The sequence below is a fragment of the Scyliorhinus torazame genome, chromosome 8, assembly GCF_047496885.1.
Source record: "Scyliorhinus torazame isolate Kashiwa2021f chromosome 8, sScyTor2.1, whole genome shotgun sequence".
NCBI lineage: Eukaryota > Metazoa > Chordata > Chondrichthyes > Carcharhiniformes > Scyliorhinidae > Scyliorhinus > Scyliorhinus torazame.
This window is the reverse complement of record NC_092714.1, coordinates 123890384-124034562: the sequence shown is the minus strand read 5'-3', so window position 1 is coordinate 124034562 and position 144179 is coordinate 123890384.

Here is a 144179-nt window from a genome sequence, read left to right as displayed (position 1 = left end):
TCTTTATTTTTATTCTGTTAGGGCTATTCTTTCTTTGTTTCTTTCTTCTCTCTCTTTTTCTTTTTCTCCAATCTGTATCTCCCTTTCTCTTTTTCTCTCATTGCATATTCAAGCTGCTTTAATTCATTTTCATGTTCAAGTTGCTTAATCTGCAACTGTATCTTTGCCATTTCTGATGAGTCAGACTGTATCTCAGGCAATTTTAAATGCTTAGCCACCGCCATAATTACCTCATCTTTTCACATTTTGTCAGGTAATGTTAACTGCAATGTTTTTGCCAAATCTAACAGGCTGCTTTTAGCCTCTGTCCGTAAGGTACTGCGTATGACCGTCTCCACCCCCAAGAACTTCAGAGCCTCTGAAAGAGCCACTGTCCACAACAGACTCCCCACTTAAACTAAAATACCACACCTGAAAAGCAAACACAATATGCTCACCCCTCACTGTCTTCAAGTGCACTAAGCCAATCGAATAGATAGACTTTTATCCCCCTCGAGCCCCCAATTTGTTATGGGCCAGGGTTTAGAGAACCCCAAAGTGTATCATGGAGTTCGCCTGACCCACATCTTTTAATAGATTGTGGTATGGGGAGCACATGGCCCACTCTACAGGTGTGGTCCAGCAAAAATCGAAAAGTACTTTTTAAAGCAAAACAATGTTTATTCTATGAACTCAAGTTAACCTTTTTAAAACATACAGTGAACATCTTAGCACCATCAATTCAAATACAACCCCCAAAGACTAAACACTAACTAATCCTTTAAGCTTTCCTTTTAGCATTCATATGACTTAAAAACACCTTTTAACAGAAGCACATCAGGTTAAAGTCACTGCTGAAAACATTTATAATTCTGAATTCACCAAATGATCAAGAGATAGTCTTTTCATGGCAGAGAGAACAGCAGTACACCTGCTCTGTCTGACTTCAGCTCCAGCACTGAAAACAAAACTAAAACACACCCTGCAGCAAACAACCTAAAGCGAAAGTAAAAAGCTGACAGACAGCCCAGCTCCACCCACACTCTGACATCACTGCTGTAATATGAGCAGCCAAACATTTCTTCAAGTGACATTCTCATGACAACGGCCAATCCACCTAACCTGCACATCTTTGGACTGTGGGAGGAAACTGGAGCACCCGGAGGAAACCCACGCAGACATGGGAGAATGTGCAGACTCCGCACAGACAGTGACCCAAGCCGGGAATCGAACCTGGGACCTTGGAGTTGTGGAGTAACTGTGCTAACCACTGTGCTACCGTGCTGCCGTTGAGCAAAGAACGAGTTAAGCGGCCGCGAGTCTAACTGATAATCACCTCATTTGTGAAATACTCATTAGGCTCAAATTTAAACTCCAGAGTGAAACTCCACGGCTTCCCGCACTCTGTCCATTTACCCTTCACATCTTGCAGCAGCTTTAACACGGTACATCATGCTCCCGTATCATGCCACTGAGCCTTTGCACGTTCTTCAAGACTGTTGACCAGAATTGCGGAATGCTCGCTGGTTGTTCCTCGCCTTATTTGTCGTCCTTCGCCTGGATTTCTTCTGAATCCTCATAGACCGTGCAGACTGTGATATCTTGTCGGGATCTGAAGTGTTCAGCTGACCAATCATCTTCTGTGACACATAATCACTCGACTAAATTCAGGGTCAAATGGTTTGCCAGGTTTTTGGGTACGCATACGGAACATGTATTGCTCAAATGTGTCATTCCTTTGGGGAACAATGCTTATCCCCTGGGTTCTCCAGCTTCCTCCCACAGTCCAAAGCTGTTGAGGTTAGGTGGATTGGCCATGCTAAATTGCCCCTTTGTTTCCAAATATGTGCAGGTTAGGTAGGGTTATGGGGTTACGGGCATAGGGTGGGGGAGTGGGCGAGTTAGAGTGCTCTATCAGAGGGCCGGTGCAGACTAGATGAGCAGAATGGCCTCTTTCTGCACTGTCAGAAGTCTATGGTTCTAAAATGCCCTCCCCTCTGGATCGTCCTGTCCGCACAACGCTATCAACTTCCATTATCGGCCCCAACAGCTAAGGTCCCCCAAACAATTCAGTCATTCTTTCTGCACAGATGTTCACCTGAGGAAGGAGCAGTGCTCCGAAAGCTAGTGATTTGAAACAAACCTGTTGGACTTTATCCTGGTGTTGTAAGAATTCTTCCTGTACACAGATGTTGCCAAACATGCTGAGTATTTCTACCATTTTCTGTTTTCATTTGAGCTCTCCAGCTTCCGCAGTATTTTTCTCTTACTTTTCAGTAAATATTTTATTCCCAATCCAATTTCTGGAAGCACATAGTTAGTCTGAAATTTACATTCTGGTCAGATGAATGTAATTTATTATTTGGAAAGTAAATAATAGTCATTCAATACAGTGACACATAGAACATAGAACGATACAGCGCAGTACAGGCCCTTCGGCCCACGATGTTGCACCGAAACAAAAGCCATCTAACCTACACTATGCCATTATCATTCATATGCTTATCCAATAAACTTTTAAATGCCCTCAATGTTGGCGAGTTCACTACTGTTGCAGGTAGGGCATTCCACGGCCTCACCACTCTTTGCGTAAAGAACCTACCTCTGACCTCTGTCCTATATCTATTACCCCTCAGTTTAAAGCTATGTCCCCTCGTGCCAGCCATTTCCATCCGCGGGAGAAGGCTCTCACTGTCCACCCTATCTAACCCCCTGATCATTTTGTATGCCTCTATTAAGTCTCCTCTTAACCTTCTTCTCTCCAATGAAAACAACCTCAAGTCCATCAGCCTTTCCTCATAAGATTTTCCCTCCATACCAGGCAACATCCTGGTAAATCTCCTCTGCACCCGCTCCAAAGCCTCCACGTCCTTCCTATAATGCGGTGACCAGAACTGTACGCAATACTCCAAATGCGGCCGTACCAGAGTTTTGTACAGCTGCAACATGACCTCCTGACTCCGGAACTCAATCCCTCTACCAATAAAGGCCAACACTCCATAGGCCTTCTTCACAACCCTATCAACCTGGGTGGCAACTTTCAGGGATCTATGTACATGGACACCTAGATCCCTCTGCTCATCCACACTTCCAAGAACTTTACCATTAGCCAAATATTCCGCATTCTTGTTATTCCTTCCAAAGTGAATCACCTCACACTTCTTTACATTAAACTCCATTTGCCACCTCTCAGCCCAGCTCTGCAGCTTATCTATGTCCCTCTGTAACCTGCTACATCCTTCCGCACTGTCGACAACACCACCGACTTTAGTGTCGTCTGCAAATTTACTCACCCACCCTTCTGCGCCTCTAGGTCATTGATAAAAATGACAAACAGCAACGGCCCCAGAACAGATCCTTGTGGTACGCCACTTGTAACTGAACTCCATTCTGAACATTTCCCATCAACCACCACCCTCTGTCTTCTTTCAGCTAGCCAATTTCTGATCCACATCTCTAAATCACCCTCAATCCCCAGCCTCCGTATTTTCTGCAATAGCCTACCGTGGGGAATCTTATCAAACGCTTTACTGAAATCCATATACACCACATCAACTGCTCTACCCTCGTCTACCTGTTCAGTCACCTTCTCAAAGAACTCGATAAGGTTTGTGAGGCATGACCTACCCTTTACAAAGCCATGCTGACTATCCCTGATCATATTATTCCTATCTAGATGATTATAAATCTTGTCTCTTATAATCCCCTCCAAGACTTTACCCACTACAGATGTGAGGCTCACCGGTCTATAGTTGCCGGGGTTGTCTCTGCTCCCCTTTTTGAACAAAGGGACCACATTTGCTATCCTCCAGTCCTGTAGCACTATTCCTGTAGTCAATGGTGACATAAAAATCAAAGCCAAAGGTCCAGCAATCTCTTCCCTGGCCTCCCAGAGAATCCTAGGATAAATCCCATCAGGCCCCGGGGACTTATCTATTTTCAGCCTGTCCAGAATTGCCAACACCTCTTCCCTACGTACCTCAATGCCATCTATTCTAATAGCCTGGGTCTCAGCATTCTCCTCCACAACATTATCTTTTTCCTGAGTGAATACTGACAAAAAATATTCATTTAGTATCTCGCCTATCTCTTCAGACTCCACACACAACTTCCCATCCCTGTCCTTGACTGGTCCTACTCTTACCCTAGTCATTCGCTTATTCCTGACATACCTATAGAAAGCTTTTGGGTTTTCCTTGATCCTACCTGCCAAATACTTCTCATGTCCCCTCCTTGCTCGTCTTAGCTCTCTCTTTAGATCCTTCCTCGCTACCTTGTAACTATCCATCGCCCCAACTGAAACTTCACACCTCATCTTCACATAGGCCTCCTTCTTCCTCTTAACAAGAGATTCCACTTCTTTGGTAAACCACGGTTCCCTCGCTCAAAGCCTTCCTCCCTGCCTGACTGGTACGTACTTATCAAGAACACGCAGTAGCTGATCCTTGAATATGACAGGATATTTTAGCATCAGGTACATTTAACCTGTCTTCTATGAATAATATACACAAACCCACACATGTGTAGTCATGGCTCAATATACCCAACACCCAAACAAATTATTTGTAGTTTTTCTCTGAGTAATTGGCAGGTCTAACACTGCCACATCCCTGCATGACAATTGTACTCCCTCCTATTAAAGGTATTTTTGTGTGACAGTAATTGTTATACTAACATTGCCAGTCAGAAATTAGCAGGCCTGGTTTGAATGTACATTTTTATGTTCTGACAATTTCCAACAGGGGTCGAAGTCAATATTGACTAGTTTCTGCCTATTCAAGAAAATGCCAGTAGAACCAGTTATAAGGGGAGAATCCAATTAACATAAGTGACTGCTTGGTGGTCAACTCCAGCCGTGCTACATGTCATGCTTTGACAAGATTTCCATCGGATGCCCACAGACCAGCTTGAAGGTTAGTCGGCATTCCTGACACCCTGCATGATACCTCATTCAATCACCCCAGTGTGGTGAATCGACAGGAAAAGGATTGTAGCTTTGAAGCCGAGCTCTCAAGAGCCCAGGATCTAATTCAACGAGGACTTCTCTGCAGAAGACACCATCACCATAGGGATCTAGGCACTCAAAAGACGCAACTAAATGACAGAGACATGTTCATTTTTGCTTCTCACTATAATGACAGTTTTGAAGGATGTGCAGAAGCCCTTTAAGAGCTGCTCTCGCCAGATAAGCATCCTAAAGACTACACTGTGTTGCCAGCATACCACACCCTGTGTGCTGGGAAAATAAACAGATTATGGAAATAGGATTACCTCATGTTATTGTGCAAGGTTAGCTCCGGGTACACTAGGCCATACAGTAGTGGAAACGTTTGTCCATGTCTTGTTAAATCGTATGTGTTTTGGTAAAGTTGCTCAAACTAGTATAATTCTATAGAACTATCGAATAGAATTCCTGCAGTGCAGAAGGAGATCATTTGGCCCATCAAGTCTGCACCAAATCTTTGAAAGAGCACCCTACCGAGGCCCTATCCCCGTAACCTGCATATCTTTGGACACTAAGGGGCTATTGAGCATGACCAATCCACCTGACCTGCACATCTTTGGACTTTGGGAGGAAACCGGAGCACCCAGAGGATACCCACGCAGACACAGGGAGAAAGTTCAAACTCCACACAGACCGTCACCCAAGGCTGGAATTGAACCTGGGTCCCTGGTGCTGTGGGGCAGCAGTGCTAACCACTGTGCCACCGTGTTACACAAGTGCATTGGCGAAAGAATATCAAAATTGGTCACGAGAAACAGAAAACTCCATTCGAAAAACAATGACAAGGAAAGATGGTTAGTTTTAGGAGTTTGAGATGTTTCTGTTCAGTGAATGCTCTCCGGTCAAGCAAATTTAGTGGAGTGTTATCAGCAAATTAAAATGTTTCTTTATTCTTTCATGGGCCATGGGTGTCACTGGGAAGCATTTGTTGCCTTACCCTAATTGCCCTTGAACTGAACGGCTTGTTGGGCCATTTCAGAAGGTGGTGAAGAGTCAATCATATTCTAGTGGATCTGGAGCTATATGTGGCTCAGACCAGGTAGGGATGGCAGATTTTCTTTCCTACAGGACATTAGTGAGCCTGAAATTTTGGTGACAATCAATGATAGCTTCATGGAGACCAATACTGCTGTCCTGTCTTATATTCCAGTTTCTTATTGTTAGGGTTAGGACAAAGATAAAAGACTTGACTAGGTGAGTAGACCGGCATAGTAAACTATGCTGGTCCATTCAATCTTCTTCCTGGAACAAATACCAAATTACAGTCTAACTCCTCCACAGAGTTGTACACGATTTAACATTCAAAACACTCCTGGAAAATGAATCAAACAATCCATCAGATTTGTTGAACAAATTCTTCCTCTCAGTCTGACATACCAGAACAAATCAGACTGGGTCATTAAAGCAATTTGATCTTGCTCATTGTCTAGATTTTACACCATACAAATACTTCCCGAGTTATTTGTCTATTTTCACGTATTACCCAATCTCAAATTGATCAGAAAAAGACTGAAGCATTATTTTGATGATGTCAGCACACCAGCGGGCCAATTCTACAGATCGATTTTTATTTGTCTTCTGTCTCTCAATTTTAGGACGCCGTCAACTCAGGGATATGAGGTCCTGGGTCTTCATGTGATTGAACAGGCTCATTCTCGATCCATATATCTTTGGGAACATGGGATAGGATGTAATGGGATCCAGAGTGCAGGATTAGCTTCATTTCTTTTCCTTCTCCGCTATCGTCTCCCTTAATGTTAAGACGCTGTGACTCAAAGCATGATGCAGCTTGGTGGACATTCACCGTCATTTTGAACGATTCCTGGCAATGTCCTCATCATCATTAATAGCAATGCTGTTGTGGTTCAAGGAGAGTTTCCGAGTGCTTTTGAAGCCTCTTCTTTGTCCTCCCCTAGTGTCCACTTGAGAGCTGAGAAAGCAGATCCCAGCAAGGAAGATGGTTTTCAGCAATCAGGACAGCACTCGTTTTCATAGTCAGGGTCACGACCAGTGGGTGGATTGCGGGCAGGTGTCAGAAGGGTCGAGGGGCCATGTGTCGTGGCATTTTCGATTGCGGGAAGTAGTGCCCAATGGCTACGGCCGGCTTTTAAAAATGCTTTCAGAACGCCGGCCGTCCAGCCCATCCATGCCACTCAGCAGTGCACAGGCCCTGAGCCCAGTAAGGCAGAACACCACCTCCAGACCCAGGAGGCCCGGGGCCCTCCACGGCGATTCTCGGTCCGGGATGGACCGAACGGCCGTGTCCAAAAACCCGAGTCCCTCTGGCGCCGTTCACACTTGCTCTCAGCCAGCAGGAACTCGGCGTGGAAGATCAGGGGGCAGCCTGATGTCGGGGGGGTGGGGTCCGACTTCGGGGGAGGACCTCCGATGTGGCCTGACCCACGATCGGGGCCCATCGATCGGCAGGCTGGCCTCTCTGGCTGGGGATCTCCTTTCTTCCGTGCCGGCCCCTGTAGCCCTGCGCTATGTTGCATTAGGGCATGTGCGCTTTGGCACCGGTGCCACTGCGCATGCGTGAGTGGCGCCGGTGCCACTGCGCATGCGCGGGTTGGCGCCGGCCCCACTGTGCATGCGTGGACCCCGCGGCACCCAGTTCACGCCAGGATCAGCAGCTGGAGCGGCGTGGGCCGCTCCAGTGCAGTGCAGGCCCCCTGTAGGGGCCAGAATTGCTGATCCTGAAGCTGTGTTGACGGCGTCGAGAAACGCGATGGTGTCAACACTTAGCCTCAGGATTAGAGAATCCCGCCCAATGAGTTTGAGCACAAACCTCTTGATTTTGTTTTTTCATTGAATGCAGTGAGATCTTAAATCATCAGATGAAGTCATTATCAGAAATGTAACATTGAATAACAAAGCAAGTGAGACATGAGGTGCAAGCAGGCATACCCACCACATGATAGTAAGCGATGTTCTGCCGGCATGGGTCGTGAAACTCACCACTGCGAGTCATGAAGGTCAGCCGGTGTGGATCGCGAGGTCAGAGTGTGGGTCGCAAAGGTCGGCCGGTGTGGGTCGCAAAGGTCGGCCGGTGTGCGTCGCGAAGGTCGACCGGTGTTGATCTTGAAGGTTGGTCGGTGTTGGTAAAAATGGATCCCAGGCAATAAAGTTTGAAAATCCCTGCCTCACTGCACCTAACATGCTTACAATTTACCCAGGTTGGTTTAGCTTCTGCTGCCAGTGTATGGGGGTAGGGCTTGGGAGTGGCCCTGGGTCGGGTGTTCTTTCACAGGGTTAGTGCAGACTCATTGGGCTGAATGGCCTCCTTCAGCTGTCGGGATTCGATGAAACAATCTCGAGTGAGTGATGTTTAAATTGTCAATAATGAACTTAAATGCTTTCATTTATCAAGGGCTTTAATAAAGTGCTGCTTATTTATCACAATATGAAGCTGAGCACTAAAACAATCACTGTGGAGAACATGACATATGTGTGCCCTTGAGTTCATTATTGCTGTTGTTCCTGAAAAATACAAGATTGGTTGCTTATTTAACATATTTAAGTCAATAAAGTGCATGCTAATTAGAGTGTTGTAGGCAACGCTTAAGGGAGGAAATTATGTTTGCATCAGATGAGATATTCATTCTCATTGTTGGGTTAGATGAAAGTGTTTTCAGCTGAACTTCCGCATATAGTTAGAAAGAGTACATTTTTCAAAGGGAAATGGGGCCACAACTGTTTTCGCTAGTTTCCCTCTTTCAAATCAATCTGACTGAATTTCCTTATGCTTTTTATCCTTCCCATGATTTTCCCTCAATCTCATCTAAGTGTACGAAAATTAGGAGCAATGACATTGCTCATCCTTAAGCCCCAGTTTCATGACAGCCCACCCATTGGGAATGGGACAGATTCAGTTCAGATGCCAGTTTTGCACTGTGTCTGATTTGATGTTCAATTGGTGTCAGTAACAATAAATCAGCTCCTTTTGTTCCCTGTCCAATATGTACCATTGGAGTGACTGGAGGCCATTCTAACCAAGCTGTCTGTCAGCCGTGGCTCAGTTGATAGCACACCTGTCTCAGCACCACAAGGTTCTTAGGTTTAAGTCCTGCTCCAGCGTAGTAATGAGGAGATTTCACTGCAATGATGCCTTTGGCCTCCTTGGGTGGATGTAAAAGATCTAATGACGCCATTTTGAAGAAGCTGATGGAAGTTAACCCTCATGTCCTGGCTAATATTCATCCCTCAATTAACATCGTAAAATACAGATTATCCCATTATTATCACAGTGGTTTCCGAGCAGATACTAGTTGCAGCTTTTCCTGCATTGCAAGTGACAGAACTTCAAAAAGTACTGACGTAGAATCATTCGGACTTGAAACTGAGTTCTCTTTCTCTCTCCACAGAAGCTGCCAGACTTGCTGAGTCTTTGCAGCATTTTCTGCTTTTATTTCAAAATGTTTTTCATTGGCTGTAAAGCACTTTGAAATAACCAGTGGTCATGGACAGCACTATGTAAATGCAAACTGATGGAATCGGAGACAATGCTGGATTCACACTGTGTCTAATTTTACTCTAAATCTACTATTTTTGGGTGAGTAATTGTTGACCAGTCAATGTGATTAGACGCAAAGATCGATTCAGGTATTTTAACTGTGCGCAGACATGGTGGAATAATTGGGGCTGATTTGGGAATGAAGGTTGCTCCAGGTGAACGTGAACTATTTGGTCAGAACGGTCCTCAATAACCTATTGTCAAAAAGCTCTTGAAGCTAGCATAATAGGTAGGACCCACTATTCCTCATCATCCTCTAATTGATCATGCTCTTCATTCTCCGCTGTTGCCAAATTGTTCTTCATACGTCACTTATTGGTTTAAACTTTTCAAATGGCAAAGATGTGGAACATGGGCAGATGGCAATCTTAAAGATTCTTTGAAGACTATACAAAGACAGCCTGTAGACCTATCCAGGCAGCAAAAACATTGCTGGAGGGTGGTGATGGTTTCCTCTATCAGGCTAGAGTTATGGCTTAGATTGTACTTCACTTGGGCATGTTTGCATGGGTTACTGACAGGTGTCATAAGCCACGTCTGCAGAAGATAACTACCATTGCCAAGTAGTCAGGCTCTAACTTGGTCTGGGTGAAATAGAAGGAATATTGAAAATTGGTACAGGTTGAAGATACCATGGCAGCTCCCATGATTCTATGAGCTTGGTGAAGCTTCAACACAGGAATACTTGCCTGCTGAACAGCATAAGCAGCAAGTGATAGACAGAGCTAAATGATCCAACGGATCAGGGGCTAGATTCTCCGTTTTTGGGACTATGTCCCCATGCCGTCGTGAAAACTCTGGTATTTTACGCCAGGAAACCTGGCGTCAAAAGGCCACAGATTCACAGCTTTGCAGGGGGCTAGCAGGCAGCTGTCGTGGAGCTCGTAGCTCTAGCTGCCAATGCGGCCCCCCGCACTTCCAGGTCAGAGGCTGTGCATGCGCCCGGCGGCGGCATGGAGCGTGCTCCATGGTGGACTCAGCCCACGGACATGGACCCCCAAAATAGTGCCTCCGATCGGCCACTCGCCTGACCGTGACTGAGTCTGCACCCGCCACATTGTGGAGAATCCAGTCCCAGAATCTACGCTCTGCAGTCGTGCCACATCCAGCTATGGTGGTGGACTATTAAAACAACTCACTGGAGAAGGAGGCTCCACAAATTTCCCCATACTCAATAATGGGGAAGTCCATCTATGCAAAAGCATTTGCAACAATTTTGAGCCAGAAGTACAGAGTGGATGATCCACCTTAGCCACCTCCAGAGGTCCCCTCCTTCACAGAGAACAATCTTCAGCCAATTCGATTCATTCAACGCGATATCAAAAAATGGCGGAAGGCACTGGATACCGCAAAGGCATTGGGCCCGACAATATTCTGCCAATACTACCGAAGACTTGGGTTCCATAAGTTGCTACGCCTCAAGCAAAACTGTTCCACTACAGCTACAACATTTGCATCATATTGCCCAGGTATGTCCTGCACATTAAAACCAGGACAAATTGCATCCAGCTATATGCCGCCCCATCAGCCTACTCTTGGTCATCAGCAGTGCAACCAAGTGGCATTTGCTCAGCACTAACCTGTTCACTGACACTCAGTTTGGGATCTGCCAGGGTCACTCAGAACCTGACCTGATTATAGCCTTGACAAAAAAGAGCTGAACTCCAGAGATGAGATAATAATGACTGCCCTTGATATCAAACCCTGGTTGCCTGAGTTTGGCATCAAGGAACCCTAGTAAAACTAGAGTTAATGGGAATCCGGGAGAAAACTCTCCACTGGTTGGAGTCATACTTCGCACAAAGGAAGATACTTGTGATTGTTGGAGGTCAGTCATCTCAGCTCCAGCACATCGTTGCCAATGTTCTTCAGGGGAGTATCGGTGAGGGCCGGGTTTGATTCCAGCCCCGGGTCACTGTCTGTGTGGAGTTTGCACATTCTCTCTGTGCCTGCGTGGGTCTCACCCCCACAATCCAAAGATGTGCAGGCTAGGCGGATTGGCCATGCTAAATTGCTCCTTTATTGGAAAAAATTAAAAAAGGGGGGAGTGTCCTAGGCCCAATCATCATCAGCTGCTTCATCAGTGACTTTCTTTCCATCATAAGGTCAGAAGTGGGATGTTTGCTGATGACTGCAGAATTTTCAGCACCTCCTCAGATACTGAAGCAGTTCATGTCCAAATCCTACAAGACGTGGACAATATCTAGGCTTGACTGACAAGTGGCAAATTACATTTGCATCACACAGGTGCCAGGCAATGACCATCTCCAACAAGAGAGAAGCTAACTATCGCCCCTTGACTTTCAATGGCATTACCATCACCTAATCCCCCATTATCAACATCGGGGGGAAACTGAACTGGACTAGCCATATAAATACTGTGGCTACACGAACAGGTCAGAGGCTAGGAATTCTGTGGTGAGTAACTCACCTTCTGACTCCCCAAAGCATCTACAAGCACAAGTCAGTCGCGTTACGGAATTATCTCCATTTGCCTGGACGAGTTCAACTCCAAAACACTGAAGAAGCTGGACACCACCCAGTACAAAGCAGCCCACTTGATTGGCACCCCTTCCACAAAGTTCCACTGCCTCCAACACTGAATAATGGTAGCAGCAGTGTGTATCATCTACAAAATGTATTGCAGGAACTCACCTCGGCTCCTTAGTACCTTCCAAACCTATGACCACTATCATCTAGAAGGTCAAGGGCAGCAGATACTTAGGAACACAACCACCTGGAGGTTCCCCTCTAAGTCACTCACCATCCTGACTTGGAAATATATCGCTGTTCTTTCACTATCGCTGGGTCAGAATCCTGGAACTCCCTCCCTCACAGAACTGTGGGTGTTCTTACAATGCATAAATTGCAGTGGTTCAAGAAAGCAACTCACCACCATGTTGTAAGGGACAACTGGAATGCAGATCTAGTCATCAAAGCCCACATCCTTTGAATTAATTAAAATAATTGTTTAGATTGCCTCTTATGAGCAATTGGTGCCTATATTGTAATAAAAGCAAAGCACAGGTCCCTGGACTCTTGCCCCCCACCCCCACCTCATCGCTTCCCCCCCCCCCCCCCACCCCCCACCCCCCACCCCCAGCTCACCCGCACCAGGCTCCACTTTTTACTCATCTTCCAGCCTCAATGACATCCCAATGACCAAACCTAGCATAGAAAACCTGAACTTTGGCAGGAAACTTTAGATAAAATGACTGACTCAGTACTGATTCAGCTAGATCAATTCTTAGGAAGGTCAATTTCTGCGCAGTCCAAGAAACAAAGCCAACACTAAGCAGTCAAAATGAACGAATCAGTGATTTTCCTGGGAGCACCGGATGATCCCTGACTAACGCAAACTCTCAACTGTTCTCTCCCATCATTTTTCGGTCGACCGCAGAACTAAAACAGAGATAATTAAACTTTATTAAATTGCATTTAAGCCCCAAATAAGCACATATTAAATAAGTGCACACCAATTTCAGACACGTGGGCCCACAAAGATGCCAAATATACTTCCCATGTGTAAGTACAGGTACGATGTAATTTTCGATGTTGTAGTGCTCATAATATCATTGTTAAATGGACATTAAAAATTGTCCCCACACGGTCAAGCTGCCAGGACTGTTATTCATGCCGATTATTTTCTGGAAGCTTGATCTGTCTTAAATGTGGCACAGTGGTTAGCATTGTAGCTTCACAGCACCAGGGTCCCAGATTCGAATCCCGGCTTGGATCACTGTCTGTGCGGAATCTGCACATTCTCCCTGTGTCAGCATGGGTTTCCTTCGGGTGCTCTGGTTTCCTCCCACAAGTCCCGAAAGATGTGCTTGTTAGGTGAATTGGGCATTCTGAATTCTCCCTCTGTACACCTTAACAGGCACCGGAATGTGGCGACTAGGGGCTTTTCACAGTAACTTCATAGCAGTGTTAATGTAAGCCATCTTGTGACAATAAAGATTATTATATTAGATTTTTAAGCCATATTCTTCATTTATGCTTGAAAGCTTTGATTCAAAAATAAAACTAGCAATCTGGAAAGTATCAATTATTTTTGTTATTTTACTCTTTTTAGAGAGCCGACCAAACATCAGTAAAGTAGAAAATAAGCCTACAGCAATACCAAAGTGAATAGAGTTCATTCAAAACCTCGAAGGCCATTAAGCTCAGCAGGTACGTATCAGTAAAGGATAACAGGTAAGGAACAATATTTATTCACCGGATCCAGAGGAAATACTTATTGAACATAGGTACAATCTTGGCTTGCCAAGGCAAAGGCTAAACTTTACGTACAATAAAAGCATCACCAACATGCCATATAATTTTCAAATATTGATCTAGATTCCTTTTTTTACGCTTCAAAAATATTAGAAATTCTGAAAGTTAATAGATTCCAATGATTCGGAGAGCTGGATATTGCAAGCGTGGCTGCTTACAGAACATTTGTTGCTGTAAGCATCCAGCCTGCCATTGGAATATCAGCCCTCTCTTTTATTGTTTTTCCCCCAGGGTACAGATCATTAAAAGAAGGAATGCAAATGTCAGCACCAATAAGCGTGGGCTCTATTTTTCCCTGGTATTTGATTAGTGTGCATGGTAATTCAATTAATGGGACACGGACTGACCCTGCCTAGCATGCTTTTCTAAAAGGTCAAATGGGAGGATTGGTGTAAATCTAATAATGAGATATTAAGATATTGACAGGGAAATTATGGAAACATTCTTTTTTTTCTTTGACAATGAAAAGTAGCATTATAACATGTTGTTATTCATTAAACTACCGAAGATCATGGTTGGTGTGTTATAGCAATCAGTCATTTGAAGGTGCTTAAATGACTAAATGGATATATTATCATCAATAGCAACATTTCTATGAGTATAACTTATGGACTGTGAATCTGATCCAAAAAATAACTTCCGAATACTTTAATAAGTCACATATCACATACATTAATGATTTTCACCTTCATTACTGTCATGTGAGAGTACCTTTAAGACATGGATGTTTAAGCAATGTACCTTTAAGAAAACAGTGATGTCAGAGAGTGGGATGGGCTGAGCTCAGGTCAGCCATTTTGGAAGTTTAGTTTTGCAGTTTGGAGGAAAAGAGCTGGGTGTGGGTCTGTGTTTTGTAGTGAGCTGGATCTCTGCCATGGAAGACTATCTCTGGATCATTTGGGTGACTTAAACTAATAATAGTGAAGCCTTTAACCTGATGCGATTTTGTTTAAAGGTGTTAAGTCTCTTGGAAGTTTGAAGGAACATTTTAAGGAATTATTTACTGATGCAATATTTTCTGAGTTATCTTTGAAGTAAGGGGTGTTAAGAGATCCAATGTTTATTTAAGATGTTAAGTTGAGTTCATGGAATAAACAGCGTTTTGTGTTTAAAAACCCACGTGTCCATAATTGTAATCCCACACCTAGGGAACAAGCCGTGTGCTAGGAAAAGCAACAAATCCATTAAAGGGAGAGGTTGGTTGAACTCCATGATACATTTTGGGGTTCTGAAAACGCCTTGCCCATAATATTACTATTTCTTTTATATTCTGACATCTCCTACCTTATCGAAATGCATGAAAAGCAACTGCATAAAGTATTGAATATAAGGAAAACCAAGATGAAAATGAATTCACGGTGTTTGGAGAAATAAAATAAATTTATGAGAAGGGGATTGTTTTGTTACCTGTGTGGTACTCAATCCTTGACTATTGAAGAGGTCTTCTGAATCTCGATGAAGAAGACTCGAACTCATCCAGAAGTAACAAAAGGTTTATTGGGTAACTATAGCAATAATTGCATGAGTTCTTTACTTTAACTTTGATACTAGTGATAAGGTTAACAAGATCTAACTACAGTAACTATATGTAACTCCACTAGCCATCTGAACTACTCTGCTATTGCCCTGGTCATAGTGCGCCCCAGAGACCCAATGTGGTTGCCTTTATACCCCTGTTGGTCCGGCCCTCTAGTGATTATGTGGTGCTGCCGATTACACATTAACCCCTTGTGTACATGCACATATAGAGATCACGGGCGGGATTCTCCGACCCCCCGCCGGGTCGGAGAATCGCCGGGGAGGGGCGGCGTGAATCAAGTGCCCGCCGTCTCCCGAAGTCACCGAACGCTGAAAGGTCAGCGAGGCGTCAATCGCACTGCCCGCCTCGGAGAATGGCGGGGGCCGGCGCAACGCTGTGGATCCACGGGTCATGTGCCGGGGAGGGGGGGGGGAAGAGTGCCGTGGAGGGGGGAAAGTGCGATTGCCCGGGAGGGTGGAGAGAGTGCCGGGGAGGGGGGGGGGAGAGAGAGTGCCGGGGAGAGGGGGGGAGAGAGAGTGCCGGGGGGGGGGGGGGGGGAGAGAGAGTGCCGGGGAGGGGGTGGGAGAGAGAGTGCCGGGGCGGGGAGGGGGAGAGAGAGTGCCGGGGAGGGGGAGAGAGAATGCCGGGGAGGGGGGGGAGCGAGAGGGCCGGGGAGCGGGGGGGGGAGAGAGAGTGCCGGGGAGGGGGGGGGGGGGAGAGAGAGTGCTGGGGAGGGGGGGGGGAGAGAGTGCGAGTGCCGGGGAGGGGGGGGGGGGAGAGAGTGCGAGTGCCGGGGAGGGGGGGGGGGAGAGAGTGCGAGTGCCGGGCAGTGGGGGAGAGAGAGTGCGAGTGCCGGGCAGGGGGGGAGAGAGAGTGCGAGTGCCGGGCAGGGGGGGAGAGAGAGTGCGAGTGCTGGGCAGGGGGGGACAGAGAGTGCGAGTGCCGGGCAGGGGGGAGAGAGAGTGTGAATGCCGGGCAGGGGGGGAGAGAGAGTGCGAGTGCCGGGCAGGGGGGGACAGAGAGTGCGAGTGCCGGGCAGGGGGGAGAGAGAGTGCGAATGCCGGGCAGGGGGGGAGAGAGAGCACGAGTGCCGGGCAGGGGGGAGAGAGAGTACGAGTGCCGGGCAGGGGGGGGAAGAGTGCCGGGGAGGGGGGGAGAGTGCTGGGGAGGGGGGGACAGTGCGAGTGCCAGGAGGGGGGGGGAAGAGAGCCGGGGAGGGGGGAGAGTGTGCCGGGGAGGGAGGGAGAGAGAGTGCCGGGGAGGGAGGGAGAGAGAGTGCCGGGGAGGTGGGGAGAGAGAGTGCCGGGGAGGGGGGGGAGAGAGTGCCGGGGAGGGGGGAGAGAGTGCCGGGGAGGGGGGAGAGAGTGCGCCGGGGAGGGGGGGAGGGTGCGCCGGGGGGGGGGGGGAGTGCTAGTGCCGGGGAGGGGGGGTGTGAGTGCGAGTGCCGGGGAGGGAGGGGCGAGTGCCGGGGAGGGGGGGGGGAGAGAGTGTGAGGGGTGGGGGGGGGGAGTGCGAGTGCTGGGGAGGGGGGGGGGAGTGCGAGTGCCGGGGAGGGGGGGGGGGGGTGGAGTGCGAGTACCGGGGAGGGGGGGGGGGGTGGAGTGCGAGTACCGGGGAGGGGGGGGTGGAGTGCGAGTGCCGGGGAGGGGGGGGGAGTGCTAGTGCCGGGGACGGGGGGCGGGATTGCGAGTGCCGGGGAGGGGGGGGAAAGTGCCGGGGAGGGGGTAAAAGTACGTGTGCCGGGGAGGGGGGGGGGGGGGAGAGAAGCCATGGGCTTCTCTGCCGTGGCCGGTATTCCCTTGATCCACGGCACGATCGATGGATGCACGTTGCTGTGCGGCCACCTGCGGATAACAGGGCCATGTTCACCAATAGGAAGGGGACCTATTCCATGAACATCCAGGTGGTCTGCGATCTCCGCATGATTATCCTGCACGTCTGTGCCCGGTACCCTAGAAGTGTTCATGACGCATACGTGTTGTCGCGGTCTCACATCCCCGGCATGTTCGAGGGACGCCACCCCCGGCTGAGGGGCTGGTTGCTGGGCGACAGGGGTTACCCATTGCGGTCGTGGCTGATGACGCCTCTACGGAGGCCACAGACCGACGTGGAGAACCGCTACAACAATGCCCATGCAGCGACAAGGGGAGTGATAGAGAGGTGCTTTGGCGTGCTCAAAATGCGTTTCAGGTGCCTGGACCTCTCTGGGGGGGCCCATCCAGTACCCGCCAGATCGGGTCGGCCGCATCATTGTGGTGTGCTGCGTCCTGTACAACATAGCCCAGCAGAGGGGCGATGTGCTGCAGGCAGAGGAGGACGAAGGGGAGGAGCAGCAAGACGAGGCGCAGTCCTCCCCAGATGAGGGGGATGGGGGCAATGGTCAGGGCAGACGGGCTGGACATGGACAGGTGGCTGCCCACCTTTACCGGCTGGGCCAGCGGGCACGGGACAGGCTGATAGCCGCCCGGTTCACGGACTAAGGGGCGTGGGAATCGGCGAGTATGGCCACATACCGCACACCATGGCAACATCCGACCACCCTCGCCCCCCCTCACCCACCCAGCACCAACACCCTCACCCCCCTCACCCACCCAGCACAAACACCCTCAACCACCCAGCACAAACACCCTCACCACCCAGCACCAACACCCTCACCCACCCAGCACCAACATCCTCACCCCCCCCACCCACCCACCCACCAACCACACCCACCCCACCTGCATGCACACTACCCCTCCATTGCAGATCCACCTGTGGCACGACGGGCCGGGCTCCACAGTTGCCGGTGGATGCGTGTCTATTGCAGGCCATGGAGGATGATGACAACCCGCTCTGCGATGAGCTCCTGGCTCCACATCGTTGGACAATGTCTGACCCATGGCCACAGTACCACCCTCCACCCGGACCAACCCTGCATGCGGCTGTGACACTGCAGCGCACGGTCCCGTCCTCTGCCCGGGGGGATGTTGATGGCGGCCCAGGGGGAAGGGGGCAGACTCACCTGGGGCTGAGGTAAGACCACCCCTCACACACACATTGGCGCTCCACGTACATGACACCCCTGCACGCTTCGGACAGAGCACAAAGGCAGCTTCTGTAGGTGTGAAAGTGATTTTAATAACAAACAGTTCATACACGTGTTCTAGCCCCTAAAACTCGTCTGTGCCCTGCACCCGTGCCAACTTACTCAGTGTCTAATTGTTTGGCTTTACGGGCCCTTAGACTACTCCTAGGTGGTTCCCCAGACGGTACAGCAGAACTGGAGGTGGACTCCTGCGATTCCTACCCTCTGATTCGGGACCCCTTTGACGGCCGTGTCCTGGGGTGGCCCAGCCTAGATGGGCCAGGCTGCAGCTCGGACGACTGGGATGGCGAGCTGCCAGCCTGTCCTGCCCGTTGCCCACCAGATGCACCTGGGACAGAAAGGGCAGGGGGGAGTCCGGGCTGCTGCAGTGTACCGGGACCACCCTCGGGGTGCCCGATGGCCCCCGGGCCTCTACATGGGTCGGGGGTGCGAACGGACCGGCCATCCGGCGCCCCCCCGACATCTGGCGATGCCAGTCCTGGAGTCCCGTGCTGGTATTGACAAGGGTCTGCGGGTTTGCAGCCATGGAGCTCAGGGAACTGCCCGTCCCTGTCTGTGACCGTGCGACGCCGTCTAGCACATGTGCAATGGTGCCGATGCCCTCAGCGATGGCCTGCTGAGACTGGGCCATGGCCTGCAGAGATTGGGCCATTGCCTGCTGGCACGGCGCCATGGCCTGCTGGGACTGCGCCATGGCATGCTGAGACTTGGCCGCGGCGTTGAGAGCCTCTGCGATCTGCTGCTGGCTCTGACTCATGGCCTCCCGTGAGAGGGCAGCCATGTCCTGGGCCACGGACGCAGCCCGCACGGAGCGCCCCCAGCCTCGCATCCTGCTCCCCATGTCTGACACCGTCGCACCCATTGCCTCCACCGTGGACGCCACCCATGCGGTTTTGGCCTGGGTGGCACGCATGACCGGCACCACTCCCAGCTCTTGGACGCGGGCGCACTCCTCCACCTGCGTCTGCAGCTGCTGCAAGCCAGACGTCATCTTCTACCTTTGTCCCAGGTTCGGTGGTTGCATCGGGTCTATGGGTGGGTGTGGTAACTCCAGGAACCCAGGGCCCGTCTGGGCGGCAGATGTTCGTTTGCACCAGGATGCCCTCCGACCTCCTGGCCCCTCTGCTGCTCCTACCTCCACCTGCTGTACCGGGACGGCTGTGTTGTGCGCACCAGTGAGTGAACCAGACGCCTCATTACTAAAGTGCCCAACCGAGGTGAGTGTCACTGCGATGGTGGAGGGTGTTGGACACAGCAGTGGCATTGTGTCGTGAGCATCGTCTAACTCAGAGTCCATGATACTCTGGGGTGGCGGTTCGTCTCCACCCGTCCACTGTGTGTCAGTGTCCTGTATTTCAGTGTCATGTGTGTCGGTGTCCTAGGTAGGGCTGTCCTGGGTAGTGGTGTCCCGGGTCGGGCTGTCCCGGGTAGGGGTGTCCCGGGTCGGGCTGTCCCGGGTAGGGCTGTCCCGGGTAGGGCTGTCCCGGGTAGGGCTGTCCCGGGTAGGGGTGTCCCAGGTAGGGCTGTCCCGGGTAGGGCTGTCCCAGGTCGGGCTGTCCCGGGTCGGGCTGCCCCGGGTGGGGCTGCCACAGGTGGGGCTGGCCCGGGTGGGGGTGTCACGGGTGGGGGTGCCCCGGGTAGGGCTGCCCCGGGTGGGGCTGCCCCGGGTGGGGGTGCCCCGTGTGGGGGTGCCCCGGGTAGGGGTGCCCCGGGGGCCGGGTCTCTCCCTCTCTCGTGGCCGCCCTGGGGCGTCCTGCGGGCGTCGTATGCCAGAGGGGCCGGGTCTCTCCCCCTCTCGTGGCCGCCCTGCAGTGTCCTGCAGGCGTCGTATGCCAGAGGGGCCGGGTCTCTCCCCCTCTCGTGGCCGCCCTGCAGTGTCCTGCAGGCGTCGTATGCCAGAGGGGCTGGGTCTCTCCCTCTCTCGTGGCCGCCCTGTGGCGTCCTGAGGGCGGTCGGCATCCGTGGGGACGGGTGCCTCGACTTTTGGTCCTGCAATACACAATCCAGCATGCATGGTTAGACACGCGGGCGGTGATCGGGGGATATGGGAGATATGGGGGAGGGGATATGGGGAGAGGGGAAATGGGGGAGGGTGGGATATGGGGATCTTCAAACAATCACATCCCTGTGGCCTGGGTCCATTGGTGACCCTGGGTCTCCGGTGGGTGAATTACAAGCAGAAGCCACTGCCTCCCCAGTAGCCAAGCAATGAAGAGCTGCAAGCCTCTGATTAGCCAGCTACTCTTGGCGGGTCTGACTTCCACCCCCCCAGGTCCCTGCTGCCAGGGGAGGCTTGCTTACTGCCCAGTCAAGTGCCTGATTTATGCTTGATGTGACAGCCCTTTCTGACAAGAGGTGACTCAGTGCTCGCATTGGCTCTCCAGCCGAATTGCCCCTTGGTGTCCAAATGTTAGTTGGGGTATGGTGATAGGGTGGAGGAATGGGCCTCGGTTAGGTGCTCTTTCAGAGTCGGTGGGCCAAATGGCCTCATTCTACACTGTTGGGATTCTATGATGGCTGAGAACCCCATCTCCCACTTTAATTTCTGCCCAGTATATTCATTTCAAAAAATATATTGGCATCGGAATCTGTCACCTGCTGCAGCCATAGCGGCAATCTAAGAGCTGGGCGAGGAGAGCAATGCCAGGGCTATGAAGGTAAATGTGGTGATGAACTCTTATACACTTGGCACCTTCAAAGTTGGATCTGGAGAACATCCCACAGTTTACTGTTGTATAAGTGAGGCATCTGATCGGGGAGTACGGTGGCACAGTGGTTAGCACAGCTGCTTCACGGCGCTGAGGTCCCAGGTTCGACCCCGGCTCTGGGTCACTGTCCGTGTGGAGTTTGCACATTCTCCCCGTGTTTGCGTGGGTTTAGCTCCCACAACCCAAAGATGTGCAGAGTAGGTGGATTGGCCACGCTAAATTCCCCTTAATTCGAAAAAATGAACCGGGTACTCTAAATTTTCTTTAAAAGTGAGGCCTCTGAGTTTCTCCACTGAATGAGAGCTGTTAGGAAAACAAAGATATATTTAAGGGATTTATATTAGCATTGATAAACATTAGAAATAAGGTTGAATTTTATGTGGGTTTAATTTAATGTTTCTATGCCTGGAAGGGGAAAGTCTATAATTAGATTCATGCTGGGAAAGGTGTGGGATTGGTTAAGTTCCAACTATACTTCAGTTGTGCTTAGAGAGGGCTACTGTGCGAAGAATAAATAAAAGATATAAGCATTTGGGCGTTGCTTAGCAACTGGGGCCTAGTAAGGTCAAAAAACTTTTAAGTTTTAATTTAGCTAATTTGATTACAGTTGAAGTTATGTAGTAAGACAGAAGGCAGCTCTCACAGCTCCGCTAGAAGCAGTTGGTTTGAAGGCTAGAGAGTGAACATCTCTCTCAGCTGAGCCAGAAGAAAAGCCATACCATGGAGTAATGGTTAAGAAAACAAGTGCAGAGACCTGAAGAGCAGCTAGTTAATGAAACCAGAGAAATTAAGAGAAGTGTCCATGAAGTCTGGAGTTAAGTGAACAGAAGCAAGGTATTGTCCAATTATGACACCAGCTGAGATCGTAACAGAGCGAACTGTACCAGCTGCATTTGAGACAATCATTGAGTCGACATTTCGTGATTAGGGTCATCCACTGATGACATGACTGATGCTTCCAGTATGGAACCCATGTGCAAGCCCACAACATACCTCAATGCAAGCCATGTTGCCCAAAATATAATTAAAATGCCAAAACAAATCACTGTCTGCGTCATAGGGGAGGCCCTACAGTGCTTAGCATAGTGGGCATTAAGATTCATGGTCTGTTGCATGCAGTACAATCATGCCATAATGAGGAGACAACCTTTGCCACTAGCTATACTGTGAGCAGCTCAGGAGCAGGAGTGTCAAGAATAGGAGGAGGGTCATGAAGAGCAAGAAGATGGATAGGAAGATAATAGGCAACCTGGGCAGCCCTTTTCTGATGAGGTAATCATTGAAGAGCCTATGTGACTACAATACCAGCAACCAGAGCCTCAATACTCCATTCACCTTCAGTGCCATATCTTAAAGTGGGCTAAATAGCTGGTTTGTAATGCAGAATAATGCCAACAGCGCGGGTTCAATTCCCGTACCAGCCTCCCCGAACAGGCGCCGGAATGTGGCGACTAGGGGCTTTTCACAGTAAAGCCTACTCCTAACAATAAGCAATTATTATGATTATGTTCTTGACCAACACAAGTGTCCATAAGGCCACAGTCCAAAAATAAATATTCAAGATCAAATTAATCAATGAAATCATGGCACTTGCACAAAAGAGTTAATAATCCTTCAGTGCCTCTCTCATGAGTGCCTTTGCCTGTCCAGTGCTCTTGCATAGAGGACCCCCAGTGGCTAAAGCATGGCTGGTGGAAGGCTGCCAAATTTCAGTAAAGGAGATTGCAATGGCTTTGAGGAGATCTGGGCCGAGAACATTTGGGTACAGACTGCTCCACCTTACAACAGGTGGCAACAGTTTGGGCTGGTTGGCTGAAAAGTCACAAGAAAGGCAGCATGGCTGTAATGGTAGGATGTATACTACTTTCCTGAGCGAGGACAGCAGGTTTTTACCCCCTAAAGCTATTGCCACAATCCTTGGGGCAGCACATCAGCATTCTCAAGGATCTGTTGGATAATAGATTGCTGAACTGCTTTGGCACCCTGAAAGCCCTTTTAAACATTGAAATATACAGGGTAAGAGTGCTTTCTGTTTATTTCCTTTGCTTCCATTTCATTTATTTTAATTTTATTATTTTTGGTCCATAGACCCATAATTGGATTGTGCCTTTAAGTAGAAGAGTGTTTGCCAGGACAGAGTGTTCCTAGGGTTTGTATTTTGGAAAGGAGAAACCAACTCATTGAACCAAGTAAATCTTAGGAACCAGTTTTGGAGGAAGATGATTCGATTGGTTAACTGGCACCCGATGGGTTGGTCAGGGCCAGTGTTCTGCCTGACAACAGTCAGCGATTGGTTCCTGCCAAGTGGCCTTTTTGGGGAGAACTTGCCAGAAGCTTCTAGACCCTCGAAGGAAAATGAACGGTATTTTCTCCCTCTATCTGCTGCTGGTTGCCTGCTGTCTACGTAAGTCTGTGGTGAAGATTATTACAAGCTGACGGAAATTAAAGTACCCAACTGAAGGCCTAACCTTGAGAAAGAAACTAATTGAAAGACAGCCAACTGAATCAAAATCCTCATCCTTTTATTTTATTATATTTACTTTACCTCACAGCCCCCCCTATTCCCTCTGTTGTTATTCTGTGTGTAGAGAGTGTGGGGAGTTAGAAAGGGCGGGGGGGGGGGTGGAATCAGATACTGGATAGCCATTTGTATTTTCTGCCTATTTAATTATAATTACTGTCAATAATAAAAGTTACTTGTGTTTAGATTTACAAATCTGTTGACTGTAGCAAATTTAACTCAACCAAAACCACGGATATTAACATAAAATCTAATTTCATCTGTGTTGCGAATCTGGGGAAAGTGGGGTTGGAATTGACTACGCACTAGCCCGGGTATCATGATATAGTTTGGGGACATCTTTGGAACAGTAAACGGTGACAATTCGGGGTCCAATATATATTAAAGAGGCACCAAGTTTACCCATGCAAAGTAAATTGACGGGGTGGGCACTGGATATTTATGCTTCCTTGTCAGAGGGGTTGTCTAAGGATTATGAAAAGCTGAAAAAGACGATTCAATGTGCATATGAATTAGTTCCAGAGACATACAGGAAAACGTTTTGGAATTTAAGGAAACGGTCGGGACAGACTTATGTTGAATTTGAAAGGGTTAAGCAGAACAACTTTAATAGGCGGGTACGGTCATTGTGACGTGTATCTTGCCGCTAGTTAGCATACCCGAAGAATCCCCTCCCTCTCCCATATGTTTTCCCCATTTCCTCCAAGGGGAATGTTCATTCCTAGAGTGGACTCAAATTTTCTTTTTTCCATGGTGTCAGCTATGTGCTCACTGGACATATTCTTTTGCAAATATTGGCACATGCTTCACAGTTTCAGCTAGACATTTGTTTGTTCTTTTATCTTCGAATCATTTTTCAAGCTTACAAATCTTTTCATTCATTTCAATGGTTCTCAGGAAGTCTGAGACATCCTGTGCATTTTCTCTTACTAGTGCCATGTGCTTCACCTCCGATCTTATTCTCCGATCTTATTCCTATCTTTCTTTCTCTGCCTGCAGCTTTTCTTTCCAATGTCTCGCTTTGCCATTGAACTGCTTCTTCAGCTCTTCAGTCTGTTTCTTGTAGCTTCTGGCTTCTTCTGGGAATATGGAAAGTTGCTGAGGCCTCTCTGCCAGCTGGTTTATCGGTTTGTTCAGAGTGACGTTCATTCAGTTTGCTTCTCTTTGTAATTTTCCAGTGGAACAGACTTTGTCCTGAAGGATACTTGTAGTGTGTGAAGGCCTCCCAACAGGTTTTTCATCAGTTCGCGAAGCTTGCTTGCTTCATCTTGAGCTTTCATCTCATCCAGCTCAGTCCCTGGGTTTCTCCTACTGCTTTTGTTCACTCTGCTGTTTTATTTCCTCATGCTGCTGAATGGTCTCACATTCCTTTTGCATTCGATCTTGAAGGACAATCAACTGCTCCTTCAACTATTTATTTTCTTGTTGACCTTACACCAACTCACTCTGGGTTCCAGTGCATCATCTCATTGACTCAGTTTGAGTCTTGCGCTTCAAATCTTCCAGTTCAACTCTGATGCAAACATTTTCCTATTGAACACTTTCATTTACTTTCTTGCAGGTTTGGTACTTTTGAGTTACCTCAGGGAGCTTGCTCCCAGAACTATTTGAGTGTGCACTCCACAGTGCCATCTGCTGTTGCAGTCTGCGTACCGTGTCAGCATGTTCAAAAAGCTCTATTTTTAAACCTTCTGGTTGCTTCTCGGTCATTTCTTTTTTCTGTGCTAAACTCTTTCAGCTCGTGCATTTCCTTCCACTGGCATTATCTGCACTCAACTCATGATTTATCTGAATATTGTCTGCTTCGCTCTGGGGGTCTTCTGGCTCCCTTGCTCTGGGTGGTTTGTTCCCCTCACTAGGGGATCCCATGTTGCCTCCAGCATTTTATTGAGAGTCGCCTCTCCCTGGGGTCACATTTTTGACGGGGGGTGCCAGACCGCTCTTCTCTCTGGTGTGGCCATTTTCTTATCCAAAGTGCATCAGGCTCTTTTCTGTCCATGGCCATTTGTTTTTTTCTCATAGTTACAGCTTAAAATTGCATTGCAATGTGAGTGTCACAGAATGTGAGTGCAGTCACTATTTTGTTCTACACGTAGACTGTCTGCAGCTGTCAGCTTTCTTTTTTATGTGCATCCCGTCCGTTTTGGGGTTTTTGCAGGCATGGCAGACCTTTTTTCAAACTTCAAAATAACAGCAGGCCTTTTCTGGACAAATCTTTTTTTCCTCTTTCTGCTCGGAAGGAACTTTTCTCTTCTTTTTTTGTATGCCCTGAACTGTGGGAGTTTTGGTCGGCTTGTGGTCTGATTGGGGTCTATCTTAAAACAAACTTAAAGCTACAGCACAGTTAATTTAAACTCTGTAGGTTCTTCTTTTTAACTCTGCAGGTTTTTCCTCTGCTTTTGATAATTTTTTAAAAGAATTTGCAGTGAGTGGCCTTCCAGCTTCTCTTTGGGTATGCTGAGCTATGGGACTGTCACCTATTCTATAATGTAACTACTTCTGTTATTATTATTTTTGCTCATGAACGTTCCAGTATTCTTCACATTGCGTCACTCAGGGTCTTGCAATTTTGTAGTTTTTCTCACAGTCTTGTGATCGAACTGTGTGTCTTAACTCAGCGTCACTCACAATCTTGCAATTTTGTAGTTGCGCTAACTCATCTTTGTGATCTAATCAGGGTTTTTTTTTAACTCTGCATCGCTCAGGGATCTCACAATGGTCTTCCACTCACTCTGGTGAATTCCTCAACTTCTAAGTCTGTAGCAAAGCTTCTTCAACTTGGTCTTTAATTTTTCTTCTTAGGTAAATGTCTTTCTAATTCACCTTCAGCTGCTTTTAGTTTTTCATTCCTTGGAATAATGTTCTAGGTTCATGGTTTAAAATAACACATTTCATATCACTGCTGATCACCATGTTGTATGATGATCCCACCGCTGTCAACCATGTTGGGTTCTTTAGATGTCTCAATGATGAGATCTTGAAACTTGAAATATTTAAACATGAATCATTTATGGTTAGCCTTTAATTATATACAGATCCCAAGTTACTGCCATGTATTGAGCTGCTTCTCCAGGGAGGTAGACTTCCATAGTGTTCTGTCTGGATCTATTACCATGTGACTCTGCATCATACCGTAGGACGTTCTAATCTCCAGTCCCACATTAACCATTGTTGTGGCATGTACACATCACAACAGACCTCTTCATGCTCCTCGATGTTGGCTTCCCAATGCACTGAGCTTCTCTGGGTGCACATCAATAAGCATTCTTCTGTAGACAGTCCCACCTATCTGAAAACTCTGCAGCAAATATCATGCTGATATTCTGATTACATTTCTGATGGAAAGGTTATCAATTTGAAATATTAACTTTCCATAGATGCTGCCTGACCTGCTGAGTATTACCAGCATTTTTCGTTTTTATTTCAGATTTCCAGCACTTGCGATATTTTGCTTTTGGACAAGTCAGCTCATGTGGCCATCACAAACCAGAATGTAACATATTACCCTGCTAAGCCTTGGAGGTGTAAAAAGCCCGAGAATGTTTTGATCTCGGCACATAACAACAACTATCGGAATTTTGTCTCGGCTAAGTTAACTGAGGTTTCGGCTTAATTAAAATTGCAAAATGAGGATTTAAATTATAATGTTACTTACTATAACATTTTTTATTAGCATTTTGTCTATGTTTAAATCTATGACGACTACACAGGGCTGCATCTTGTTACTGCTGTTGGTAAGCTGACTAAAACCATCACTTGATGTTATCCTATTTTATTCTGCAAAAGGCAAGATTAGATTAATATCCCGAGATATTGTGCTTGTGGCTTTCTGGTTCTAAGACTAGTAAACAGTGCCTCACTTCTGTTTGGATTTTTGGAATGCTGTTGGTCTTTTATAAGTTGGTATAAGTCACTTGGACAATTTCTGTATGACCTTTACCTGGTGTCAGAGCAATCCAGATATGTTCATTTTTATTTTGTCCACTGTCGTTGCACATTAAGGTGAGGGATGTTTAAGCCAGGAAGAGAATGTCTTTGATCTTTCTGTTTGCTAACCTATTTCAGCATTAAGTAGTCTAATGTCAAACAGAGCAAGTGATAGATGCAGGGTAAATTTCCATTCAACAAAATACCTCACTGTTCCCTGAGAATAGTACACTTTTGCACCTTTTTGCTTTCCCAACCAATTTGATGCCTATTGATGTTAAAGCAAAGAACACTTGATATTGTAGATCCATACCCACCAACAAATGGATGGAGAGAATTTAGTTGGGATTCTTACTACCTTTTTGAGATAGAGGGCAGGATTCTCCGTTGCCCGACGCTGATATTGTAATCGGCAATCGGGCGGAGAATTCCTTCCGATGCCCAAATCGGGGGTGGCGGTCTGACGGCGGTTTTCGAGTCTCTGCCCTTTTTGAAATTGCATTATCGCGTTGCATGGCACACGCCGTTGGGACGGCGTTGGCGCGTCATCGGTAGGCCCTCTTCTTATGCTCTGCCCCCGATGGACCGAGTTCCCAACCGCGCGGTTGACATGTGGGGTTGGATTCTCCGGTCGCCGACGGCGAAATCGCTTTTGACGACCAGCCGGAGAATCCAAATTCCCGCCGAAATCAGGGGCGGCGCTGCTGTCACGATGCGCCACCCCCTCCAAAGCGGCGTACTCTAGGAGTATGCCGCACCACGTATCCATGGCCTCCGGACATTGCCTGAGGCCCTGCCCCCCGATGCTCCGCCCCCGACCGGCCGAGTTCCCGACGGCGTGGGTCTCTCATAGTCTCACCCGTCGGGAACTCGGCGTGACGGCTGCGGACTCAGTCCAGCGCAGCCACAGCCGGAGGAGAGCCGATCCGCGGGCAGGGGGGACATTATTAGGTGCTGTGGTCATTGTGGAAGGGTGGTCCGGGGCATGCGAGCCGGCCGAAGGCGGGCACTATTTTGCGTGCCAGGTCCACGAGCAGTCCCCGTCATGTACATGCGCGGCCATGGACGTAGCTATTCTCTGGCCGTTTCTGGCGCGGGAGCCGGGTGCTTTACCCGGCGCCGCTGCTAGCCCCTCACCGGTTCCATGATCAGTGAGGGTTTGGCGCCGATTTTGGTATCATAAAACGCCCCAGTTCCCATGCCGGTGTCGGCACTTTGCCGCAAAATCGGAGAATCCCGCCCAGAATACTTCATCATATAAGCTTGGAACTGATTTCAACCCATGGATGAAAGGCAGATTTTTTTATCCAAGCTTGCTTAATTAACAAGAACCGAATGAACAATAAACGACTGAGATTCTAAGCAAACTGGCAAATATTGCATAGTCATAGAGTGACACAGCACAGAAAAGACCCTTTGGCCATCGAGTCTGCACCAGTCAAAAACAGCCAACCAACTATTTTCCAGCTCTTGGCCCATTAGGATCGCAAGTCAACATCTAAATACTTCTTAAATATAATGAGGGTCTCTGCCTCCACCATCTTTCAGGCAGCAAGTTCAAAATCCCCACTACCTTCCAGGTTAAAATGTTTTCCTCACATCCCCTCTAAATCTCCTACCCCTTAACTTAAATCAATGCCCCCTGATCATTGATCCCTCTACCAAGGGGAAAAGTTTATTCCTGTCTACTCTATCTATGCCCCTCATAATTTTATAAATCTCAATTATGTCCACCCTGAGTCTCCTCTGCTCCAAGGAAAACAATCAAAGTCTATCCAATCTCTCTTCATAACTAAAGCTCTCCAGTCCAGGCAACACCCTGGTAAATCTCCTCTGTACCCTTTCCAGTGCTATCATACCCCTCCTATAATGTGGATTCCAGAACTGCACGCACTCTCGCTGTGACCTAACCAACATTTTATACAATTCCAGCATAACCTCGCTGCTCTTAAACTTTGTGCCTTGACTAATAAAGGCAAGTATACCAGATGCCTTCTTAACCACTGCATCCACTTGCTCTGCCAGCTTAAGGGACTAGTTTACATGCACACCAAGGTCCCTCTGATCCTCAGTGCTTCCCAGGCTCCTCCCATTAATCATGTATTCCCTTGCTCTGTTTGTCCTGCCCAAGTGCATCACCTCATGAGTTAGTCAAATATTGCAGTGCTTTCTTTGGGTCATCACTAATTTCTACACATTTTCCCTAGATTCTCTGTTCTATAATGAAAGTGAATAATTCATTGCATTTTGTCTATCGGAATGGTGGATTTTTTTTTTTTTAAAGCAAAACATATTTGTTTCTACTTTTCCATTTTGCAGATAGCGTTCATAAATGAGAATTTGTGTCTCTCTTGCTTGTAAAATGGTGGTTAACCTGATCATGAAAATTTATCGCAGTTAATACACGTGACGCTGCCATTCTTCACACACTTGGTTTGGCCTCATTGACGATCTGGTATAGTTGATTATGACTAACCTGATTTCACATTGAAGTCCCACACACCAAATACTACAAGGATCCAGTCAAGTTATTTCACCAAGCTGTTTTCAAATCATATACCAGTAGACTTGTATGATCAATAGCTGTCAAAGGTGAGAAGCCTATAGCACTCTTATTTCTGAATTTCAGAAATTTCATGCATTATTCAAAACTTTAAAGTTACATTTTGATAGCCTCAGTCCAGTGGCAATGGGTTCCAGGGTGACTGGAGACCAGGGGGCGAAATTCTCCGGAAACGGCGCGATGTCCGCCGACTGGCGCCCAAAACGGCGCAAATCAGACGGGCATTGCGCCGCCCCAAAGGTGCGGAATGCTCCGCATCTTTGGGGGCCGAGTCCCAACCTTGAGGGGCTAGGTCGGCGCCGGACGAATTTCCGCCCCGCCAGTTGGCGGAAAAGGCCTTTGTTGCCCCGCCAGCTGGCGCGCAAATGACATATCCGGGCGGCGCATGCGCGGGAGCGTCAGCGGCCGCTGACAGCTTTCCCGCGCATGCGCAGTGGAGGGAGTCTCTTCTACCTCCGCCATGGTGGAGACCGTGGCGGAGGCGGAAGGGAAAGAGTGCCCACACGGCACAGGCCCGCCCGCGGATCGGTGGGCTCCAATCGCGGGCCAGGCCACCGTGGGGGCACCCCCTGGGGTCAGATTGCCCCGCGCCCCCCCAGGACCCCGGAGCCCGCCCGCGCCGCCTTGTCCCGCCGGTAAGGTAGGTGGTTTAATTTACGCCAGAGGGACAGGCATTTTAGCGGCGGGACTTCAGCCCATCCGGGCCGGAGAATCGCGTGGGGGGGGGGGGGGCGCCAACCGGCGTGGTGCGATTCCCGCCCCTGCCGAATATCCGGTGCCGGAGACTTCGGCAACCGGCGGGGGGCGGGATTCACGCCAGGCCCCGGCGATTCTCCGACCCGGCGGGGGGGTCGGAGAATCTCGCCCCAGGCTCTGATGTATGGCTCTAGGACATACAAGTACACATATTCCTACTGTCCTCCTTTGTCCTACCCGTAGGACCTCTCTCCCTGGGATTCATAAAGTACAGTCGCAATCCCATGAGCTCATGAGGAAGCCACTGGCCTCTAAAGCTGGCCTTACCCTGCCCGTGGGTTTCAATATGGTGGCAGTGTCAATGTTGAAATACCCAAGCTCCCGGGCAATGACAGCAGTATGCCATTCTGATCTGTTGCTGTTGGGGTTGTTCATGAGGATCCTGGTGTTCCAGGTCCTGAACTTCATTTTAAGGAGTGGAAGATGCCTCTGCATGAGTTCAACCTCAGAGGCTCCTTGTGGGATAAGTGAACGCCTCATGACACTTCGGCTCACACTAAACCAGAACCAGTGCGCAACAGTCCTCAGCATTTATGCCTCAGCACTGGAAGCTACAGATGAGTCCAAAGAGGAATTTTACTCAAACGATCCTTGGCTCCAGTTCCAACAGGGAACAAGCTGATCCTCCTTGGTGACTTCACCAAGTTTTAAAGGGTTGGAAAGGACCAGAGCTCTGGGCAGGTGTAATCGACAATAAGGGTGTAGAAAAATCCGAAACCATCGGCATCCTGCTCCTCACAAAATGCCTGGAACACGGCCTTGTCGTAAGCAACAGAGAGACAAATACAAAACCTCGTGGCAATAACCTCGCTCCAATTAATGGTGCTTGTTTGACTACATCATTGTCCAAGAAAAGGTTTGCATGGACTTGTGCATCATGTCGAACACTTACATACCTTGGGAGCCTACGGTCAACAAGCGCCAACATCAAAAATGAGATTCAACAGCACTTTCAATTTGCCGGCGCACCTTCGGTTGACTAAGGAAGAGATTGTTTGAAGACCATGACTTCAAACCCAGCTCCAAGGTCATACATGGTCTCTGATTCATACATGGTCTATACACTACAAGCGCTTCAAATTCCTGGAGAATTACCAAATGCGCTACCTCCTCAAGGTCCTGCAAATTCATTGACAGGATAGGTACACCAATGTTGGTGTTCCCGCTCAGGCCAACATTCCCAGCATTGAAGCATTGAGCACATTTGATCAGCTCAGATGGGCGGCCCACATCATCCAAATGCCTGACACGAGACCCCTGAAACAAATGCTCTACTTGGAGCTTTGACATGGCGAGTGGGCCCCAGGAGGGCAGAGGAAACTCTTGAAGGACACTCTCAATGCCTCCTTGAAAAGGTGAAATATCCCCGTGGACCCCCAGCAATCCCTGGTAAGACTGCCAAAGTGGAGAAAAAACATTCAGGAAAGAGATCAACATGTTTCATCATTGGCAGTTTGCTGAAGCCAAGAGTCGACAGCGAAATGCATGGCAGCCAGGGCACCCAACCCACCCAGTCCCCCAACCAACTTCCACCCCATCTGTGACAGAGACTGTAGGTCACGTATTAGACTCCTCAGTCACCTGAGAACTCATTTTTAGTGTGGTAGCAAGTCCTCCTAAGAAGCTCTGCCTAAGAAGATATTTTGATATTCAAATTTAGAATTTAACTGTTCATTTCATATCAAGGTATGAAATTTTACAGTTTTGTATAATATTGTAAGGGTGGCACGGTAGCACAGTGGTTAGCTTCACAGCTCCAGGGTCCCAGGTTCAATTCCCGGCTTGGGTCACTGTATATGTGGAGTCTGCACGTTCTCCCCCTGTCTGCGTGAGTTTCCTCCGGGTGCTCCGGTCCCCTGGCACTGTCCAAAGATGTGCAGGTTAGGTGGATTGGCCACGCTAAATTGCCCTTGGTGTCCAAAAAAAAAAGGTTAGGTGGTTTTGCTGTGTTACAGAGATAGAGTGGAGGTGTGGGCTTGGGTAGGGTGCTCTTTCCAAGGGCTGGTGCAGATTCTATTGGCCGAATGGCCTCCTTCTGCACTGTAAATTCTATGATTCAATTAACTTACGATTTGGATTAGTATTTCACTTACTTCCTCATTGGCTCTGCAGAAAGCACTTAACTGCTTTTGATATGGACCAAGAGCTGTCAATCATAGCTAGATATTTATAAACATTGAAGCTAGTTATGCAGCGGGTTACTTGAGATTCATTCAAGCATGAAGGGAAATTAAATTAAACAATCACAGCCCAGTAAAACCAATTTTACAAATTATGTGAATGAAAGCCTTACAGGTCAAAGATCTGAAGGGGTTTAAACCCAGCTGCTGAGTTTTTCGCTTTCTAGGAATTTACAAGTGTTGCTTTCTCTGCCTGAGCCATCAGGTGTAGGGCGCAGGTAGGTTATAAAGCAATGATTTGTTTTCTCTGTCTCTGTCTGGACTGTTCTCCAGCCTCCAGATAGGGTCTCTGTTTGGGGTTTCTCCAATGGGGGTCTCTGGTGGGGGTCTCTCTTATGTGGGGTCTCTGGTGGGTGTCTCTGTAATGGGGGGGGTCACTGATATGGGTCTCTAATGGGGGGGGTCTCTCTAATGGTGGTCTCTGGTGGCGGTCTCGCTTATGCAGGGTCTCTGGTGGGGGTCCCTTATGGGGGTTTCTGGCGGGAGTCTCTCCACTGGGGGGTCTCTAGTGGGGGTCCCACTTATGCAGGGTCTCATGTGAGGGTCTCTATAATGGGGGTCTCAGGTGAGGGTCTCTGTAATAGAGGGTCTCTAGTGGGTGGTCTCTGTAGTGGAGGGCTTCTGGTCATGTCTCCCTTATGGGGGGGGTCTGGTGGGGGCATCTGGTGGGGATGGGATAGGCAGGATTTGCATTGTGTGGGGCAGGGGGGCCCTCCGATGTACTTTGGGGGCAATTCCCTTAAAGCGTTACCACCTTGGCCCACCACGAGGTCCACCACGCCAGGGCCATGCCAGGAAGGGGGCGATGGGATCAGAAACTCTGCAATGTTGCCCTTTATGTTCAGTATCACACAATGGGACTCCATTGTTGAAGACCAAGACGTAGGGGCAGACGTAGGCCATTCGGCCCATCAAGTCTGCTCCGCTATTCAATTAAATCATGACTGAACTTGTCAAAATATTAAACGTTTAGCATCAACAAACGGAAAGTGCATTTACCAAGGAAGTGGGTGTTGCCAAAGCATTTTCAGCATTTTCTGCTTCCATTATTCTATTTTACTACTTTTGGCTGAGGTGATTGTGGCAAAGCCTCTTAAAAAGCAACACAATTGATTGAAATAAAAATCATTTGGCTGAAAGTTGCAGTTTACTTGGGTTAATGTCTTGAAACACATTCCAACACCGAATCCAATACATCCAATATAGCATCTTATATACGCTATCACAGTTCAGTGGTTGGATTGTACATTCAATTAACAGACTGAAAGCTTAATTTTAAAAGCTGCAGGAAGTTGCATGCAGATCGTTATTGTACTGCAGCTAATTATATGGCCTTCTGATTGTGCTATTAAGGTAAATTGAAGCCATTCAGAGCTGAATCTTATTGTGAGACGCAGAATACTGCAGATGCTGGAAATCTGAAAAAAAAGGATAGGAAATACTTACTCAACAGTTCTGGCAGCATCTGCGTAGAGAAAGGCGTTTCATCAGAATTGGGAAAAGTTAGGGATGCAATAGGTTTTAAGCAAGGGATGGGTGGGACATGGACAAAGGAAGATCTGTGGTGGGGTGGAAGCCAGGGGAGATTGAATGACAGAAAGGTTAGGCTTAAAGGGCCAAGGGCCAATTTTCCACCCAATTGCGTTTCCCAATTCTGGGGCGTCATTCTCCGACACACCGCCGCCCCGCCAGCTGGCGGAAATGGCGTTTGTTGCCCCTCCAGCTGGCGCGGAAATGCGGCGCATGCGCGGGAGCGGCAGCGGCAGCCGACAGTTTCCCACGCATGCGCAGTGGGGAGAGTCTCTTCCGCCTTCGCCATGGTGGAGACCGTTGCGGAGGCGGAAGGGAAAGAGTGCCCCCACGGCACAGGCCTGCCCGCGGATCGGTGGGCCCCGATCGCGGGCCAGGCCACCGTGGGGGCACCCCCGGGGTCAGATCGCCCCGCGCCCCCCCCCAGGACCCCGGAGCCCGCCCACGCCGCCTGGTCCCGCCGGTAAATACCAGCTTTGATTTACGCCGGCGGGACAGGCAATTTCTGGGCGGGACTTCGGCCCATCCGGGCCAGAGAATTGAGCGGGGGGTCCTGCCAACCGACGCGGCCCAATTCCCGCCCCCGCCCAATCTCCGGTACCGGAGACTTCGGCGGGGGCGGGATTCACGTCAGCCAACGGCCATTTTCCGACCCGGCGGTGTGTCGGAGAATGACGCCCCAGAATTGGGAAACGCAATTGGGTGGAAAATTGGTTCTGCCGCCGAAATTGCCGGTTTCACACCAAATCGGGCTGGCTTAGCACACTGGGCTAAATCGCTGCCTTGTAATGCAGAATAAGGCAGCTGCGCGGGTTCAATTCCCGTACCAGCCTCCCTGAACAGGCGCCGGAATGTGGCGACTAGGGGCTTTTCACAGTAACTTCATTGAAGCCTACTTGTGACAATAAGCGATTATTATTATTATTATTGTTATTATTAATAAATCGCAATTCCCTGTCGCCAGGATAGTTGCGTCAATGCCTTCCAGAACTCACGCACAATAAATCTTTTGGTATATCATTAGTGGGCCCGTCCCAGTATTCTCCGAGATTTCTGTGATTCTCCGCCTCCAATGTGCTTTTAAAAATCGTGAAACCGCCGTCGTGGCTGATGAGGGAGAGAGAGGAGGTAGGTCACGGAGAGGCACGACCGTAGGCTGCCGGACCGGACTCTGGCTGGGCTGGCTGGGGTGGGGAAGGGATACTGCCAGGGCCGGGGAGGAAGGGAGTGTCGGGGGAATGGGTCAAGTGGCCGGGCTGACCCCCCATGGGACTAGGCATGGACCGCCATTGCTACGGCCTGCAAGGCAGCCATTTTGTTGCCACCCCACTGACCACATAACTTGGCACCTGGTTCTGCAGAGTGACACCGGGTGTATGGGTGCCCCCACTCCACCACCCCAGCCCCCACCCTCTACCCCACCCTCCACCGTGCCATCCCCCCTCCTTGCCATCAGCCGCTGGTGGGGAATCACGGAGCCCATTCAAGGACAATAACCACAGTAACCCATATGGGGTTGCCGGATGGGGGCTGCCGAACACCGGCAGGGATGAGGGGCGCACATGCGGGGGCAGAGTCCGCAGTGCCAGCCAAGTGCACTGTGTAGCCTGGTGGACTGGTTGGGCACGGCGGTAAGCATCATGCTAAAATGCCGGCCTTTCACCCCCTGCAGACAATGGATATTGGAATTCAACCAGCAATGCGGGGGGACAAGGGAGGGCACCCACTCCCAGTGGCCATCAAGGTAATGGTTGTCCTGAACCTTTACACCATGAGGTCCTTCAAGGCACCGAGTGGGGACCTGTCCGGGATCTCACAGACCTCAGTGCACATGTGCATCCACACCGTCACGGAGTCCCTATAGGCCCGGTCAGCACAATACTGTCATGATATTCAAACACACACATCATGATGGACACACCAACAGGCAAATCAGAGCACACAACACCACAACCAATCACAGACAAGAACACCAACCACATAAAAAGCACGAGCACGACACCTGGTGGTCAGTAGGTCTGGGGATAAAGAAACAGGGAAGAGCTGTTACAACATCACAAGCAGGGAACCCCCACGTGCAGAGTGCAAAGACAAAACTGTACATAGTAAGTTTGAATAAAATAGCGTTGTACCATATACAACCGTGTTGGCTCATCTGTGTGTCAGAACACCCAACACCACATGGTACAGGAGTGGATCGATACCTGCCTACTAACCTGCCATTCTGGACATGGACCACACCGACGGACCGCAGCCGTTGCAGGTCGCGGGGAACCTAGGTACCAATTGGAAGCTCTTCAGGCAGCGATTTGACCTGTACATCCGTGCCACCGAAAAACAGAGTGCCTCGGATGAAACGAAGATTGCAATGCTCCTCTTCTACGCAGGTCAGCACGCCACCGACGTCTTCAACTCACTGGTGTTCGAACAGGGCGAAAACCAGTCCAAATATGACACGGTCATCCTCAAGCTGGACCAGCACTTTCAAGTTGAAGTAAATGAAAGTTTTGAAAGATACCTCTTTCAGCAACGCCTGCAAGGTAAGGAGGAGCTTTTTCAACCCTTCTTGACGCACCTCCGGATTCTAGCGCAGTCCTGCGGTTACGGCACCACCACAGAGTCCATGATCAGGGACCAGATTGTTTTTGGCGTTGCCTCTAGTGGCCTACGCCAGCAACTTCTTAAAATGAAAAGCCTCACCTTAGCGTCTGCTGTGGAAGCCTGTGTCCTCCACGAAAATGCTACCTGCCGTTTTGCCCGATTTCAGGCGTCCGAGTTGGCACGGAGGGGGTCCCCAGCCGTCGAATCGGCAAGCCAGGCCGCCCACGACGTCGAACGCATCCAGGCCGTCGATTACTTCCCGACCCACGGCCCGGACGACAGCGGCCGCTTCCCGCGCTTTTCGCGGTCTCCCGCGCAGGTGCGCGCCAAAAATAACGGCCACAACGAGGGACGCACTGCGCAGGCGCGCCCACCGCAAGATCACACTGCGCATGCGCAGTGGCGCAACGAACGCCGTGACGTCATGACGTGCGGCAATTGTGGAGCTCTACATTTAAAAGGGCAATGTCCTGCAAAAAACCGACAGTGCCTCAGATGTGGCAAGATGGGCCACTACGCAGCCCACTGTCGTTCGGCTCAACCCATGGATCCGGCGCATCCTCGACAATCTCGCAGACAAGTCAGGACCGTCCAGCCCACGCATCAAGACTTCCAGTTAAGTGATGCAGATGACCAGGATGCCTTCCGCGTTTCCGTCATCGATGTCAACAAGGTCAATGCCATCAATCCAGCCGATGAGTGGTGTGCCACCCTGACGGTCAACCCGAACTCGTCGCAAGCCCATTAGACTGGACTTATAATACCGTTCATATGTTTAACAAGTTGCACAATTTTACATGATAACCTGTTGTTGTTTATCGTTCCAGATGTCGTCTGACTGGACAACTGTTCAAGTTTTTTTTCTTCTTCTCTCGTTCGCATTTATGTTATGTTATGGTACAACTTGGTTCATGTGACGCACCCGACATCGCCCCATGTACATAGTTCCGTCATATGCACATGCTGCACACGGCACACACACACTCTTAGATGCACTCACGACACGATCATATTTATTACCACGTAGGCACATATCTTTGTAAAAAGGGGGATGTCATGATATTCAAACACACACATCATGATGGACACACCAACAGGCAAATCAGAGCACACAACACCACAACCAATCACAGACAAGAACACCAACCACATAAAAAGCACGAGCACGACACCTGGTGGTCAGTAGGTCTGGGGATAAAGAAACAGGGAAGAGCTGTTACAACATCACAAGCAGGGAACCCCCACGTGCAGAGTGCAAAGACAAAACTGTACATAGTAAGTTTGAATAAAATAGCGTTGTACCATATACAACCGTGTTGGCTCATCTGTGTGTCAGAACACCCAACACCACAAATACATCCACTTCAATGTGAACAGAGCCCACCAGGATGCCCAGGCAGATTCGTCGCCATCGCCGCTGTATCCCGGGTCCAGGGAGTGATCGAGAGGATGCATGTTGCCCTACAAGCACCTGTGAATGACAGGCCACTTTACACAAACTGAAAGGGGCTCCAGTCTTGAACGTGCAGCAGATATGTGACCATCAGATGTGCATCATGCACATCTGCACCCGATACCCGGGCAGTGTGCACAATGCATTCATCCTGGCACACTCAACGATTCCTGACCCAGGTTGGCTCCTGGGTGACACGGGTTATCCACTGCGGTTGAGGCTGATGACGCCCATCCAGAGGGCACAGAACGATGACGATATCTGCTACAACGATGCTCACACAACGATCAGGGGCGTGATCGAGCGGTGCTACGGCATCCTGAAGATGCGGTTCAGGCGCCTGGACTGCTCAGGAGGGGTCCTCCTTATGACGCTGAGAGGATCGCCCGCATCTTGCCGGCCTGATGTCCTCCACAACATCACGCAGCAGAGAGATGTGCTGAAGGATGAGGGTGAATGCCAGCCGTGTCTGACAAGGAGGATGCAGGGGAGGGGGAGGATGGGCAGAACATAGAGCCCAAGCAGGCACAGGAGGGCACATTACATGTGCGCCAGAAACGTTCTGATTGCCTCCAACTGGTTCACCGACTGGGGAGAAATTGGCCAGGGTCACGGACACCGTATCCCACCCCTCCCCCTCCCTCCCCCCAGCCACCCCCCCAACCTACAAACCCCTCTGTGATACATACTTGCCGCACTACAGGGTGCAGGCCCTGGGTTAGCAGTAACAGCTGGTCTGGTCCATGGAATGGAGGATGATGCCAACCCACTCTGCGATGAGCTCTGCTGCTCCGCATCGTATGACAAGGTCTGACTCCTGCCCACGGTAGCACTTTCCACTGTCCACCTGAGTGATCCCTGCATGCGAGCTGGCAATTCCATCACACGGCCCCGTCGGATCCCTGGGGCAGCGGTGGTGAAGACGGGAGGGGGAGAGGGGGTGGGGTGGGGAATCCAGCCCACCCACAATGTCCGCCCATTCCCCACCCCCAACCGCTCTCTCTTTGACCCATACCAGCCCACCCCTCACACCCATCTGACAGCCCACCATCCCAGAGACACTCACCTCGGTTGGGCAATTTAGTGAAGTGGCTCCTGGGATACCATCTGGTGTGCACCAGACAGCTGCAGCGGTATATCAGGTGGAGGTAGGGGCACCCGAGGGAGCTGACTGTCGGAGGCAGGTTGTACAGTGTGAACAGGTATTAATGTGCACAAATATATACAGATATGTGCCCTGGTCTCTATAACGGAACTGTGCCCTGCCCCAGTACCAACTTAACTGGAGTCTAACTTTCTGGCCTGTTGGGCCCTAACACTACATCCAGGTGGATTCCCAGAAGGTATAGCAGGAGTGGAGGCAGCCTGCTGTGACTCCCGCCCTGAGACCTGGGTCCCCGTTGGTGGGCATCTTCTGGGGCGACTGGGCCTGGATAGACCCGGCTAGGTGTCCCAGGTGGCATGGTGCTGCCCTGTTCTGCCCGTTGCCCACCAGATGTGCCAGGGACAGGAGGGGGGGAGTCCGAGGTGCTGCGGTGTTCTGGCACCTCCCCTGTAGGATTCACTAGCACAGGCTCCATCACGTCCTCCTCCTCCCTCGGGGTGCCCGATGTCCACCGGGCTACTCCATGGGAAGGGGGTGCGAGCGGAGCTATCCTCTGAGGCACCCCGCCACCTGGTATTGCCAGTCCTGGAGGCCCTCTCTGGGCTCGACCAGGGTCTGCATGTTTGTGCCCATGGAGTACAGGGAGTGGATCGTCTCCATCTGAGACTGTGCCACATCACACTGTGACGGCGCCATCACCTTCTGAGACTGTGCCACATCAACACTGTGACTGCGCCATCACCTTCTGGAACTGGGCCACATCGGCCAGCACCTGGGCAATGCCGCCAAAGTACCCAGCCATGGCCTGTTGTGACTGTGCCACACTCAGAAGTGCCACTGCAATGTCCATGTGGCTCTGGCACATGGCTGCCTGTGAGAAGGCAGCCCTGTTCTGGCCTTCAGCTGGTGCCTGCACAGAATGCCCCAGGCCTTGGACATACTGATCCAGAGCCAAAACCGACGCCCCCAATGCCTCCACCCGTGCGGTATTGGCCTGGGTGGAACATATCGTTGGCAACACCTCCTGCTTCTGCACGCGGTTGGGCTCCTCCAGCTGCACCTGCAGGTACTGGATGCTTGCCGACAACCCCCCTGGTAGTCTCTGGCTCTGCGATGGCATCTGCACAATCGATGGGACTGTCCAGTCCAGAAGCCCGAAACCTGTCTGGATGGCAGCTAGTCCCTGGGTCGGCCTGCCCTCCGACTTTCCGCTCCCTCAGGTATTCCAACCTCCACCTGATATATCGGATCAGCTGTGTGGTGTACACCGGATTGTATCCCAGGAGCCTCTTCACTAAAGGGCCCAACCGAGGTGAGTGCCTCTGGGATGTTGGAGGGTGTTGGAGACAGCTGTGACGGGAAATCAGTGTCATCCCTGGAGTCGCGTTCCAGGGTGTCTTGGGCCTCTTGTCGAGGGCTGCTGTCTGTGCTGTTGCCCTTGATGCTGCTCGGCACATGGGGGGGGCTCAGGCTGCGGTTGGGAACACCAGATGGACCCGCTCCATCACCAGCAGGTCCTGCAAGACACAAGACAAGACACCTGATTAGACTGCGGGCCGCCGGGGGGGGAGGGGGAGTGGTGAGGTGAGGGTGATGTGGGAATGATGGTGAAGCTGATGTGGGGTGAGGGTGAGGGTGATGTGGGGGTGGTGTTGGGAGCATTGAGACATGTGGCATGGGCATCTGCAACTAAGCGGGGTCTCACTTCTTCCCCCGCGATCAAACTCCACCCTGGTGACTTCCCTTTCCTCTGGGCAGGCAATCACTTCCAGGGTCCTCTGCTCAGCCATGGTGAGGGGCCGCAGGTCCAGTGGTCCTCCTCCAGTTTTCTCCCACTCCTGGCGGTTATGGGCAGCCTTGTGGGGGGGGGGGGAACAGAAAACTTCAGTGCTAGACAGTCCGATGCATGCAGCCCAGGAGGCCGGTAGCTGGCGGATTGAATGGCCAGGGCACCCGGCCATGGCAGTCAGTCTGGGTGCCGGCATGTGGCGCAGGGTGGAGTTTGGATGTCCTCCGGGATGGTGGGGGGGGGGGGGTATAGGTGTGTGGGACAGAGGTTAGTGTTAGGGGCGCATTGCTGCCGACTCACCCTGGCTGCTCTAAGGAGGTGCTGCAGTTTCTTCCGGCACTGCGGGCCGGTCCGGCTGGTTGCTGGGTGGCGCTCACCACCTCTGCCACCTGCTCCCATTCACGGCAAACGGCAGTGACTGGCAGCCTCCTTCTCCGGCCAAGGAAAAGGGTGACCTACCTCTCCTCCACCTCATCCAAGAGGGTCTCCAGCTCGGCATCCGTGAAGCACGGGGCCATGCGTTTTGCTGTCATCTTGTTGGCTGGATGGTGTGTGTGGGGAATGAAGTGTGTATCTGGGGCTGCAGCTTGTCAGCCTCCTGAGTGCCGATCGCGAAACTGGCGTATCTGACACAGTTTTTCATTGGAATCGATTGTGTTCCATGTGATGTCAGTGCCAGCCCCTCAACAGTAGCTGAATCGGGCCCGGTGCGGCACCAGTTTTGCTGTCATGGAACTCCACAAATCCTGCCCCGACATCAAGTCTCAGGAAGGGAGAATCCCGCCGAAGGTGGGCAGTAAAGCTGCAACGTGCAAAGCAGGGAAACAGAACGATGGGCCAGCCATCTCAACATTGAGCGTAACAATTTCAGGCGGCAAACTCCATCCTCCCACTTTGTTTCCTTTTCTTTGCTGATAAGAAATGCCTCTTTGAATGAGTGGATTTAACACAATTTTCTGGCGAATATATGATAACCATGATTTACAAGTGTCTGCAGGCACCCAGACTGACAGCTGCAGGCTTTGCATTCAAGGGATGATTATATGCAACTTTTCCTGGAGCTGCTAAGGTAGCCTGCAATGACCCACTTCCATTGAAGGCTTGGTGTGGACAGGCTGAATGGGTTTCCTCCGGGTGCTCTGGTTTCCTCCCAAGTCCAAAGATGTGCAGGTTCGGTGGATTGGCTACGCTAAATTTCCACTTCATGTCCAGGGATGTGCAGCTTAGGTTACGCGGTTAGGGCGAAGTGGGATGGGAAGTTGGCCTCGGTAGAGTGTTCTTTTGGAGGGTCTGTATAGACTCGATGGGCCGAATGGCCTCCTTCAGCACAGTAATGATTCAATGTTCCAATAAAGTTAGCATTTTCCTGACCTCAGCAGACTATGTAAATATTCTGTGTTAACACAAGACTGAGGCACGATCAATTGAGCAAAGACGAGAGTTGGATACAACTGAGGCTTTATTGCTCCAATATGTGTGGCCTCCCACAGCAGCTGGCAAAATGGCTGCTGGATGGAGCTCACACATATTTATATTCCACCTACTGGGCGGAGCCAGCAGGCAGGGACTGCCGGCGAACCTGTAGTACAGGTCCTACCTTACATCACCTAATACAGGTGCAACAGTGGTTTACCACATTCACCCCCTGTTAAAATTGAGTCCGGCAGGAATGGTGGAGAACTATATACAGCAACGAACTTATATTTAAAGTATTTGATCAGAAAAAAGAAATGTCTTTTGAAGTCTGGTGCCAGTTAGGGATTTACTGGTCTGGTGCCTTGATGTGGCGCTGGGAGCGACGTAGTGGTGGCGGCGATGTCGATGCTGGCCCGATGTTCGGTGACTCCGGGAGCGTGCCAAAATCCTCTTCATCCTCGGGCGTGGGCAGGGGTAGGACGTATGGTCCTGGTGGGGTTAATTCTGGGAGCGCCGGGGGAGGGGAGGGTGGTGCGGGCCAGAGAGGTGTGTGTGTGTGGAACCTGCTGGTGCCAGGCCCCTGAGGGAGACAGTATCTTGGCGGCCATCGGGATACGCCACGTAGGCATACTGGGGGTTGGCATAGAGCAATTGCACCCTTTCCACCAACGGGTCCGCCTTGTGGAGGCGGATGTGCCTACGGAGTAGGCCTGGTCCTGGAGCTGCAAGCCAAGTCGGGAGCGACACCCCGGATGTGGACTTCCTGGGGAAGGCAAAGAGACGTTCATGGGGTGTGTTGGTAGCGGTGCACAGCTGTGACCGAATGGAGTGGAGTGAATCAGGGAGGACCGCCTGCCAGCGAGAGGCTGGGAGGTTCCTGGACCGTAGGGCCAGTTGGACGGCCCTCCATACCGTCCCGTTCTCCCTCTCTACCTGCCCGTTTCCCTGGTGGTTATAGCTGGTCGTCCTGCTGGAAGCGATACCCCTGCTGAGCAGGAACTGACGCAGCTCATCACTCATGAATGAGGATCCCCTGTCACTGTGGATGTAGGCGGGGAAGCCGAACAGAGCGAAGATAGTGTTTAGGGCTTTGATGACGGTGGCAGACGTCATGTCGGGGCATGGGATGGCGAACGGGAATCTGGAGCACTCATCGACCACACTGAGAATATACGTGTTTCGGTCGGTGGAGGGGAGGGGCCCTTTGAAATCCACGCTGAGGCGTTCAAAGGGGCGGGAGGCCTTCACCAGGCGTGCACGGTCCGGCCGGTAGAAGTGCAGCTTGCACTCCGCACAGACCTGGCAGTCCCTGGTGATTGTCCGTACTTCCTCAACGGTGTAGGGCAGGTTGCGGGCCTTTATGAAATGGTACAACCGCGTGACTACCGGGTGACAAAGGCTGTCGTGCAGGGTCCGGAGTCGGTCTACTTGTGCGCTGGCACATGTACCTCGGGATAGGGCGTCTGGAGGCTCATTGAGTTTGCCGGGACGATACAAAATCTCGTAATTATAGGTGGAGAGCTCGATTCTCCACCGCAAGGTTTTAACCTTTTCGATCTTGCCCCGCTGTGTGTTATTGAACATGAAGGCTACCGACTGTTGGTCAGTGAGGAGAGTGAATCTCCTGCCGGCCAGGTAATGCCTCCAATGCCGCACAGCTTCAACGATAGCTTGGAGGGCGCGGGAAAAGAATGCCATGGGTCTGCCTGCCTGATTGAGGGTGGCGGCTAGGCTGACGCCTGATGCGTTGCTCTCTACTTGAAAGGGCAGTGTCTCGTCTACTGCGTGCATCCCGGCCGTGGCGATATCAGCTCTGATACGGGCGAAAGCCTGTTGTGCCTCAGCCGTCAGGGGAAAATGGGTGTACTGAATGAGTGGGCGGGCCTTGTCCGCATAGTTTGGGACCCACTGGGCGTAGTACGAGAAGAACCACAGGCAGCGTTTGAGGGCCTTGGGGCAGTGGGGGAGGGGAAGCTCCATGAGGGGGCGCATGCCGTCGGGATAGGGCCCCAGAACTTCGTTCTGGACCACATAGCCGAGGATGGCTAAACGGGTCGTGCTAAACACGCACTTCTCCTTGTTGTAGGTGAGGTTTAGGAGAGTGGCGGTGTGGAGAAATTTGGCAAGGTTGGCATCGTGGTCCTGCTGGTGATGGCCGCAGATGGTGACGTTGTCTCGGTACGTGAAGGTGGCCCGGAAACCGTACCAGTCGACCATTCGATCCACCTCCCTTTGGAAGACCGAGACCCTGTTAGTGACGCCGAAGGGAACCCTGATGAAGTGATAGAGACGACCGTCCACCTCAAAAGCGGTGTATGGACGGTCCGATTTACGAATGGGGAGCTGGTGGTAGGCGGATTTGAGGTCTACCGTTGAGAAGACGCGGTACTGTGCAATCTGATTGACCATATCAGATATGCGTGGGAGGGGGTACGCGTCGAGCTGCATGTACCTATTGATGGTCTGGCTGTAGTCCACGACCATTCTGTGTTTCTCCCAGTTTTAACTACTACCACTTGGGCTCTCCAGGGGCTGTTGCTGGCCTCGATGATGCCCTCCCGAAGCAGCTGCTGGACCTCAGACCCGATGAAGGTCCTGTCCTGGGTGCTGCACCGTCTGCTCCTGGTGGCGACGGTTTTGCAATCCGGGGTAAGATTGGCGAAGAGGGAAGGCGGATCGACCTTTAAGGTCACGAGGCCGCACACAGTGAGGGGTAGTAGGGGCCCGCTGAATTTGAGGGTTAGGCTCTGGAGGTTACACTGGAAGTCCAGGCCGAGTAGTAGGGCAGCGCAGAGGTTAGGGAGGACGTAGAGATGGAAGCCGCTGAATTCTACGCCCTGGACCGTGAGTGTGACCGTGCAGAACCCCCGGATGGTGACGGAATGGGATCCGGAGGACACGGAAATTCTTTGGTTGGCGGGGTGTACCGCGAGGGAGCAGCACCTTACCGTGTCCGGGTGTATGAAGCTTTCGGTGTTCCCGGAGTCCAGCAGGCAAGAGGTCACGTGGCCATTGATTTTCACACTGGTTGATGCGGTGGCCAGGTTGTGCGGACGAGACTGGTCGATCGTCACTGAGGCGAGTCGTGGTCGGTTGACGCTGACGTCGGATGATGGGGAGCCTGGGGGGCCCAGGTCCAAGAATGCTGTCGGTGTCCATGCCCCGTGGGGGAGACAAGATGGCGGCGCCTGAAGATCCTGCGGGGGACAAAATGGCGGCGCCCATGGGCCGCACGTTGCGGGGGTTGGACAAGATGGCGGAGCCCATGGGCCGCATTTGAACTTGGGGGGAGAAGATAGCGGCGGCCACTGGTCGTGGGTGGCCCCAGGAGGTGAAGATGGCGGCACCCACTGGCCGCGCGTGGTCCGGGGAGATGAAGGTGGCGGCACCCATTGTGTGTAGGCTAGGGGGGTGGGGGCGATAGCGCCGACTGCACGGGCCTGGCACACCGCGGCGAAGTGCCCCTTTTTGCCACAAGCCTTGCAAAGGGCAGCGCGGACTAGGCAGCATTGGTGAGGGTGCTTCTGCTGGCCACAGAAGTAACATCGGGGACCCTCGGAGTGCGCGGGCTGGCGTGTGGCGCAGGCGTACTGGCATGTGGCGCAGGCGTACTGGCTGGGTAAGGCTCCCGCTGCGGCGGCCGTCTGTGGGGACCACGAGGGGTAGGAGGGGTGGGCCACGCGGCTGGTGGGCTAGGCCTGAATGTTACGTGAGGCAACCGTCATGGAGAGCGCTAGCTTCTTTGTTTCAGCTAGGTCGAGTGTGGTCCCTTCTAACAGTCGCTGGCGCATGAGGTCCGATCCAATCCCCTTGACGAACGTGTCGCGCATAAGAAGGTTGGACTGTTCAGTGGCAGTAATGGCCTGACAGTCACAGTCCCGGACGAGTGGGATTAGGGCCCGCAAGACGTCTTCTATGGACTCACCAGGGAATTGAGAGCCAGTGGCGAGTATGTGCCGGGCGAAGAGCGTGTTTGTTTTCTGTGCGTAGTTTTCTTTGAGAAGCGCCATGGCGTCGGCGTAGTTCGGGGTGTCCTGGATCAGCGGAAACACGTTGGAGCTCAACCTTGAGTACAGGATCTGTATCTTCTGAGCCTCCGGGCAGGGGTGGTCGCTGAGTTGATGTATGCCTCAAAGCAAGCTAGCCAGTGATTAAAGTCCTTTTTGGCGTCACTTGAATGTGGATCCAGCTGCAGGTGATCTGGTTTGATTCGTAGGTCCAATATTTAGAAAATCTTAGAGCAATAAATTGAGGCAATGTTGTCCCCTCAATAACGACGCTAGAGAGTAAAATGGTAAAGAAGGCTTGAATAAGCTAAGAACTAGCCTGGTGCCGAGACGGGTGCTAACTGGGTGCCGCCTACAAGGCGGCCCCTTATATACGACTCCCAGGTAGGCGGAGCCGGAGGCAGAGTCGCCCAGGGTTCCAAGCCCGGTCTTAAAGGGGACATCACCTTACATGATGTTAAGGGTAAAGTAATACAGTAACTGTTCATCACATTCAACCCCTGTTTAAAAAAATGAAGTCCGGCGGGGGTGAAGTGAAACCATAAGTCTATTCGTCTCCGTGGCCTGATCGCCCTCATCGACCTCCTCAGCTCGGGCGGTGGTGCGGCGGACACGGACGTCTTAGTTGAGGGTACATCCGGGAGCACGGTGGTCGGAGCCTTGGTCCGGGTCGGGGTAGGGGATCGGGGTGCAGGGGAAATAGCTGGGGCTGGGGGTAGTGGTGCCGGTGCCACCGGGGGGTGTAGAGGGGGGGGGGGGGCGCTGGGGGTCGCGCGCAGTCGGTGTCCACCAACAGGGAGTGGGACTGGGCTGGGGGGGTTTGGGTGCAGGATCCCGCATGGGAACTGTGAGGGAGGGGGCGTCTGTACTGGGGGAACCAGTCGGTGCCAGATCCCGGAGGGAAACTGTATCTTGCCTGCCGTCGGGGTACTCGACGTGGGCGTATCTGGGGTTCGCATATAGTAATCGGACCCTCTCGACCAGGGGGTCAGTTTTCTGGCTCCTCGCGTGCCTCCGGAGAAGAACAGGTCCCGGAGCCGTCAGCCAAGGTGGAAGCGAGACCCCGGAGGTGGACTTCCTGGGAAAGACAAACAAGCGGTTGTGCGGGGTCTCATTCGTGGCCGTGCAGAGGAGCGACCTAATGGAGTGTAGGGTGTCGGGTAGGACCTCCTGCCAGAGGGTGGTTGGGAGACTTCTCGACCGTAGGGCCAGAAGGACAACCTTCCAAACTGTTGCGTTCTCCCTCTCCACCTGCCTGTTTCCCCACGGGTTATAACTGGTCGTTCTGCATGAGGCGATGCCTTTGCTGAGCAGATACTGACGCAGTTCATCGCTCATGAACGATGTACCCAGGTCGCTGTGGATATAAGCGGGGAAGCCAGACAGGGTGACGATGCTGTGCAGTGCCTTTATCACGGTGGCCGAGGTCATGTCGGGACAGGGGACGGCGAATGGGAAGCGGGAGAACTCATCGATGACGGTGAGGAAGTAGGCATTGCGGTTGGTGGACGGGAGGGGGCCCTTGAAGCCCACACTTAGTCGCTCAAAGGGTCCCTAAGTCTTCACGAGATGAGCCTTGTCTGGCCGGTAGAAGTGTGGTTTGCACTCCGCACAGATCTGGCAGGCCCTGGCCATGGCTTTGACCTCCTCGGTTGAGGAAGGTAGGTTGCGGGACTTGATAAAGTGGACGTGCCGGGTAACCCCCGGGTGACAGAGGTCATTGTGGATGGCTTGCAGGCGGTCCTCCTGCGCGTTGGCGCACGTGCAGCAAGACAGGGCATCTGGGGGCTCTTTGAGTTCCCCTGGACGATACTTGATATCGTACGTGTAGGTGGAGAGTTCGATCCTCCACCTCAAAATTTATCGTTTTTAATTTTGCCCCGTTGTGCGTTATCGAACATAAAGGCGACCGACCGTTTGTCGGTGACGAGGGTAAACCTCCTACAGGCTAGGTAGTGCCTCCAGTGCCGCACAGCCTCCACAATGGCTTGTGCCTCCTCCTCGACTGCAGAGTGCCGAATCTCGGAGGCGGTGAGGGTCCGGGAGCCGCTACTGGTCTGCCTGCCTGGTTGAGGGTCGCAGCCAGGGCGATGTCTGATGCATCGCTCTCTACCTGGAAAGGGATAGTTTCGTCCACCGCGTGCATAGCGGCCTTGATGATGTCGGCCTTGATGCGGCTGAAGGCCGATCGGGCCTCAGCCGACAGGGGAAATGTCATGGTCTTTATGAGTGGGCGGGCTTTGTCCGCATATTTGGGGATCCAATTCTCGTAATAGGAGAAAAGCCCCAAAAACCGTTTGAGGGCCTTGAGGCTGCAGGGAGGGGAAGTTCTTTAAGGGGGCGCATGCGGTCGGGGTCGGGACCTAGGACCCCGTTTTCCATGACATAGCCGAGGATGGCTAGCCAGATTGTGTGGAAAATGCATTTTTCCCTGTTATAGGTCAGGTTGAGGGCTCGGGCGGTCTGGAGGAACTTTTCGAGGTTCGCGTCATGGTCCTGCTGATCATGGCTGCAGATGGTGACATTGTCCAAATACGGATATGTAGCCCACAAGCCATACTGGTCCACCATTTGGTCCATCGCCCTCTGGAAGACGGAGACCCCATTTGTGATGCCGAAGGGGAACCTGAGGAAGTGGAAGAGCCGGCCGGCTGCTTTGAAGGCGGTATAGGGGCGGTCTTTCCGTCGGATAGGGAGCTGGTGGTAGGCGGATTTGAGATCGACCATGGAAAATGGTCCGATTTACCATTTCTGCTATGCGAGGAATGTGGTACGCATCGAGCTGCGTGAAGCGGTTTATGGTCTGGCTATAATCCACGACCATCCGTTTCTTTTTCCCGGACCGTACTACCACCACTTGTGCTTTCCAGGGGCTGTTACTAGGCTCGATGACCCCCTCTCCGAGTAAATGCTGGACCTCTGAATTGATAAAAGGCATATTTTGGGCACTGTACTGCCGGCTCCTGTGACAACAGGCTTACAGTAGGGAGTGAGGTTCGCGAATAGAGAGTGGGGTGCGACTTTCTGTGTCGCAAAGCTGCATACCGCGTCGGGGGGGAAAGGGTCCGCCGAACTTCAGTGTCAGGCTTCGGTGGCTGTACTGGAAATACAGTCCGAGCAGCAGGGGGGCACAGAGGTGAGGGAGAATATAGTTTGAAACGGGTGTATTCGGCGCCCTGGATCGAGAGATTCGCAACACAATATCCCTTGATTTGGACCGAGTGAGACCCGGAAGCGAGGGCTATGGTTTGGGACACGGGATGGGTGTGCAAAGAGCAGCGCCTTACCGTTTCTGGATGAATAAAGCTCTCCGTGCTCCCGGAGTCGAAAAGGCATGGAGTGTCGCGCCCATTGACCTGGACCTTCATCATAGAGTTCTGCAGATGTTTTGGCCACGTTTGGTCGAGGGTGATCGCTCCCAGTTGCGGGTAGTCCGAGTCCTCAGCCGAGTCGGATTCGTAAAATGGCCGCCGCCGTCGGTCGCATGTGTCAGGTTGAGAAGATGGCCGCCGCAAAGTTGGCCACCCCCATGATTAGCACGAGCCAGATGACGTGTCAGAAGGGGGGGTGTTGGGTCGATGCGCAGCCGCGTTACGAGGCCTGCAGGCCTGTGAGCCTGATTTTCGGGCCTGCTGTTCTTTGTGTTTCTGGCCCTTGGGCCTGGCCAGGCAGACCCTCACAAAATGCCCCTTCTTCCTGCAGTCGCTGGAGATGGTGGAGTGGGCTGGGCAGCGTGGGCGTGGATGCTGGCCCTGCCCACAGAAGTAGCACGGTGTGCCCCCGGTCTGGGCGGGTCACCGCGCGGCGCAGGCCCGTAATGTGGCCGAGTCTGGGGAAGTCCGAGGGGGGCTCGCAGGGTTTGAGTGGGTATGTGCCCAAATTATGTTGGGCCACATCCAGCGAGGAGGCGAGCGTTAGCGTGTCCTGGAGATCTTTTGCCCCGTTTTCGAGTTGCCACTGCCAGATGTAGGTCGAGCGGATGCCGGACACGAAAGCGTCTCTGATGTGCAGGTTCATTTGGATTTCCCCCATCACATCCTGATGGTCAGTCCCTGGCGAGCGCAGTGAGTTTTTCTACGAATCCGTCTAGCGTTTCCCGAGCGCTGCCGGCAGGTAGAGAACAGATGCCGGGCATGTACCACGTTGATGGGTTTGACAAACCGCTTGCGTAGTATCTTGACCACCTCTTCATAGGTAATCGCCTTTTCGAGCGTGGCGGAGATTCTGTGACTCACCCGGGCGTGGAGTAGGCGCAGCTTGCGTGGCCCCAGGATGGGAGTCTCTGAGGAGTCCAGGTAGGCCTCGAAGCATCGGAGCCAGTATTCAAAAATTTCCTTTGCCTCCGGTGTCATAACATACACCAGCATATCATGGTGCAGACACACACTGATGGACACACAGTGGGACCAATCAACATACACAACGCCGCAGCCAATCACCAGTGAGAGCACATGCACTATAAAGACAGGGGGCATCAGAGTTCCCGCTCATTCGAGTAGCAGCTAGCTAGGAGCACAGAGCTCAGAGTCTGCAACACAGACATTCACCATGTGCTGAGTGCATCAACTGGTTAGGACAAGGCAAAGGTCTTTAGTTAAAGCTAGTATCGTATTTACCCACAGTTCAAGTATGTTTAAATAGTTAACCTTTTAATAATATAGTGTTGCATAACTTCCAAGCGTTGGTGACCTGTATGTGATCCAGAACACCCAACACATCATGATACCCGGAGTTGAGGGATATTAGCACTTCCTAGACCTACCTGCAAGTGATCTGCCTTCCGCCAGCATTCCATCATCCTGCAACATCAGCTCGCCGCCGCCGCTCCGTATCGCCGGCAACCTCGGGGCCAACTGGAAGATTTTCAAACAGCGCTTCCAGCTCTTCCTCGAAGCCACGGACAGGGAGGGTGCCTCGGACACCAGAAAGATTGCTATTCTCCTCTCCATGGCTGGGGACCATGCCATCCACATTTTCAACTCTCTCACCTTTGCAGATGACGAAGACAAGACGAAGTTCAAGACGGTTCTCCTCAAATTTGACGCTCACTGCAGCGTAGAGGTGAATGAAAGTTTTGAACGCTACGTGTTCCAGCAGCGTTTGCAGGGTAAGGACGAACCTTTCCAATCCTTTCTAACGCACCTCCGCATCCTTGCGCATCTTGCAGCCACGGGCCCACCTCCGACTCCATGATACGCGACCAGATTGTTTCGGTACTCCCATATTCAAGCAGCTGAAACGGCGCGGCAAGGTCCCCACGAGGCGGAACTGGTCCAAGTGATTAAGCACCTCCAGGGCCTCAGCCTGGATGAGGGCGGCCATTTTGCACGCTTTTCGCAGACTCCAGCGCTTGGACGCACCAAACGAGGGGATGGCAACATGGAGGAACGTAATGCGCAGGCGCGCACCACGCAGGACCGCACTGCGCATGCGCGGTGGCGCAGCGAACATGCTGACGTCACGACGTGCGGCAACTGTGGCTCCGCCCATTTACAGCGGCAATGCCCCGCAAAATCGCGACAATGCCTACGATGTGGAAGACTTGGCCACTATGCTGCCTGCTGTGAAGCAGCTCAGCCTGCCAATTCATATCGCTTCAGCCAGCCTCGCAGGAATGTTTGGGCAATTCAACCCATGGTCACCGAGTCCGATTCTGACCTCCCACACAGCAGTGACACCGAGGAGCCGAAGGCGCCTTTTCGAGACGGTGTCGCAACGAAAAACAGGTTGTCTCCGAAGCAAAGACACCAGCCGCTGTCGGTGTACAGCATCGATCCGGACGATGAGTGGTGTGCCACCCTGACGGTCAACCAGAATTCGTCGCCCACCTCAGAGACTTAATTTGTGAACTTTGTGCACTAATGGACTCTCTGGTCTGTTCTGTTCTTCCGTTTAATCGTTCAAGTGGTTTGTATATGGTGTTCATCTCGTTATTTGTGTGACATGCTGTTTTTTATGCACCAGGCACCTTCCCATGTAAATAGCTTAGTTTTATGTACATAGTCCTGTAAATATTTCACACGCACGTAGTCAGGAACATTCACCACACACTATTTATTGTCACCCAGGCACATTTTTTATATAAAAGGGGGGATGTCATAATATACACCAGTATATCATGGTGCAGACACACACTGATGGACACACAGTGGGACCAATCAACATACACAACACCGCACTATAAAAACAGGAGGCATCAGAGTTCCCGCTCATTCGAGTAGCAGCTAGCTAGGAGCGTGGAGCTCACTGCCTGCAACACAGACATTCACCATGTGCTGAGTGCATCAACTGGTTAGGACAAGGCAAAGGTCTTTATTTAAAGCTAGTATCGTATTTACCCACAGTTCAAGTATGTTTAAATAGTTAACCTTTTAATAAAATAGTGTTGCACTACTTCAAGTGTTGGTGGCCTGTATGTGATCCAGAACACCCAACACATCATATGGTGTCTGTGCTTCCAGATTGAGCTTCTCGGGTTTTAGGCCTGCATCCATCCTGATGTAGTTTAGCTTATTAAATTGTTGTACCCTCAATAACGACGCTAGAGAGTAAAACGGTAAAGAAGGCTTTGATAAGCTAAGAACTAGCTTGGTGCCGAGACGGGTGCTTACTGTGTGCCGCCTACAAGGCGGCCCCTTATACATGGCTCCCAGGGGGGCAGAGCCAGAGGCAGAGTCCCCCAGGGTTCCAAGCCCAGTCTTAAAGGCAACATCACCTGACATGATGATAAGGATACAGTAATACCGTAACCGTTCATCACAGCACGATCAATTGAACAAATACTAGAGTTGGATACAACTGAGGCTTTAATGCTCTAAGATGTGTGGCCTCCCACAGCAGCTGGCGAAATGGCTGCTGAATGGAGGTCACGCATATTTATACCCCGCCTATTGGGCGGAGCCAGCAGGCAGGGACTACCTGTAGTACAGGTCCTAGATTACATCACGTAATACAGGTGCAGCAGTGGTTTACCACAAAGACCAAGAATATTACAATGGTCGAGGTCAACTCCTGAAGACTGGATCCAAGGAATCGGAGCACCCGGAGGAAACCCACGCAGGCACGGGGAGAAAGTACAAACTCCACACAGACAGTCACCCAAGGTTGGAATTGAACATAGGTCCCTGGAGCTGTGAGGCAATAGTGCTAACCACTGTGCCATCGTATCGTCCCAGCTTGTGGGATTCTCGTCCTCAGAAATCATCGAAGGCTGGGTCATTGAATTTATTCAAGGCAGAGCTAGAGAGATCTTTAATAGACAAGTGTGTCAAGGCATTTGGGGACAGGCAGGGACGTGCAGCCATGATCTGACTGCATAGAGGAGCAGGCTTGAAGGGCTGAATGGCCTACTCCTGCTCCCAAGTCCTATGTTCCTAATATAGAAGGTAACAGGGATGCGAGAACGACCTAAGCCCTAAATTTTATTGAACACTTTCCAGTTATTCGAACAATAATTTGCATATCTAAGGAGGTTTTGAAGATGTGTCGTCAGGGTCTCTGTCATTAGCTCTCTGACTTCCTTCAACAACATCCCATCACATCATCAAGCCACTTATCCACTTTAAGCTCTGCTACATTTGTCAGAGGAGAGTACAAGGAAATGGAACTGATGGAACAACTTTTGAGATAATTCAGCAGAGGGATATTAGTATAGCCAGGTGCGGGCACAAGCCCACAATATTCTTATTGAAATAAACTCTCATAGGGGGGAATCTTTATCACTATAAACATTCCCAGGCGTCAGGACCATTTGTGGGTACTGACTCTCTTCCTATTGTAGCTATGACCTGTAAATTGTCAGTCCTCCTCGTGTTTGCATTGCAATAAGGAGGAAGGGCAGGGCACAGATGTCGGAGAGCTGGCAGAGCTGAATGGCTGGCAGCTCCATTCAGAGAGCTGCATCTTGCTGAGGCAGGTGGAAAGTCTGAGGGCCCCTGACAATGGAGAGTGATTAGTAAAAATGAAGGCCGATTGGTGTGTTGGTTGTGACTCGCAAAGGAACAGTTGCAAAGACATAGATATGTCTGGACAATGAATGGATTTTGTATGAACATAACTATTTACAGATACACAAGATTTCAGCTGTTACTCAGTCTAAGCTATCAGTTTCTGCTACTTCTTCTTAGAATCATTGAATTTACAGTGCACAAGGAAGCCATTCGGCCCATCGAGTCAACTCCAGCCCTTGAAAGAGCACCCTACTTAAGCCCACACCTCCACCCTGTCCCCGTAACCTAGTAACCGCAAGTAACCTTTGGACACTAAGGGCAATTTAGAATGGCCAATCCACCTAACCCGCACATCTTTGGACTGTGGGAGGAAACCGGAGCACCCGGAGGAAACCCACGCAGGCACGGGGAGAACGTGTAGACTCCGCAGAGACAGTGATACAAGCCGGGAATTAAACCTGGGTCTCTGGTGCGGTGAAGCAACTGTGCTAACCACTGTGCTACCGTGCCGCAGAGAACTGACGTGACAGATAGTCATGTGACTGTCTTACAGCATCATGTGGATCGTACTGTTTCTCCAGTTCCTAACATTAACCCTTTCAGCTCTGAACGCCCCAACACTACACCTCCCTCTAGTCTTTGTCCAAATGTATCTTACCTTTGTATTTATATTCTACCCCTTCTCTCTCCAAGCCTCTGAATTTATAGGCTTAATTAGTCCTGACATACATAGAACATAGAACATTACAGTGCAGTACAGGCCCTTCGGCCCTCGATGTTGCGCCGACCACACTAAAGCCCATCTACACTATTCCCTTATTGTCCATATGTCTATCCAATGACCATTTGAATGTCCTTAGTGTTGGCGAGTCTACTCCTGTTGCAGGCAGGGCATTCCACGCCCTTACTACTCTCTGAGTAAAGAACCTACCTCTGACATCTGTATTATATCTATCTCCCCTCAATTTAAAGCTATGTCCCCTCGTGCTAGACATCACCATCCGAGGAAAAAGGCTCTCACTGTCCACCCTATCTAATCCTCTGATCATCTTGTATGCCTCAATTAAGTCACCTCTTAACCTTCTTCACTCTAACGAAAACAGCCTCAAGTCCCTCAGCCTTTCCTCATAAGATCTTCCCTCCATACCAGGCAACATTCTGGTGACTCTCCTCTGCACCCTTTCCAATGCTTCCACATCCTTCCTATAATGCGGTGACCAGAATTGCACGCAATACTCCAAATGCGGTCGCACCAGAGTGTTGTAAAGCTGCAACATGACCTCATGGCTCCTAAACTCAATCCTCTACCAATAAAAGCTAACACACCGTACGCCTTCTTAACAACCCTCTCAACCTGGGTGGCAACTTTCAGGGATCTATGTACATGGACACCGAGATCTCTCTGCTCATCCACACTGCCAAGAATATTATCATTAGCCCAGTACTCAGTCTTCCTGTTATTCAATCACCTCACACTTTTCTGCATTAAACTCCATTTGCCACCTCTCAGCCCAGCGCTGCAGCTTATCTATGCCCCTCTGTAACTTGTAACATCCTTCCGCACTGACCACAACTCCACTGACTTCAGTGCCATCTGCAAATTTACTCACCCATCCTTCTACGCCCTCCTCCAGGTCATTTATAAAAATGACAAACAGCAGTGGCCCCAAAACAGATCCTTGTGGTACACCACTAGTAACTGGACTCCAGTCTGAACATTTCCCATCAACCACCACCCTTTGTCTTCTTCCAGCTAGCCAATTTCTGATCCAAACTGCTAAATCACCCTGAATCCCATGCCTCCGTATTTTCTGCAGTAGCCTACCATGGGGAACCTTATCAAACGCTTTACTGAAATCCTTATACACCAAATCAACTGCTTTACCCTCATCCACCTGTTTTGTCACCTTCTCAAAGAACTCAATAAGGTTTGTGAGGCACGACCTACCCTTCACAAAACCGTGTTGACTATCTCTAATCAAATTATTCCTTTCCAGATGATTATACATCCTATCTCTTATAAACCTTTCCAAGATTTTTCCCACAACAGAAGTAAGGCTCGCTGGTCTATAGTTACCGGGGTTATCTTTACTCCCCTTCTTGAACAAGGGGACAACATTTGCTATCTGTGGTAGTATGTATTGGGGGTCATGTGGGACTGGAAGCCCTAATGTCATTGGCTAACAGATCCCGGGTCCTGGTTGGCCGTTGACCTCTAGCTCCGCCCTGAAGGCGGAGTATAAGAAGCCGGAGTCTTCCCCCGCAGGCCAGTTTACTATCGAGCTGCGGGGGAACAGACACGCTTAATAAAGCCTCATCGACTTCACTCTATTCGTCTCACGGAGTCTTTGTGCGCTACAATTTATTAAGCGTGCCTAAAAAGGACTATGGAGCTCAGGATCATTCCGGAATGCCTGAGGATCAGCCCCCACGCAGTGAACGCGGCAGCAGCCTTCAAGCACTGGCAGACTTGCTTCGAGGCCTACCTCAGAACGACCACCGGCCGGGTCACAGAAGACCAAAAACTGCAGGTCCTGCACTCGAGGGTGAGCACGGAGATTTTCTGCCTCATCGAAGACTCGGAGGATTTCCAGACGGCGTTCGCAGCACTGAAAAGTCTCTATGTCCGCCCAGTTAACCAAATCTACGCTCGCTACCAGCTCGCGACGAGACGGCAAGCTCCCGGAGAATCGATGGACGAATTCTACACCGCGCTGCTGATTTTGGGACGAGCCTGCAGCTGCCCGTCGGTGAACGCAAACGAACACACGGACATGTTAATGCGCGATGCTTTTGTGGCAGGTATGCAATCCTCCCAAATCCGCCAAAGACTTCTAGAAAAAGAGTCGCTAGGACTCTCAGAGGCACGGGCCCTAGCAGCCTCCTTAGACGTGGCCGCGCATAATACCCACGCCTACGGCCCCGACCGCGCGGCAACCCATTGGGCCCCGTACGTACCCGTCACGGCAAACCCCCTACCCCCCCCCCCCGGACACCCCACAGGCTTGCGCGGTCCAAACGCCGAGTCGCACCGGGGGCGCCCGCTGTTATTTCTGCGGCCAGGCGAAATACCCCCGACAGCGTTGCCGGCCCGCGCAGCTATCTGCAAAAGCTGCGGGAAAAAGGGCCATTATGCGGTTGTGTGCCCGTCCCGCGAGGTCGCCGCTGTCCCGGGAGCACAGGGAGCCCTGCAAGCAGTTTACGTGCCCCAACCCCCCCAGCACGCCATGTACGACCCGCAGGCGCAGCCGCTCTGGGTCCCGACCACCGCGGTCCCGGGAGAACTGGGAGCTCTGCACGCCGCTTACGCTCCGCAACCCCCCTCCCCGCAGCCCATGTATGACCCGCCGCCGGCGCTACCACTTTGGGTCCCGGCCAACACTCTCCACGGAGAGGAGGGAGTGTTGCGCGTCCCTAACGCCACCCTAACCCCCACCCCGCGCCCCACGCCTGACCCACCTGACCTACTTGGGCCCCGACCACCGCTGTCCCCGGTGAGGGAGCTCCGCGCGGTCCTAGCGCTCGCGGTCCTAGCGCTCGCGGTCCTAGTGCTCCCCAGCCCCCACAGCACACCATGTGCGACCCGCAGACGCCGCCATTTTGGGTCCCGGCCACCACAAGGGGAGGAGGGGCGCCGATGTGCGACCTGCAGACGCCGCCAATTTGGGTCCTGGCCACCACGAGGGGAGGAGGGGCGCCGCCATCTTGGACCGCCCCAAACCTGTACGACGCATGGGGGCGGCCATTTAGTCCACCCCCGCCGCCATCTTGTGACCCCCCCAGCCACGTGCGATGTATGGGGGTGGCCATTTTGTCCATCCCCGACGCCATCTTGGACGGCAACAACGGACCCCACTCCACTACTACAACCACGTCTCGCTTCAATCACGCTCGATCAAGCTCGGTCCCGGACACTCCAGACGACGACGACAACGGTGCTAATAAACGGCCACGAGATGCCATGCCTAGTCGACTCCAGGAGCACGGAGAGCTTTATACACCCCAACACGGTAAGACGCTGTTCCTTGACCACCTATCCCAGCGCACAAAAGATTTCCCTAGCTGCAGGATCCCACTCCGTACAGATCCAGGAATTCTGCATAGTTACCCTAACGGTGCAGGGGAGGGAGTTCAAAAACTACAAACTAAACGTCCTTCCCCAACTCTGTGCCCCCACCTTGCTGGGATTAGATTTCCAATGCAATCTACAGAGCCTTACGTTCAAATTCGGCGGCCCAATACCCCCACTCACTATCTGCGGCCTCGCAACCCTCAAGGTGCAACCCCCGTCCTTGTTTGTGAACCTCACCCCGGATTGCAAACCTGTCGCCACTAGGAGCAGACGGTACAGTGCCCAGGACCGGACCTTCATTCGGTCCAAAGTCCAGCGGCTACTAAAGGAGGGCATAATCCAGGCCAGCAATAGTCCCTGGAGAGCGCAGGTGGTAGTAGTGAAGACAGGGGAGAAACAAAGGATGGTCATTGACTATAGCCAGACCATCAACAGGTACACACAACTAGACGCGTACCCTCTCCCCCGCATATCCGACATGGTCAACCGGATTGCCCAATATAAAGTCTTCTCCACCGTGGACCTCAGGTCCGCCGACCATCAGCTCCCCATCCGCCCAAGTGACCGCAAGTACACAGCCTTCGAGGCAGACGGGCGATTATACCATTTCCTACGGGTCCCTTTTGGCGTCACAAACTGGGTCTCGGTCTTCCAACGGGAGATGGACCGAATGCTTGATCAACATGGATTGTGGGCCACGTTCCCGTATCTCGACAATGTAACCATCTGCGGCCACGATCAGCAGGACCACGACGCCAACCTCCAAAAATTCCTCCAGACCGCCAAAGCCTTGAACCTCACGTACAACGAGGACAAGTGCGTTTTTAGCACCGATCGGCTCGCCATTCTGGGCTACGTAGTGCGCAATTGGATAATAGGCCCCGACCCCGAACGTATGCGCGCACTCATGGAATTTCCCCTCCCGCACTGCCCAAAAGCCCTGAAACGCTGCTTGGGGTTCTTTTCCCCAGTACGCAGACAAGGCCTGTCCCCTAATACAGACCACGACCTTCCCTCTGTCGACAGAGGCTTGCCAGGCCTTCAGCCGCATCAAAGCGGATATCGCAAAGGCCACGATGCGCGCCATCGACGAGTCCCTCCCCTTCCAGGTCGAGAGCGATGCCTCCGACGTAGCTCTAGCGGCCACCCTTAACCAAGCGGGCAGACCCGTGGCCTTTTTCTCCCGGACCCTCCACGCCTCAGAAATCCGCCACTCTTCAGTAGAAAAGGAAGCCCAAGCCATAGTGGAAGCTGTGCGACATTGGAGGCATTACCTGGCCGGCAGGAGATTCACTCTCCTCACGGACCAACGGTCGGTAGCCTTCATGTTCGATAATGCACAGCGGGGCAAAATCAAAAACGACAAGATCTTAAGGTGGAGGATCGAGCTCTCCACCTTCAACTATGATATTTTGTATCGTCCCGGAAAGCTGAACGAGCCATCCGATGCCCTATCCACACGTGCCAACGCACAAATTAACCGCCTCCAAACCCTCCACGAGGACCTCTGCCACCCGGGGGTCACTCGGTTTTACCACTTCATCAAGTCCCGCAATCTTCCATATTCTTTAGAGGAGGTCCGTACAGTCACAAGGGACTGCCACATCTGCGCGGAATGCAAGCCGCATTTTTTCAGGCCAGATGGAGCGCACCTGATTAAGGCTTCCCGCCCCTTTGAACGCCTCAGTCTCGATTTCAAAGGGCCCCTCCCCTCCACCGACCGCAACACATATTTTCTTAATGTGGTGGACGAATACTCCCGCTTCCCTTTTGCCATTCCCTGTTCTGACATGACCGCGGCCACAGTCATTAAAGCCCTGAACAGCATCTTCACACTGTTCGGTTACCCCGCTTACGTCCACAGCGACAGGGGGTCCTCTTTCATGAGTGACGAGCTGCGCCAGTTCCTGCTCAGCAAGGGCACAGCCTCAAGCAGGACGACCAGCTACAACCCCCGGGGGAACGGGCAAGTAGAGAGGGAGAACGGCACGGTCTGGAAGGCCGTCCTACTGGCCCTACGGTCCAGGGACCTCCCAGTTTCACGGTGGCAGGAGGTCCTCCCGGACGCTCTCCACTCCATCCGGTCGTTATTATGTACGAGCACTAATCAAACGCCTCATGAGCGTCTCCTTGTTTTCCCTAGGAGGTCCTCCTCTGGAACGTCGCTGCCGACCTGGCTGACGGCCCCAGGACCCATCCTGCTCCGAAAGCATGTGCGGGCACATAAGGCGGACCCGTTGGTCGAAAGGGTTCACCTCCTCCACGCGAACCCCCAGTACGCCTACGTGGAGTACCCCGACGGCCGACAGGACACGGTCTCCCTGCGGGATCTGGCGCCCGCCGGCAACACGCACACCCCCCCCGACACCATCAACCCACCCCCCCCTTCCTGCCACCACCGCACCCCGCGACCGCCCCCTTCCCAGGAGGATCAGTTCCCCTCCCCTCAGCACCGACCAAGAATAAAGCCCAAGCTGAAATCGTAAGGCTCCTGGAGGCGACAACACCGGTACAAGCACCACCACCACCGGGGCCGAGGCGATCGACACGGGCGACCAGACCACCCGACCGACTCGTGGCGTCGATCTAAAACTAAATATGGACTTTTCACAAGAACATTTTGCTTTTCTTCCCATACCCTCTGTAAATAGTTGCAACAGGACAAAATTATACAATACTGTATTGCCTTGTGAATGTTTTTTTTCCTCCCAGGACCAGCCCTGTAAACCCTTACCACCATACGAAGCGTCACCCCGCCGGGTTCATTTTTGACAAGGGGTGAATGTGGTAGTATGTATTGGGGGTCATGTGGGACTGGAAGCCCTAATGTCATTGGCTGACAGATCCCGGGTCCTGGTTGGCCGTTGACCTCTAGCTCCGCCCTGAAGGCGGAGTATAAGAAGCCGGAGTCTTCCCCCGCAGGCCAGTTTACTATCGAGCTGCGGGGGAACAGACACGCTTAATAAAGCCTCATCGACTTCACTCTATTCGTCTCACGGAGTCTTTGTGCGCTACACTATCCTCCAGTCTTCTGACACTATTCCTGGAGACAAAGATGACTTAAAGATCAAGGCCAAAGACTCAGCAATCTCCTCCCTAGCTTCCCAGAGAATCCTAGGATAAATCCCATCCGGCCCAGGTGACTTTTCTATTTTTACACTTTCCAGAATTGCTAACATCTCCTCCTTAGGAACCTCAAGCCCTTCTAGTCTAGTCGCCTGAATCTCAGTATTCTCCTCGACAACATTGTCTTTTTCCTGTGTGAATACTGACGAAAAATGTTCATTTAGCACCTCTCCTATCTCCTCGGACTCCAAGCACAACTTCCCACGACTGTCCTTGACTGGCCCTACTCTTACCCAAGTCATTATTTTATTCCTGACATATCTATAGAAAGCTTGAGGGTTATCCTTGATCCTACCTGCCAAAGACTTCTCATGTCCCCTCCTGGCTCTTCTTAGCTCTCTCTTTAGGTCCTTTCTTGCTAACTTGTAACTCTTGAGCGCCCTTACTGAACCTTCATGTCTCATCTTTACATAAGTCTCCTTCTTCCTCTTGACAAGTGTTTCGACTGCTTTAGTAAACCACGGTTCCCTCACTCGACCACTTCCTCCCTGCCTGACAGGTACATACTTATCAAGGACACGCAGTAGCTGTTCCTTGAACAAGCTCCACATTTCCATTGTGCCCATCCCCTGCAGTTTTCCTCTCCATCCGATGTATCCTAAGTCTTGCCTCATCGCATCATAATTGCCTTTCCCCCAGATATAACTCTTGCCCTGTGGTATATACCTATCCCTTTCCATCACTAAAGTAAACATAATCGAATTGTGGTCACTATCACCAAAGTGCTCATCTACCTCCAAATCTAACACCTGTCCTGGTTCATTACCCAGTACCAAATCCAATATGGCCTCGCCTCTCGTTGGCCTATCTACATACTGTGTCAGGAATCCCTCCTGCACACATTGGACAAAAACGGACCCATCTAATGTCCTCGAACTATAGCGTTTCCAGTCAATATTTGGTAAGTTAAAGTCCCCAATAACAACTACCCTGTTGCTTTCGCTCCTATCCAGAATCATCTTTGCAATCCTCTCCTCTACATCTCTGGAACTTTTCGGAGGTCTATAGAAAACCCCTAACAGGGTGACCTCTCCTTTCCTGTTTCTAACCTCAGCCCATACTACCTCAGTAGACGAGTCCTCATCAAATGTCCTTTCTGCCACCGTGATACTGTCCTTGACTAACAATGCCACCCCTCCCCCTCTTTTACCACCTTCCCTGAGCTTACTGAAATATCGAAATCCCGGCACCTGCAACAACCATTCCTGTCCCTGCTCTATCCATGTCTCCGACATGGCCACAACATCGAAGTCCCAGGTACCAACCCATGCCGCAGGTTCACCCACCTTATTCCGGATGCTCCTGGCATTGAAGAAGACACACTTTAAACCACCTTCCTGCCTGCCGGTAAACTCCTGCAACTTTGAAACCCTACTCATGACCTCACTACTCTCAACGTCCTGTATACTGGAGCTACAATTCAGGTTCCCAAGCCCCTGCTGAACTTGTTTAAACCCTCCCGAAGTGCACTCGCAAATTTCCCCCCAGAATATTGGTACCCCTCTGGTCCAGGTGCAGACCATCCCGTTTGTAGAGGTCCCACCGACCCCAGAATGAGCCCCAATTATCCAGAAATCTGAAACCCTCCCTCCTGCACCATCCCAGTAGCCACGTGTTCAACTCCTCTCTCTCCCTATTCCTCGTCTCGCTATCACATGGCACGGGTAACAACCCAGAGATAATAACTCTGTTTGTCCTAGATCTAAGTTTCCACCCTAGCTCCCTGAATTCCTGCCTTACATCCCCATCCCTTTTCCTACCTATGTCGTTGGTACCTATGTGGACCATGGCTTGGGGCTGCTCCCCTCCCCCTTAAGGATCCTGAAAACACGATCCGAGACATCACGCACCTGGCACCTGGGAGGCAACACACCAACCGCGAGTCTCTCTCGTTCCCACAGAATCTCCTATCTATCCCCCTAACTATGGAGTCTCCAATGACTAATGCTCTACTCCTCTCCCCCCTTCCCTTCTGAGCAACAGGGACAGACTCTGTGCCAGAGACCTGTACCCCATGGCTTAACCCTGGTAAGTCCCCCCCCAACAGTATCCAAAGCGGTGTACTTGTTGCTAAGGGGAACGGCCACAGGGGATCCCTGTACTGATTGCTTCCTCCCAGCCCCTCTCACCGTCACCCATCTATCTTTATTCTTCGTGGTATCTACATCCCTGAAGCTTCTATCTATGACCAACTGTGCCTCCCGAATGATCTGAAGCTCATCCGACTCCAGCTCCAGTTCCCTAACACGGTTTCTGAGGAGCTGGAGATGGGTGCACTTCCCACAGATGAAATCAGAAGGGACACTGACGGCGTCCCTCACCTCAAACATTCTGCAGGAGGAACATTGCACTACCTTCCCTGTCATCCCCTCTAGATAAAAAAAAGAAAGAGCTTACCTGTCATTCACTCCCCTTCCCTGTCATCCCCTCTAGATAAAAAAAAGAAAGAGCTTACCTGTTATTCACTCCCCTTCTCAGCAAGCACCCACTCAGCAACCTCTGCGCCCCGCACGATAACACCTGAGGGAAAATAAATAAAAACTACTTACCAGTCACCAGCCAATCCCATACCTGCAGGCTGTGACGTCACGGTTCAACTTTCCACTTCTACCTGCCCTCGAGCCGTCCTCTTGATCCTTACAGCGGTTGTTTCTTTTGGGGTTAGAGGAGGGGGTATGGAGTGTTTCGGGTTTAAGTGTCACTTGACAAGAGCTCCGCCACAAACCACCTCCAAGTTAGGGTGAGCACACGGATGTATGCAAATTTCCCCTTCAACGGCCAATCAGCAGCTCTGCTCTACTGCCCTCTGCTGGATGATTGTCTTCACTTGAACAGCTAGGGTCTCTTGTTCAGGTACGCTCCAAGTTCGGGTGAGCACACGGACGTCTGCAAATTTCCCCTTCAAGGGCCAATCAGCAGCTCTGCTCTACTGCCCTCTGCTGGATGATTGTCTTCACTTGAACAGCTAGGGTCTCTTGTTTAGGTATGCCTCCAAGTTAGGGTGAGCACACGGATGTATGCATATTTCCCCTGCAATGGCCAATCAGCAGCTCTGCTCTACTGCCCTCTGCTGGATGATTGTCTTCACTTGAACAGCTAGGGTCTCTTGTTCAGGTACGTCTCCAAGTTAGGGTGAGCACACGGACGTATGCAAATTTCCCCTGCAATGGCCAATCAGCAGCTCTGCTCTACTGCCCTCTGCTGGATGCTTGTCTTCACTTGAACAGCTAGGGTCTCTTGTTCAGGTACGCCTCCAAGTTAGAGTGAGCACACGGACGTATGCAAATTTCCCCTTCAACGGCCAATCAGCAGCTCCACTCTACTGCCCTCTGCTGGATGCTTGTCTTCACTTGAGCAGCTAGGGTCTCTTGTTCAGGTACGCCTCCAAGTTAGGGTGAGCACACGGACGTATGCAAATTTCCCCTGCAATGGCCAATCAGCAGCTCCGCTCTACTGCCCTCTGCTGGATGTGTGTCTTCACTTGAACAGCTAGGGTCTCTTGTTCAGGTACGCCTGCAAGTTAGGGGGAGCACACGGACGTATGCAAATTTCCCCTGCAACAGCCAATCAGCAGCTCCGCTCTACTGCCCTCTGCTGGATGCTTGTTTTCACTTGAACAGCTAGGGTCTCTTGTTCAGGTACGCCTCCAAGTTAGGGTGAGCACACAGACGTATGCAAATTTCCCCTTCAACGGCCAATGAGCAGCTCCACTCTACTGCCCTCTGCTGGATGCTTGTCTTCACTTGAACAGCTAGGGTGTCTTGTTCAGGTATGCCTCCAAGTTAGGGTGTGCACACGGACGTATGCAAATTTCCCCTGCAACAGCCAATCAGCAGCTCCGCTCTACTGCCCTCTGCTGGATCTCTACTCCGTGGCTACCTACCATCCAACAGACAACCGACTAGGCTCTTAATCTGGCTGGCTGCAGCCAGGAAATTTATTTGAAGAATTTAAATTGGCTCCTGCTGTTACATTTGTCAAAACCTCCTGGAAATAGTAATTTGGTAATTTAAAACTTGAGTACTGCTGAGAAAAGAGACACGTTAAAGCGTTTCATCCTACACCCACCAGGGCATTTAGCAAGAATACCAGCAGAAGGGAAACAACAATTTATACTGTTTGAGAAGAGAGTGCTGATTGGTTGGCAAGTGGGCTCTGATTGGTAGAAGCATTGTCATGGAGAATGCACTAGTTGATGGTGACTCACAGATAACTACCAAGCATCACTTGAAACTTAAACCAGGCAACTTGACTCTGATAGGTCAAGGCATTGACCTGGGAAATTGAGAAGTGACTGATCGTCACTTATTTTGTTTAGCTGGAACAGGCGCAATGTGTGTACATGTTCATTCTTTGCTGCTAAGAACAAAATCGCATTTCCAGGAAGTGCACCAAAATGAAGCAGAACACACTTTTCTCCTGTTTTCTTTCAAAATTGAAGAAAATGTACTGAATTAGAGGTCCCAACACTGACAGATTAAATGCAGAGGAAGGCTCCCCCTACTGCTCTAATATGACATTTTTCCTGAGAGGCTGATGATTCTGGACCCCTTTCAGCTGTCAGTTTCTCTGCAAAATGGTGCTGAATTCATTCAATTCAAAGATTCAATTTATAAAGAGCTTATTAATATCTCATATAATTACTGTGATGTGGAGATGCCGGCGTTGGACTGGGGTGAGCACAGTAAGAAGTCTTACAACACCAGGTTAAAGTCCAACAGGTTTGTTTCGATGTCACTAGCTTTCGGAGCGCTGCTCCTTCCTCAGGTGAATGAAGAGGTATGTTCCAGAAACACATATATAGACAGATTCAAAGATGCCAGACAATGCTTGGAATGCGAGCATTAGCAGGTGATTAAATCTTTACAGATCCAGAGATGGGGTAACCCCAGGTTAGAGAGGTGTGAATTGTGTCAAGCCAGGGCAGTTGGTAGGATTTCGCAGGCCAGGTGGTGGGGGATGAACGTAATGCTTGGAGGAAATCGACCAGCCAGTCCACCGTTCAATTGTCCTTTCTTCCCAGGAATTAAAATCCTCCCTTATAATCACAGATGTGTCTGACTATAGAAGCATGGAACTAATGTGAAGAATACACAATAAATACCTTCATTCACTGGTTCAGCCTTAGCTGGAGTATTGTGCATGATTCTGGACACTGCACTTCAGAAAACATGTAGAAAGATTGCAGAGAGGGTTTACCCTGATCTTCCATGCAAACATATGAATTAGTGGCAAGAGTAGAGCTGATCTGATTGTAACGTCAACTGCACATTCCTGCTGACCTGATATCCTTTCTGCCCCTTGTTAATCAAGAATCTATCTAGCTCTGCCTTAAAATATTCAAAGACTCTGCTTCTGTCATAATATACAGTATATCATGGTGCAGACACACACACTGATGGACACACAGTGGGACCAATCAACACCGCAGCCAATCACCAGTGAGAGCACATGCACTATAAAGACAGGGGGCATCAGAGTTCCCGCTCACTCGAGTTGCAGCTTCCTAGTAGGACAGAGCTCACAGCCTGCAGCACAGACATTCACCATGTGCTGAGTGCATCGACTGGTTAAGACAAGGCAAAGGTCTTTAGTTAAAGCTAATATTGTGTTAACCCACAGTGAGAGTATGTTAAACAGTTCAAGACGGTCCTCCTCAAGTTTGACACTCACTGCAGCCTAGAGGTGAATTAAAGTTTTGACCGCTACGTGTTTCAACAGCGTTTGCAGGGTAAGGATTAACCTTTCCAATCCTTTCTCACTCACCTCCGCATCCTTGCGCAGTCTTGCAGCTACGGGCCCACCTCCGACTCCATGATACGGGACCAGATCGTTTTCGGTGTTCAGTCAGACCCCCTACAACAGCAGCTCCTCAAAGTAAAGCAGCTCACCCTAGCGACCGCCATTGAGACCTGTGTCCTACACGTAAACGCTACGAGTCGGTATTCCCACATCCAAGTGGCTGAAACGGCGCGGCAAGGTCCCCACGAGGCGGAACGGGTCAGAGCAATTGAGCAACTTCAGGGCCTTGGCCTGGATGAGGGCGGCCATTTTGCGCTCTTTTCGCGGACCCAACGAGGGGGCGGCGACATCGAAGAATGTAATGCGCAGGCGCGCAACACACACGACCGCACCGCGCATGCGCGGTGGCGCAGCGAACGTGCTGACGCTACGACATGCGGCAACTGTGGCTCCGCCCATTTAAAACGGTAATGCCCTGTCAAATCTCGGCAATGCCTAAGATGTGGAAGACTTGGCCACTATGCTGTCTTATGCCGAGCAGCTTAGCCTGTCAATTCATATCGCTTCAGCCAGCCTCGCAGGAATGTCCGGGCAATTCAACCCACGGTCATCGAGTCCGATGCGGACGTCCCACACAACAGTGACACCGAGGACCCGAAGGCCCCTTCTCAAGTCGGCATCGTGACAAAAAACAGAGTGTCCCCGAAACAAAGACACCTGCCGCTGTCGGTATACAGCATCGATCCAGACGATGAGTGGTGTGCCACCCTGACGGTCAATCGGTCCCAAATACGATTCCGCCTGGACACTGGTGCCTCCGCCAATCTCATTGTGCGGTCTGACTTCAAAAGCCTTCGTGTCAAACCAGCCATCCTTCCATCAGCCTACCAGCTATTGGATTACAATGGCAATGCCATTGATGCCAGCGCCTCGTGCCAACTTGAAGTGACGCACAGGTCACGCAAAGCCATCCTTCCTTTTGAAATCGTGGGCTCCTCGAAAGCCTCCCTGCTTGGTGCGCAGGCATGCAAGCTGTTGAACCTAGTTCAGAGAGTTCACTCTCTCTCTCCTGATGACACGTCTGCCTTTCAGGACACCGACTTCAGGGCGCAACTCAACGCCATCATCAACCAGCACCACGACGTCTTCGAAGGCATGGACACGCTCCCATACACCTACAAGATCTTATTGAAAGAGAATGCCACGCCTGTGGTGCATGCACCTCACAGGGTCCCAGCATCCCTGAAGGACCGCCTCAAGCAGCAGCTGCAGGACCTCCAGGACCAAGGAGTGATTTCCAGAGTCACGGAACAGACTGGGTCAGTTCCATGGTGTGTAAAAAAGCCTTCCGGCGAATTGAGAATTTGCATTGATCCCAAGGATCTAAATCACAATATCATGAGGGAGCATTATCCAATTCCCAAGCGCGAAGAGATCACATGCGAGATGGCTCGCGCCAAGCTCTTCACCAAACTCAATGCCTCAAAAGGATTCTTGCAAATCCAGCTCGACAAATCCAGCAGGAAACTATGTACATTTAATACCCCCTTTGGAAGATATTGTTACAACAGGATGCCGTTTGGGATCATATCTGCTTCAGAAGTGTTCCATAGGATTATGGAACAAATGATGGAAGGCATTGAAGGTGTTCGTGTCTATGTCGATGACATAATCATTTGGTCCACCATCGCACAGGAGCATGTCAGTCGCCTCCAGTGCGCATTCAAACGTATATGTGAGCAGGGCCTCCGCCTCAACAGGGCCAAATGCTCTTTTGGTCAGACGGAACTCAAGTTCCTAGGGGACCACATCTCCCAGTTGGGTGTGCGGCCGGATGCGAACAAGGTGGCTGCTATCACAGCCATGAAAATGCCAGAGGACAAGAAGGCGGTCCTCCGATTTCTGGGCATGGTCAACTTTTTAGGGAAGTTCATCCCTCACCTCACCTCTCATACCACGGCTCTCAGGAACCTGGTCAGGAAGACGACAGACTTCCCATGGCTCCCTGCCCACGATTGCGAATGGAGAGAACTCAAAACCAAACTCACCACGGCCCCGGTTTTAGCTTTCTTTGATCCAGCAAAAGAGACCAAAACTTTTACCGATGCCAGCCAATCCGGCATTGGGGCAGTGCACCTGCAACGTGATGAGGCCTCGTCATGGGCCCCCGTTGCATATGCGTCACGCGCCATGACCCCCACGGAGCAGCGCTACGCGCAGATAGAAAAGGAGTGCCAAGGCCTTCTGACTGGTGTGGTTAAGTATCACGACAATGTGTACGGACTTCCTCAATTCGCCGTCGAGACCAACAATCGCCCGCTGGTCAATATAATACAGAAAGACTTGAACGACATGACGCTCGCCTCCAGCGTATTCTTCTCAAGCTCCGGCGATATGACTTCCAGCTGGTATACACCCCAGGCAAAGACCTCATTATTGCTGACGCCCTCTCCAGAGCAATCAACACTCCATGTGGCCCGGCGGGATTCGTCTGCCAGGTTGAAGCCCATGTGGCCTTCGTGGCCTCCAATCTACCTGCCACGGATGAATGCCTCGTCCAAATTTGCCGCGAGATGGCGGCTGACCCCTTGCTACAGCGTGTCATGCGTCACCTGACAGACGGGTGGCTCAAGGGCCAATGCCCTCAGTTCTATAATGTCAGAGATGATCTGGTGGTAGTAGACGTGGTTCTTCTGAAACTGGACCGCATTGTCATCCCGTATAGCATAGATTATCATAGAATTTACAGTGCAGAAGGAGGCCATTCGGCCCATCGAGTCTGCACCAGCTCTTGGAAAGAGCACCCTACCCAAAGTCAACACCTCCACCCTATCCCCATAACCCAGTAACCCCACCCAACACTAAGGGCAATTTTGGACACTAAGGGCAATTTATCATGGCCAATCCACCTAACCTGCACATCTTTGGACTGTGGGAGGAAACCGGAGCACCCGGAGGAAACCCACGCACACACGGGGAGGAAACCCACGCACACACGGGCAGCATGGTAGCCTTGTGGATAGCACAATTGCTTCACAGCGCCAGGGTCCCAGGTTCGATTCCGGCTTGGGTCACTGTCTGTGCGGAGTCTGCACATCCTCCCCGTGTGTGCGTGGGTTTCCTCCGGGTGCTCCGGTTTCCTCCCACAGTCCAAAGATGTGCAGGTTAGGTGGATTGGCCATTCTAAATTGCCCTTAGTGTCCAAAATTGCCCTTAGTGTTGGGTGGGGTTACTGGGTTATGGGGATATGGTGGAGGTGTTGACCTTGGGTCGGGTGCTCTTTCCAAGAGCCGGTGCAGACTCGATGGGCCGAATGGCCTGCTTTTGCATTGTAAATTCTATGATAATCTATGATGTGCAGACTCCGCACAGACAGTGACCCAAGCCGGAATTGAACCTGGGACCCTGGAGCTGTGAAGCAATTGTGCTATCCACAAGGCTACCGTGCTGCCCCAGCATGCGCCAGCTCGTCCTTGAACAGCTACACGAGGGCCACCTTGGTGTGTAAAAGTGCCGCCGACGGGCCCGAGAGGCAGTGTACCATAGCCAACACAGTGCTCAACTGCCCCACTTGCCAGCGCTTCCAGCCGGCCCAACCACGTGAGACCCTGCAGCCCCATGAGTTGGTCACGTCACCTTGGACCAAGGTGGGCATCGACCTGTTCCACGCACTGGGTAGAGACTATGTCCTGGTTGTGGACTACTTTTCAAATTACCTGGAGGTGATACGGTTGCACGATATCACATCGTCTGCAGTCATCCGTGTCTGTAAGGACATCTTTGCTCGAAACGTCATCCCACTCACGGTTATGTCGGACAACGGCCCCTGCTTCGCAAGCCAGGAATGGTCCAACTTTGCCAGGCAGTACAATTTTGCCCATGTGACATCCAGTCCCCTGTACCCCCAATCCAACGGCAAAGCGGAGAAGGGAGTACATATAGTCAAACGGCTCCTCTGCAAGGCTGCCGATGCTGGGTCCGATTTCTACCTCGCCTTGCTGGCCTATCGCTCTGCCCCACTGTCCACTGGCCTGTCGCCAGCCCAATTGCTTATGTGTCGTACCCTGAGGACGACGGTGCCATTCATTCATGTCCCAGACATGCCAACCCTATGTCATCAATATGAGCCGGAAGTGACGTATCGTGGGAACCAGATGTAATGTAATGTGGGAATTGTACATTGGACCGGATATGATGTCTAGTCAACACCGGATATGACGCTTAGTCATGCCTTCCTCAATAATTGACAGGGTGGTGGTGGTGAGAGATAGGTCCTGGTCTTCCCTAAGTCCAAAAATGAAATTTTTAGTATTTAAAGCCTTTTATTGTTTCATTTTGGCAGTATGACATTTTTAATGACATTACAATTACAATTGAACTAGCTGGATTCTTTTTTCATCTGAGGATACAGTTTAGGTTCTCCTGAAGTACTTGCTTCCCAAGTAGGTGTTGGAGCTTGTCCGCTTGATCCAGAAGCTTGAACTTCCATTGATGTGTCCATGTGAGTTATATCACATTTATCCACCAATTTACCCTTCACAATGGCCGCCGTTCGAGACATTCCCTCCGTATGAGGGAATAAGGTCTTTACTTTGGTCAAATCTTCTACGTCTGGTTTTGTGCTTCCTTCTGTGATATTCCATTGTGATTTTGGATACTTCATCTGATATTTAATTAACAATTCTATTCTTATCCATCCTTCCACTGATTTTTGAATTATTAGGTCTGGACTCCAACCTGGGTCTGATTTAATCTAGATTTGTGGTGCGTTAGGAACTAATGCACAATTATATCTTAGACCGTTTGGAAAGTCAACATGATCAGGTGTTCTCAGAAGTATTGGATCTGTGCTTTCCCAATGTGGTGTCAAGTGTATTTCACCCGCTAACGTAGATAGCACTTCGCCGGATGCAGCTGTCTCATGCACAGCACAAGGCGGCTCATGACTCCCGTGCAGCTGATCTCCTGCCCTGGCTCCAGATGACAACGTCCGCATCCATCTTCCGGATGGTGGCTGGTCTGCAACCGCTGTTGTCCTTTGGCAGGTGGCCCCCCGCTCGTTCCTGGTTCGTCTACCGGATGGCTCCATTCGGCGCCGCAATCGACGCGCCCTTCGTCTCGTTCCACGCTCGCTACGTGATCCTCCACTGTTGCCTCGCCCTCCTACTGACCCTGCCATGGACTATGCAGAGATCCCTGTCACTCTGCATCCTCCTCACTCTGACGCAGTCCAGCCCGCTCCTCAGCCGGCGGCTCCCGACCCACCCTTGAGGCGGTCAACCAGAATTCGTCGCCCACCTCAGTTAATTTGTGAACTTTGTGGACTTATAGACTTTCTGAATTGTTCTACATAGAACATAGGACGATACAGCGCAGTACAGGCCCTTCGGCCCACGATGTTGCACCAAAACAAAAGCCATCTAACCTACACAATGCCATTATCATCCATATGCTTATCCAATAAACTTTTAAATGCCCTCAATGTTGGCGAGTTCACTACTGTTGCCGGTAGGGCATTCCACGGCCTCACCACTCTTTGCGTAAAGAACCTACCTCTGACCTCTGTCCTATATCTATTACCCCTCAGTTTAAAGCTATGTCCCCTCGTGCCAGCCATTTCCATCCGCGGGAGAAGGCTCTCACTGTCCACCCTATCTAACCCCCTGATCATTTTGTATGCCTCTATTAAGTCTCCTCTTAACCTTCTTCTCTCCAACGAAAACAACCTCAAGTCCATCAGCCTTTCCCCATAAGATTTTCCCTCCATACCAGGCAACATCCTGGTAAATCTTCTCTGCACCCGCTCCAAAGCCTCCACGTCCTTCCTATAATGCGGTGACCAGAACTGTACGCAATACCCCAAATGCGGCCGTACCAGAGTTTTGTACAGCTGCAACATGACCTCCTGACTCCGGAACTCAATCCCTCTACCAATAAAGGCCAACACTCCATAGACCTTCTTCACAACCCTATCAACCTGGGTGGCAACTTTCAGGGATCTATGTACATGGACACCTAGATCCCTCTGCTCATCCACACTTCCAAGAACTTTACCATTAGCCAAATATTCCGCATTCCTGTTATTCCTTCCAAAGTGAATCACCTCACACTTCTCTACATTAAATTCCATTTGCCACCTTTCAGCCCAGCTCTGCAGCTTATCCATGTCCCTCTGTAACCTGCTACATCCTTCCTCACTGTCGACAACACCACCGACTTTAGAGTCGTCTGCAAATTTACTCACCCACCCTTCTGCGCCTTCCTCTAGGTCATTGATAAAAATGACAAACAGCAACGGCCCCAGAACAGATCCTTGTGGTACGCGACTTGTAACTGAACTCCATTCTGAACATTTCCCATCAACCACGACCCTCTGTCTTCTTTCAGCTAGCCAATTTCTGATCCATATCTCTAAATCACCCTCAATCCCCAGCCTCCGTATTTTCTGCAATAGCCTACCGTGGGGAACCTTATCAAACGCTTTACTGAAATCCATATACACCACATCAACTGCTCTACCCTCGTCTACCTGTTCAGTCACCTTCTCAAAGAACTCGATAAGGTTTGTGAGGCATGACCTACCCTTTACAAAGCCATGCTGACTATCCCTGATCATATTATTCCTATCTATATGATTATAAATCTTGTCTCTTATAATCCCCTCCAAGACTTTACCCACTACAGACGTGAGGCTCACCGGTCTATAGTTGCCGGGGTTGTCTCTGCTCCCCTTTTTGAACAACGGGACCACATTTGCTATCCTCCAGTCCTCTGGCACTATTCCTGTAGCCAATGATGACATAAAAATCAAAACCAAAGGTCCAGCAATCTCTTCCCTGGCCTCCCAGAGAATCCTAGGATAAATCCCATCAGGCCCCGGGGACTTATCTATTTTCAGCCTGTCCAGAATTGCCAACACCTCTTCCCTACGTACCTCAATGCCATCTATTCTAATAGCCTGGGTCTCAGCATTCTCCACCACAACATCATCTTTTTCCTGAGTGAATGCTGATGAAAAATATTCATTTAGTATCTCGCCTATCTCTTCAGGCTCCACACACAACTTCCCATCCCTGTCCTTGACTGGTCCTACTCTCACTCTAGTCATTCGCTTATTCCTGACTTCTGTTCTCCTGTTTGATCGTTTACATGGTTTGTATATAGTGTTCATCTCGTTATTCTTGTTGCATACTGTTTTTCTGCACCAGGCACCTTCCCATGTAAATAGCTTAGTTCTCATGTCCATAGTCCTGTAAATATGTCTTTCGCAGACACGTAGTTAGGGACTTTCTCACCATACACCATTTATTGCCACACATGTACATTCTTTTATAAAAGGGGGGTGTCATAATATACACCAGTATATCATGGTGCAGACACACACACTGATGGACACACAGTGGGACCAATCAACACACACAACACCGCAGCCAATCACCAGTGAGAGCACACGCACTATAAAGACAGGGGGCATCAAAGTTCCTGCTAATTCGAGCTGCAGCTTCCCAGTAGGACAGAGCTCACAGCCTGCAGCACAGACATTCACCATGTGCTGAGTGCATCGACTGGTTAGGACAAGGCAAAGGTCTTTAGTTAAAGCTAATATCGTGTTAACCCACAGTGAGAGTATGTTAAACAGTTAATGACTCAATAAAATAGTGTTGCACTATTTCAAGTGTTGGTGACCTGTATGTGTTACACGGATCCAGAGCGCCCAACACAACAGCTTCCACTGCCTTTTGAGGAACAGAGTTCCAGAGACTCACGATCCTCAGAGAGAACAAAGATTCTCCTCATCCCTGTCATAAATGAGCGACTCTTTGTGCGGCATTCTCCGTTTCAGAGACATTACACCGGGACAGAATCGGTGGACTTCTACGACAGCAAAATTGACGGCGCTCCTGGATAAATTCAACAACCGTTAATGAGCTAGCATCGGCGCCTCGTGGAACATGATTGATTCCAATGAAAAACACCGGGGTCAGGTTTGACACTGGAGAGGCTGATAAGTTGCTGCCCCGTGTATCCACTCCCCTCCCCACGCACAATCATCAAGCCAACAAGGTGGCAGCATGGAGAGCGGCACCCCGTTTTGCAGATGCAGAGCTGGAGACCCTGCTCCATGCCGTGGAGGAGTGGTCATGTGCGCCGTGGGCCCCACTGCCATAGCCAGACAGCAGAGTCTGAAATAAACTGCACAACCTCTTCAGGGCGGCCAGTGTGAGTCGGCAGCACTGTGCCCCTGGCACAAACCCGCATCTCACACACCCGTAACACCACCCCGCTCCATCTGGAAGGCGACCAAACCCCATCCTGCACAATGTGCCAGCACCCAGGGCGACCGCCATGGCTGGGTGCCCTGGCCACGAAGGCCACCCTCTGTGCTGCATGCGTCCGACTATCAAAAATTATGCATTTTCTGTCTCCCCCCACCAGGAGAGGGTGGCCCACAACCACCAAGATAGGGAAAAGACTGGAGGGGGACCACTGGCCCCTCACCGCAGCAGAGAAGTGGACACTGGCCCTGGTTTGTGGGCCCGGAGAGAGGGCAGTCTCCAGGGTAGAGGTCAGCATCGGGCAATCAAGTGAGAGCGGAGTTGCGGTTCCCCATGCCACATGTGTCACTTACCCCATCACCACCTTCACACCCTCCTCCACCACCACCATTCACACACGACCCCCCCACCACCTTCATACCTTCCTCCACCACCACCATTCCCACACGACCCCCCCACCACCTTCACACCTTCCTCAACCACCACCATTCCCACACGGCCCCCCCACCACCACCTTCACACCCTCCTCCACCACCACCATTCCCACACGACCCCCCCCACCACCACCCCCACGCCCCCACACCACACGACCCCCCCCCAATCACCACCTTCACACCCTCCTCCACCACCACCATTCCCACACGACCCCCCCACCCACCACCACCATCCCCATGCCCCAACCCCACACGGCACCTCCTCCGCCACCACCTGCTACCCCAGCCCATAATCCAATCAAGTCTTGTGTTTTGCAAGATCTCCTGGCAATGAGGTGAGCCCCTCTGATGTCCCCCACCCTCGACCCCAACTACAACCCCAACCCAAGTGGATAGCAGTGAGGAAGAAGAGACGGACAGCGTTGGGGGCCCTCGATCTACAGCCCAATACACCCTGGAGCACCAGTTCAGGGACAACACTGATTTCCCAACACAACTGTCTCCAACACCCTCCACCATTCCAGAGACGTTCACCTCAGTTGGGCATTTTAGTGAAGAGGCACCTGGAACACTATCTGGTGCTCACAACACACGTGTTGCAGTACAGCAGGTAGACGTAGGAACACCCGAGGTGCGAACTGGCGGAGTGCGGCCAGGCCCTGCGACTAGCTGCCGTCCAGACGGATTTCGGGCTTCTGCACAGGGCAGCCCCTTCACAGAGTCACGGCATGGGGGTGCTGTGGGTTGGTGTCAGCAATCATCCAGTATCTGCCGGAGCAGTTGGAGGAGTCCAACTACCTGCAGGAGTAGAAGGTGGTGCTGACAATGTGTGCCAGCACACAAACTGGGACACCCGAGCAGCAGCCAGAAAGGTAGACACCAGTTAAGTTGGCACGGGTGCAGCACACAGTATAGTGATAGGGGCTCAGACACAAACCTGTATATATATATATATATATATATATATATGTTCACCATTGCACAATAAACATGTGTTCACAATGTTTCAATCAGTCTCTGTGCTCTGTCAGATGGTTGTGAGGGTCGCGCTGGGTTGGCTTCAGACCCCCCACGCTGTTGGGGGTGGGGGGAGATGGGCAGACGATGGGGATGGACTTGGGTTAGGGACCCCAGTTCAGCCAGCGCTCAGCACTTCGGTGCCCCACCCCAATCCCTTTCCACTCCATACCTCCATCCCCCCGCCTCCTCTCAACCACCCCTCTCCCCAGGCCACACCTCCGCCACTCCAAGGGTCCGGTGGGACCGTGTGATGGAATGGCCAGCTCTCATACAGGGAATTCAGGTGGACAGTGAAAAGTGCAACAGGAGTCAGACATTGTCAAATGGTGTGGAACACCAGAGTTCTTCCCAGATCAGGTTGTCATCATCCTCCATCCCATGGACCAGACCCGCTGTTACTGCAAACTCAGGGCCCACACCCTATAGTAAGGTAGGTAGGAATCACAGAGGGGGTTACAAATGGGGGTGGGAGTTGCAGGGAGTGTGCTCATAGGAGGGGCTGGTCGGCCAGTGGAGTGTGGGGATGGGATGGGATATCTGTGACACTGGACAGGCCTCCAGTCAGTGAATCTGGAGGAGGTTAGAGCATCCCATGTGTGCCGGCCCTGTCGCACATGTTGTGTGGCCTCTCGTGCCTGCCATGGGCCCCATGCCCTGCCCATCCTGGCCATCCTACGCATCGTCCTCGACGGACGAGGACTGGCATTCATCCTCCTCCTTCAGCACGTAACCCCTCTGCTGTGCGATGCTGTGGAGGACGCAGCAGGCTGCCACGATATGGGAGACTCCCCTAGTGCTATACTGGAGGGCCCCTCCAGAGATGTCCAGGCAGCTGAATCGCATCTTCAGGATGCCGAAGCACTGCTCGATCACTGCAGCCCCTTCCCCCGCAGGTCCCCCTCCCCCTCCTTCCCCATCCCCACACCAATCCACGGCTGTTTCCGCTGGCACTCTGCACAACGCACCCCTGCCCGTGTTGGTCCCTGGCATTGTGGCAGCCTCTGGCCCTGGCGCCCATCCCTGCTGCCAGGGGTACTGGTGGCTGGTCCTACCCATGCCAACAGTACACTCCGCTGCCCTCTTCCGGCACCCTCGTGCAGGGGCTACTGTGGCCATTGCCTTAGGGTGGACCACGTGTTGCCCCGCTGGTGGGTGTCATCCAGGGTGGGTGGCAGATGGGGTGGAGGGTCGGGAGTTGAATGCGGGGTGTCGGGTGGGGACACCCAGATGGCCAGTGTCAGTCTGCACAACCGGGTCACCCTGGGTGGTCAGTGGGGTGGCACAGCAAGATGGCTGTCTTACGGGCCACGGCAATGGTGGTCCGTGCCTGGATGCCTCTGTCCCATGGAGGTCGCCCCGTGGCCCATCCCCTGGCCACCCCCCAGTGTCTCCCCCAACCGCCCCCGGACCTGGCAGATGTTCCCCCCGTCCCAGCCAGCCCTGGCAGTGGCAGGCCCACAGTCGTGCCTCTGCATGACATACCTCCTTTCTCTCCCTCATAGGCACACAGCGCCTCTTTCCCGATTTAAAAAAAAAATTTAGAGTACCCAATTACCTTTTTGCAATTGAGGGGCAATTTTGCGTGGCCAATTCACCTACCCTGCACATCTTTGGGTTGTGGGGTGAGACCCACACAAACACGGGGAGAATGTGCAAACTCCACGTGGACAGTGACCCAGAGCCGGGATCGACACCGGTCCTTAGTATCGTGAGACTGCAGTGCTACCACTGCACCACCGTGCTGCCCCTGTTTCCCGGATTTTCTGACCAGAAGTGAAACTCGCTGTCGGTAATTCCTCCTGGCAGAGGTGGAGCATCGCGAGGCCCCGGGAATACTGGGTCACGCCCGCAAATGATATTTAAAAAAAAAATTTAGTGCACTCAATTCATATTTTCCAATTAAGGGGCAATTTAGCGTGGCCAATCCACCTACCCTGCACATCTTTGAATTGTGGGGATGAAACCCACGCAAACATGGGGAGAATGTGCAAACTCCACACGGACAGTGTCCCAGAGCCAGGATCGAACTTGGGACCTCGGCGCCATGAGGCAGCAGTGCTAACCACTGCGCCGCAGTGCTAACCACTGCGCCACCGTGCTGCCCAAAGCCTGCGAATGATATGCAGACGCCGTTGACTGTACATGTGGAGTAAGCCTACTTATGACAATAATGATTATTATTATCTTTCTATAAATAAGGAGATCAGTACTCCAGATGTGCTCTCACCAATGCCCTGTACAATTGAAGCATAACCTCCCTATTTTTGTAATCAATTTGCCTCACAATAAACAATAACATTCTATTAGCTTTCTTAATCACTTGCTGTTCCTGTAGAACAGCCTTTTGTGAGTCATGCACGAGGCCACCCAGATCCTTCTGCACCTCAGAGCTCGTCCCAAGGATGAGGGCATTGAGTTATGAGAGGTTCGAAAAGTTAGGACTCTTCTAGATCTCGTGGAGATTTTAAAGGTGCAAAGTTTTGATCGAGTGTGGTGGCTCTAAAAACACTCTGGAGGCCTCCAATAGTAACAATTGTCACCGAAAGCTTGGTAATACTACAGGTATAGAGCACAATAGTATGTGTCTTGCCACTTCAGCTCCAGGGTCCACATTGTCCAGGCCCTTGCTCCCAGAGCAAGGAAAGATCATGGGCCAATAAAAGGGGTACGTGTAAAATTGTACATAAGAAACGTGTCATTCTGTAAATATATGCTTTATGTGTCCAATTGTTAAACTGTTAAAATTGGAAAATGCTAATCAAAATATTTAAATAAAAACAAGTGGGTCAATAATTAGAGGTGATAGATTTGAAATCAAAGGCAAAAGATCAAAAGGGGAAATGAGGAGAAATGTTTTCACTCAGAATTGTCAGGATCTGGAACAGCTCACCTGAAAAGGTGATGGAAGCACAAACAATTTTGGAAGAAAGTTCAACATGTACTTGAGGGGGATGAACTTACAGGGTTACGAGCAAAAAATTGGATATGTGGGACTAAGCAGAACTATTGTTTCTCCACAGCTGACACAGGCATAATAGGCCAAATGACCTCCTTTTGTACCTTAGACTTTGAGTATTTGATGGACCATGTTGTGGGGAGGCGTTTTCAGAACCCAAAAATGTATCATGGAGTTCAACCAACCTCTCCCTTTAATGGATTTGTTGCTTTTCCTAGCACACGGCTTTTTCCCTAGGTGTGGGATTACAATTATGGACATGTGGATTTTTAAACACAAAACACTGTTTATTCCATGAACTCAACTTAACATCTTAAATAAACATTGGATCTCTTAACACCCCTTACTTCAAAGATAACTCAGAAAATATTGCAACAGTAAATAACTCCTTAAAATGTTCCTTCAAACTTCCAAGAGACTTAACACCTTTAAACAGTATCACATCAGATTAAAGGATATGTATATTTTCCATAGAATGGCAGAGACATATTAGCTTGGTTGACTTCAGCTCCAGCACCTTGCTTTTTCTTCTTGCAGCTCTCCGGACACACACGGACACACCCCAAGCTGTTTTCTCAAACCTGGCTTTCCGCAGTCAAGCACTCACAGCAAACCACAACTTCTCAAGCTGCTGTCTCAAACTGGCTTTCAACTTTCAAACTGCTCACAGCAAAACAGCCAGGCACTTTTAAACTGCTCTCAGCAAAACCAGCCAGGCACTTTTTAAACTAACTGCAAAACCCAGCTGCAAAATCAAACTGCAAAATGGCTGACCTGAGCTGAGCCCCACCCACTCTATGACATCACTGTTTTCTTAAAGGTACATTGCTTAAACATCCAGTTCTTAAAGGCACTCTCGCATGACAACCAGTAAAAACATCTCATACTCTTTCTTGAGAAATAAGCTTCATTTGTTGTGAAGAAGGAAGTCTTATAGGTTTGATACATACATTTTCATTCAAATTCATATGTAAGTTCTGATTTTTCCCTTTTTAGATTTTTTTTGTGATTTACAAATTTTGTTCAGTCGGCTCAGTTATAAACCTTTATGTGGCCACTTTAACAAAATTGCTTACAACCTGATATAAAGAGGCCACATAAACATTTGGTAGCTAGTGCATTAAAATAATGTCTGCTGGAATTTCAACCCCATGTTTTCCTGATATACAAATGCGCTAAGTACTGTGGCTGCCAGAGCAAATCGGTGGCTTGGAATTCTGCAGCGAATAACTCACCTCCTGACTCACCAAAGACTGTCCATCATCTACAAGGCATAAGTCAGGAGTGTGATGGAATCGTCTCCATTTGCCTGGATGAGTGCAGCTCCAACAACACTCAAGAAGCTCGACACCATCCAGGACCAGGCAGCCCTCTTGATTGACATCCCATGCATAAACATTCAATCGCTCCACCACAAATGCACAGTGGCAGCCATGTGTACCATCTATAAAATACACAAAGGAACTCACCAAGGTCCTTAGGCAGAACCTTGCAAATCCATTTAAAAAGAAAAGGGCAGCAGATGCATGGGAACATCAACACCTGCAAGTTCCTCTCCAAATCACTCACCATCCTGACTTGGAAATATATTGTCGTTCCTTCGCTGTCACTGGATTAAAATCCTGTAACTTACTCCCTAACAGCAAGGTGGGTGTACCTACAACACATGGTCTGCAGCAATTCAAGACGGCAGCTCATCACCACCTTCACAATGACATTAGGGATGGAAAATTAATACTGGCCGAGCCAGCGAAGCCCACATTGCTTGAATTAATATTTTTTATATTAATATTAATATTAATATAAGAGAATTCCACAGAATAATGACTGAGTTCCAGATAAAGGAATGATACTCCAGCATTTCTAACCATGAAGTACACCAAATCTAAAAACATATCAAAAGAGGTTCCTAAATCAGTTGCTTTATACATAAGTTATGGGTGTTGTGTTTCTGAATGTGATGGATGTTGATGTTGGGCAGTGAGATCTCTCCTATTCCGAGTGCCGAGAGCTCAACACCAAGCACTCCCAGGACTGATGCCACACTAAAGTGCTCCGTAAAGCACTTCCCACATTGCAAAAATGATATTCATCATTCCCAATATTTGAAGAACTTCCCAGTTTTACGTTTTCTCTCCACTCAAACTGCATCTCCTAGTGGTGATGCCAACCTTGTGCCAGTGTCCAATTTCTGTCCCGTTTTGTTTCTGTTGTTGAACTCAGAACTGGTTAAGAAGCTTAGAACTAAATGGTAATATTCACAGCTAGGGGGCTGGATTCTCCGATTCTGCGGCTATGTCTGCAGGATTGGTCTGGTCTTATGACCAGAAAGTCGGCGCCCACCCCCGCACATGCGTGTAGCATAGTGCCAGCCATGCACGGACCCAGCCTGCCAAAAACTGCCGCCTGTAACCAGCCTCGCCACCCCTCGACCACCCCCCTGCTCCCGACGAAGGCCCCCCTGCCAGCGGAAAGGCTTCCCCCTCCCCCGACTGCGGCGGCGCTGGACTCAGTCCGCAGCCGCCATGCGAGGTCCCTGAACGGTATGAGCACACGCGAGCGACGCCGTTGGGGATGAGGCCCAACGGGGGTGCAGCATTGGCAGAGGGCCTCAGGTGACGTCCTGACGCCGTCCATACGGCGTGCGGCATACTCACCGAGTACACCGTATCTGAGGGGGCGGAGCATGGCAAAAATGGCACCGCCCCCGATTCCAGCATAAACGGGGATTCTCCTGCCGATCGCTGAACGCGATTTTGGCGTCAGTGATCAGAGAATCTCGCCCAGAGTGTTTCTGCAAGGAGAATTCAGAATGTCCAATTCACCTAACAGCACGTCTTTCGGGACTTGTGGGAGGAAACTGGAGCTCCCGGAGGAAACCCACGCAGTCACAGGAGAACGAGTAGACTCCACACAAACAGTGGCCCAAGCCGGGAATCAAACCTGGGACCCTGGCGCTGTGAAGCAACAGTGTTAACCATTGTGCTGCCCACTTAAATTAATTTTAATGCAGATCGACAAAATCAACTTTAAAACATTTTAGGACTAATTTGTTGTTATTAGATGGGTGTGTGGGGCATTTCAATTATTTCAGCCTCCAGACAACACTGCTAATTTTCTCCACACTTCAAATGACAATTAGTGGTGGTAATGAAGAGCCAGAGGCCCTCCCCTTGATTAACTTGGCACACTTTGTCACTGATGGAGTTGAAATCAAACTTTCATGTTAAAGGCAAGAATGTTAAGTGTTCAAATGAAGTCCCTTTGAACAGCATTTAAATGGTGATCAGAGAAAGATAGCCAATAAGACTTCAACTGATTAGAAATTCCATCCATCAGCATATTTTTAGTTAAAATCTGCTTATTCAGTGCTCCCACAGCACTCTGAAGCTTACAGATAGATGCTGCAGATCCATTTCAGAGAAATTAACACTTTTAGATCCCTCTATTCATATGAATAAATAATACAACCAGCAGTTCTACTGAGCATGCCATTTGAAATTCACATATATAGCAAATATTATATTGATTATTAGGAAAGCAAACACATCATGAGTCATTCTTTTCTAATGATGTCCCAGTCAGTATTTGTGTTATACTTTCGACCAAACCACAATCCCATAAGTTTCCTTTGCTTGTGAAGCTAACCAGTTAAACAGCCTAGTACTCTGATTAAGTGATTTTAATTCAGTTCAAACCCCTCCACTTACAGAGAGGTAAAATCGAACCTGTTGTCGAGGAGATGTGTCTGCCTCATTAACACTGGTGTTGTTTCTGAAGTGTTAAGTAAGTTGGTTCAACGTTGACTGCAACTGGATGCAGTGAAACTAGAAACAGGCTTCTGACACAGGAGATGGTCCAACACTGTTTTATTGAACTTCCTGATTGCTGTACATAGTCTGCTGTGAGTTGACACTCTGTCAATCTAACTGATAACCTCCTACTGGCTTGACCAGACTAACTCTACCTCATGGTGATAGTGATCACTGGCTTGTGCCCTCTTACTATCTCAGTAGCTGTGTCCTGTAGAGAGAGGGAGAGTCTTAATGCCCTATGTCCTGTCTGGTGATTGGTTGTTATGTGCCGTGTGTATTCATTGGTTCTCCTGTGTGTCAATCACTGCCTGTCTGCATCTCATTATGTGCATGAGTGGCTATTATCTCATCTCCCCTTTTTGAAGTAAAGTATGAAACGTGGCATATATATATATGCATGATTATATACAAGTGGTGAGTGAATGAGGTGTCTATCATGCAGATACAGAGCAAACTGAACAAAATTTACAAGATTTAAGTCGTTAGATTCAGTCTTTGAGGCGGGCGACAAATTCTTGTTGATCGCCTCAGAGGTGGAGGGGGGGAGGCGGTGGGAGATGGGACAAGGGGTATGGGATGGAGAAGGATGTGGATGGAGCACCAGGGCATGTAGTGCTGACTGAATTAGGGTCCCTGGCCCAAGCGCACCCCCCAAAGTCCACCCATCTCCCTACCCCCACCCCCCAGCACCCCCTCTGCAGCCAGCCCAACCCAGGCCAACCCTCACACCCTCCTGACAGAGCACAGCGGCAGGTTGAAATGCTGCGAACAGGTGTTCATTGCAAAACGGTAAACATTTATGTGCATATTTGTGCCCCAGCCCCTGATGCTATGCTGTGTGCTGCACCCGTGCCAACTTACTGGTGTCTACCTCGCTGCCCTTATGGGCCTAACGTTACTCCGAGGTGAATCCCCAGGTGGTACATCACAAGTGGAGACGGCATGCTGCGGTTCCCACCCTGCGACCTAGGTCCCCTTTGGCGGCATCGTTTGGAGTGATGGGCCTGACTGCTGCTTGTGTGTCCCAAGTGGCATGGTGCTGTCCTGTTCAGCCGCTGCCCATCAAATGCACCAGGGACAGTCCAGCCAGCAACAGGGCAATGCCGCTGATGCTGTCGGCCATGACTCTCTGTGGCTGGGCAAAGCTCTGGAGCACCGCTGTAATGTGCCTTGGCCATTGACTGCACAGAATGCCCCAGGCCTTGGACAGACTGACCTATGATACCTTAGCCCCCAAGGCCTCCACCATGAACACCACGTGCGGTGTTGGCCTGGGCGCCATGTATGGTCGGCACCACCTCCTGCCCCTGCAGGTGGTTGGACCCCTCCAACTGAGCCTGCAGATGCTGGATGGTTGCTGCCAACCTCTCATGTGGTCCCTGGCTCCGTGTCTGCATCTCCAGTGTCCTTTCCAGATCCATACAGATGGCGGCTAGTCCCTGGGCTCGGGCTGCCCTCCGACCGTCCGCCCCCTCGGGGATTCATACCTCCACCTAATGCACCACAGCACGTATGTGGTGCGTACCAGATAGTGCCCCAGGAGGCTCTTCACCAAAGTGTCCAACCTAGGTGAGTGTCTCTGGGGTGGTGGAGTGTGTTGGAGACAGCTGTGACGGGAAGTCAGTGCCATCCCCGGACTGGTGCTCCGCGGTGTCTGGCTGCAGTTCAAGGTCTTTCGTCACTGTTTGTTCCCTCTTCCTCTCTTGGGGTTGGGGCGGTGGTGGGGGATACCAGAAGGGCCTGCCTCGTCACTAGGTGATCCTGCAAAACACAAGGCATGACGCATTTTTGGATCATGCCTTGGGATGTTCGGTGGTGTGGGGGTGGTGAAGAGGGGTGTGTGGGGGTGGTGGTGTGGGGGTAGTAGTGGGGGGTGGTGGTAATGGTGGGGGGGTGGGTGGTGATGGATAGTGGTGTGGGGGTTGTGATGGGGTGGTGGCGGTGTGTGGGTGGCGGGGTAGTGGTGCTACACATGCAATGGGGAATGGCAACTCAGTGGGGTCTCACTTGTTCGCCCAATGCCGACCTTCGCCTCGGCGACTGCCCTCTCTCTGGGCCCAATGATCAGGTCCAGTGCCCGCTGTTCCACTGTGGTGAGATGCCGCAGATTTGCCGGTCTTCATGGAGTCTTTTCTCGTCGGTGTGTGCGAGGGGGTGGGGGATGGGAGTGGCGAGAGAGACAAGAAGGGAAAAGTATTAGGCAGTCGGACCTGGGCAGCACAGGGGGTGGGTAGCTGGTGGCCTTCGTGGCCAGGGCACTCGGCCATGGCGGCCAATACGGGAGCTGGCATGTGGTGCAGGGTGAAGAGGGTGCACACTACACACTGGATAGAGTTCAGTCGGCCTCCGGGTAGGGGAGAGGGGTTACGGGGGGTGTGCAGGACAGGGGTTAGTGCCGGGGACACAATGCTGCATACTCACCCTGGCCGCCCTGAGGAGGTCGTGCAGCTTCTTCCTGCACTGCTGTCCGGTGCTGGCGGTGGGGCTCATGGCGCTCATGGCATCTACCACCTGCGCCCAGGCCCAGGTGTACGGTGGTGGGTGGTAGCCTCTTTTCCACACTAGGGTACAGGGTCCCCAACTCTCCATCACAGTGTCCAGCAGGGTCTCCAGCTCCACGTCCACAATCCAGGGTGCCACCCTCCGTGCTGCCACCTTGTTGGCGGCGGTGGTGCGGGTGGGGAGTGGAGTGCTAATATGTGGCTGCAGTTTGTCAGGCTCTAGAGTGTCAATTGCGACCCCAGTGAATCGGACACTATTTTTCATTGGATTTGCTCGTGATCCATGTGGTGCCGGTGCTAGCCCATTAACGGTTGTTGTATGGCCCTAGAACCGGCGCCAATTTTGCTGTCATCGAAGTCCATCGATTCTGTACTGACATTAACGCTTCTCTGAAATGGAGAATCCCGCCCCCTGTATCTTCAGATTCAAACACTAAAACACATGCAAATAACCAACTGAACCAGAATGCTGTAGGTTTTCATTTAAAATCATAATGAGGTCCTGATAAGTCTACACGAGAGGGTTTATAGCAACATCAAACTCAGGCACAGGGGGAAGATTGGACTCTATAGGGCCTGGCCTTTGGACTATGAAAGCTCTTGATCATCAAAAATGGCATCAGTGCTGCATTCCGACTTGGAGTATGCTGGAAGCCATCTTTATAAAGGGACTTGCATACAGAGCTAACATGTGCCAGCAGAACAGGCAGATCATAACTTCAATAAATGTGTCTCCAGTGCTCCAGACTATGCTCTCTCTCAACATCTCAGAGCTGAGCAGGACATAATTGTCATAAAGGACTCCCATTAGCATCATTTAATTGGATCATGGACTACATATAAGTGAGATGCTGGTTTATTTCATCTGGCTGTTTTTGCAATTCTGCAAGGCTTAATTGCTTTCTCTAATTGGTTAAAGTTTCAAAAGTCTACCGGAAGTGCGCGGGAAGTGTTGAAGTACTTCTTATTTCCTGATTTAAGCCTTCTGTACAAACAAATGCTTCCACAGGATAGGTGGACTAGTAAGACTTCCTATTCACATTGGGCATGGCTGGGAGAATAAGCAGTGGGCAAGCAGAGGGGGATGAGCGGTTGGTAGAGAGAGCAGGAGGGAGAAAAGAGGGTAATCAGCAGATGGGCATATCCAGAGAAGGTGATTAATGAGTCATTTTCATACATGTGATTCAGATACAAATTCTGCTTGTGATTCCTGACCTTCATTAAATCTGCCAATTGCTGTTCCACAACTCCAACCGCAGAGCAGGACAAGGATTGCACTGAATGTGGCTGTCGGGTGACTCTGGCTTTGAACTGCTATGTGTCGGGCTCTTTCTGATCTGCTGTTGGAAATAGAAGCAATGTCTCTCAGTCTGCAGTGCATAGAAACTCTATATGTAAAGAAAGATAGCTTCATCTTATTTACTCTTGCCAGGGAGAAGCAAGTGGACTCAGCACACATGTTTACAAGGCTTTCCGTCTTGCATGGTACCAGAATGCACACAAATTACCTTGCAGGCCCTCCTTGGCAGCTTTGCTATGTACCTGGACTCCATCCATACGTAACTGATGCGTGACCACAATCAGCAGATCATCTAGTTTAGTATCTGATATTCAATCAGCAATCACAATGTGCTCATCCTGCCACACTCCAGTGTGCCAGGTATATTTTACCTACCAAGGTATCTCTACCAAAGGTTGGCTACTGGGTGACAAGGATTATCCAGCAATAGCATGGATGATACCTTCAGCTTACAAGCATAGTAGGCACAGTGAATTATAAAAGCCCTACACTGCCATTCAGCCCATTGAGTCTGCACTAACCCTCCGAAAATGCACTCCATGCAAGTTCACCCCTCCCATTCACCCTGCCCTCTCCCCAGAACCTTGTAACCTAACCTGCACATCCCTGGACATGAAGGGTTAATTTAGCATGGCCAATCCACCTAACCCGTACATCTTTGGGCTGTTGGAGGAAACTCACACAGACACGGGGAGAACATGCAAACTCTACAAAGACACTCATCATAGATTATCATAGAATTTACAGTGCAGAAGGAGGCCATTTGGCCCATCGAGTCTGCACCGGCTCTTGGAAAGAGCACCCCACCCAAGGTCATCACCTCCACCCTATCCTCATAACCCAGTACCTCACCCAACACTAAGGGCAAATTTGGACACTAAGGGCAATTTATCATGGCCAATCCACCTTACTTGCACATCTTTGGACTGTCGGAGGAAACCGGAGCACCCGGAGGATACCCACGCACACACGGAGAGGATGTGCAGACTCCGCACAGACAGTGACTCAAGTCGGGAATCGAACCTGGGACGCTGGAGCTGTGAAGCAATTGATGTGAAGGAATTGAACCCGGGACCCTGGAGCTGTGAGGCAACAATGCTAACCACTGTGCCACTGTGCCACCCTTATAGCCCCAAGTCTGTCTTCCACTTTAAGAATTTTAATCCTTATTTTAGGGTAGATAATTGCCGGGATTCTCCAATCCCGCGGCCAAGTTCTGACACCAGCGTGAAAAGTGGTGCCAATCACTCGGCCCCGCCTCCCCTCCAGGACGGCCCCCGCAGACACACCTTCCAGGTCCCGCCGTGTGGGACCTGAGTAACCCACGCCAGCGGGACGCGGCCGAACTTGGCGGCCACTTGGCCTGCCGGGGCCCGGAGAATTGCACCGGGGGGGGGGGGGGGGGGGGGCGGTGCTTTCAATGGCTTCGACCGGCACGGCGGCGATCCCGCGGGTGTCCGAGAATCGGCGCCAGAGAATAGGTAAGCCGGTGTCGGGGCGCGATTCGTGCATCCCCCCGGGATTCTCCGACCTGGCATGGTTCAGGAGAATCCCGGCCAATAAGTGCCATGCACAGGAAATTTGATAGAGCAGACCATTAGCATTTTGAAGCAATGATTTCATTGCCTGGAATACTCTGGAAAAATCCTACAGTTCTGACCATACTATTATTTTCTAGATACACTGTGAAGACTTTCTTAATAATAGATTCCAGCATTTTACCAATGACTGATGTCAGAAGAACATAGGAACATACAGACTAGGGAGCAGGAGTAGGCCATTCAACCACTCAAGCCTGCTCAACCATTGAATAAGATTAGATTGTGTTCGCAATGCCACATTCCTACCTCCCCCATTAGTACTCTATTGTTACCATTTTTTAGCCCTTTAAGTTTCCCTGATATTTTTTTGTCTGCTGGTATCGTTCACTTTAAGTCCCTGCCTCCTATTAGCCCCTGGGTAACCATTTATTTCCAGTATGTAATCTATGCCCTCGACTATGAAGACAGACACGGAATATTTATTCAATGGCCGTGATCTTCAGTCCTCGTTCGTGGCTGGAGCAGCAAATTTTCCGTCCTCATTTGCAATGGGTCCTGCCGCAGATGCGACTGGTGAATCCCGCCCAATATCTGCTAGTTACTCCTCCAATTTTTATATATATTTATAAAAGCTCTTAGAATCCGTTTTTTATATTCCTGGCTGTTTACTCTCATTCTAACTTAGCCTTTTTATCAACTTAATTTTGCTCTCTGCTGGTTTACGAAGCACTCCCTACCCTCAGGCTTACTATAGTTCTGAGCAGCATTATAAACCCCTTCTTTTAATCTCATACTTTCTTTAACTTCCACAGTAAGCCATGGATGGTTTTGCCTCATTGAGCTTTTGATTTTTAATTAAATGCACCTTTGTTGAACATTTTGAATTGTTTCTTTAAGTGTTTCCTACTGTTTATTTACTGCCAGAACTTTGAGTCAATTTGCAGAACCCATTTAAGGCAGCTCTCTCTCCCCATACCTCTGGAACTAGGCTTGTTTAGGGCTTTTGCTTTGGATTCAATTGTATTAGGATCACTTTTCCCAGAAGTACCAAAACCCTGTCTCATTGCATAATATTAGATATAAAATAGCATTGTCCCTTGCTGGTTCCACAATATATCCAGTCATCCCTGCCCTCTTTGAGGACCACCCCAGGATGGACGGCTGGCTCTTGGGGGATAAGGGATATCTGCTGAGGACCTGGCTAATGATGCCAGTACTGAGGTCGGAGACTGAAGCGGAGACCCCATGCAGCCACCCGGCCTGTCATTGATCGATGCATCGGACTCCTGAAGACGCAGTTCCGGTGCCTCAACTGCCCCGGAAGTGCACTCCAGTTTACCCCCCGGAGGGTCGTCCGCTTTCTTGTGGTCTGCTGTGTTCTCCACAACCTCATACAGCAGTGGGGTGACAAGCTGGAGGTTGGTGACGGGAAACATGTGGCCACCTCGGAGGAGGAGGAGGGGGATGGGGATGAGGATGATGAGGAGGCGCCGGACCAGCAGGGGCTGGAGGACGTGGCTGGGGAGGAAACTGAGGCCCAGCTGGAGGCTGCACGATAGGCGGCGGTGAGGGTCCGGCAAGCCCGGAGGGCCAGGGAGGCCGTCATACTGATCCCATTCACCTAAGATGTGGCCTGGTCCATCGTCGCATTCTTACCCATGCACCACACCCATTTCCCACCCTCCCAGAGCATGTGTCACATCGCTCCAGGGTGCTGGGACTGTGTCGGCACTGTCAGCGGGTCACTGTCGAGGGCAGGGGGGGTGATGATAACCCGCAGAGGGCTGGGCACTGGTGCTCCTCAATCTACACCATAATCTGATGCCTGCCTGTCTGCTGAGCTCTCAAACCCATCACCTGCAAGTGGTGATGCATTGTGTAAGAAAGTGACAGGCTTCCTACTGGTTGTGCACAAGGGTGTTTATTGTTCAATGTATGCCCCACTCTCCCGATGGTGCTTCCCCCCCCCCCCCCCCCAATCTCCCTACCTACCCCATCCCCCCTCCCCCGGTGCCCTCAGTGATCCTCAATGTGCTTTGCCCTCCTAGCTCTATTACTACATGTAGTTGTATTCGCAGGATGCACATCAGAGATGGTTGCAGTCAGCTACCTACCTCGTCCCGGGCAGCACTGGCTGTCCTGTGGCTCACCCTCCAGCACCCACGGTGAACAGGGCAACCCTCCTGGCCTCCATCACATCCAGGAGCCTCCCCAGGTCAGCATCCCCGAATCTTGGAGCTGGTCTCCTCAGCATCATTGCTGCGAGCTGACTGGGGTTGGGCTGAGCAAGTGCAGCCTAAGTGCTGCTCGGCCTTGTTAGGGGAGGGCTGGCAAGTGCGGTCCCAGCGAATCACCTGGTGAAATGGCATCCTGGCTGGAAGCCCATGAGGCATCGTTAAGTGGGCCAATTAACATTGAATAGTATGGCCGGCCTCGCTAGGCCGAGCACTGGGAAACTCACAACAATTCCCGCTCGCTACAGCACTTTCGGATGATATCGCCCATCGCATTTGTTACACACTCTAGTTATGTCTTGCTCAGTGCTCTGTCCATAGAGCCATAGAGAGCGAGTCATGGAGTTTTTCCAGCACGGAAAGATGCTCTTTGGTCCATCGTGTCGATGCCGGCCATCAAGCACCTATCTCATCTCATGGCACTTTCCAGCACTTGGCCCATAGCCTTGTATGCTGTGGCATTTCACGTGCTTATCGACATGCTTCTTGAATGATCTGTGAGTTTGTACCTCTACCACCCGTTCAGGCAGTGAGTTCCAGATTCCCACTACCCTCTGAGTGAAAAACAGCTTCCTCACATCTCCTCTAAACCCCCTACCCTTTACCTTAAATCTATGGCCCTGGTTATAAAGCCCTCTACTAAGGGGAAAAAGTTCCTTCCTATCCATCCTAGCTATACCCCTCAAAATTTTATTCACCTCATCCTGGTCCCGATGACCCTCAACTGATGTGTTGGGTGTTCTGGAACACATACAGGTCACCAACACTTGAAGTAGTGCAACACTATTTTATTAAAAGGTTAACTATTTAAACATACTTGAACTGTGGGTAAATACGATACCAGCTTTAACTAAAGACCTTTTCCTTGTCCTAACCAGTTGCTGCACTCAGCACATGGTGAATGTCTGTGTTGCAGGCTGTGAGCTCTGTGCTCCTAGCTAGCTGCTACTCAAATGAGTGGGAACTCTGATGTCCCCTGTCTTTATAGTGCGTGTGCTCTCACTGGTGATTGGCTGCGGTGTTGTGTATGTTGATTGGTCCCACTGTGTGTCCATCAGTGTGTGTCTGCACCATGATATACTGGTGTATATTATAATATCAACCAGGGCTCATTTCCATTTGCCACTGTTTTGCCCATCTGTCCAATGGTATAACCACTGTTGGGAGCCTATAAGCTACTCCCAACAGCCTACTCTACAAAAGATGATGTAACTGTCAGTGACAGAGGTAAGGTAAGGAACGTGGGACTGTTTTGGAATGTGGAATTGGGTGTTGAGTTGACTAATATTGCCAAGTAATTATTTTACATTGAGACTCCTTCCCTTTTCATCCTCTTCTGCCTCCTCCCCTTACAATTTCTCTTCCTCCACAGTTTCTCTTCTTCTACCTCCTTTTCCTCTGCTTCGTCCTTCTCATGGTCCTGCTTCTCAGTCTCTCACCTGATAAGTGGTGGCAGAGGTACAAGAGGGAAATTGTCTCCGTTTTTTTTGTTGGCTGCTAAAATGGAGAGGTGAGTATTGTGCGGAGAGAGAAAAAAATATTCTTGCCGGGAGGTTTGCTAGTGTCACACAGCAGGATTTAAACTAGCTTGGCAGAGGGGTGGGAACCAAAGCAAAGGTGAATTAACTGAATGAGAACTAGAGAGTAGGGCCAGTAAGACTCAGAGTAAGAGCAGGCAGGGTGTGGTTGCTGATCAAAGAGGATCTGGTGGATTGAAGTGCATTTGTTTCAATGCGAGAAGTGCAACATGTGAGGCAGATGAACATAGGGCTTGGATTAATACTTGCAACATGATGTTGTTGCCAGTACTTGGTTAAGGGAAGGACAGGGTTGACAGCTTAATGTTCCAGGATACAGATGTTTCAGGCGGGCTCGAGGGGGATGTAAAAAGGGGGGGAGGGGAGTTGCACGACTGGTTAAGGAGCAACTGTACTGTGGGAGGACACCTCAGAGGGCTCATACAGCGAGGCAATATGGGTAGAGCTCAGGAATAGGAAGGGTGTAGTCATAATGTTGGGGGTTTACTACAAACCTCCTAACAGCCAGCGGGAGATAGAGGAACAGATACGCAGGCAGATTTTGGCAAGGTGTAAAAGTAACAGGGTTGTTGTGGTGGGTGTCATAATATCCACTCATGTATATAATGAGATGCAGACAGGCAGTGATTGACGCACAGGATGACCAGTAAGCACACAACACAGTGCAGCCAATCATTAGACAGGACACTACCACTATAAAGCCAGAGGGCACTAGATTTCCCGCTCTCTCGGGACCCAGCTGCATCGAGTGCAGTCCACATCGAACCTACCTGCCTAACACATCAGTGGGTGATTTTAATTTCTCCTATATTGACTGGGACTCACTTAGTGCTAGTGACGTGGATGGGACAGAGTTTGTAAGGAGCATTGAGGAGGGCTTCTTGAAATAGTATGTAGATAGTCCAACTAGGGAAGGGGCCGTACTGGACCTGGTATTGGGGAATGAGCCCAGCCAGGTGGTCAACATTTCAGTAGGGGAGCAGTGACCACAATTCAGTAGGCTTTAAGGTACTGATGGATTAAGACAAGTGTAATCCTGAGGCAAAGGTGCTAAATTGGGGGAAGGCTAATTCTATCAATATTAGGCAGGAACTGAAGAAAGTAGTTTGGGGGCAGATGTTTGAGGGTAAATCAACATCTGACATGTGGGAGCTTTTGAGATAGGAATTCAGGACCGTCACGTTCCAGAAAGGATGAAGGATAAGGATGGCAAGTTTTGGGATCCTTGGATAATAGGAGATATTGTGACCCAGTCAAAAAGAAAAAGAAAGCATTTGTCAAGGTTCGGAGACTGGGAACACACAAAGCAAGTGTGGAATACAAGGAAAGTTGAAATAAACTTAAGCAATGAGTCAGGAGGGCTAAAAGGCATCACAAAAAATCATTGGCCAGCAGGAATAAGGAAAATCCCAAGGCTTTTTATACATATATAAAGAGCACGGGGGTAGCCAGTGAGAAGGTTGGCCCACTCAAGGACGGGGAGGGAATCTATGCATGGAACCAGAGGAAATGGGCAAGATATTAAATGAGTACTTTGCGTCAGTATTCACCAAAGAGAAGGACTTATTGGATGATGAGTCTGTGGAAGGGTGTGCAGATAGTTTGTGTCATGTTGAGATCAAAAAGGAGGAGGTATTGGGGGTCTTGAATAACATTTAGGTAAACAAGTCTCCAGGGCTTGATGGGATATACCCCAGAATACTGTGAGAGGCAAAAGAGCAAATTGCTGGGGCCTTGAGAGAAATCTGTGTATCCTCACTGGCTACAGGGGAGGTCCCAGAGGATTGGAGAATAACCAATGTTGTTCCTTTGTTTAAGAACGGGAGCAAGGATAATCCAAGTAATTACAGGCCTGAGAGCTTTACATCAGTGGTAGGGAAATTATTGAGAGAAGAATCTTTGAGACAGGATTGCTAAATCAGTAATGTGGATGTGCTTCACTGAACAGTGCTGTGACTAGTGGTGCAGATGGTGGGGATACCATATTTGAAGACACATTAATGGACCATGATTGAACATTTTTCTACACTATACCAATGTTCTTGGAGCTAGCTTCCTGGCCTCCTCTTCCTCTGCTATCTCTTTCCACTGACTCCTGAGAAAATGCTTGGAGTTCTCCATTCCCTATGAGGATACATGCAGCTGGATTCTCCGTTGGCCGAATCGGTTCCGTTGCAAAAATTGCGGTAGGTGCCGACTTGACGCCAAATCGCGATTCTCCATCCCCTCGAAAGCGGCGCTAATACGTACCGGAACATACGTATAGTAAACACCGTTTGCATGTCATTAGTGGGCCCGGCCCGATATTCTCCGGGGCCCCCGCGATTCTCTGCCTCCGATGGGCCGAGTTCCCAATGGCACGGTTCACTTGTGCTTTTAAAAATCATGAACCTGGCGTGGTGCCTGTTGAGGGAGAGAGCGGAGGTGGGACCCGGAGGGGAGAGACTGCGGGCTGCGGCATGGACACTGGCCGTGCTGGCCTGGGGGTGGTGGGGTGGTCCCTGCCAGCGCCGGGGGAGTGGGGGGGTAGGGGGAACAGGCCAAGTGGCTGGGGTGACCACTCCCCCCACGGTCTAGGGCAGTGTCCAGGCACAGACCACCATTACGGTGGCCATCTTGCTGCGCACCCACTGACCACTCGCCTTGGTCCCTGATTCTGCAGAGTGACACCGGCCACCCATGCACGCCACCCCTCCGCACCCCCCCCCCCCCCAACCCGGATGCCACTGATCGGCGGCCCACCCAGGGCAACACCTACAGTAGCTCCTGGCGAGAGCAGTGGCAGCCAATGGGGCTCCCACGGTGTGGGTTACCGACAGGGCCAGGGGTGCGCGGATGGGGGGGGGGGGGGGGGAGAAACGGACATGATGGGGCAGTTCCCACAGTGTGGACCTGGTTGGGCATGTGAGTATGCCACCACGCTAATATTCGACCCACTGCAGACAATGGATATTGGAATACAACCATCAACGGTGGCCTTCCTGCTGGTCGCTGTAGCCCTGGGGGATGTCCTGCGGCTGTACGAGTAGGTGCTGCCTGAAGAGGAGGGGGAAGCATCCAGAATTCAACTCACCTATGACAGGAGCAGGCTTGCATTCAAGACTGCTAAGCACTTATGATATTGGGCCCCAGCGTGATGTGTGCAGCCAATGGACAATGAGGGGAACACCTACTGCACACGCAAATCATGGTTGACATGTAGGCAGCATAAAACCGGCATCCTGGTTAATCATGCAAATGATCCCGGCATTCATTTTCAGGTGTGGGGGATATACAATTTAACCCCCATTTTCTGATCAAACATTAATGCAAAGTAAATAACTATGACCAGCAAGGCAAAGCAAATAATTCATTTTCCAGATTTCATGTCTCGCAGTAAATGAAGTATAATAAATATTGCCTGAAGGGTAAATCTCATTTTGCTGCATATGGTGAGAATATTGCTACATTTTCTATAGCTGTCCTGGTATTATTTATTATACTTCATGAACAGTTAGGCAGGATATATTTTTTTTTAGGAAAATTTTACTTTAAACTACTGTTTACAAAGTGCAATGTTATGAATTCCAGAAGCCGTCCGGACATAATTTTTACCTGACAACTTCACAAAATTGCACAAGTCCTGAAGTTCATCAGTCTGTCCAGGACACACATGCTGAAGGTGTTATATACCAGGATAACAATGGGCATCATTTTCTCTTTTTGTGACAATGTGTCAAGTCCGACAGGCAAAGCGGCATGCAGCCCGTCAGCCACACTGCCGGCTTTTCCTCCCGTATTTTTTGACACATTGTCAAGAATAATCCTGGAGGCGGGTCCCACGGCATCATGCTGACAGATTGGGGCGCCCTATTTAAAGGGCCCTCCGATCTGAAAACAACAAAAAACAAGAAACATAAATATCCCACAGAACCCCCACTCCCATGGCCTCAGATAACTCCTAAGCTCAGAACTGCTTCTTCCTATGAGGGACACACTGTAGATCATTTCCTCTAGCTTCAAGCTAGGTGAATCTCCCAGCCTCCTTAAAATCCTAAACAACTCAGTCTTCACTATCAGCATGAACTCACACCCACATTCTATATTCTCTAACAAACAAGCCACCCAGCTTTGACAAAGGGTCACCTGGACTCAAAACAATAGCCCTTTGCTCTCTTACAGATGCGGCTGAGATTTTCCAGCATTTTCTCTTTTACCCAGGCTTACTGTCAGGCAGACTCCAGAACACATCACATGACCACCTTCATTTACCCTAAATTTAAAACTATGATCCCAACATATAACAATCTTATAAACTTCATAATTGGAACAAAAGTAAAACAAAATAATAGAAAGTTGAACATTTGATTTTTTTTTTTCAAAGATCTAACAAGAATGCATAGCCTAAAGGAATGAGGTTACTTATCTTTAATTCTTCACTTTCACAGAATGTACAGTGCAGAAGGAGGGCATTTGGCCCATTAAGTCCACATCAACCTTTGGAAAGAGTGCTCTACTTGCCTCCACCCTATTGCTGTAACCCAGTAACCCCACCTGACCTTTTGGACACTAGAGGGAATTTTCTTTTTTAAATTTAGAGTACACAATTCATTTTTTCCAATTAAGGGGCAATTTAGCGTGGCCAATCCACCTACCCTGCACATCTTTGGGTTGTGGGGGCGAAACCCATGCAAACACGGGGTGAATGTGCAAACTCCACACGGACAGTGATCCAGAGCCGGGATTGAACCTGGGACCTCGGCGCCGTGAGGCTGCAGGACTAACTCACTGCGCCACCATGCTGCCCTAGGGGGAAATTTAGCATAGTCAATCCACCTAACTTGCACATCCTTGGACTATGGGAGAAAACCGGAGCACTCGGAGGAAACACACGCAGACATGGGGAGAACGTGCGGATTCCACACAAACAGTCACTTGAGGCCAGAATTGAACCCGGGACCTGGAGCTGTGAGGCAGCAGTGCTAACCATTGTGCCACCGTGCCGCTTTCTGGACAAGAGGCTAATTGGCAGCCACTAACACTTGTCATTTCATTAAAAGGATGCTTACGCTGCTAATTGGTAGACTTAAGTTTCTGTGGTGAGTTTAACAGGCAATTAATATTCAAATGCAGCAACCTATTGATTATCACTGGGAAATTTCAGGGCGAAATGCCATTTTCATAACGCACAAACGGACAAGAAATTCTATCAAGAGCAGAGCATTGAGACAAATTGGATAGCTCTTTCACAGAGCTGGTGGAGGCACAATGAGTCAAGTGACCTCCTTCTGTGCTGTGTGATTCTCTGATTCCACCTGCTGATGAGAGGTAACAGCAGGCAGCCAGATAAAAAATGTCCCTATTCACGAGGATAGCTGCAGTCAACTTGTAACAGAGAGGAACTTCCAGTGGTTGCCAAGGTCATCACTTAAGTGGTACATGTGTGAATAATCACCAGCTACCCCTCCAATATTGGTGAATAAGCTGCTGGTCGATATATCAAACAAATGGTGAATTTGTCAACGTGCCGAACACCTTCTTACCCTTTTGGGCTGAAAAGCATGACGTGGTGCCTTACTGTAACTGCAGTGGTATATTTCCCGAAGTACAGAGTTACTAATAGGTGCTACTTTTCTAATCTGACGTTCATCCCAGGTGACATTGAGTGACTATGTTTGTGTTATAATGGTTTGATGCATAAAGTTCAGGAGGATGTCATTGAGGCAAGGTTTTTAATTGTCGGCTGCAAATTGCTTCTGCAGCGTTTTGGAAGTGTGGATTTGTATGAGATGCAAGAAAAGGCAGCAAGGCTGTTTTAGTGTCTGAAGTCACCAGTATATGTTGAATGGGGGTTTACAGAAAATTGTGGCATATAATTTTATGCCAGCTATTCAATAGTTTTACCCTGCCAGGTTTTATTGGTATGCCACTTTACCAGGCTCTTAAGGCACCGTTGACAACACTAAATCAGGCTGCTATTTCTGCCAGGCTTAACTCGTTGCTATCTTCCAGGAAGGGCCACTGAGGAGATCAAACAGAGAAACCCCTCCTCTCACCCATCTCACATAGGAGCTCGCCTTCTTCAAGTGCCATCAAGCAGTGTGTTTGGAGCCACTCTGACCCATACCCTGGAGTCTATTTAACTTCATTACAATAGATTTGCTTTCCCTCATGTGCAGCCTTTCTACAGGCTAGAAGAGTTCTTCCCCCTCTTGTAGTCATTTACTTTTAAGTTGTTTTCCTGTAAATCTAAGACTAATTTCTATGAATATGATTCACAAAGAAAATGGAATAAGGTCCTTCAGTGCATTAGACCCAGCAGCGCAAAATTACAGAGTCTCACACACTTGGTGGGATTGGAGTGGGATCATTAGCTTAATGAATATTCTAACTTAGTGTAGTCGTAAGACTGAATAAATATGAATGTCAAAAGTTGATGACTCTTTAATTATCCATTTAGTTTAACTGTGCCTCTTGTTAATTTTCCAGAAGTTCAATGTTGCACACAATTGAAACTGAATGTTATGTATTTTCCCCAGGTTACTCCAAGCTCTCATATATCTGTTCTTGTATTCAATCAGTTTTCTTACTTAAAATAAAAACTGAGTTGCACCTGATAAATAACAGAGTACGAATAATAGTGAATTACTGTATCAGTATGACCAACAGTTACTCCATAATGGAGGCAATTGCATGAATGCAAACAGTTATGCCCAAAATATTCATTCATACTACAGTATCAGAGAACTGACATCCAATCCGGAATAAGCCAGGGAGCTGCAGGGGAAGCACTCTACTCTTGCCTTGAGCGATGGCAGGCAGGATTGTCCGTTTCAGAAACTAAGGGCGGGATTCTCTGTTTCTGAGACGTTGGGCAGGATTCCTTGTTACCCGACGGCGATATCGTAATCAGTGATCGGGCAGAGAATCCCTTCCGATGCCCAAATCGGGGGCGGTGCCGGTTTGACGCTGGTTTTCTAGTCTCCGCCCCCTCCAAAATGCCATCATCATGTCGCACACCGCACACTGGCGTTGGCACATCATCAGCAGGCTCCCACCCATTCCTCTGCCCCCGATGGGCTGAGTTCCTGACCGCGCGGGGGACGTGTGGTCTCAGCGGTCGGGAACCCGCCATGGTGGCCGTGGACTGTGTCCAGCACCACCACAGTCAGGTGGGAGCCATGCTGCTGGCCAAGGGGGCTTCCGCGAGGGCTGGAGGGACTGGTGTGGGTGGCCAGGAGGTGGCGAGGTGGTGTCCAGGGGACACTATCTGGCAGGTAGAGTCCGCGCATGGCTGGCGCCAAGTTATATGGATGGTGCGACCGCTGCAGGTCATCGCTGTGCGCATGCGCGGCCACGGACCAGACCATTCTCCAGCCATTTTAGTGCAGGAGTTGGGGGTTTTACCTGGTGAGGATGCTAGCCCCTCACCTGTCCCAGAATCGGTAAGGGGTCGACACCGATTTTGGCATCGTAAAACACCACGGTTCCCATGCCGGCGTCAACATTTAGCCGCAAAATCGGAGAATCCAGCCCTAAGTGTTGGTGCCAATGCAAACTTTGTGGGATTCTCCATTAGCCAATGCCGAAATCGGGAAAGACAATTGGGCGGTCTGCTGCGCTCCACACACATGCAATGGTGTGTCAAGTGGAGGTAGAAACCCTCGAAGGGACGATGGTCGGTGGGTGGCCTGACCCCAGGGGTTAGCTGCCATCCAGATGGGTCTCGGGCACCTTGAAAGAGCTGTCCCATCGATAATGGAGATGAGCCAGAGACTATATGAGGGGCTGTCAGCAACCATCCAGTGCCTGCAGGTGTAGTTGGAGGAGTCCAACCGTGTGCAGGGACAGGAGGCACGGCGCCAATGCATGCCACCCAGGCCAACACCGAACGGGTAGCATCTGCGGTGGAGGCCTGGGGGGCAAAGGTATCGGCCATGGGTTAGGATGTCCAAGGCCTGGGGCACTCTGTGCAAGGAGCTGTCTGAGGCATAGGACAGGGCTGCCCGGTCACAGGCAGCTATGTACCTGGACATTGCAGTGGCGCTCCACAGCTTGGCCCCGTCGCAACGGAGTGTGGTTGAGGGCGTAGTCGACATTGCCCAGGCACTGGCTGACCTGCACCACTCCCAGATGGAAGTGGCAGAGACCCAATGGGAGCTGGCCCAGTCCTTGTGTTCCGTAGCCACGAGCATAAAGACGCTGGTCGAGACGAGAGTAAGCCTCCAGGACTGGCAGTACAAGGTGGCGGGGGGAGCCCCAGGAGTATGCTCTGTTCACCCCATCCCAAGGAATAACCTGAGGAAGAAGGTGATGCAGACTGAGTGCTGGAATACCACAGCACCTCGAACTCTCGCCCCATCCCCATCCCTAGCGCATCAGATGGGCAGCGGGCAGAACAGGGTGGCACCACGGCACTTGGGACACCCGAGCAACTGGCGAACCCATGAGGCTCTGTCACTCCAGAGGACGGCCGCCAAAGGAGACGTCACAGGGAGGGATTCGCAGCAAGCCACCTCCAACCCTGATATGCCCCCTGGGGATCCACCTAGACATAGCGTTAGCACCTGTATATCCAGAAAGGTAGACACCAGTTAAGTTGGCACAAGTGCAGTGCATAGGATAGCGTGAGGGGCGAGGACACAAAACTTTATAGTGATGTTCACATGGTATTTGCAAAATAAACACATGTGCACAACCTGCCTTGGTGCTCATTTGGAAGGGTGTGAGGGGGCACTGGAGGTGGGGGGGGGAATGATGGGCAGATGGTCACAGGCTGTGGCCCCTTGGACGGGTCCTGACCCTCCCCTCCCTCCCGCCTACCACGCCCCCCCCCCCCCACCCTACAGCCTCCTACCCCTGCACACCACCCTCACCTCCACCACTCCAAGGGTTCGGTGACACCATATGATAGATTGGCAGCTCGCATGTAACCATCACCCAGGCGGACGGTGGAAAGTGCTACCGTGGGCAGGAGTCAGACATTGACAGACGATGTGGAGCACGAGAGCTCATCACTGAGTGGGTGATCATCACCCTCCATCCCATGGACCAGACCCGCCGTTACTGCCAACCCAGGGGCTGCACCGGCAGGTAGGAGTCACAGAGCAGGTTGGTGGGGGGGTGGTATTGGATGGGTGGTCATGGGAGGGGTTGGTCAGCCGGGGGAGGATAATGGGATAGGATGTTCGTGCCGTCAACCAGGCCCCCCAGTCAGTGACCCTGGAGACGATTAGAGTGACCCGTACGCGCCGACCCTGGTGCACATGTTGTGCGGCCACTTGTGCCTGTCTGGGCCCCATGCCTGGCCTATCCTGGCCGTCCGCCTCCTGTAGCATTTTGCTGTGATAAACCACGTTATTGTATTGTATGCATGGTGCTGTATTGTACATGCCTGGGCTTGTCCAGGCTGGCTCCGCCTGTGGCTCCTCCCCTCAGGCTTCTGTATAAAAGTGGCAAGGCTCCGCCTCTGGACCCAGTTCGGGTCCAGAGGCAGGAGGCTTGCTGTTTAGTGTATTAAAGCCTCAGTGACGTTTATCACTTGTCGTCTCTTATTGATGATGTATCAATTTGATACACTAAACTTCTAAAGATGGACTCTTCACTCAAGATGAACTCCTCACTCAAGCCTGATCGCTTGCAACTGGGCCCACAAGCAGCCAACGCGACAGAGACTTTTGAACACTGGCTGAGCTGCTTCGAGGCGTACCTCGCATCCTTCAACGAAGACTTCACAGACCTCCAGAAGAAGCAGGTCCTCCACGCAAGAGTCTTTCCCCTCATCAGGGACGCCCCCTCGTACGCGGAGGCTATAACGTTGCTAAAAGGACATTACGTGAAATCCGTTAACCAGATATATGCTAGACACCTCTGATGTGTTGGGTACTCTGCTACACAGACGAACCAACACGGTTGCGAATGGTACAACTGAGTTTTATTGCTAACATTTATTTACAGTGGTAAACTGGTTACTAAGGTTCGATCATAACCCTAGAATCTGTGGACCTATTCCTAATACTATCTTGTAGTGGCACTCAGCACATGGTGGATGTCTGAGTGGCTTGCTATGAGCTCTGTGCCCTGAGCTGTCTCCTGCTGGAATGCTCAGGAAGTGTCGTGTTCCCTGTTTTGTACTGTGTATGCTCTTGCCTGTGATTGGCTGTGGTGTTGTGTGTGTGTTGATTGGTCTGTTGATCTGTCCATCAGAATGTATATACTATGATGTTTACCTGAATATCATGACATCCCCCCTTTTGTACAAGAACATGTGCCTATGTGGTTATAAATAGATATGTGGGACTGGCGTTGCCGAATCTGGACGACTATTACTGGGCCGCCAATGTGGCAATGGTTTGCAAGTGGATGAGGGAGGGAGAGGGGGTGGCGTGGAAGAGGCTGGAAATGGCGTCCTGTAAAGGAACGAGCCTAAAGGCGCTGGTGACGGCGCCGCTACCACTTTCCCCGAAAAGGTATACCACAAACCCAGTGGTGGTGGCAACCTTAAGGATCTGGGGGCAATGGAGGCGACATAGGGGGGTGACGGGTGCCTCGGTGTGGTCCCCGATCAGGAATAACCATAGGTTTGTCCCAGGAAGGATGGACGGAGGGTTCCAGAGCTGGCATCGGGCAGGAATTAGGAGATTGAGAGACTTGTTTATTGACGGGGAGTTTGCGAGCCTGGGAGCGCTGGAGGAAAAGTATGAGTCGCCCCCGGGGAATATCTTTAGATATATGCAAGTGAGGGCGTTTATGAGGCAACAGGTGAGGGAATTTCCGCTGCTCCCTACTCAGGGGATCCAGGATAGAGTGATTTCGGGGGTATAGGTCGGGGAGGGCAAAGTGTCCGAAATATATCAGGAGATGAGAGACGTGGGGGAGGCGCTGGTAGAGGAGCTGAAAGGAAAATGGGAAGAAGAGCTGGGGGAGGAGATTGAGGAGGGGCTGTGGGCTGATACCCTAAGTAGGGTAAATTCCTCGTCCTCGTGTGTCAGGCTTAGCCTGATACAATTCAAGGTTCTACACAGAGCACACATGATGGGAGCAAGGCTGAGCAGGTTCTTCGGAGTGGAGGACAGGTGCGGGAGGTGCTTGGGAAGCCCGGCGAACCACACACACATGTTCTGGTCGTGTCCGGCACTGGATGAGTACAGGAGGGGAGTGGCAAGAGTGATTTCAAAAGTGGTGAAGGTCCGAGTCAAGCCAGGCTGGGGGTTAGCTATATTTGGGGTAGCGGAAGAGCCAGGAGTGCAGGAGGCGAAAGAGGCCGTTATTCTGGCCTTTGTGTCCCTGGTAGCCCGGCGAAGGATCTTACTTATGTGGAAGGAAGCGAAACCCCCCGGCGTGGAGGCCTGGATAAACGACATGGCAGGGTTCAGAAAACTGGAACGGATGAAGTTTGCGTTGAGAGGATTGGTTCAGGGGTTCTCCAGGCGGTGGCAACCGTTCCTTGACTACCTCGCGGAACGTTAAGGGAAAATAGATCGCCAGCAGCAGCAGCCCAGAGGGGGGGAGAGGGGGGGAGAGGGGGGGGGGGGGGGGAAGGGGGGGGAGCACTATTTCTTGTTACTTTGCTAGTTCACTATTTTATTTAAATTATGTTCTTTATTAGTTATTGTGTTAACTCTTATGTTGATTAGTAAAGTGGAAAAATTGTGTTTGAAAACTTTAATAAAATATATATTTTTAAAAATAAATAAATAAATAGAGATATGTACTGAGTGCAGCTGAATGTGTGTGTGTGCAATATCTACAGCATGTACATGGGGCTAAACTATATACAAGGGGTGATGTCGGGTGCGACATAACAACGAGGTTGTACCATAAACAAAGAACGGGGAAATGTTGAACGACAAAAACAAACTCCTGTAACGACAGGGAAGAACAGAAACATATTAACACAGTGGTATTATGAGTTCAATGTACAAACAGGCTCATTAGTCCAGTCTAGTAGGTGGGCGACGAATTCGGGTTGACCGCCTCAAGGGTGGGTCTGGATCCACCGGCTGAGGAATGGGCCTGGCCGCGGGCGACGACGGAAGGAAGCACCACAAAGTCGATATCAGGAACAACAGGAGGGCGCGGTGTCGGTGTAAGTTCCCGTAGCGAGCGTGGAAGTAGGTGAAGAGCCCGGCGATTGCGCCTACGAATGGAGCCATCAGGCATGCGAACCAGGAACGAGCGGGGTGTCACGCGTCAGAGAACTTCGGCAGGTGCTGACCAGTCACCTTCTGGGAGGTGGATGCGGACGTCGTCTCCAAGCGCTAGGGTGGGAAGATCAGTTGCCCATGTGTCATATGCCATCTTCTGGCAAACGCGCTGCTGTTGCATTCTGTGTAGTACCGGAGCATGGTTGTGGGTACCAGAATGGATGGCACAGTGGTCCTGAGGGCGCGACCCATCAACAGCTGGGCTGGTGAGAGGCCAGTGGCTAATGGGGCCGAGCGATAGGCCAGCAGGGCTAGGCAGAAATCCGATCCGGCAGCAGCAGCCATGCAGAGGAGCCGCTTGACGATGTGAACGCCTTCTCCGCCTTTCCATTGGACTGGGGATGCAGAGGGCTGGCGTCACGTGTGTGAAACCATATGAAGCAGCAAAGGACGACCATTCCTGGCTGGCAAAACAGGGCCCATTGTCCGACATGACAGTAATCGGAATGCCATGGCGAGCGAAGGTGTCTTTGCAGGCCCTTATGACAGCGGACGATGTTAAATCGTGCAGGCGTATGACCTCTGGATAGTTGGAAAAGTAATCAATGACGATTACATAGTCCCTGCCAAACGCGTGAAAAAGGTCCACACCCACCTTCGCCCAGGGGGACGTCACCAGCTCTTGGGGCTGAAGCGTCTCAGGAGGCTGCGCCGGTTGAAACCTTTGGCAGGTGGGGCGGTTGAGCACCATATTGGCAATGTCATCACTGATGCCCGGCCAGTATACCGCCTCTCGGGCCCTCCGTCTGTACTTCTCGACCCCCAGATGGCCTTTGTGTAGTTGGTTGAGGACCAGCTTGTGCATGCTGTGTGGAATCACAATCCGGTCCAGCTTTAGAAGGACACCATCAATGACAGCCAAGTCGTCACGGACATTGTAGAACTGCAGGCACTGTCCTTTGAGCCACCCACCCGTCATGTGGCGCATCACCCGTTGTAGAAGGGGGTCAGCCGCAGTTTCCCGGCCAATATGGGCCAGACTGGAGTCGTCAGCTGGCAGATTTGCCGATGTGAAGGCCACCTGCGCTTCGACCTGACAGACAAACCCCTCCGAATCGGGCGGTGTGCTCACTGCTCTGGATAGGGCATCCGCAATGATAAGGTCCTTTCCCGGGGTGTAGACCAGTTGGAAGTCATACCTCCTGAGTTTAAGTAGGATGCGCTGGAGGCGAGGGGTCATCTCGTTCAGGTCCTTAGTTATGATGCTGACCAGGGGGCGATGGTCAGTCTCAACGGTAAACTGGGGGAGACCATACACATAGTCATGGAACTTGTCTATTCCGGTCAGCAAACCCAGGCACTCCTTTTCGATCTGCGCGTAGCACTGTTCCGTGGGGGTCACGGCCCGCGAGGCATAGGCGACCGGGGCCCATGACGCAGTGTCATCCCGCTGGAGGAGTACCGCCCCAATGCCGGACTGGCTGGCATCAGTCGAAATTTTAGTGTCACGAAATGTGTCGAAAAACGCCAAGACAGGAGCTGTGGTGAGCTTAATTTTGAGCTCCTCCCATTCCTTCTGGTGTGTGGGCAGCCACTGGAACTCCGTGGACTTCTTGACTAGGTGGTGCAGAGCCGTCGTGTGGGAGGCAAGGTTGGGAATGAACTTCCCCAGGAAGTTGACCATGCCTAGGAAGCGTAGCACTGCTTTCTTGTCTGTCAGCTGCGGCATGGCTGTAATGGCGCTCACCTTGTCTGCATCCGGACGGACCCCTGACCGGGATATGTGGTCCCCCAGGAACTTCAGCTCGGTTTGGCCGAAAGAACACTTGGCTCGGTTGAGGCGCATGCCGTTTTCCCGTATGCGCGCAAAGACGTGCTGGAGACGATTGATGTGCTCCTGTGGTGTGGTGGCCCAGATGATGACGTCGCCCACGTAGACGCGCACCCCATCGATGCCCTCCATCATCTGCTCCATGATCCTGTGAAAGACCTCGGATGCCGAGATGATGCCAAATGGCATTCTGTTGTAGCAGAACCTGCCGAAAGGGGTGTTGAAGGTGCACAGCTTCCTGCTGGACTGGTCCAGTTGGATCTGCCAAAAACCCTTCGAGGTATCCAGTTTTGTGAAGATTTTAGCCCGGGCCATTTCGCTCGTGATCTCTTCCCGTTTGGGTATGGGGTAGTGTTTCCTCATTCTGTTGTTGTTGAGGTCTTTTGGATCAATGCAGGTCCGGAGCTCGCCGGAGGGCTTCTTAACACACACCATGGAGCTGACCCATGGCGTGGGCTCCGTGACCCGGGATAGCACCCCTTGGTCCTGGAGATCCTGCAGCTGCTGCTTGAGGTGGTCTTTGAGTGGCGCTGGGACCTTGTGAGGTGCGTGAATGACCGGGGTGGCGTCCAGTTTGAGCTGAATTCTGTAGGTGTAGCGCAGTGTTCCCATGCCCTCGAATGCCTCCTGGTTGTGGGCGAGGAGCGATTGAAGCTGTGCCCTAAATTCTGCATCCGGGAAGTCAGTTGTGCCTTCTGGAGACAGAGCATGGACTCGTTGCACGAGGTGGAGAACCTTGCATGCCTGTGCGCCTAGCAGGCAGTCCTTTGATGACCCGACTATCTCGAATGAGAGTGTGGCCGTGTGTGTGTTGTGTGTCACCTGGAGCTGGCAGGATCCCATAGCCGGGATAACGTTCCCATTGTAGACGAACATCTTGCAACGAGATGGCCGAATTAGTGGTCTGACCTTCATGGCGTAGAAGGCTGACCATGCTATGAAGTTGGCGGAGGCGCCAGTGTCCAGACGGAATGTTATCGGTGATCAGTTGACCGTTAGGGTAGCACACCATTCATCACCCGGATTGACAGTGTTCAATTGCAACGGCTGGTGGGTCCTGGCTGGAGACATCCGTTCCCATCAATGACCGCAACACGGAAGGCATCCCGGTCGTCTGTGACACTGGTCTGGATATCGTCTGGGCACGACTCGTAGTAAGGAGGCTGAATGGTGCGCACGTCCCTGCGAGGTTGTCGGAATTGGGGAACATTGGCAGGTTGAGCTGCTCGACAGCAGGCAGCGTAGTGGCCCATCTTGCCACAGCGGAGGCATTGTCGGTTTCTTGCGGGACATTGCCGCTTTAAATGTGCGGCTCCGCAGTTGCTGCACATCGTGACGTAATGGCGTTCGTTGCGCCACCGCGCATGCGCAGTTCGGTCTTGCGTCGAGCACGCCTGCGCATCACGTCCCTCTGTGTCGACGTCGTTTTTGGCGCGCACAAACGCGGGGGGCCTCGAAATGCACGCGAAATGGCCACCCTTGATCGCCTGGACCCGTTCGGCCACGTAGGATGCCTGCCTCGCCGATCTGGCCGCGTAGGACCCCTGCTGCGCCGATTCGGCCGCCTGAAATTTTGAGTAGCGGCTAGTCGCGTTTTCATGCAGGAAACAGGCTTCGATTGCAGAGACTAGGGTGAGGCCTTTTATTTTTAAGAGCTGCTGGCGTAGGGTGCCCGAGGTGACCCCAAAAACAATCTGGTCCCGAATCATGGAATTGGAGGTGGTGTAACCGCAGGACTGCGCGAGGATACGGAGATGCGTAAGGAAGGATTGAAAGGGCTCATCCTTACCCTGCAGGCGCTGCTGGAAGAGATACCTCTCGAAACTCTCATTGACCTCGACGCTGAAGTGTTGGTCGAGTTTGAGAAGGACCGTCTTGTACTTGGTCTTGTCCTCACCTTCTGCGAGCACCAGGGAGTTTTAGACATGGATGGCATGTTGATCTGCCGTGGAGAGGAGGATGGCGATCTTTCTGGTGCCCGAAGCGCTCTCCTTTTCGTTGGCTTCCAGGAAGAGCTGGAAGCGCTGTTTGAACAGCTTCCAATTAATGCCGAGGTTTCCAGCAACTTGTAGTGGCTGCGGTGTGCTGACGGTGTCCATGGCGCAGGATGGCAGATTCCGGAGGATCCGTCGGTAGGTCCCACAGTTGCTCCTGGTACTATGATGTGTTGGGTACTCTGCTACACAGACGAACCAACACGGTTGCGAATGGTACAACTGAGTTTTACTGCTAACATTTATTTACAGTGGTAAACTGGTTACTGAGGTTCGATCATAACCCTAGAATCTGTGGACCTATTCCTAATACCATCTTGTAGTGGCACTCAGCACATGGTGGATGTCTGAGTGGCTTGCTATGAGCTCTGTGCCCTGAGCTGTCTCCTGCTGGAATGCTCAGGAAGTGTCGTGTTCCCTGTTTTGTACTGTGTATGCTCTTGCCTGTGATTGGCTGTGGTGTTGTGTGTGTGTTGATTGGTCCGTTGATCTGTCCATCAGTATGTATGTGCTATGATGTTTACCTGAATATCATGACAAGTCCGTCGCTACCAGAAGCAGACATTACAGTGCCCAGGACAGGGCCGTCATCAGGTCGGAGGTCCAGCGACTCCTGCGAGAAGGGATCATTGAGGCTAGTAACAGCCCCTGGAGAGCCCAAGTGGTGGTTGTCAAGACTGGGGAGAAGCACCGGATGGTCATCGATTCCAGCCAGACCATTAACCGGTACACGCAGCTCGATGCGTACTCCCTCCCCTGCATATCTGACATGATCAATCAGATTGCGCAGTATTGAGTCTTCTCCACAGTTTACTTGAAGTCCGCGTAACACCAGCTCCCTATCCGCCCGGAGGACCGGCAATACACTGCTTTCGAGGCAGACGGCCGCCTCTATCACTTCCTCAGGGTTCCCTTCGGCGTCACCAACGTGGTCTCGTTCCAAAGGGAAATGGACCGAATGGTTGACAAGTACGGGCTGCGGGCCACGTTCCCGTACCTAGACAACGTCACCATCTGCGGCCGTTGATCAGCAGGTCCATGATGAGAACCTCCGGCGTTTCCTCCACACCGCAAAACCCCTGAACCTAACTTACAATAGAGAGAAATGCGTCTTTCGCACAACCCGCCTGGCCATCCTCGGCTATGTCGTGGAACACGGAGTCCTAGAGCCCTACCCTGACCGCATGCGCCCCTTCCTGGAACAGCCCCTCCCCACTGCTCCAAGGTCCTGAAGAGATGCCTGGGGTCCTTCTCTTACTATGCCCAGTGAGTCCCCAACTATGCGGACAAGGCCCGCCCACTGATCAAATCCACCAGTTTTCCCCTGACGACTGAGGCCCAGACATCGCCAAAGCCGCGATGCACGCTGTGGACGAGTCCATCCCTTTCCAAGTGGAGAGCGATGCGTCGGATTTTGCGCTGGCCGCTACACTCAACCAGGCGGGCAGGCCCGTGGCTTTCTTCTCCCGTACCCTCCATGCCTCTGAAATTCGACCCTCCTCCATCGAAAAGGAAGCCCAAGCCATAGTAGAAGCTGTGAGACATTGGAGGCATTACCTGGCCGGCAGGCGATTCAGTCTCCTCACTGACCAACGTCGGTTGCCTTCATGTTTAATAACACACAGCGGGGCAAAATCAAGAACGACAAGAACTTGAGGTGGAGGATCGAGCTCTCCACCTACAGCTATGACATCTTGTATCATCCCGGGAAGCTCAGTGAGGCCCCAGATGCCCTCTCCCGCAGTACATGTGCCAGCGCACAAGTAGACCGACTCCGGGCCCTCCACAACGACCTCTGTCACCTGGGGGTCACCCGTCTTTCCATTTCATCATGGCTCACAACCTGCCCTACTCCATCGAGGAGGTCAGGCCATGACCAAGGACTGCCAGGTCTGCACGGAGTGCAAACCGCACTTCTATCGGCCAGACAGAGTGATGCACGATTAATTGGACAAAGACGAGAGTTGAATACAACTGAGGCTTTATTGCTCCAAGATTTGTGGCCTCCCACAGCAGCTGGAGAAATAGCTGCAGCATGGAGGACACACACATTTATACTCCGCCTACTGGGCGGACCAGCAGGCAGGGACTACCAACGTACCTGTAGCACAGGTCCTACCATGCAGCACCTAATAGAGGTGCAACAGTGGTTTACCACATTCACCTCCTTTAAAATTGAGTCCGGCGGGTGTGGTGGAGAACTATAGACAACAAATGGGTTTTACATTTACAATATTTGAGAGAACAAAAATGTCTTTTGAAGTCCAGTGGACCAGTTAGAGGTTTAACCGGTCCGGGGCCTTGATGTGGCGCTGGGAGCGACGCAGTGGTGGCGGCGATGCCGATGCTGGTCTGATGTTCGGTGACTCCGGGAGCGTGCCAAAATCCTCTTCATCCTCGAGCGTGGGCAGGGACGGATGGATGGTCCCGGGGGGGGGTTGCTGCTGGGAGCGCCGGGGGAGGGGAGGGTGGCGCCGGGCAGGATGGGTGTGTGTGTGTGGAACTTGCTGATGCCAGGACTCTGAGGGAAACAGTATCCTGGCGGCCATCGGGGTACGTCACGTAGGCATACTGGGGGTTTGCATAGAGCAATTGCACCATCTCTACCAATGGATCCGCCTTGTGGGGTCGGACGTGCCTATGGAGCAGGATGGGTCCTGGATCTGCGAGCCAAGTCGGGAGCGACACCCCGGATGTGGACTTCCTGGGGAAGGCAAAAAGGCGTTCATGGGGTGTGTTGTTAGTGGCGGTGCACAGTAGTGACCGAATGGAGTGTAGTGCATCAGGGAGGACCTCCTGCCAGCGGGAGGCCGGGAGGTTCCTGGCCCGTAGGGCCAGCTGGACGGCCCTCCATACCATCCCATTCTCCCTCTCTACCTGTCCGTTTCCCCGGGGGTTATAGCTCATCGTTCTGCTGGAGGTGATACCCCTGCTGAGCAGGAACTGACGTAGCTCATCACTCATGAATGAGGATCCCCTGTCACTGTGGATGTAGGCGGGGAAGCCGAACAGAGTGAAGATTGCGTTGAGGGCTTTGATGACGGTGGCAGACGTCATGTCGGGGCATGGGATGGCGAAGGGAAATTTGGAGTACTAAATCGACCACACTGAGAAAGTACGTGTTACGGTTGGTGGAGGGGAGGGGCCCTTTGAAATCCACGCTGAGGCGCTCAAAGGGGTGGGAGGCCTTCACCAGGCGCGCATGGTCCGGCACGTAGAAGTGCGACTTGCACTCCGCACAGACCTGGCAGTCCCTGGTGATTGTCCGTACTTCCTCGACGGAGTAGGGCAGGTTGCGGGCCTTTATAAATTGGTACAACCATGTGACTCCTGGGTGACAAAGGCTGTCGTGCAGGGTCCGGAGTCAGTCTACTTGTGCGCAGGCACATGTACCTCGGGATAGGGTGTCTGAGGCCTTGTTGTGCTTGCCGGGGCGATACATAATCTCGATGCAGAGCTCGATCCTCCACCTCAAGATCTTATCATTCTTGATCTTCCCCCGCTGTGTGTTATTAAACATGAAGGCTACCAACCGTTGGTCAGTGAGGAGAGTGGATCTCCTGCTGGCCAGGTAATGCCCCCAATGCCACACAGCTTCAACGATAGCTTGGGCCTCTTTTTCGATGGATGAGTGCCGAATTTCTGAGGCATGAAGGGTGTGGGAAAAGAATGCCATGGGTCTGCCTGCCTGATTGAGGGTGGCGGCAAGGTGACGTCTGATGCATTGCTCTCTACTTGAAAGGGCAGTGTCTCGTCTACTGCGTGCATCCCAGCCTTGGCGATATCGGCTCTGATACGGGCGAAAGCCTGTTGTGCCTTGGCCGTCAGGGGAAAATGGGTGTACTGAATGAGTGGGCGGGCCTTGTCCGCATAGTTTGGGACCCACAGGGCGTAGTATGAAAAGAACCCCAGACAGCGTTTGAGGGCCTTGGAGCAGTGAGGAAGGGGGAGCTCCATGAGGGGGGCATGCGGTCGGGATCGGGCCCCAGAACTCCATTCTAGACCACATAGCCGAGGATGGCTAAGCGGGTCGTGCTAAACACGCACTTCTCTTTGTTGTAGGTGAGGTTTAGGAGAGTGGCGATGTGGAGAAATTTGGCAAGGTTAGCATCGTGGTCCTGCTGATCATGGCCGCAGATGGTGACGTTATTAAGGTACGGAAAGGTGGCCCGCAAACCGTACTGGTCGACCATTCGGTCCATCTCCCTTTGGAAGACCGAGACCCCATTAATGACGTCGAAAGGAACCCTGAGGAAGTGATAGAGGTGACCGTCTGCCTCGAAGGCAGTGTATGGACGGTCCGATTTACGAATGGGGAGCTGGTGGGAGGCGGATTTGAGGTCTCCCGTTGAGAAGACCCGGTACTGTGCAATCTGGTTGACCATATCAGATATGTGTGGGAGGGAGCTTCGAGCTGCGTGTACCGATTGATGGTCTGGCTGTAGTCCACGACCATTCTGTGTTTCTCCCCAGTTTTAACTTCTACCACTTGGGCTCTCCAGGGGCTGTTGCTGGCCTCGATGATGCCTCCCTGAAGCAGCCGTTGGACCTCGGACCTGATGAAGGTCCTGTCCTGGGCACTGTACCGTCTGCTCCTAGTGGCAACGGGTTTGCAATCCAAGGTCAGATTTGCAAAGAGGGATGGCGGATCGACCTTTAGGGTCGCGAGGCCGCACACAGTAAGGGGTGGTAGGGGCCCGCCGAATTTCAGGGTTAGGGTCTGGAAGTTGCACTGGAAGTCCAGGCCGAGTAGTAGGGCAGCGCAGAGGCTAGGGAGGACGGAGAGGCGGAAGCCGCTGAATCCTACGCCCTGGGCCGTAAGTGTGACTGTACAGTACCCCCGATCGCCACGGAATGGGATCCGGAGGCCAGGGAGATTCTTTGGTTGGCGGGGTGTACCGCAAGGGAGCAGCGCCTTACTGTATCCAGGTGGATGAAGCTTTCGGTGCTCCCGGAGACCAGCAGGCAAGAGATCACGTGTCCGTTGAGTTTAACGCTGGTCGATGCGGTGGCCAGGTTGTGCGGACGAGACTGGTCAATGGTCACTGAGGCGAGTCGTAGTCAGTCGTCGCTGGTGTCGGATGATGGGGAGTCCGGGAAACACAGGTCCTGGAACGCTGGCGGTGCCCATATGCTGTGGGGGAGACAAGATGGCGGTGCCTGAAGATTTTGAGGAGGACAAAATGGCGGCGCCCATGGGCCGCACGTGGCGGGGGTTGAACAAGGTGGCGGCGTTCATGGGCCGCACATGTTGCGCGGAGGGGAAGATGGCGGCACCCACTGGCCGTGCTTGGTCTGAGGGGGAGAAGATGGCGGCGCCCACTGGCCGCGCGTGGTCCGGGGAGGTGAAGATGGCGGCGCCCATTGTCCGTAAACGAGGGGGGTGGGGGCGATAGCGGCGACTGCTCGGACTTGGCACACCGGGGCGAAGCGCCCCTTCTTACCTCAAGCCTTACAAAGGGCAGCGCGGGCCGGGCAGCATTGGCGGGGGTGTTTCTGCTGGCCGCAAAAGTAACATCGGGGACCCCCGGGGTTTGCTGGCTGGCACATGGCACAGGCATATTGGCTGGGTAAGGCCCCCGCTGGGGCGGCCGTCTGTGGGGTCCACGATGCGTAGGAGGGGTGGGCCGCGCGGCTGGGGGTGTAGGCCTGAATGTTGCGTGAGGCGACCATCATGGAGAGTGCGAGCTTCTTTGTCTCTGCTAGGTCGAGCGTGGCCCCTTCTAACAGTCGCTGGTGTATGAGGTCCGACCCAATCCCTGTAACAAATGCATCCCGCATAAGGAGGTTTGAATGTTCCGTGGCCGTAACGGCCTGACAGTCACAGTCCCGGACGAGTGGGATTAGGGCCTGCCAGAAGTCTTCTATGGACTCACCAGGGAGTTGAGAGCGAGTGGCAAGTACGTGCCTGGCGAAGAGCGTGTTCGTCTCTGAGCGTAATTTTCTTTGAGAAGCGTCATGGCTTCGGCGTAGTTTGGTGCGTCCTGGATCAGCAAAAGACATTGGAGCTCAACCTTGAGTACAGGATCTGTCTTTTCTGAGCCTCCGAGACAGGGGTGGACACCGAGTTGATGTACGCCTCGAATCAAGCTAGCCAGTGCTGGAAGTCCTTTTTGGCATCGCTTGAATGCGGATCCAGCTGCAGGCGATCCGGCTTGATACGGAGGACCATCTTTTGAAAATCTTAGAGCAATAAATTGATGCACGACCAATTGGACAAAGATGAGAGCTGAATACCACTGAGGCTTTATTGCTCCAAGATGTGTGGCCTCCTACAGCAGCTGGCGAAATGGCTGCAGCATGGAGGACACACACATTTATACTCCACCTCCTGGGCAGAGCCAGCAGGCAGGGACTACCAACGTACCTGTAGTACAGGTCCTACCATACATCACCTAATAGAGGTGGAACAGTGGTTTACCACACAGAGCACATCTGGTAAAGACCTCCCGCCCCTTTGAGCGCCTCAGCATGGACTTCAAAGGACCCCTCCCCTCCACCGACCGTAACGTGTACTTCCTCAACATCGTTGACGAGTTCTCCAGATTCCCCTTCACCATCCCCTGCTCTGACATGACCTCTGCCTCCGTTATCAAGGCCCTGCACAGTCTTTTCACCCTGTTCGGGTTCCCCGCCTACATCCACAGTGATCGGGGCTCCTCCTTTATGAGCGACGAGTTGCGTCAGTTCCTGCTCAGCAAAGGCATTGCCTCCAGCAAGACGACCAGCTATAACCCCCGGGGAAACGGACAGGTGGAGAAGGAGAACGCAACGGTCTGAAAGGCCGTCCTCTTGGCCCTACGGTCGAAAGGTCTCCCAGTCTCCCGCTGGCAGGAGGTCCTCCCCGATGCGCTCCACTCCATCCGGTCGCTCCTATGTACAGCCACTAACGAGACTCCTCATGAATGTATGTTTGCCTTCCCCAGGAAGTCCACCTCCGGGGTCTCGCTTCTGTCCTGTCTGACAGTCGCGGGGCCCGTCCTTCTCCGCAAGCTTGTGAGGAGCCATTAAACCTGCCCCCTCGTCAAGAAGGTCCTGCTGCTCCATGCAAACCCCCAATATGCCTACGTGACACACCAGGACGGGCTGCAGGACACGGTCTCCCTTTGGGATCTGGCTCCCGCAGAATCCCCGACGGCCATCACCACCACCCCCCACCCTACACCGTCTTCCCCCACCTCCGCCCATCTCCCTCACGAACTGACACCCGCAGGCCCACCGGCGACAAGCAACACCACCTCCGCCCATACACCGCCCCCCCCTTTGCCGACTCAACATCTGGGTGAAGAAGAAGAAGTCAACAAGCTCCCGGACGCGCAAGTCTTTACGCCGGCGCCCACACCGTAGCCGGGACTGAGGCGGTCACAACGGAAGGTCAAGGCCGCCGACAGACTTGACCTTTAAGACCACTTCACCCCATCCGGACTTTTTTTATACAGGGGGTGAATGTGGTAAACCATATTATTGCATTATATGCATGGTGCTGTATTGTACATGCCTGGGCTTGTCCAGGCTGGCTCCGCCTGTGGCTCCTCCCCTCAGGCTTCTGTATAAAAGTGGCAAGTCTCCGGCTCCGGACCCAGTTCAGGCCCAGAGGCAGGAGGCTTGCTGTTTAGTGTATTAAAGCCTCAGTTACGTTTATCACTCGTCGTCTATTATTGATGGTGTATCAGTCGCCCCTCTGCTGTGCGATGTTGTGGAGGATGCATCAGGCCACCTTGATGTGGGAGACCCTCCTAGCGCTATATTGGAGGGCCCCTCCAGAGCGGTTCAGTCACCTGAAACACATTTTCAGGGCGCTAATGCACCGCTCGATTATGCCCCTGGTCGCAGCATGTGTGTCGTTGTAGCGGCTCTCTGCAATAGTCTGTGGCCTTCAGATAGGCAACATCAGTCACGACCGCAGGGGATAACCTCTATCGCCCAGGAGTCAACCCCTCACCCGGGATGCGTCTCAAAGAGGTCAATGTTGTGTTTGGTCCCTTGTATTTTATGAAGTAAGTCACAAAAACACTTTGATTTGTCCAAACCAGGATCCTTTTATTGTGTCTCATGTGGTAAGATGGCAATCTGATACAGAGCACATTATCATGGAGTCTTGCTATTCCTCTGGAACGCACACCTAGCCCTGGCCAATTACATGTACGTCTTATTACCCTCTCAATCTTCTTCTGAAGATGGCTGGATGTGCCTCGCTTTATATCTTGGTCCCAGGTCACATGACCTTGGTCTGGAGACCGCATGGAGGGTTTGTACCGCCACCTGCTGGTTGGAAGTCGCACATCATCCAGCTATGATATAACCCATAGGCAAATAACCACATCCCCCTTCCTCATAAAACATATATATAAAATTATTTTTACAGGCAACATTATACATTACATTTTATACAGATATGGCATGTAGTTGTTACAGTGAGCAAGTTTTACAAAAAGTGCCTGTAGCGCACAATGACTTACGAGAGAGACGAATAGAGGTGAAGTCGATGAGGCTTTATTAAGCGTGACTTGTTCCCAGCAGTTCAGCAACAGACTGGAGCTGCGGGGAGAAGCCCAGGTTCTTATACTCCGCCTTCAGGGCGGAGCTAGGGATCAACAGCCAACCAGGACCCGGGATCTGTCAGCCAATAGCATCACGGCTTCACAGTCCCACATGACCCCTAATGCATACTACCACATTCACCCCTTGTTAAAAATGAACCCGGCGGGGTGGTGCTTCGCATGGTGGTAGGGGTTTACAAGGCTGGTCCTGGGTGGAGAAAATTTTTGGCATGTCTTTTCAATGCTCTACACTTTGCCCTACATTGGGCTATGTACAGGGTTTGTGAACTATTTACAAAATTCGTAAGAGGAAAAAAAAACATTCTCGTTAAAGTCCACAACATTCTTGTGTTACACCGATGCCACGAGTCGAGCGGGCGGTCTGGTCTTCCTTGTTGATCACCTCAGCCCCGGTGGTGGTGCAGGTGCTTGTTCCCGCGTTGTCGTCTCCGGGAGTTTTTCGGTGTCTGCTTCAGTTTCACTCCTGGTCGGACATGGGAGGAGGACCGATCCTCCCGGGAAGGGGGCGGTCGCGGGGTGCGCCGGTGGCAGGGAGGGGGTGATCCGTGTCGGAGGGGTGTGCGTGTTGCCGGCGGGCGCCAGGTCTCGCAGGGAGACCGTGTCCTGTCGGCCGTCGGGGTACGCCACGTAGGCGTACTGCGGGTTCGCGTGGAGGAGATGAACCCTGTCGACCAACGGGTCCGACTTGTGCGCCCGCACGTGTTTCCGGAGCAAGATGGGTCCTGGGGCCGCCAGCCACGTCGGCAGCGACGTTCCGGAGGAGGACTTCCTGGGGAAGACAAGGAGGCGCTCATGAGGCGTTTGGTTAGTGGTGGTACACAGCAGCGACCGGATGGAGTGGAGAGCGTCCGGGAGGACCTCCTGCCACCGTGAAATTGGGAGATCTCTGGACCGTAGGGCCAGTAGGACGGTCTTCCAGACCGTGCCGTTCTCCCTCTCTACTTGCCCGTTCCCCCGGGGGTTGTAGCTGGTCGTCCTGCTCGAGGCTATGCCCTTGCTGAGCAGGAACTGGCGCAGCTCGTCACTCATGAAGGAGGACCCCCTGTCGCTATGGATGTATGCGTGGCAACCGAACAGTGTGAATAGAGTGCTCAGGGCTTTAATAACTGTGGCCGCTGTCATGTCGGGGCAGGGGATGGTGAAAGGGAAACGGGAGTACTCGTCCACCACATTCAGGAAGTATGTGTTTCGGTCGGTGGAGGGGAGGGGCCCTTTGAAATCCAGACTGAGGCGTTCAAAGGGGCGGGAAGCCTTGATCAGGTGCGCTCTATCTGGCCTGAAAAAATGCGGTTTGCACTCAGCGCAGATGTGGCAGTTCCTGGTGACAGTACGGACCTCCTCCACGGAGTAGGGGAGGTTGCGGGACTTTATAAAATGGTAGAACCGAGTGACCCCCGGGTGGCAGAGGTCCTCGTGGAGGGTTTGGAGACGGTCTATTTGTGCGTTGGCACATGTGCCGCGGGACAGGGCATCGGACGGCTCGTTCAGCTTTCCGGGACGGTACAAGATCTCGTAGTTGAAGGTGGAGAGCTCGATCCTCCACCTTAAGATCTTGTCATTTTTAATTTTGCCCCGCTGTGCATTATCGAACATGAAAGCTACCGACTGTTGGTCAGTGAGGAGAGTGAATCTCCTGCCGGCCAGGTAATGCCTCCAATGTCGCACAGCTTCAACTATGGCTTGGGCTTCCTTTTCCACTGAGGAATGGCGGATTTCTGAGGCGTGGAGGGTTCGGGAGAAGAAGGCCACGGGTCTGCCCGCTTGGTTAAGGGTGGCCGCTAGAGCTACATCGGAGGAGTCGCTCTCGACCTGGAAGGGGAGGGACTCGTCGATGGCGCGCATCGTGGCCTTTGCGATATCCGCTTTGATGCGGCTGAAGGCCTGGCGAGCCTCTGTCAACAGGGGGAAGGTAGTAGTCTGTATTAGTGGGCGGGCCTTGTCTGCATACTGTGGGACCCACTGGGCGTAATATGAAAAAAACCCCAGGCATCGTTTCAGGGCTTTGGAGCAGTGGGGAAGGGGAAATTCCATAAGGGGGCGCATGCGTTCGGGGTCGGGGCCTATTATCCCATTGCGCACTACGTATCCCAGGATGGCCAGCCGGTTTGTGCTAAACACGCACTTGTCCTCGTTGTATGTGAGGTTCAAGGCGTTTGCGGTCTGGAGGAATTTTTGGAGGTTGGCGGTCCTGCTGATCGTGGCCGCAGATGGTTACGTTGTCGAGATATGGGAACGTGGCCTGTAACCCGTGTTGATCAACCATTCGGTCCATCTCCCGTTGGAAGACCGAGACCCCGTTTGTGACGCCAAATGGGACCCTTAGGAAGTGGTATAGTTGCCCATCTGCCTCGAAGGCTGTGTACTTGCGGTCACTTGGGCGGATGGGGAGCTGGTGATAGGCGGACTTGAGGTCCACGGTGGAGAAGACCTTATACTGGGCAATCCGATTTACCATGTCGGATATGCGGGGGAGAGGGTACGCATCTAGCTGTGTGTACCTGTTGATGGTCTGGCTATAGTCTATGACCATCCTTTGCTTCTCCCCGGTCTTTACTACTACCACCTGTGCTCTCCAGGGACTATTGCTGGCCTGGATTATGCCTTTCTTCAGCAACCGCTGGACTTCGGACCGGATAAATGTGGTCCTGGGCGCTGTACCGTCTGCTCCTAGTGGCGATAGGTTTGCAATCCGGGGTGAGGTTTGCAAACAAGGATGGCGGTTCAACTTTGAGGGTTGCGAGGCCGCATATAGTGAGTGGGGGTATTGGGCCGCCGAATTGAAACGTTAGGCTCTGCAGGTTGCACTGTAAATCTAATCCCAGTAATGTGGGCATGCAGAGTTGGGGAAGGACGTAGAGCCTGTAGTTTTTAAACTCCCTCCCTTGCACCGTTAGGGTCACTATGCAGAACCCTTTGATCCTGCAGCTCGGGAAATCTTTTGCGTACTGGGACGGATGGTCAAAAAACAGCGTCTTACCGTGTCGGGGTGGATGAAGCTTTCGGTGCTCCCGGAGTCGATCAGGCAAAATGTTTCGTGTCCGTTGATCAGCACCGTTGTTGTTGTCGTCTGGAGCGTCCGGGGCCGTGCTTGATCCAGCGTCACCGAGGCCAGATGTGGTCGTAGTGTCTCAGCGTCTTCTTCGGACCCCGTGGAGCCGTCGATGCTGGGGTCCATTGTTGTCATCCAAGATGGCGGCATCCATGAATCGCACGCGGCCGGGGGTGGACAAAATGGCCGCCCCCACGGATCGCACATGGTCGGGGGTGGACAAAATGGCCACCCCCATGCATCGCACATGGCTGGGGGGTCACAAGATGGCGGCCCCCATCCTCCCCTCGTGGTGGCCGTGACCCAAAATGGCGGCGCCCTCGGGTCGCACATGGGGCGCTGGGGGGGTTGGGGAGCGTTTGGGATGCGCGCCACGCGGTTGGGGCCGTAGGCGCGGGCGTTTTGCGAGGCCACATCTAGGGAAGCTGCGATGACCCGTGCCTCTGAGAGTCCTAGCGACTCTTTTTCTAACAGTCTTTGGCGGATTTGGGGAGAGTTCATACCTGCCACAAACGCATCACGAATTAACACGTCCGTGTGTTCCGTCGCGTTTACCGGCGGGCAGCCGCAGCCCCGTCCCAAAATTAGCAGCGCGGCGTAGAACTCTTCTAGCGATTCTCCGGGGCTTTGCCGTCTCGTTGCGAGTTGGTAGCGTGCGTAGACCTGGTTCACTGGACGAACGTAGACGCTCTTTAGTGCTGCGAGCGCCGTCGAGAAATCCTCTGCGTCTTCTATGAGAGGGTAAATTTCTGGGCTTACCCTTGAGTGCAGGACCTGTAGTTTCTGATCTTCTGTGATCCGGCCGGGAGCCGTTCGGAGGTAGCCTTCGAAACAAGCCTGCCAGTGTTTAAAAACTGCTGCCGCGTTCACTGCGTGGGGGCTGATCCGCAGGCATTCCGGGGCGATCCTGAGCTCCATAGTCCTTTAAGCACGCTTAATAAATTGTAGCGCACAATGACTTACGAGAGAGACGAATAGAGGTGAAGTCGATGAGGCGTTATTAAGCGTGACTTGTTCCCAGCAGTTCAGCAACAGACTGGAGCTGCGGGGAGAAGCCCAGGTTCTTATACTCCGCCTTCAGGGCGGAGCTAGGGATCAACAGCCAACCAGGACCCGGGATCTGTCAGCCAATAGCATCACGGCTTCACAGTCCCACATGACCCCTAATGCATACTACCACAGTGCCCATTTGCATTCTGTGCAGAAGTCATTGTTTCAAGTAAGTGCCCACCTCTGCAGAATCTGGCTTGTTTGCCAGCTTTTTGTTTTTCTTATGCTTCGCCCTGTGCCCTTTGAAAGGCCTGTGTCCAAAACTGCCACATCTGTGTTACCAGTTGCTTTTACTTTCGTTTTCTGGCACTTTGTTGCTTGGTACCTACAAGTGCTCTCGATACTGGTTAGCTGGCATGATGTGGTAGTTCACCCAGTCTTTTCTTCTTTTTCCTTTTCACTTTTTGGACACAGTGAAGTATTGTACTGTGTCTCTTGGGTGTCTTCTTTGTAGCAGCCTCTGGTGTGGCACTGGCTGTCATTATGTGGTGAGGTGGTGTAACCAGTCCATTTCTGCGGCCTCAACAACATGCTGGGTCACCTCGGTTTCTAGTGCCGGCATGAAGGGTGGAACTGGGTTTGGCGGTTTAACCTCCTCTTGGCGTGCTGGTGCATCGTTGACTTGCTCGTCATCACTGCAGATGACTCTAGTTTCTGGCTGAGCTGATCCAAGCACTTGATAATCTTGATCAGCTTGGAGAATGTAAGAGTGATCATGAGAACTTCACAATGAAATTATCATCAGGTCATCCTCTGGGTTACTCCCGCGGTCGCCAATTACCTCAACATTCAAACTGCCATCATCGTAGTCCTCATCGATGTTTTCCCAGTCATTGTCAGTGTCTCAAGGATCTCCACTGGTTCAACATTGGAGTCGTCAGACTCCGCACCAGCATAGTCCCAGTCATTGTCTTCATCATCAATGTCTTCTCATTCATCGTCAGTGTCGTTGATGACCTGGGAATCAATTACCAGAATTATTTGAAAGTATGGGAAGGAGTCATCTCGTACCTTTTGCAACTTTTCTAATATTGGGATGATCTCCCCTGCTTCCAGCTTTGCCTGTGGCTGGTTCACTGTGGAATCAGCGGCTTCGTTTGTAGCTTCTATTTTTGAGTGTGCCATCCCCAAGCTCCCACTCTTCTCAATGTCCAGCGCGGTCCGGGCGTCACCCCCGTGACCACCTCGTCATTTTGTCAAGACCACCGGAGTAGCACTTCTTGGGCACCCTCATTGAGCTCATCTTCGCTCATGCAAAAAAATCTACAAGCAGTTCAAACTTGTCTTCATTCGTCTCGGCTTCCACACCATTACTTTCCGTATCTTCTGCGAGATCATCAAACATGTATTCCTGGTAGCCATCATCTTCAGCCATATATTCGTAGCAGTCATCATCGGATTCAGCATCGTCTGCATTGATTTCTCCAGTAAAACATTGCACACAGATTTACTTGCTGATGAAGTAGACCACCAAGTTCAAAGTCAGCCACGAGTTTGGCTGCAGAATTTGGGCTTAACTGGCCATGCCGGGGAATTTCAGGAGGACTGAAGAAATTAAAGAACAATTGATGTGGTACAGTTTTCTGTTCTGCGAGCGCTTCGCCCTGTGAGCATTGGCTCCGCTTGAAATGTTTTCACCGTAACATTTTTGCCCTCCTTCCAGTCAATCTTACAGCCTGTGCACCCCGAGATTTCTAGTTCATCAAATAATGATTTGGACGACCACGACTCCACTCGATATTTTTTCATGAGCACCCGATTTGTGAAATACTCATTGGGCATGAACTTAAACTCCAGAGTGAAGCTCCACAGCTTCTCATGCTCTGTCCATTTAATATTCACATCTCGCAGATGCTTTAATACAGGCTCGTCATGCTCCTGTATCATGGCCCTGAGCACATGCACGTCCTTGAAGACTATTAAGCAGAACCGCGGAATGCTCGCTGGCTGTTACGTTTTCTCATCTGATTTTTCGTCCTCCACCTGGATTTCTTCTAAATCTTCAAACACTGTGTATACCGCAACGCCTTGCAGTGTTTCACTGTGCTCAGTAATCTGGGAGATTACTCGACTAGCTTCAAGGATTCACACGATTTTATACCAATTACTGAGTCCCCATCAAAACCTACAATATGAAACAGTATTATGTGCTTTTTGCCTGCCACTGAGAGCACTATTTTGCAAACATTAAAGGTCTCTCGAGTTCTCGTGCAGAAGTCTATCATGATCCCTGACCGATTAGCAAAGTCTCGCTGCACATCAGCTTCTGAAAAGCAAGTCGACTTACGAGGTTGGCTGATGCTTTAGGGTCAAAGTCACACCGAATCATAGGATTTACAGTGCAGTAGGAGGCCATTCGGCCTATCGTGTCTGCACCGGCCCTTGGAAAGAGCACCCTATCTAAGCCCACACCTCCACCCTATCCGTAACCCTGTAACCCCACCTAACCTTTTTGGACACTAAGGGCAATTTATCATGGCCAATCCACCTAACCTGCACATCTTTGGACTGTGGGAGGAAACCGGAGCACCCGGAGGAAACCCACGGTGACACAGGGAGAACATGCAGACTTCCACACAGACAGTGACCCAAGCCGGGAATCGAACCTAGGAATCTGGAGCTGCGAAGCAACAGTGCTAACCACTGTGCTACCGTGCCGCAATGCAAGTACCATTGAGCATTACCTTCGATTTGAGTACGGACCAAAATGTTTTCGGAACATTCTGATTGTCTTCATGCTTTGTTCCGATTCTGCTTCCACCTTTGTTTCTGTTAGTTGTGTGGTTTCCCTGCACGATGAAGTCAATGAGAAATTGTTCTTCTGTGTTTATCTCATCTACTGCATGCACCACTCATGCATGGTCCATGGTGGAACACGCAAAGCATTGCTTTGCAAAGTGCCCAACATGGCCGCACCTGATACAAACTTTTCCATAGGCCGGACATTGCCGTAAGAGATGTTGAGTGCCACAGTTTTTGCACAAGATGGCAGGGCCGGCTCCTGTCGGCCGCTTAAAATGGCCACTCACACTGAGACCACGGGTGGGACTCTCCGGTCTCTGACGCCAAGATCACGTTCGCCGATCAGCCGGAGAATCCACGTTGGTGCTGAAATCGGAGGCGGTGCTGCTTTAGCGATGCTCTGCCCCTTCCTAATTGGTATAAAATGAAGCTAGTCGGGACTGCCTCAGGACGTTACCTGAGGCCCTCCCCCTAATGCTCCACCTCCGATAGGCTGAGTTCCCAACAGCGTCGGTCACTCATGGTATTTATTTTCGAGAACTCAGCGTGGTGGCTGCGAACTAAGTCTAGCGCCGCCTCAGACGGGGGAGAGCCGATCCGTGGGCAGGAGGGCTTTGGCGGGGTCTGGGGGCACTGGTGGGGGCTGGTCCAGGGGTGCCAAGCCTGGCCAAAGGGGGACACTATTTGGCAGGCTGGGTTCGTGAGCGGCCAGCGCCATGTTGCACGGCACGGCCGCTGCAGGCACGGCCACAGACGTGGCAATTCTCCAACCTTATTCGCAGATAGAGCTAGGTGCTGTACGCTGCATGCCTGCTAGCCCCCCACTAGATGGAGGATCGGTAGCCATTTTGTGCCACTTCCGGTCGTAGAACGCCACCGTTCCCACACCGGCGTCAGCACTTAGTCTCAAAATCAGAGAATCCAGCCCCATGTTTCTTTATGACGTGCATCACAGCACTAATGGTGCTGGCTTCATCAATGTTGGCGCCAAAATCCTTTGAGCAGAGTGCGCTTGTTCTTTAAGCAGCAATCTCGCTCGCCTGGCAAATCTTCAGTGCCTTTTCCAGCACCAAATCTTCCTCCCGCAATAATATCGCCCGAAACTTATCATCAAGCAAACAAAAGACAGTTTGGCCACCGATTAAGGAAGGATTTTAGTCACTGAAGTTGCATGACTGGGCCGTCAGCCTCAAGTCTGTGACAAAACTGTCAAATGATTCGCCAGGTCTCTGGGTACACGTACGAAACATATAGGGTGGGATTCTCCAATCCCACGGCAGAGTGCCAAGCCGTCGTAAACGCTATCACATTTTACGACGGTGTGAACGGGCCGCTCCCACGACTAATTCTGGCTCCTACGGTGCTGGAGCGGTTCGCGCCGCTCGAGCTGCAGACCCCGGCGCGAACTGTGCCCCACGGTATCCGTGCATGCGCAGTTGCGCCGGTGCCAACGAGGACATGCGCAGTGGCGCCGACGCCAACGCGTGCATGCGCAGTGGCCTCCTTCAACGCGCCGGCCCCGATGCAACATGGCGCAGGACTCCAGGGGCCGGCGCGTAGGAAAGGAGGCCCCCAGCCACAGAGACCGGCCCGTCGATTGATGGGCCCTGATCGCGGGCCAGGCTACATCGGAGGACCCACCCAAGATCAGACCCCCATCCCCCCGCAATGGCCGCCACCCGACCCTTACACGCTGAGGTCCCGCTGGCCCAGAGCAGGTTAGAATGGCGCCAGCATGACTCAGCTCTTTTCTTCAGGCCGCTCGGCCCATCCGGGCCGGAGAATCGGCGGGCCGGCCGCGTAGAGTGGCCCGCGACCGGCGCTGCGCCAACCATGCCGGCGCCAATGGCGCCGATTCTCCGCTCTGCCAGCCCATGGCTCGGAGAATCCCGCCCCCTGCGTTCAAACGTTTCACTCTTCTTGGGGGAACAATGCTGATCGAAGTGCTTCGTAGATTCATCAAATTTCTTCTAATCCCCCTCACTTTCGAAAACAAACTAATTATATAGTTCAAGCACTTGTAAACCTTCCACTCTTAGTAGCAATACGTGTCGCCTCTCATCAGGCTGGGCCTCCATGCCCAGGGTTGAAACATAAAGTTTGAACTGCTGTTTGAACAGCCGCCAGTTCTCACTTACATTACCAGACATCTGGGACGGGATTCTCCGACCCCCCGCCGGGCGATTCTCCAGACATCTGGCACGGAATTCTCTGGCGCCGGGGTTTTGGCAGTGGCCCCTTCCACCGATTCTCCGCTACGCGATGGGCCGAGCGGCCACCCGTTTTCGGACGGTCCCGCTGGCGTAAATCAAACCAGGTCCGTACCGGCGGGACCTGGCTCTACGGGCGGCCTGCAGAGTCCTCAGGGGGGCGGGGGGGGGTTCTGGCACCAGGGGGTGCCCCCACGGTGGCCTGGCCCACGATCGGGGCACACCGATCCACGGGCGGGCCTGTGCCGGCTGCTGTCAACCTTCGCCATGGCCGGCGCGCGGAGAAGAACCCCCCTGGGCCTGCGCTGGGATGATGCCAGCACATGCTGGCGCTCCCTCACATGCGCCAACTTGTGCTGTCCAGCGGAGGCCCTTCGGCGGCGGCTGGCATGGCGCCAACCCCGCCGGCGCCGGCCTAGCCCCTGAAGATGCGGAGAATTCCGCACCTTCCGAGCGGCCCGACGCCGGACTGGTTCACACGACACCTCGGCGCCGGTTCGGCCCACCCCGCTGGGTAGGGCAAAACCCCACCCCTGAAGCTGGTGGGGTCCCTCAGTCCATCCACCTCAAGCTTCAGCATTTTTACGTATTGGGTCGCCTCAGGTTGCAGTTCACCAGACCGGCCTTCAAGCCGAATGTCTAAAGTTGTCACTGCCGTTGCCAACTTCAAATCTTCAGCACTCGTGATATCATGTTGTGTTTGGTCCCTTATACTTTATGAAGTAGCTCACCAAGCACTTTGATCTGTCCAAATCAGAATCGTTTTATTGTGTCTCTTGTGGAAAGATGGCAATCTGATACAGAGCATGTTATCATGGAGTCTTACTACTCCTCTGGAACTTACACCAAGCCCTGACCAATTACATGTACGTCTTATTACCCTCTCAATCTTCCTGTTTCTCTTAATATCCAGGTCCCAGGTCACATGACCTTGGTCTGGCGACCACATGGTGTATCTGTACCGCCACCTGCTGGTTGGAGGTCACACACCATCCAACTATGCTATAGCCAATAAGCATATCACTACAGCCAGAAACCGTTGCGTTTGCCAGGATGAAGTCGAGGTGTGCATTGCCCGATTATCGGGCGCAGATGTGCATGATATGCAATTCGTGGTCACATACTAGTTGCACGTTGATCGAGTGGAATCCCTTTCATTTTCTGCCCGTAGGGGGACATGCGTCCCATCGATCACACCCTGGACCTGGGGCATCCCGGCAATGGTGGCGAAACCCGTACACATCCTGACAGGCTCGGTCCACATTGAAGCTGATATATTGTGCCTACTGGCCATATAGTGCCTTTTGACAGCACGGATGCACCTGTGCACCGAGGTCTGTGAGACCCCAGATGTCATGTTCTGTAGACTGGCCAATATGAATGATGCACTATCGAACATCTAATTTAAATAATTTATTCTGAAACAACTGCGTGGTAAAGATAACTTTAATAAATAAACAGCAAATTACTAACACCAACTAGCTATTATAGAGCTACTGCAAAATACGTCTACCCTCCAACACAACTTACTCCCAACTGCCTCCAGGCACAGAGCCGCATGGTGGTCTTACACTGCCACACTGCCACCTGCTGTTCGGAGGTCGTGTATAATACTACATGCAAAATTGATTTCTGCATATCATCACACCAGGCAGCTTCCCACTCGGTGCCTGGAAGAATCCTGTGGTGTAAAGATTCAGACGACCGTCACTTTGACGGTAACTGGAAGCAGGTATCCTCCCCCACGGTTCCAGGTGCCCCATGATTTGGCATATATGACGCACTTGCCCAGCCAGAGTCTTCGAATGACAGGCGCTGTCGGTACACACAAGGCCTCATGCGGTGCCTCCTTCCCACCTCTTCGACCTGTTGGTCGGCCAGCTCTCTATCCTCACCAGCTGCCTCCTGTTCCAATGTGGCAGGCTCCACTGCTGCAGGCTCTTCCCCGAACAAGCAGCTGCTTGTACAGCCTCAGTGCATCCCCCAGGGCTGCGGAGGCTAGGATGAAGGCCACCATGCCTGGTTGAATTCCCAAGTTCATTGTCTGTAGGGGTGAAATGCAGACACGTTAGCATGGAGCCTACCCCCGTGCCCAACCAGGCCCAATGGGCTACACTGTGGCCTCGGCTTGCACTTCAGCGTCTGACCCCGCATGTCTGCCTCCCACCCCCCTCTACCCTTATCGCCACACCCACACCCAGTCATTCCCCCTGGCACTCTGCCCTCTGCACTGCACCTCTGGCCCCCATTGGTGCCAGGCACCACAATGGCATCTGGCCCCGGCACCCATCCTTGCCAGCAGGGGTACCGGTGGCTGGTGCCACCATACCAGCGATATGCTCCATGGCCCCCATCCGACGCCTTACTGTAGGGGCTGCTGTGGGCGGTCCCCCTTGGGTGGGCCACATGATATGGGGGTGGTGTGCGGGGATGGTGGGGTGGGGGCACCCATCGGCCGGTGTCACTCTGCACAACCATGGACCACGGTGGGCAGTCACTGGGTCGTGTACTAAGATGGCTGCCTTGTAGGCCACGGTAATCACGGTTGGTCCCTGGATACCCTGGTCCTAGTTAGGTCACCCCGATCCCACGGCCTATCCCCTGGTCACCCCCTGCTACTATCCTCACCCCCCCACCCCCGCCAGCTCTGGCAGGCGCAGGCGTAGATGCAGACGCAGACACTTCTCCCCCCAACCACCGCCCCCAGCCATGCCAGTGGCAGGACCGGCAGCTCTATGTCATGCCTCTGGGAACATGTCCTACCTCGTCTCTCTCCCTCAGCAGCCACGGCACCTGTTTACCGATTTTTAAAACCACACGTGAACCTCGTAATTCCTCCTGGCAGAGGCGGAGCATCGTGGAGACCCCGGAGAATATAGGGTCAGGCCTGTTAATGATATGTCAACGGCGTTTACTGTACATGCGGAGTAGAATGCATTGAAGCCACTGTCGAGATACCGGGGCATGGCATTCTGTCGGGCACCTCACACGTGATTTTCTACCCAATCGCGTTCTGCGATTCCGCCATCGCTGGATGGAGAATAACACCTGGCATGTCTGATGGGGCAGAATAGGTGACAAGTTAATAGGTGCACAGTCATCATGGAGCAACAGAAAGCCAGAGGCAGTCTACTTAATCCCAACAGTGTTATGTTCGCCCACTTGTCATTTATGTGCTCCTTGCGTACTAGCACTCAGACTGTGGGGGAAAATTGCCTCGTGAATTATGATAAAGATGACAATGAAGTTGATGATTTTGAGAAGGAAAATCCTGTGGATAAGGCTATGCATTAGTGCCTGCAGTGTGGTAAAGCTAGAGAGATAAACAGTTGAAAATGATCTATTGGTGAATCAAGATTCAATGTTCTTTGCACCCATGACTGAAGAGCACCGTGAGTGACAGGTTTGTCTGCTTGCAAGGCCAATCAGGCTAGTACCTCAGTCAACAGCATGTTCAGACAGTTTTTGTTTGCTAACGTTGTGCAGGTCACAAGAACTTTCAACCATGACCAATCTGTACTGCATTTAGCACTTTAGCAAAATTGTTTTGTACAATAAAATGGCTAAAAATTAACAATGCATTTAAAATTGTCATTATGTGGGACCATAGAACTAATGCAAAATTAAGATTTACCTTAGGAATTTGGAGGAATGTAATGTAAACATTTTATTTCATACCGACATGCTCAGAATTTGCAACAACCTGGTTGTTAAGGTGTGGGAAAGTCAATCACTGAAATGATCCTGCTCAAGGTAACGGATTAACTATAGTGGACTTTTCCACCCCTCGTGCCTAGTTAGGGTTCTGATGGATGAAACCAGATAGTACAATGCCATAGTCATTTTGATTAGCTCGATATTTCCCTTGTCCAATGTGACCTGAATAATGGATGGCCAGCACCTGTCCAATGTAGTTAATAATATTTTCCTTACATCTTTGTGATAGATGGGTCAATCTGTTTGGCATATATTGAGTTGGCCTTGAACAGATTTAAATCTTCTCCATATCAGTAAAGTTTGGGTATGATCTGGGCTAACTTTAATAGCCCCACAAATAGTTCTGCCGTTAATACGCAGCATTAACCCTTGCCCATTTATTATGGTGCAAGCAGAAAGTCAAGCTCCTGTGATCGACTCATTTCAATGATCACAGCCTCCAGCCAGCTCTTTAACTTCCCTGTTGATTGGCTGGGCACATCATCAAGGGGGCTGATATCATGGGTGACTAGAGCCACGTAGACTGCCCTGCTTAAATCTTGCCTACAAATCTTAAAGGGGAAGCGCATTATGGCTGGAGCAGATGCGGTTGGTCATGCAGGAAGCGAATCTGGCCTGGGAAATAGTGAATGATGCACCAAATAGGAGAGAGCAGGCTCCAGGATTTGCAGATGTTTCATGAGCTTTACACCTTTCTGACAGATGTGTCAATTTATTTGGCATATATTGAGCTGGAAGGAGCAATGAGGTGATTTTACCCATGGAACACGGAGCTGCTGCCATCTTGTACATGCATAAAACCCAGTGTGTTGGTATTGAATTGGCAACCCAAAAGCAACATGCTACTTTTCCCTCATGCGGAGGTTGGCTAGGCACCTAAATCAGCTGCTCACTCACCGTTTTTCAAAAGAAACATATGTTGCCCATGCCATATTGCATTTGGTGATGGAAGGCGGACAAGAGTAGAGAGGCTCCTTTCTCATCAACTCTGGTGAAAAGTGGGATGGAAGGGGGTGTAACTCCTATGTGGTGTGTTCTGTGGCCATCGGGGGCAAGGTCAGTGAATGCATCTTCAAATGTCATCTCCGACCTATAGTGTCACTAACCTCATACCCTTTAATGCATCACACCCCCATCACTCACCTGCTAACAATATTCAGTAATCGGTACTCATATCTGACATTTATATGCTTCATACCGCCTGCACATACGTGACCATACTGCAAGCCTCATACCCACAACACCAGCTATTCAGTCAGGGCAAACACAGCAACCAACACAGCATCAATTGCATGATACCTGCTGCAGAGGGTTCTGATGAACGTTTGACAGGTCAGCTTACAAAAGAAGGCTGACTCGCAATGACATGCTTGGAGCATCAGGGTGCCTCTGGTCAATGTTAAGGAGCGTGAAAAAGATAAAGACCAAATTGGCACAGAGCTTGGTGCAGAACATGGAGCCGATCCTTTCCAGCTTGCAAGTGCTGGTTAACCCCATTACCACGTATTTGTGGAACTGACTATGACGTAGCACCTGATGGCTGACTTCTCAGTTTTAATTGCAATGAAAAGAGCAGTCAGACAATATCTAAATTCAGGTGGCAAGGGGAACTCCGGTTACAGTCAGACAAGACCAGCTTGCTGCAATGTAAACTCAGATCACTGCCATCGTGGCTGTGGGTTACAGCATGCAAAAAGACTTACAAATGGCAGTCCAACAATATGTCCTGCAACAAATTGCCAGGAATGCGGAGGTGCTACCTTAAGGGCAGAGCACTATTTTCTAAAATCTCTTCATAGGGTGTGGATATCGCTGGCAAGGCCTACGTTTGTTTCTCATTCCTAATTGCCCTTGAGAAGGTATTGATGAGCCACCAACTGCTGTCTGTGTGGTGTTGTTGCTCACATAGCACTGTCAGGAGAGATGTTTGTGGATTTTGACCCAGTGACGATGAAGAAATAATGATTCCAGGTTAGGGTGCTGTCTGACCTAAAGATGATCGTCCAGGTGATGGTGTTCCCATGCTCCTGCTGCTCTTGTTCCTTTGAGTGGTGGAAGTCACTGGTTTGGAATGTGCATAAAGGAAGCCTTACAAATCAGTTGTTGAAGTGCATCTTGTAGATGGTGCACACTGCATCCACTGTGGCAGCGCGAATAAACGTTTCTGATGGTGGTTCGACTACTAATCAAGATGGCAACTTTGCCCTGGATTATGTTGAGTCTCCTGAAGCTGCATTCAACCTGACAACCAAAGAGTATTCAAACAGACATTTGCGTCTTGTAGATGGTGGAGGCAAGTTATATTTTACAGCAGCGTATTTCACACTCTGGGGGGGGGTGACCTGTGGGTGCCGCGATGGTCGCGGAGCAATCAGTCGTGGCGTTCCCGATAACAGGAGAAGGGCCCAAAGGTCACAACTGGCTTTTAAGTTGAGGATGCCAGCCGCAACCGGCCTTTCAATGCAAACGATGGAATCTTCCCATCAGAAACGGTGGCAGAGAGCAGGTAACATCCCCGGCATGTAGACTGCCGTCATGTTCCCGAGACGTCTGTGCTTTGGGTTCAAATTCATGGAGGAGAGATTATTCCATTTTGTAGCTGCCAGCAAGCAAGCAACAGGGCTGTGAATAACTGAAGGTGGATCATTTTGTAATAAGGAAGAGAAGGCAAGAGACACAAACAGGCTAGAATCTCACAACTGAATCTGTTGGAGAAAGCTGTTCAGGAGAGCCCATGGCAGGACAATGTGGTGCTAGTGTGAGCTTTATACAGAGCTCCAGGGCCTTTGTTAAGAAACTGAAATCGAGAACAAAGCAGTATAAAAGCGATTTCCAGAGGTTTGGCTTTGTTAATTGTGTCAATGCAAATCAGGATGCAAATCCCATGTGCGCTAATTGTAGGGAAGTATTGGCAAATGAGAGTTGGATGATAACTATGTCTTACCTTGCAGACATCTTTTCAATTCTAAACAAACTGAACCTCAAACTGTAAAGGAAGGATGATTTCTTTTGGTACTGTGAAGAAATAGTTGCTTTCCAAAAGTCATTGAAAGTTTGGGAAGAGCGAGTACAAAGCCAAAACTATTATATGTTCCCCACACTGCTATGATGCATTAAAGAAACAGTGTTAGTAAGAGAACTATCAATTGACTGGCAAACCTTACGCAGTTGCATCTGGGTGCGCTTATCAACAGTTTTTGTCGCTACTTTCCAAAGGAGAAGTTTCCGATTTTGAGAGAGAAGTGGTTGGTGAAAAACCCTTTTGAATTTGAGACCCCAGAGTCAATTATTAACTTACAGCTGACTCCAAATGAAGAGACTGAACTTCAGTGCCTCACCTGTGACAGCACATTAAAAACACAGCACATGGCCATGAGGCTGTCAGCATTCCAGAGTAGCATTTCTGAGGAGTATCCAGTGCTCAGTAAAACAAGCATTTTGTTGCTATTGCCTTTCATGACGACCTACATGTGCGAGATTGGAATTTCTGTCTTCACAACGATGAAGACAGCTCAAAGCAACTGGTTGAACTCTGTGCCCGATGTGCGCATTGCCCTCTCCTCCTGTGTACCTGATTGGAGTACGTTTGTGAGGGTCAAACAGGCTCACCTGTCGCATTAAAGGTAAGCGGGGGTCGGCACGGTGTTACAGTGGTTAGCCCTGCCGCCTCATGACACCGAGGACCCGGGTTCGATCCCGGTCCCGGGACACTGTTTCTGTGTGGAATTTGTACATTCTATCCGCGTCTGCGAGGGTCTCACCCCCACAGCCCAAAGATTTGCAGGTAGGTGGATTGGCCACACTAATTGCCCCTTAATTGTTAAAAAATAATTGGGTACTCTAAGTTTATTTTTAAAAAGGTAAGTGAAAATGGTATGTCTCGAAAGTCAGCCGACATGGATCGCGAAGGTCAGCCAGTTGGTAAAAGTGGGTACCGGGAAGAAAATCTGAAGACCACTGTTCTACAGAATTCTCAACCTCTTGACCTCTGACTTTCTCTTTTAGCCACAGTATTTATGTGGCTGATCGAATTAAATTTATGGTCACTGCCAAGATGTTGGTGCTGGGTATTCAGCGATGCTATGGCCATTAAATCTCAAGGGAAGATGGTTTAACTCAGAATCATCATTGCGAGGGGACCACACAATGGTGTGGGAGTAGCTGCTTTTCTGTGGCCTCTGGCACCACTCACTTATAATCTGTAATTTATCCTGATTTCCTGACACTTGGATACCTAACCATTGAACTGATATTTGCTGTTATGTCCCTGGAAGACTGCACGATTGATATTGGTAAGATTATGCTGAAAAACATCAAGGATCTGTTGATAAAAGAGTGGAGCTGGATTCAGCGGTGTTGAAGCTGGCCTTTCAATATGGCGGCCTGATTCTCGGGAGGTCTCAGCCTTAATGAGGAATGTTGCCCCAGAACTATTGTGGTTGTGATTCTTTTGCTTTTTTGTTATTATGGGAGGGTGTTTGTGATGTTGCTTTGGGACAGTCAGGTCTTTTATCCACGAAAGGAATGGTTTGGGGATACACTGGTGTCTCTGGTGTCAAGTGAGTTGGAGGAGTGGGTGGAGCACATTTTTCTCGTCAAGCAGTGGCAGGGGGTCGGGGGTGTAGTGTGCGGCCCAATCCTCATGAATAAGAATGCCCCCCCCGAAAGGTTGAAACTTCACTAAGGAGAAGGTAAGTAGATATGTGATCATTAGAGGCTGGAAGCATGGAGACATCATTTCATTAATGAATGGAAACAGTCCCCTGAATTACTCCCCGGAGTTCATTATTAAGGCTTCTTTGGATTTTGCCAAGTTGGCCTTGGCTAACTTGTTTGTGGCTGGCGACCTTAACTGCCACCTGAACCTCCTGATCGATAAGCTCCCAGTTACTAGGAACTTGCCCTACACTGTAAGCTAGGGCGTTGGCCTCAGCTTGTGAAGACGTGGATTAGTTGGACATTTGGAAGATTTTACACCCTAGGGGCAGAGACTTGTTTTCAGCCCCGCATCAATGTCATACTTGAATAGAGTTGTAGCTCCTTCCTACATCACCTTCTTCATTTTTGCCAGCTTCTACTGAAATGAAGCAACATTGTTGGAGGGCCTCCAATGGTATAATCATTAATAGGCATGTAATGTCAACATTTGTGACATTTCAGATGGCAAAGAAACAACAATATATTCGGTGTCTTCAAGCATTGAAAGCTACTGTGAATTTTGGATGGTATGTTTATATGATATTTTAGGATTCATTAAATAGTTGACAAGCTGATTACAGAAAATATTATTAAAATTGCTGTCATTTGATGTATTAGTCACAGGCAAATCTAATAAATTATTTAACATTTACCAGTACTGGACAACTTAGTCTGCTGTGAGTTGAGATAGTTGAATTGTGTGGCAAATACTGATCACAATTTAAAAGAAAAACAAAAGAGTCCCGTTTTGGGCGCGTTTGGTGAGGTGTTTCCAGGTGCCTGCATGACCCAGCTATCAAACGGGCCTTTTTTTTAAGGTCTCGTCGAGGAATGCCGCTTCAATGTCACACTTACCTTCATTTCCTGATGTGGAGATGCCGGCGTTGGACTGGGGTGAGCACAGTACGAAGTCTTACAACACCAGGTTAAAGTCCAACAGGTTTGTTTCGATGTCACTAGCTTTCGGAGCGCTGCTCCTTCCTCAGGTGAATGAAGAGGTCTGTTCCAGAAACACATACATAGACAAATTCAAAGATGCCAAACAATGCTAGGAATGCGAGCATTAGCAGGTGATTAAATCTTTACAGATCACCTGCTAATGCTCGCATTCCTAGCATTGTTTGGCATCTTTGAATTTGTCTAGAGTTTGGAAAGGATATGGAGATGCACGAGGGTTACGGAAGGGGCATGGTGTGTAGATGGGGTATGAGGGATAAGGGGCCTAACAATCATGTGAGGAACTGTGTTGATGGCCCAGCAGACTGAGGTAGGCCTTCTAACATGCCCACCTTGGGATTTGTGCATCTCCATTGCCAGGTCTTTGGAAGGCAGTAGCCCAACTTCAGTCCAGGTCCATCTCTTTGGGATGGAAACACACTGGACAGACACTTCCAGGACAGAAATGGGATTGCAGAGTCAAGAAAATTCCAGATTCTCAATTCCCACCTCGGAGACAAATATTTGGCCCATTGCACGAATGCAAAATTTTTTGCAAACTGTCAGGTTGTCAACATATTTAAAGCAGTGAATACCAGTACCAACCTCTATGCAAGCAGCATCATTGATCACAGAATGGACCACAGCGAGCCTCATCTTAGCTCGCTGGGTGACACCAGCAGGCACATCCATGCCCTCAAACAATTTGTCAGTGAACTTAACAAACTGTTTGTGATTTGAATTGAAGCCACTTATCCAAAAAACAAAGGACAAACGGATCTCCCACTTGTAGGAGCTTTCAGATGGCATTTGTGTGAATGAGGCCGACAACTATTTAAACATAAGGTAATGAAAAGAATTAATTGAATAGAGAAATAAATAGTTTCCTTTGATTGGGGGAGTCTGAAACAAGAGAGGATAATTTTTAAATTAGAGGAAGGCTATTGAGGGGCTTGCAAAATAAAATCCCTGTTATTGTGCAAAATTAAAGCGCATGGGATTGGATGAAATGTATTGAGGTGGATAGAAAACTGGTTGGCAGAGAGGAAACAAAGAGTAGGGATTAATGGGTCCTTTTCAAATTGGCAGTCAGTAACCAGTGGGGTACCGTAGGGAACGGTTCTGGGACCCCAGCTATTTACAATATATATTATTGATTTGGATGAGGGAACAAAATGCAACATCTCAAAGTTTGCAGATGATACCAAATTAGGTGGGAGGGTGAATTGTGACGAGGATGCAGGGATCCTACAGCAAGATCTGGACAGGTTGGGCAAGTGGGCAAACCAATGGCAGATGCAATATAATTTGGAAAAGTGTGAGGTTATTCATTTTGGAAGCAAAAACAGTGAGATACCCTCAATTATGACTATGGGGGGGGCGCTGTCGGAGTCGACAGCTGGTGCGGGGAGGGGAGCGTCGGTAGAAGGGGGGGGCGTCAGTGGGCGAGCCAGCGGGTGCCAGGTCTCGCAGGGAAACGGTGTCCTGCCTGCCGTCGGGGTGCTCGACGTAGGCGTATTGAAGGTTTGCGTGTTGTAGTTGGACCCTCTCGACCAGTGGATCTGTCTTGGGAGTCGTCAGCCAACGTAGAAGCGAGACCCCAGGTGGACTTCCTGGGGAAGACAAACAAACGGATGTGAGGGGTCTCGTTTGTGGCCGTACAGAGGAGCAACCTAATGAGTGGAGGGCATCTGGTAGGACCTCCTGCCAGCGGGCGATCGGGAGACTTCTTGACCATAGGGCTAGAAGGACAGCCTTCCAAACTGTCGCGTTCTCCCTCTCCACCTGCCCGTTTCCCCGTGGGTTATAGCTGGTCATTCTGCTCTAGGCAATGCCCTTGTTGAACAGATATCGACGCAGCTCATCGCTCATGAACGATGTACCCTGGTCGCTGTGGATATAAGCGGGGAAACCAAACAGGGTGAAGATGCTGTGCAGTGCCTTGGTTACGGAGGCCGAGGTCATATCGGGGTAGGGGACAGCGAAGGGGAAGGGGGAGAATTCATCGATAACAGTGAGGAAATAAATGTTGCGGTTGGTGGACGGGAGGGGCCCTTTGAAGTCCACGCTCAAACGGCCCAGAGGCCTTTACCAGGCGGGCCCTGTCTGGTCTGTAGAAGTGTGGTTTGCACTCCGCGCAGATCTGGCAAGCCTTGGTCATGGCCTTGACCTCCTCGATGGAGTAAGACAGGTTGCGGGACTTGATGAAATGGGCAAGCCGGGTGACTCCCGGATGGCAGAGGTCATCGTGGATGGCCCTCAGGCGGTCCTTTTGCGTGTTGGTGCATGTGCCGCGGGACAGGGCATCTGGGGACTCATTGAGCTTCCCCGGACGATATGTAATATCGTACGTGTAGGTGGAGAGTTCGATCCTCCACCTCAGAATTTTATCATTCTTTAATTTGCCCCGTTGTGCGTTATCGAACATAAAGGCGACCAACCATTGGTCGGTGACGAGGGCAATCCTCCAACCGGCTAGGTAGTGCCTCCAGTGCCGCACGGCCTCCACTATGGCTTGTGCCTCCTTCTCGACTGCAGAGTGTCGAATTTCCGAGGCGGTGACGGTTCGGGAGAAGAACGCTACTGGTCTGCCCGCCTGGTTGAGGGTAGCAGCCAGGACGACGTATGATGCGTCGCTTTCTACCTGGAAGGGAATGGTTTTGTCCACCGCGTGCAGGGCGGCCTTGATGATATCGGCCTTGATACGACTGAAGGCCGACTGAGCCTGAGCCATCAGGGGAAAAACAGTGGTCTTAATGAGTGGTCAGGCTTTGTCCATATATCTGGGGACCCAATGGGCATAATAGGAAAAGAGCCCCAGGCACCGTTTGAGTGCCTTGAGGTTACGGGGGAGGGGAAGTTCCTTATGGGGTGAATGCGGTCAGGGTCTGGACCTAGGACCCCATTTTCCACGACGTAGCCGAGGATGGCTAGCCGAGTTGTGTGGAACACGCATTTCTCTTTGTTGTATGTCAGATTGAGGGCCCGGGCGGTCTGGAGGAACTTCCTCAGGTTTGCGTCGTGGTCCTGCTGGTCATGGTCGCAGATGGTGACGTTGTCCAAGTACGGGTGTGTAGCCCGCAAGCCGTACTGGTCCACCATTTGATCCATCGCCCTTTGGAAAATGGAGACTCCGTTTGTGACGCCAAAAGGGACCCTGAGGAAGTGGAAGAGCCGACCGGCTGTTTCGAAGGCCGAATAGGGGCGGTCCTCTGGGCGGATAGGGAGTTGATGATAGGCAGATTTTACGTTGACCGTGGAGAATACTTGATACTGGCGATTTGGTTCACCATTTCTGCTATGCGGGGAAGTGGGTACGCATTGTGTTGCGTAAAGTGGTTTATGGTCTGACTATAGTCCACTACCATACGTTGTTTTTCCCAAGAGCGGACTACCAGTACTTGTGCCCTCCAAGGGCTATTGCTAGCCTCTATGACCCCTTCTTTTAGTGGCCGCTGAACCTCTGACTTGATGAGGGAGTCTCGGGAGCAATTACATCACAGCCAGAAGGTAAGTGATTGGTTTGTGACTGGTAAGTGATTTTTCTCTCTTTGACTTTCTCTTAGCTGTGTAGTGTAGTTCAAATTTAACTTCAGGTTTAAGTCATGGCAGGAGAGCTCAGACCCGTGTCATGCTCCTCTTGTGAGATGTGGCAAGTCAGGGACCCTTCTGGTGTCCCTGACTCCTTCATCTGCAAGAAGTGTGTCCAACTGCAGCTCCTGTTAGACCGCTTGACGGCTCTGGAGCTGCGGATGGATTCACTTTGGAGCATCCGCGATGCTGAGGAAGTTGTGGATAGCACATTCAGTGAGTTGGTCACACCGCAGATTAAAATTACTGAGGCAGATAGGGAATGGGTGACCAACAGACAGAGGAAGAGTAGGAAGGCAGTGCAGGGATCCCCTGCAGTCATCTCCCTCCAAAACAGATTTACCGTTTTGGAAACTGTTGGGGGAGATGGCTCACCAGGGGAAGGTGGCAGCAGCCAGGTTCATGGCACCGTGGCTGGCTCTGCTGCACAGAAGGGCGGGAAAAAGAGTGGCAGAGCTATAGTGATAGGGGATTCAATTGTAAGGGGAATAGACAGGCGTTTCTGCGGACGCAAACGAGAATCCAGGTTGGTATGTTGCCTCCCTGGTGCAAGGGTCAACGATGTCTCGGAGCGGCTGCAGGGCATTCTGGAGGGGGAGGGTGAACAGCCAGCTGTCGTGGTGCATATAGGCACCAACGATATAGGTAAAAATACGGGATGAAGTCCTACAAGCTGACTTTAGGGAGTTAGGAGTTAAACTAAAAAGTAGGACCTCAAAGGTAGTAATCTCAGGATTGCTACCAGTGCCACGTGATAGTCAGAGTAGGAATGACAGGATAGCTAGGATGAATACGTGGCTTGAGAGATGGTGCAAGAGGGAGGGTTTCAAATTCCTGCGACATTGGGACCGGTTCTGGGGGAGGTGGGACCTGTACAAATCGGACGGTCTGCATCTGGGTGGGACCGGAACCAATGTTCTCGGGGGGGTGTTTGCTAGTGCAGTTGGGGAGGGTTTAAACTAATGTGGCAGGGGGATGGGAACCGATGAAGGAAGTCAGTGGGGACGGAAACGAAAGGCAGGAAGGGAGAGTGTGTAAAGCATGACCAGAGAAAGCAGGGCAGAGAGCAAGGAAAGTCTACATTAAACTGCATTTATTTCAATGCAAGGGGCCTGACGGGCAAAGCGGATGAACGCAGGGCATGGATGGGCACATGGGACTGGGATATTATAGCTATGACTGAAACATGGCTAAGGGAGGGGCAGGACTGGCAGCTCAATGTTCCGGGGTACAGATGCTATAGAAAGGATAGAACAGGAGGTAAGAGAGGAGGGGGAGTGGCATTTTTGATTAGGGAGAACATCACGGCAGTACTTAGAGGGGATATATCCGAGGGTTCGCCCACTGAGTCTATATGGGTGGAACTGAAAAATAAGAAGGGAGAGATCACCTTGATAGGACTGTACTACAGGCCCCCAAATAGTCAGCGGGAAATTGAGGAGCAAATATGTAAGGAGATTACAGATAGCTGCAAGAATAATAGGGTGGTAATAGTAGGGGACTTTAACTTTCCCAACATTGACTGGGACAGCCATAGCATTAGGGGCTTGGATGGAGGGAAATTTGTTGAGTGTATTCAGGAGGAATTTCTCATTCAGTATGTGGATAGACCGACTAGAGAGGGGGCAAAACTTGACCTCGTCTTGGGAAATAAGGAAGGGCAAGTGACAGAAGTGTTAGTGAGGGATCACTTTGGGACAAGTGACCATAACTCCATTAGTTTTAAGATAGCTATGAAGAATGATAGGTCTGGCCCAAGAGTTAAAATTCTTAATTGGGGCAAGGCCAATTTTGATGGTATCAGACAGGAACTTTCAGAGGTAGATTGGGGGAGACTGTTGGCAGGCAAAGGGACGGCTGGTAAATGGGAGGCTTTTAAAAATGTGTTAACCAGGGTTCAGGGTAAGCACATTCCCTTTAGAGTGAAGGGCAAGGCTGGTAGAAGTAGGGAACCCTGGATGACTCGAGATATTGAGACTCTGGTCAAAAAGAAGAAGGAGGCATATGACGTACATAAACAACTGGGATCAAGTGGATCCCTTGAAGAGTATAGAGATTGTCGAAATAGAGTTAAGAGGGAAATCAGGAGGGCAAAAAGGGGACATGAAATTGCTCTGGCAAATAATGCAAAGGAGAATCCAAAGATCTTCTACAGATACATAAAGGGAAAAAGAGTAACTAGGGACAGAGTAGGCCCTCTTAAGGATCAACAAGGACATCTATGTGCAGAGCCACAAGAGTTGGGTGAGATCCTGAATGAATATTTCTCATCGGTATTCACGGTGGAGAAAGGCATGGATGTTAGGAAACTAAGGGAAATAAATAGTGATGCCTTGAGAAGTGTGCATATTACAGAGGAGGAGGTGCTGGAAGTCTTAAAGCGCATCAAGGTAGATAAATCCCCGGGACCTGATGAAATGTATCCCAGGATGTTGTGGGAGGCTAGGGAGGAAATTGCGGGTCCCCTAACAGAGATATTTGAATCATCGGCAGCCACAGGTGAGGGGCGAAATTCTCCATTACCGGCAGAAAGTCCGCCGATCGGCGCAAAAAACGGCGCAAATCCGACTTGCGTCACGCCGGAAAAATGGGTCGATAGTCTCCGGCCCGAAATGGGCTAGCAGCGACGTAACGGGATCTGCGCTTGCGCAGTGGTTCACGCCGTGCAGCGTCATACGCACTGCACTGCGTGACGGCTCATAAGGCCGCGTTGCTCCCCCCCACCCGACCGGAACACCCGACCGCAACACCCGACTGGATGGCTGGCCGTCGCTCAGCCCCGAGGTTCGAGTCACGCGATGTGGAGGCGCTCCTGGACGCGGTGGAGCAGAGGAGGGACGCCCTGTATCCCGGGCACGGCCGCAGAGTTGCCCCACGCCACAGCCGGCGTCTGTGGAGGGAAGTGGCAGAGGCCGTCACCGCTGTGGCCCTGAGACCACGGACAGGCACCCAGTGCCACAAGAAGGTGAACGACCTCGTCAGAGCAGGCAGGGTGAGCCTCCCCATATCCGCCCCTCCCCCATATCCCCCCTCCCCCATATCCCCCCTCCCCCATATCCCCCCTCCCCCATATCCCCCCATATCCCCCCTCCCCCATATCCCCCCTCTCCCATATCCCCCCTCCGCCATATCCCCCCTCCCCCATATCCCCCCTATCCCCCCTCCCCCATATCCCTCTCCCCATATCCCCCCTCCCCATATCCCCCCTCCCCCATATCCCCCCTCCCCCCCATATCCCCAAGTGAATCCAGCCCTAACCTTAACCTCTGCAATGCACGCGCAACCGATGGCGTGCATTCATATACCTGCCTAACACTGTTGCCTTTTACCCCTGCCCCCCCCCCACAGGAGAAGCGCGCACACAACAATAGGGAGCACATGAGGACTGGAGGAGGGCCCGCTGATGAGAGGCCACTGACCGTACACGAGGAAAGGGCCCTGGAACTGGCTGGCGGACCTGAGGACCGGGAGGTTGCTGATGTAGAGGTCGGGGGCGTACTAGCAAGTGAGCCACCGACAGCCCGGCCCCATATCCCCCCTCCACTATATCCCCCTCCCCCGTATCACCTGATCACTGCCTGATGTCTAACCATGCATGCTTCATTGTGTATCGCAGGACCAAACGTCCCGGCACCCATCCCCGCAGATGCAGACCGCCCGCAGGATGCCCCTCGGAGACCACAGGAGACGGAGAGACCCGCACCCTCCAGCATGCGACGCCCGCAGGATGCCCCTCGGAGACCACAGGAGACGGAGAGACCCGCACCCTCCAGCATACGACGTCCGCAGGATGCCCCTCTGAGACCACAGGAGACGGAGAGACCCGCACCCTCCAGCATGCGACGCCCGCAGGATGCCCCTCGGAGACCACGGGAGACGGAGAGACCCGGACCCTCCAGCATGCGACGCCCGCAGGATGCCCCTCGCACACCACGGGAGACGGAGCGACCTGGAGCAACAGGGAGACGACACCCCCGTCACGTGCGGGAGCGACCATCCAGCGACGAGGGGGGCAGCCACAGGCCCCCGTCACATCCGAGCCAGGACACCACTACCCAGGACACCACTACCCAGGACACCACTACCCAGGACACCACTACCCAGGACACCCCTACCCGGGACAGCACTACCCAGGAAGACGAAATACCGGACAGTGACTCAGAGTGGATGGGTGGAGACGAACCCCCACCCCAAAGTGCCATGGACTCAGAGTGGGACGAAGAGCACGACACAACG